Raw genomic sequence first — 144,179 nt, forward strand, 5'->3', positions numbered from 1 at the left:
AAATATACTACAAAGCTATAGTAACCAAAACAGCATGGTACTGGCACAAAAACAGACACACAGATCAATGGAATAGAATCGAAAGCCCAGAAATAAACCCACACATCTATGGACAGCTAATCTTTGATAAAGGAGCCAAGAACATACAATGGGGAAAAGAAAGTCTCTTCAACAAATGGTGTTGGGAAAACTGGATAGCCATATGCAAAAAAATGAAAGTAGATCCTTACCTTACACCATACACAAAAATTAACTCCAAATGGATTAAAGACTTGAATGTAAGACCTGAAACTGTGAAAGTTCTAGAAGAAAACATAGGCAGTACGCTCTTCGACATCAGTCTTAGCAACATCTTTTCTAACACCACATCTGACCGGGCAAGAGAAACAATAGAAAAAATAAACAAATGGGACTACATCAAACTAAAAAGCTTCTGCACAGCAAAGGAAACCATCAACAAAACGAAAAGACAACCTAACAATTGGGAGAAGATATTTGCAAACCATACATCTGATAAGGGCTTAATCTCCAAAATATATAAAGAACTCATGCATCTCAACAACAAAAACTACCAACCCAATTAAAAAATGGGCAAAAGACCTGAACAGACATTTCTCCAAAGAAGATATACAGATGGCCAACAGACACATGAAAAGATGTTCAAAATCACTAACTATCAGGGAAATGCAAATCAAAACTACAATGAGATATCACCTCACGCCCGTCAGAATGGCTATAATTAACAAGACAGGAAACAACATGTGTTGGAGAGGATGTGGAGAGAAGGGAACTCTCATACACTGCTGGTGGGAGTGCAAACTGGTGCAGCCACTATGGAAAACAGTATGGAGATTCCTCAAAAAATCAAGGATAGAACTACCATATGATCCAGCTATTCCACTGTTGGGTATTTATCCAAAGAACTTGAAAACACCAATTTGCAAAGGTACGTGCACCCCTGTGTTCACTGCAGCGTTATTCACAATAGCCAAGACTTGGCAGCAACCTAAGTGCCCATCAAGGGACGAATGGATAAAGAAGCTGTGGTATATATACACAATGGAATACTACTCAGCCATAAGAAACGACGAAATCCAGCCATTTGTGACAACATGGATGGACATTGAGGGTATAATGCAAAGTGAAATAAGTCAGAGGGAGAAGGTCAAATACCGTATGATTTCCTTCATTAAGTAGTAGATAATAACAACAATAAACAAACACATAGGGACAGAGATTGGATTGGTGGTTACCAGAGGGGAAGCGGGGAGGGTGGAGGGTGAAAGGGATAATTCGGTACATGTGTGTGGTGATGGGTTGTAATTAGTATTTTGGTGGTGAACATGATGTAGTCCATGGAGAAATAGAAGTACAATGATGTACACCTGAAATTTTTGCAATGTTATAAACCAATGTTACTGCAATAAAAAAAAAAAAAAAAAAAAAAAGAAGGATGTGAACCTATGACATACAACTATCTACTGGGGCTTTGGGGGTAAAAAACTGAATAAATAAAATCTTTAAATAAATAAATAAATAAATAAAGGAACTCTTGGAGGTATTTCATGGCATTGAAAGCTCAAAGGAAAAGTTTTGGAAGCAGACCCAAACTTGAGAAAGGGAGGGCGATTTTCCAAGGCGCAGAGAAGACGCGCGCTTATTATCTTGAGTTATACAACGGGACGAAGGCCAGCTCCATTCAAACTACTGCTGATAAGTTTTTACAAAAAAATAAAACACTTTAATTCTCATTGTTTCTAATGTTTGAACTATGGTGTATTAAATAAATACTAGTTTCACTATGTTTTAATATTCCTATGCGTTTATAACCAACAGTAAGAGAGTTTTTAATGTTTTGACAAGAAAATTTAAAGCTCAAGGAACCATCATAGTTTTTTCCATTGATTAAGATTGGTTTGCACAATATTTGCCTCTAGGATCATGTTTATGGTCCCACAATACAAAGTAAGGACTACCTGTGTGTGTGTGTAAATATGAAAATAAAACCAAATATGCATACACACAACATTTTGCTTTATGGTAAAAATGAGGTCCTCTTTGGAATGTTTTAGAACCATAGAGTGGACCTCCACCAGGGGTCACTTTGGGAATTTATGGGGCATTTGTTGGTTGTCCTAGTGACTGGAAGGTGCTGCTGACATTTAGTGAGTGAGGTCAGCAGTGCTAACTGTCCTGCTACGCACAGGACAAGGCCTGTAAATAAAGAATTGTCCTGAGCACCACAAGACACTTGAATGCCCTGTCAGACACTCATGTAAGTGAAAAGCATACTTAAAATTATTTGGTCCTACAACCTAATTCTGCTTCAAGTAATATTTTTGAAATGTTTTAATGTACATTGAATTTGTGGGAATGCAACTACTGTGTAAATTAAGGTATAATTGTACTTTGAACCAGAAAGTTTTCACCATTTTGGAAAATTACATCACCGATGAAAATGCTGCTTAGGGACTCTGCATCACCAACACCACCCGTCTTTATCAGTCTGAATTTGTGGTGTCAAAGTCACAGAGTCTGTATTTGTGTGCATCTGACTCCTTCATAACATCTTCTCTTAGGGTTATGCCTGAATATGCACCTATTGAAAATTATATTTTTTTTATAGATTATTTTTTCCTGTAGATTGCAAATAAGAGTACATATTGAATTTTTACAATCATCTGTGTAGGTGAGCTATATTACCTATGAATTTCGTTTCAAGGTAGTAAAGGGAGTGTTGAAATGTTTATTATAAAAAACAGGATATGGGATCTGACAGAGTTGAGAACAATTGGTTTAGAAGGAGACCACAAGACAAAGGGATTGCTAACGTGCTCTATGTTCAGCAGGAGTTGAGAGGAGAGGAGAAAAAGGAGTATGGAAGGATTATTCTATAATGGGAATGTGGATAAGGAATCTTTAAGAACAAGAATGTGTAATGCTTAATTTAAAAATGTTTCCTACTTGTATGGAAGGTTTAAATAAGTAGTATTTTGGAGAATTAAAAAAAGAGGGAGGCATATTCCATGGCTAGATCAGTACAGGAGGGAGAGAAGAAAGAAGGAAGAGAGAGAGAGAGAGAATTACTTTGGGGAGTGTATTAGTCAGTATAGGCTAGGCTATGTCTTGGTAACAAACAATTCTCAAATCTCAGTGGCTTAAGACAACAAAATTTTGCTTCCTTCTTGGGCATACTTACTACCTGTCAATTGCAGGTGGGCAGAGGGCTCTGCTCTCTGTTGCCCTCACTCAGGGACCCAGGCTGAGAGACACATGGTAGGAAGAAGGGAAAACTTTGGTGGAGTACATTGTTTACGTGTTTCTACCTAGAAATGACACATGTCATTTCCATTCATGGTTCCTTGACCAGAACAAGGCACATGGACATGCTTAATTTCAAGGGGGCGGGAAATTGCAATCTTTCCCTAAGCCTGGAAGTAGAAGGAATTGGATTTTGGCATAGAATACTGTCTACCAAGAGGAAAGCTGGAACTGAGGTTGGGAGATGAGCAGGAAGAAAAGTAGATGTTACCATAAGACAGCCCCAGAATTGCAGAAATTTGGGGAGGCCCTTGAACTTCCCACCCTGCACAGTCTAGCACATTCAAATAACATTTACATAAATAGCAAAGGTGACCAGCTGACAAGGGGTTACCATGAACCACGAATTTATACTTTCTATTACCCCTCTCATTTGGCACCCAGACAGCAGTAGTGACTTTGCCAGGAGCCCTTCACCATTTCATGTAGAAAATAAATCTTTGGGGTCAACTGATCAACCGAGTGCTCTCTTCTAGGAAACCCTGGGGGTGTTTTCAGCAGGAAGTTGCTGTGTGGAATCAGGAACAAGGGGGAAAAAATCTGGGAGAGTCTGAAAGGATGATTTTAGAGCTGCTACTTATTGGGGGAAAGATTCTAGTTTTATTCAAAGTTTCTGCTTTTATTGTGATTCATAAGTCTACGCAAAGCAGCTTTTGGATGGTATTGATACGCAACTCCAATAGTTAAGAACTTCATGGGAAGTGCTTTTCAAAATGTGTCCCCACTAGATGGCGTAAAGTGCTCACCTATTTTAAGCTGATATGAAGGACCTTGTGCAAAATAGAGACTAAGAATTTGAGAGTGAAAAATGAACTACGCAGTTGGTGGTTATGAACTCCTGGGTCATACTAGAATAGTAATATAACGAGCTTTATTGTAGCAGCATGAAATAAGCAGACACCTAACAACACTGGAGCCAATTATATATTGTTCCTTTCCAACAACATACTTAAATAGTCACATATTAAAACTATTATTGACTGATTCTGACCTACGGTACATATACACAACGAATTTGCAAGAGTTATGAATATGAGTGTTATTCAGAAGCTGGACTTATAGAACAGAAGATGTGGACAATTATTCACAGTAAAGGAATCAGCAGTCAAGCAATCAATATTCACTAAATACTTTCTATATGCAAGGCATTTGTTAGACTTTCCACGGCACACGCGGCAGTATAGGAGAGTGGTTAAGAGCAGACTCTTAGGGGCCAGACAGTCTGAGTTTATCCCCTTAGTTTCTACCATTTATTAGCTACAACCTTGGGAAAGGTACTTAACCTCTCTGTGCCTCGGTTTCCTTATCTGTAACATGGGAATAGTAAATAATACCCATCTCACAGGGTAACTGTGAAGAGTCAGTCTTTGTAAAGCACTTGAAATATTGCCTGAAACAATACAACTTCCAGTTTTCATGATCGTCATTATAACCCGATTCTTCACTTTACAAAGGAACTCACCGTGAGGTTCAATTGATCAGAAGTGTATCGAGTACCTAGTGAGTGTAAGACCCAGTGCTGGACACTGCAGGCGAATCACAGGCTATGAGAACGTGGAAGGCCTGGTTTCTGCCTTCTGGAATCTAGGCATGTCATAGGAGAGATGGATCACACAAATAACTCAACCATGAAGAAACAGAGAGAGTGATACTGGTGACTGAGACAATCGGGAAAGGGGAAGTAGCATTTGAGTAGAGCTTCCCCAAATGGGAAGGGGTGCAGTGGATGGGAGTGTGGGGGAGGCGTTCTCAGTGGAAGGATCAGCGAGAACAAAGACTGGCAAACAGGGCTACTGGGACAAGTCTGTGGGATCTAGAGAAGAATCTAGAGAAGGCTGGAGTGAATAAAGCATGGAGGCCACAGTAGAACATGCCCAGAGAGAGACTGGGCTCCTAGACCTTCATGCTGGCTGGTGGATGCCCTGATAGTTTATTCCATAGGCAACGGGGAGTGAGGCAGACTCAGTGGGTTCCTTATTCAGCAGCCATTTCTCCTTCTTCCTGACCAAGAAGGCCCCGATTTCATTCAAGGAGGCAACAGACCCAGTCCCAGGAGATGAATCATGACAGGCCAATACCCATCCGGGTAATTTGATGCCGCTCTGCCATCTATTGGACTTCTCTCCCCGCTGGCAGCCAGCAGTGGCCTTGTGATCCAGTTCTAGCTAAGACATAAGGGGAAGTCGGCTGGGGGCATCTGAGAAGGTGTTTGCTTTCTTGGTGAAAAGGACGGGCTCAGCTGGAGAGCCTCTCTTCTCCCTTTCCTGTCCTAAGTATGTTATAACATTTGCAGCTACAGCAATTTCCTTGAGACCTTGAGGTGACAAGGAAGAGGATGAAAGGCCAAGGCAAAGCAGGCAGACAAAAAGAATGTGGGTCCTGGATGGGAGCGTTGAATCGACGGCGGCAACACTCTTATGTTTGGAATTCTCCTTAAGTGAAGAATAAACACCATTATGAAGTTGGCCGCAGTTTGTTGGGTATTCTGTAACATGCAGCCGAACACATCCTGTCTGGTGGAATTGAGGTTTTCTTTTAAAAAAATTCTTATTCTGGAAAATTTCAAGACAAAATAAAAGAAAAACAAGACTAGCACGAGGGCCCGTGCTGAATACTTTTCTCAGAAAACACATTTCCATTATTTACTTATTTTCTCTCTGTCTCTTCACCCCAGCATTCTTGTACCTGTTGCAAATTTATCATTCCAAGTTATCCTGAGTGTCAGTTCACCATATTAGTGCTATCGGAGTATGGGGAAGTTGGTTTTGTATTTGTATTTTTGAAAATAATTTTTCTTAATTGAGGTGAAATTCACATAACAAAATTAACCATTTTACAGTGAATGATTTGGTGGCATTTAGTACATTCACAATGTGGTGCAAGCACCACTTCTATTGAGAATGGGGAAGTTCAACAGAGAATTCAGAAGTAAGCATTGGGAGCTCCCACGGTCCCCAGGTTACACGCTTGGTCTTGCGTTAGGCTGGGAAGCCCTCCGTTAGGTGGGTGGGTCTCTTTTCTCTTTCCCCACCTTGCTCTCATCCTTGTTCCCTCACCAGGCATGTCATCTAGGGAACACAGGGAGAGAGAGGAGAGGTGAGGGCCAGGAAAGACGCAGGGTAACCCAGCACAGGTGCTGTGATGGTTAATTTTATGCGTCAACTTGGTTGGGCCGTGGTGCCCAGATATTTGATCAAGCATTATTCTGGATGCTTCTGTGAGGATATTTTGGATGAGATTAACATTTAAATCAGTGAACTTTGAGTAAAGCAGCTGGCCCTCGCTGATGTGGGTGGGCCTTGTCCAATCAGCAGAAGGCCTGAATAGAACAAAGACTGACCTCCCCTGAGCAAGAGGGAATTCTTCAGCAGACCGGCTTTAGACTCCAACTACAACTCTCCCCTGAGTCTCACTCTGCAGATTTTGGAGTCACCAAGCCTCCACAACCGTGTGTGCCAATTCCTTACAATAAATCTCTCTCTTATATATACACATCCAGTTAGTTCTGTTTTTCTGGAGAACCCTGACTAACACAGGTATCCTGGGAGTGGGCTCCCACTCCCAGGCTCCCAGCTCCCAAAGTAAGTGGGGCTGACTTTGTTTCTCTCATGAACAGGCTGTCAGGACACTTTCTCCAGTGGGGGAATCTCCGACTGCAAATCCCTTGGCTGCTGCCATGTCTGTCCTGCGGCTGCGTGGAGTGCCTCCCTCAGCCGCTGGCTTCCTGCTCTCTACCCCCTTCTCTTAGGGTCATGTTGAGTGTCTCCGTGCGGTCCTCTTGTGTGGAAACCAAGTGACCCCATGCCAGCTGCCTCCAGAGGATGCTCATCTACTCCCAGAATGTACACACATGGATCACTCCTCAGATTGCCTTCTCCCCTCGTGAATGGCTTCAGTCAGCCTCCTGGGGAGGGGAGACACCAGGGTGCACCAAATAGCTTTCTCCCAGGGGATCCCTGGCTTCAGTCTTTCCAGCATCAACCCTTGAGGAGGGTGATGGCTGAAGGGACACAAAACTGGTTTAGGGACTCATCTTTCCAGGCCCCGCATGAGGAGGGAGTATAGCCCTCATTTTGCAACGTGGTACAATGCATCATTTTGTCCTTGCTCTTCGAAAGAGTCCCGGTAGAAGATATTTCTCTTTCCTCTCTCCTCAGAAGCGCAAAGTGCAGGCTTTCAGGCAGGATACCGCGTAGATATTCAGAGGGTGTGGTAGGCTGAATAACAGCCCCCCAAACATCGCCACGTCCTAATCCCTGGACCCGTGAATATGTTAACTTACCTGGCGAAAGGGATTTTGCAGATGTGATTAAGTTAAGGATCTTGAGATGAAGAAATTGTCCTGGATTACCTGGGTGAGCCCAATGTAATCGTGAGGGTCCCTGTAACAGGAAGAGAAGGGCAGGGGGGTCAGAGTCAGAGAGAAGATGCAAAAAAGGAAGCAGAGGTTGGAGTGATGTGGGCCCGTGAGCCAATGTAGGCAGCCTCTATAAACTGGAAAAGGCAAGAAAATTATTCTCCGCTAGAGCCTCCAGAAGGAACACAGCCCTGCTGACCCATTTTTAGATTCCAGACCTTCAGAGTTGTAAGAGAATACATTTGTGTTGTTATAGGTCACTAAGTTTGTGGTCATTTGTTACAACAGCCATAGGAGACTAATACAGATGCTCTCTTGGGGCATCTGCCACTGATAAATATATCATTTATACATAATACAAATATACCATAGAAAATGGTATTTCCCTGCTGTGATTACAAAATTATCTTAGGGGACATAGATTGGTATTCCTACTTAAAAGGTGGTAAACCCATGGCCGTGTAAAAACCAAAAAGACATTCCCTTACAAGGTTAAATGACATAATCAGACATTTCAATGATATATTTAGCGACTTTAAAAAATTAGAATAGAGAATAACAAAGACCAAATATTCAATAAAAACACAGCAGCCTTATGAGGAAATATAAGCTATGCAGCTGTCCTGAGGTTCAGATAGTCTGGATTTATTAAATCCCAGCTCCAACATTTTCAATTCTGTCAACTGGAGAATTACTTCACTGTTCTGAAGTCATATTTTTATCTGTGTGTTGGAGATTGTCCTGAGAAGAAAATAAAATCTGGCACGTACAACACTTGGATAATGTGGGTGTATGGTTGTATTATGAGAAGCAAGTTGGCTTTCCCTCTTGTGTTTATAAAGTTATCTTAGCAAGACTCTTGATAGAAGGAGGCCCTACTGGTATTTCCATTTAAATGGTGGTAAAATCACAGCAATATATTTTTTTGAAGATACTCCATAATAAAGTTAAATTATATCATAAGTGGCAGAGCTGAGACATGACCCTGTAGAGTAGGATTTCATTGGCCAACAGTCTCCTCTATTAGATATGTCATGCCTAGTTGCTGGAAAATATTAAAAATAGCAAGAAAAGACTCGTCTCCCCTCTCCCTGCCCCCTCCTCCACCTACTGTCCCATTTTCCAGAAGGACATAAGGTTTAATAAACTCTATTTTTTAACCTTTATTTTATTTTGAGATGATTATAGTTTCACAGAAAGTTGCCAAATGTACATCAGGTCCCATGTGCCCTTCACCCGGTTCCCCCTCAGTAACGTCTTACATATTTTAGTATAATACCAAAATCAGGGAAATTGTCATGGGTACAATCCACTGACTTACTCAGATTTCACCACTTTTACATGCATTTGTGTGTGTGTGTTTAGCTCTGTGCAATTTTATCAAACATGTAGATTCATATCACCAGCACAACAGCCAAATAAAGAACTGTTCCATCACCATGAAGATGCCCCTTGAGCTGCTAGCCCTTTATAGTCACCCTCAATCTCTCCCTGCTTCAGCCCTAAACCCCAGCGAACACCAATCTCTTCTCCATTTTTACTCTTTTGTTATTTTAAGAATGCTATACATGGAATTATACAGTATGTAACCTTTCAGGACTGGCTTTTTTCACTCAGCGTAATGCCTTTGAGAGCCCTCTGAGTTGTTGGGTGTATCAATGCTTTGATGTTTTTCATCTCCGAGTAGTATTCCACAGCTGAACGTACCATAGTTTGTTTCACCATTTATCCATTGAAGAACATTTGAGTTGTTTCCAGTTTTTGGTTTCTACAAATAAAGTTGCTATGAATATTCATTGCACAGGTTTTCGTGTGGACATAAGTTTTTATTTCTCTGGGATAAATATGATCCAGGAGTGGGATTCCTGGATCATAGGGTAAGTGTATATTCAGGTTTTTTTTTCTTTTTCAAGAAACTACCAAACTATTTTCCAAAGTGGCTGTATAGTTTTACATTTCCACCCTCAATTCTGAAAGATCCATTTTTTTTGCATCTTAGCCAGAGTTTGGTATTGTCAGCTTTATTAATTTTAGTGGTTCCATAGGTGTTTGGTGACATTTCATTGCAGTTTTAATTTGCATTTCCCTAATAGCTCTTGATGTTGAACATCTTTTCACGTCTTTATTTGCCAACTGTATATCCTCTTTGGTGAAATGTCTGTTCATATCTTTTGCTCATTTTTTAATCAGATTGCTTATTTACAGTTGGGTTTGGAGGACTCTTTGTATATCAAGGCCCCGTCTCCAAATACCATCACATTGGGAGTCAGGGATTCAACATATTCATTTTGGGGGGACACAAACATTCAGCCCATAACACAGGTGATGGCCAAGGACAAGTGGCCCTCTCTCATACCTCCCATCCATTCTCTAGTGACTTGATGGAACTTAGAACAAATGCAACGGACACATGGGAAGAACCCTAAGTTAACTAATAAAACAATAATTTGATTTTTAAAAAACCACATGGATGGTTTACCACGAATTGGCAATTTCAGTTCATTTTACATGGAGAATGGTAACTCTGTATGGAATAACATTGAGATGTAGGGAAAAAAAGGATTACACATATTTGTTCAGCAAGTCTGCATCTGTGAGATCCAAACCTGCTCCATGTGTTACACACACAAGAGGCTCTCTCCCTGGCCAGCCAGGCAACAAGCCCATGAGCGCCACAAGAGAAGCTGATGACAGCTTCATTGTTAGGTCTTCATTTCATGGAGTGTGATATATGTCTCAGCATCAACCACAAAAAAACCAACACTGTTTTTGCTTTAGTCAAAGCTCTTCCAAAGACACACCTGTGGCTTTCAGTGAAAGCTCTCTGGATCTCTCCCAACATCTGTCTGGAAAGAATCTGGCAAGTCTTCAGGGAGAAAACACACCCTGTGGATCAACTTCAGGCTTTGCTGGCTTCTCTGTCTCCATGCCTTAGAGTCAGAGAAAGTAGCAGGGTGGGGCATTCATATCGGGCACTGAGGCAGGATGAACTGAACCTCCATCCTTATCGTAGCATCAGCAAATCCTCTGTGCTACTCCCAGTCTTCTGTGGTCCCAGTTTAAAGTCCAGAAAACTAGGACACCACTTGTTGCTCTAGGCATCCTTCCAAAAGAAAATAAAAATGATTCTTAACTTTGCACTGAGATTGTTCAGTGTCTAAGGAGCATTTCTATAGGGACAAACTATTGCTCAGAAATATTTCTGAGCAAATATTTCTTCAGAAATATTTGCCTGGCTTTGCATTAAGCATTATTGCAGATGCAGAAGAGTAAAGACAGCCATCTACAGCTAATGCCAAAGAGTGAAGAACCCGCTTTGACTTTTTTTCATGCACCTTTGGGAAACAAGGCAAAATTAATGCTAATTGTGCCTTCTGATGACCTCAGGAATATTAAAAATATATTACTACATATAAACCTTAAAACTTTTCAAGCAAGGGGGATGCTTTCAGTGTGCGTATTTGGAGAAAGATAGTAGCAATTTCTGAGAGCAGATTTTTGGAGGAAAGATCTGTGAAGGTGCAAGAGTCTCTAGGGACAGAAAAATAGAGGTAGGAGAGAGGAAATTGATGGGTTAGAACTTGCTTCTTTCACCATGTAGAACTCAAGTCTATCAGGAATCTAATATTCCAAAGAATACTAAGCATCAGATAGAGTGTTATATTGAGGGTCTAAACTTCAGTCATTTTCCCCCAGTTTTTGTAATTATAAGTCTCACAAAGACGAATAAATAATAAAAAGGGATAATTGTGGGCTAAAATGTTTTCAGCAATTGAGGAGTCAATATTATGTTTTCCTTGGAAAATATTCACCTCCAGAGAGGTAAACACTTTGTCTAAGGTCTCGCATCCAGTCAGTGGCTGCACAGACTGGGATTATAGAAATTTCCAGTGACATGCACATGAAAAGCATACCATTCTGAGTCTTTCTTACTTGTTCAATAACTATTTCTCAAGCTCTGATGACACGCTGGATGCTGACAAAGCATACAGAGGTGAATAGAACACGCAGCCTGCCCTCTATTGGGTATTGGTTTAGCGAGAAAGATAGACATGTAAACAGAGATGAGGGCTCTCTCCGGGGCATTAATAGCGCTTACCAACCTGTTGGGGAAGCTGGAGAAAGAGACATTTGCAGGACTGGGTGGGGAGTCACTGAGAGGCATTCTGGAAAAGAGAAGAATCCATGCAAAGCAAGGAGGCAAAAAAGAATAAGAGAGTGTTTAGGAAGCCAGAATAGTTGAGTGTGACTAGGGTGTGTGTGTGTGTGCCCACGCGTGTGTGCTGGGGGCCTCCCAGAAAGTGAAGCCGGCAGTGGGGCGTACAGCTCCCTGCGATTGTACGCTATTGAGTTTAGTGTTTATACAACAAGCTCATGTGAGATCGTCTGGTGTGAGAGAAACCTCAGGAGTCAGCTTTTCTGTTATTATTATTGTCGTTGTTGCTGTTATAGCTACAATTTTAAATTAATTGATTAATCCAGAATAGGTAGTACATTCAGAGTGTTCAAAAATCAAAAATCAAATGTTGACTGTAAAACCCCAATCCTTCTCTTCTTCTGCTGGATTCCACCCTGTTCCCATTCTCTGACCATTCTGCCTTCCCCAAACACTTTTCTTCACTGCCCATATTTTCCTAGAGTTTCTTTGTGCAAATACAAGCAGTTATGAAGATGCTTTCTTTTCTTCTGCCTTTCTTATGCTAAGGACAGTACATACTACACTTGCTTTTTTTTCTCAATTAGGTAACGTATTGGATATCTTTCTATATCAGTACATAGCAAGCTTCCTCATTCTTTCTTCCAGCTCATAAGATAATATAATATTTAACTGGACTCCTATTAATGCACTTTTGGATTGTTTCCAATCTGTGGGAATTACAAGCAACGCTGTAATGAATAACCTTGTACCTACATTATTTTGTGTGTGAGCGGGATTATTTGTATGATAAATTCCCCAAAGTGGGTTTGATGGGTCAAAGAGTAAATGGATGTGCAGATTTGATAGAAATTGCTGCCAGAAGCTTACATGTTTTTGGCTTTTAATTATTAGGCATATCACATAAGTCTATAGATATTTCTACATTCTAACTATAGACTGGTCTCATGGTCACCTAGCCCAGATGAATCCTTTTTTTCTTTCCACAGAGGAGGACTCATGGCTGTTTACTAGTGTCTGAAGAAGAGGTGGCCTCAGCCTTCAAGGATAAGACAAAGAGGGGAGAAGCTGCTCTCCCCAGGTTCAATACTAATAGACTTTCTCGTATTTCCGAGTCTCCTGGATCCCCATGGCCTTTGTCACCTCCTCCTCCAGTGTCTTTAGGTGGGGCACACAGGTTCTTTCTAGAGCATCTTCCACTGAGGTGTTTTGGGACCATCAATGCATGTTCCAGGAACGATGCTATTAGATCTGGGAAATCCAGGTTTGGGGATAATTCTTCCTGATCTTGTAGAGACTTGTACCTGCTCTCCATCTCCACTCTACCTCAATGGGTTTCCAGTCCACAGGATCCACAAATTTAACCTGGTGGGGGAGCAAGTGGTTCCTCAGTAATCCTTGGTCTTGCCAACATAGCGGTAATGTGTACTCAGCCCCTCCAGGCCCACCGAGTTCATCTTGAGCACCCTAGATGCTAAATCTTAGAGTCCATAGCATGGATGTCATTAAGAAGTACTTGTGTTCAACTACTCACTTCATGGTATTCATAAGGGGAGCAAGTGTGGGTAACTGAAATAATAATAATTTTTATAAGTTCTAGGTATATGGTACGACGTTTGTGGGGTGTGTGGGCAGGATTTCTGAATCACCTGGGAGGTTTTTCAAGTCGCATGTTTCCCCCCCAACACCTTCCGAGAGTTCTGGTTCACCATTCTCCTCCACCCCCCGCCCCCTAACATACACACCTCCCATGGGGACATACTCTTCACTCTCCCACCCAAGGGCCCACAGTGAGACGCTGTCATTGATGGGAGTGATAAAACCCTTAAAGTAAAAGACAGTTCCTTAAAGTTAAAAAAAAAATAGCTTTATGGAAAAAAATACACCATAATGCCTCCATTTTTCTCCTTTTGCAAAGAGCTGGAGAAAACGTTGTCATGAGCTTCATTGGTCAGCAGATTTGCAATCGGGGATCACTGCGTTCTCCTCTCTCACCTTTCAGCTCAAGAAAATTCTACAGGTAACTCCCCAAACGGGAACATTTTCCCCAGGATTTTGTGTCATTTTCCCAATGTCAAAGCCCTCTCCGTCCTTGTACCTTCTCTTTCCTCTGTCTCCTTAATGCCCTCTCTTCTCCATCTGACTTTCACAATTTGAATAATGGAATAATTTCCACTTCCTCCATGAAGACCTTCTCTCGTTATTCTGGTCCACCATCACAATCTCGCCCTTCTCTCCACTTAGCGTAACACAATTGAGCTCAGATTGTGTTCAGTTTGTTGGTTCCACCTTCATATCTAAATGTTAAATTCTTCCAGGTCACGGGCCATATTTAAAACTTCTGTTATATCACACACAGGTAGCACAGGGCAGCATAATGGCAGCTATACACTCTCTCAGTCGTCCATCAAACACACTGCATGTCTACTAGATTCCAAGCCATGCGCCTGGGGATATAAAAATGAGCATGAGACAATCCTTGCCTAGGAGGAAATCAGAGTCTAATTTGAGTCTCAAATCTGGAAATAGATAATTAAAATAAAATATACGATGTGTTACACTTTGTGAATAGCTGACGAATTCAGCAAATGATCAATCAGAAGAAGTTAGAAAACTGCATTCTCTATTTCCTCTTTCACAAATCTCTCTGGATAAAACTCAATGGTTGGTAAAATAGACGAAAAGTGGCTATAACTAGACTCCCAAGATATCGTGGGCTCCTGAGAAATCGTGGAGCCAAGGCCAAAGGGAATCCATTTCCTCCCAAGTCCCTTTGATTAAGAAAAAAAAGGAGCCAAGATTGTAAGAGACTGTAGCCATTATGCAAAGTTGTCAGGGGTCCAAGAAAAACACAAGGCCATATAAGTAGATAAAAACAGTGAGACCCAGGAGGGGAGAAAAGCTGGCCCTGAGTAGGACAATGGCCTCCCAGACACTCAGAAAGGAGCGTGGGGTGAGGGAGGGACCAAAGTGGGACACCAGAGGACCTGGGGAGAGCTGGAATCTCAGAGCAGATGGGCAGAGGAACCAGGAGGCAGCAGGGTATAAATTCAAGGAAGAGGAAAAGAAAACAGACGGACAATCCGCCTTTCCCTCTTCAACCTCAGCCTTGGCTAGCTCAGCCATGGCCTCAGGTCATCTGCTGGCAGTCTCAAGTGGGAGATCAGGGTAAAGCCCCTAACTCTAAGAGTCTGATTCTGAAATTTGGGGACCCTTGGCCCATCCTTCCATCCTTGGGGGTGCCATTTCCTAGCAAGAGCTGGCACAGAGGGCCTCTCTGGCCTGGATGGAGCAGCCGCTGCTTGTTCTTGCACCCTGAAGCCCTTGATGCTGAGCCTTGGACTCAGATTCTATCTATGAACACCTGGGTCCTTGCCCACGATTCATCACTAACTGTCATGTGGTCCTGGGCAAGCCCCTTGGGGTGTCTTGTTGGAAAAACCAGGATCGGGCTAGATGTCCTCTAGGGTCTTTTCCAGCTCTGAGATGCTAGGAGTTCAGTAGTCTCAAACTGGAAAATCAGCTGCTCGTGGAGGTGAAATCAGAAACACAGTGTCAAAGAACAAACGTGTGTGGGGACACCTCAGCCCCTTTTTGGGGGGACAGTTAATTTTCTCATCCTTATTTATAAGGCCAATATAAATCACTGCCTATGCTTGTCAACAGTTTCAGAAAACTTTCACTGGGTCTTATTTTTATTACACCTACCTAGTTTTCAAAGACCATCCCTGTTGGGTCATCCAGATGCTCAGATGTCACGTGGAAGCCTAGGCTATTACAGTTTGCAAATACTGGGAAGTTCAGAAACTCTCCCAGGACATGTAGCTCAAGAATGGTCAAGTTCAGACTATAGCCAGCTCCTCCCAGCCCCACCATGGCCAGCTCAGGCTCCTCACCCCCAGGTCTCCCCTCTCCTAATCCCATTCAACAAATGTTCACGAAGTGCAAACCGTCATATATTTTGCACCGTGCCAGAGGTTGTGGAAGATGCTTGTCCTCAAGGAACTTCTGTTCCAATTGGAGAAACTCGCCTTAAAACAAATGTTAACAAGGTACTAGCACTAACAATGGGCCAGGGTAGAACTGAAGAGTCCTACAAGATGAAGAAAAGAAAACTCACTTTTCTTATCATTGGACCTCTGCCAAGACCACTTAGTACACATGTGGAAAAAGAGCAGATGTGAGGCCAAAACCAGAGTTGAAGAGGAGAGGTGGGTGGGTGGAAGGGGAAGGCAAATGTGGTCCCATGATGTGGTCCCAGTTCTCTTGGAGCATTGAAATAAGAGTAGTTATAATTGTCCTCTTTCAAGTAACCTGGCTTTGTCCAAATTCAACTTGCAGTTCACAAGTAGGTGTTTCTTTTGGGGGAGGGGGATAGGCAAACCTTGATGCCAGAAGATTTGGGACTATCCTCCTTAGTTAAAAATGAGGAGAAGGTGTGTGCGTGATTGTATACTGCAAACTTGCTCAGTTGGCCTCAGGCACGGGACACATTTGTAAACTCATGATTATATTACGTTACAGAACAAAAAATAAAAATCCTTTGACTTACTTCAAAGCTCCCCTTGACCAGTCACTTTGTTTAGAAACTTTGCTGGACCGGCCATTGTCCCTTCTTGTTGGTTGCATGTTTTTTGAATTAGTCAGTGGTCAGGCTATTCAATGATTAACTGGGATTTTCTTTTCATTTATTTCACAGTAGCAATGCTTCTTTTTTCCCCCTGCTAATATCTTTGTTGAACAAACAGCATTTCAACAAGAGTAAACAAAATATTTTAAGACAAGATATCACCACAAATGAATACACCCACTGTTTTCATTTTTCATGTTTTTTCCTAGATCTTATGTCCCTTGCATACAAATTTTTACCTAATTACAGTCATACTGTTGATACAGTTACATAATCTGATTTTTTTCCTTTAGATTATACTGTGAACATTTTTCATGTATCCATAGACCTCATGATTATTATTTAATGGCTGCATAATATCCCACAGGATGGATGCTCCATTATTGGAGTGAGCCATTTCCCTCTTCTTGGCCATTGAGATTGTCGCCAACCTCTCACTGTTATTCTGCTCATCCATTAAGATGCAGTTGTTACACGTAAGACCTGAAACTGTGAAAGTTCTAGAAGAAAACATAGGCAGTACGCTCTTCGACATCGGTCTTAGCAGCATCTTTTCAAACACCACATCTGACCGGGCAAGAGAAACAATAGAAAAAATAAACAAATGGGACTACATCAAACTAAAAAGCTTCTGCACAGCAAAGGAAACCATCAACAAAACGAAAAGACAACCTAACAATTGGGAGAAGATATTTGCAAACCATACATCTGATAAGGGCTTAATCTCCAAAATATATAAAGAACTCATGCATCTCAACAACAAAAAAACTACCAACCCAATTAAAAAATGGGCAAAAGAGCTGAACAGACATTTCTCCAAAGAAGATATACAGATGGCCAATAGACACATGAAAAGATGTTCAAAATCACTAACTATCAGGGAAATGCAAATCAAAACTACAATGAGATATCACCTCACGCCCATCAGAATGGCTATAATTAACAAGACAGGAAACAACATGTGTTGGAGAGGATGTGGAGAGAAGGGAACTCTCATACACTGCTGGTGGGAGTGCAGACTGGTGCAGCCACTATGGAAAACAGTATGGAGATTCCTCAAAAAATCAACGATAGAACTACCATATGATCCAGCTATTCCACTGTTGGGTATTTATCCAAAGAACTTGAAAACACCAATTTGCAAGGGTACATGCACCCCTGTGTTCATTGCAGCGTTATTCACAATAGCCAAGACTTGGAAGCAACCTAAGTGCCCATCAAGGGACGAATGGATAAAGAAGCTGTGGTATATATACACAATGGAATACTACTCAGCCATAAGAAACGACGAAATCCAGCCATTTGTGACAACATGGATGGACATTGAGGGTATAATGCAAAGTGAAATAAGTCAGAGGGAGAAGGTCAAATACCGTATGATTTCCTTCATTAAGTAGTAGATAATAACAACAATAAACAAACACATAGGGACTGAGATTGGATTGGTGGTTACCAGAGGGGAAGGGGGGAGGGAGGAGGGTGAAAGGGATAATTCGGTACATGTGTGTGGTGATGGGTTGTAATTAGTATTTTGGTGGTGAACATGATGTAGTCCACGCAGAAATAGAAGTACAATGATGTACACCTGAAATTTTTACAATGTTATAAACCAATGTTACTGCAATAAACAAAAAATTAAAAAAAAAAAAAAGATGCAGTTGTTACAGAGACATAAAAAATGTCGTTAAGGTGATTGTCTTCTGGAAGAGGAAATAGGCAGCTCCAGCAACACTGTGTACCCACCAGATGAAAAGATGGCACCCAGACTATCAAAGGCCCTGTGTGGATGGTTGGCAGAGAGTAATTTTCCCTATGGCAGGACAGAACTATCACAAATAGTTTGTAACTGAGATACACAATGACATTCATTGTCATGATTAATTACCAAGAAATTAGAAGTAGTACCACATACATGGTGCCAATCCCACTTCCTCTTTTTTGTCTTCTCACGCCCGAAGCGCATAAGAGGGGACAACATTGCTAACATTTTCTGCATTAGACTACTAATTTGCATCCCTTAACTTGGCTTCTGAGGATCAGTGCCGGATGCCAGGAGAATGTTCTCTGGGCAAAACGAAGAAGGCCTCTTGTTGGCTTTAGGCTAGCAGGTGTGGGGGGTATATAGCAGGGAGGAGGGTGGGCTGCGTGTTGAGGGTCACTGGCTAGTCCCGTCCTCCTGAGACAGGAAGGAAGCGAGTCCAGGAAGAAGCATTTCACATCTTGCAGGAGAGGAAGAAAGATTTGGGGATGGTGTTGGCAGGGGTCACACGCGCTGGATGGAGAAGGCAGCGGCGAAGAAGGCGACCGAGGGAATGAGGGGAGGAGGGCCGGGCTGCAGGGCGGGAGGTGACCGCGGGGAGAGCTATGCGCAGGGCAGTGGGGACCCGGGGCGCCGCGGGGCGGGCTGGGGGCGGGGCCCAGGGGGGCGGGGTCCCGGGGGCGGGGCCGTGCGCGTCCGGCAGAGCCGGGCGCGGTGTCCCCAGCGCGCACCACGAGCCCCGAGCGGTGTCCCCGCGCGCGTCCCACCGCGTCCAGTGCCGGCCGCCGCGCTCCCGCCGCGCCATGCTCCTGCTGCTCGGGCTGTGCTTGGGGCTGCCGCTCTGCGCGGGGTCGCTGGAAGAGGGGCGGAGCTGGGGTGACACTTCGGAGCCAGTAAGTGGAGATCTCGGAGGGAGCCAAGGAGGCCCCGGGCGCGCGCTGTCGTCCCTTCCCACTGCCTCGCGTGGCGGCTGCACAGACCCCCTTTGACTGGTGCTGGACGCGAGGGAGGGAGGGATCACACCCCATCTCCTGTCACCTCGTCCCCCCTTCTGCTCGGGAACTTCCCCATCTGTTGGTCACTCGTGGCGAGAGTCTGGCTGGTGAAGTTTCCTGCAGAATTGTGCCTGGGACTTAAAGTCCTGCAGAACCAAATCTTCTTCTTGCCTCCTGTTATCTGCACAGATTTCTGCTAGTTTCTTGTTGCTTTTGTTCGTTTCTGAGCCAGATCCCCCGGTTAATTACAAGGTTCTTCTTCAAGGCGCATGTGTGGGGCAGTTTTGTGTTAGTGTTGTTGCTAGTTGTTCCAGAGAGAAAGTACTATCTAAGAAAAGCTCCAAACTCCTGGAAGCCTCCGCTTTTTCCATTTGAAAACCGAGCGAACACGACTCCCCATCAGGTTCTTATCCATGGTCCTCGGATGGTGGGCGGAGGACCAAGGACCAAGGGCTCCCTTCCCCTGGTTAATGCTCTGTGCATGTGCCAGAGTTCGTGCTTTAAATGGCTTAACCTCACAGGTGGATAAAACCTGCAAGTATGAAATCTCAATACCGTGTCTGATGGATGGAAAAGCTTTTTGAAAAATATAAAACAAATTCACATAAATATCAATGTAAAGACCTTATAGAGAGAAATGGCTGAGTCCCAACTAATTAGTGTGTATCTACATTGCCTCGTGCTGTTTACACACATATCATTTAAATTATATTTAAATTGTTTAGCTTAAGGCGTGTTTTCTCACGGTGGGAGGAAGAAATAAGGAGGCATACGCTTCCTCCCCCTTTCCAGCATCTCGTTGTGAAGAGCAGATCTGGAAGACAGAATCTAGGTAAACGTCAGATGGTTACTCCTGTTGCTCTGTTTCGTGAATGTGCTTATCAGAAAAAGGGAAGAAATGGTCATTCTCCTGTAGGGTTGTCAGGAGGAATACCCATAAAAATTCGAGGAGGCTGTGCAGTGGCTGGGGCAGTGCAGGCTTTGGATCCAGAGAGACTGGTCTTTACTGTGCCATTTGGAGTTGTGTGGTCTGGACAAGCTGCTTATCTCCCTGAGCCTTCCTTTCTGGTTAGTCACAGCAGGAAATACACCTCCTTTTGGGTGTCCTTGTAAGGATTCAGCTGCCAGTTTGTGTCAAGGACCTGGTATACAGTGGGCACTCAATAAATGGTAGATGTTTTAGTAAGTGGTTAAGGGCGTGGGCTTGGTGCCAGGCTGCCTGGGTTAGATTCCGTCACTTAGCAGCTCTGTGACCCTGGGCAAGTTACTGGGTGCCTCAGTGTCCAATTCTGTAAAAGATGGGAAATAGTAGGGTGATGAGTGAATAGCTAATACACCTGAAGTGCTTGGAATGACTTCAGCCCAGAATGTCAGCGCGTGCTCTTTGGCTTGGGCAGCAGAAGTGCCGAGGGAAGGAATTTAGGGGAAAGACCTTAAAACTTTTCTGAGGGTTGGAGGGAGGAGAGTGTGGGAAGACTGAAACAAAGATGCTGTTTATGAACTAGGAGGGGGCACGAAAGCTCCAACATCTGCAAGTGCAAGTAGGATTAACGCTCTCAACTTGCCTGCATGGAAAAACATGGGTTTGGCCCATTTTAGTGATTTCATGCCGTCTTCAACCCCCGGCACTATTGATTCATCTTGAAAATGACTAAACCAGACAAGAACTCCAACATGTAAAGTTCTGTGAAAATTTGCAATTTTACCTTTTTATCCCCACTCTATTGAAAAAATGTGTGTGCGCATGCGTGACGTAGGATTTAAGGCCACAGGCTCCAGAACCAGACTTCCTGGGTTCGAATCCTGGCTCTGCACTTAACTGGAGAGCTACTTATCATCTATGAGTCTCTATTTACCCATCTCTAGAATGGGGATGATGAGATGACTTAAAAGGATTTTGAAGATTAAACAAATTAATATTCTTAAAAGTTAGAACAGTACCTAGCAATGTAGTTAGTGTTCTATTCTCAATAACTACGGTCTTCAAAATCATGTGTAAACTTAATTTTTCTTATGTAACTGAATATGCCTATTAATTTGTACTGAGATTTAAGAGATGCTATCTTATTTGTCATTTACCTTTAATTGGAAATATTATAATAAAACTTTAGATCCTGGTTCCTTCCTGTCCCCCCTTCTTCCACCTCAGCTGTAAACAATATCACCCATAGTGAGGAAGAATTATAAGCAGTAGTTTTCAGACTTGCGTGTGCAAAAGGGCAGTCAGGGAGCTCATTAAACATCCAGATTCCTGTCCCCCACTCCCATCAATTCAGATCCATTAGGTTTGGGGTGGAGCCCAGATAATTCCGATGCAGATGATCCATGGACCACATTTAGAATAATATTGCTTTCAAAGAATCTTTCAGGAAATTAGTAGTAAAAAGGAAGTCTCTTGTATGAAATCAGCCTGCTACAGATTTATCTGTTTTTTTGAAACTTATTTTATAAGTTTCAAATTGATATGGTTTCTTTAAATAAGGATAGGGTTGTATTTCTGTTATTACAAAATGAACTTTTAATTTACAAAATAATAATAGCCGCCAATTATTGAGTGTCCAGAATGTCCAAGAGAGTTTGCTAGGAGCTCTAGGTCAAAATAATGAGAAGCAATAAAGTGTATGGTTAAGACACTTCAAGCGGAGCCAGCCTGCGCAGGTTCCAATCTGGGCCACGCCTCTACCTGGCTGTGTGTACTTGGGCAAGTAACTTACCCTCTCTGGGTCTCAGTTTCCTCATCTGCAAGATAGTGTTGTTAATGGTTCCTACCTCATAGACAGGTGTGGGTCTAGGTTTTGTGAAGGGAGTAAAGTCAATAAAATTTGCAGGGCCTTCTTGAAGAAAAAGAATATCCAGTGATGACTACACAACTAGGTGCTAAGGTGAACATTTATTCAGCATGATAAATAAGTCACAGCAAATGACACATTTTGATACCCTGACAAACACCACAAATATCACTCCTTGTTAAGAGACTGTACAAGGTAAGGGATCCTGAAGCTTACATTTTATTAGCTTCTACATAATAATAAAGTATTAAAAACAAAATAATAAACCCACTTCTGCTCTTATGGTTGTTGTGAGGATAAAATGAGTTAATTCAGGCAAAGCCCTTGCATGTGGTAAGCACTAAGGTAATATTAGCTATTTTTATTATTTACGTGCAGCCTGGTTAGATCTCTGACTGCCACTGCAAGGACAGGGTCAGTGTGCTTACTTTCCAGGAGAGCCATGGACTTCCCCCCAGGGAAGTGACGTACCTAACGTCCTGTGTGCAGAGCCTGGATTCAAACCCAGGTGTGCTGAGTGCCAAAGCCGGGCTTTCAGTGGTTCCTCCAAAGACCAAGCCACTTTCCTCTTTACAATATAATGTCATTTGTTTAAATGCGATTTTTATTTGTAGCTCCTGGCACATAGTAGAGTTCATTATATGCTTGTGGTACCATGCTGATCTTGGTGACACATTTCTAATTCCCTGAATTGAGAATTTTTCTGGAGTTTTTATTTTTTAAATCTCACTCAGAACCCAATCTTTGCATTTGAGAAAACACATAGAATCAAGACAACTGTTTTTTGTGGTTGTTGTTGTTTTAACTCTTTAAAAAGTGAAGTCAGGAAAAGATTTAGGGAGCTCCAGGCCACTCAATACTGTCTCCTTTATGTGTGTGGGCGTGATTGTTGAGATGGAGGAGGAGGATCTTGTGGGAGAGATTCTAGAGATTTGCTCACTCTCAAACCAGCCATATCTTATTTCTTTGGGGGTGTGGGGAAAGAGTAAGGGTGGGGGAGTCCTGAGAATCAGCGATAAGTAGCATGTGACTTCACATTCCTAACTAACATCTTCCCAAAGCTTTGGATGAATGCTCCAATGTAAAGCCAACTTGCCTACCGTGCTGTGGGAGTTCCTGTGGGAGATACAGCAGGCTTTCCGTATCTGAGGAATGGCAGGGTCTAGTTAGGAAGAAGGGGCCATGGGATGGAGACCTGAGCTTTTTTGGGGGGGTGTAGGGGATCCTGAACTTCCTCATTATTTTTCCACAAATCTGGTCCATTTCCTTTGCTTTTCACAGGTGAAAAGGGACAGGGTGACTTGCCTAAGGCCAGTTGCTTTTTTTTTTTTAATAAGCTGCATGGAAATTGTTTGGAATTTTAGCCCCAAAATGAAATTTCTTCTTCCATTATGGAGGTTATGGGCGCCCCAAATTGCAAATGGTTAACGGCTGAACAATCTCCTAAAGTAGCAGCATTACTCCAAAGGAAGGAAACTTTCGCGCGGGTGATACAGAATTACGCAAATGGGAATCTTCCCAGACTAACTGTTTTGAGCCTGGGTGATAGATGGCACCCCCAGTGGCTTTCCAACCTCTAGCCCTTGGTTTTGTGTCGGGCCCTATAACAGATCTTGGAGGCAACTGACTCCTGAGTTCCTGGGTCTTGGTTTCAGGATTTCAGAAGACCCTCAGCAGATGGGGCCAACTGGTGGATAAATTCGTAGCACAGAGCCCTCAGGAACTCACGCCTTCGGTCACTTGATGATGTGTGGCTGAGGCTGGCCCAGTGCAGCATCTCTTGGCTCTGTTGTAGGATCTAGAGTCACAGACCCAGTGATTGGGCTGAAAAGGAAGAGCAGAGGGCACGACCCCTGCCTTTATGTCTCTCTCAGTCGCCTTGGGTCATTAAAGCATCCATACCAGGAGGGAAAATACGTATATGTTCTGCATATTCAGAATATCTTCCACTGTGGCTAGAAGTAAGTTTCGCTGCTCTACTCTCTTCCCAGACTCTTTCCCATTTATGGACTTTTTAGAATGCTCTAAGGATATTTCTCTTCTCTTCCAATCATAGCCAACACTGTGATTGATCCTGGGGAAAAAAATGCATCCCCTATTATTCAAGTTACGAACACGTGGGCAGTGCCTGCTGTTTTTTAATCTATAGATGGACTAACTGATGATGGGTGAGATGGGGGAGATTCTAAACCCCTACAGCCCTGATAGTGTTATTGCTACATTCTTTGTGCAAAGGAAATCTTCAACCACTCTTCTACCTCCTGGTAGTGAATGCTGCTTGGTCCGTGCGAGTTAAGGAGGCAGTGGCAGATCTATGAAGCTGACTATTTCTCAGCGTAGTTCCTGTATTGACCCTGATTCTCTTTAAATTTCTCCTGCCCTTTCATCCTTCTCCAATAAGCATCCTACACAACTAGTTCTAGCCATGCCTCCATCATGAAGCCCCTCATGGTCACTCAAAAAACATAGTGAACTCTGCCTTTTTCCATTTCCTTTGAAACTTATAAAAATTACCTGGTCTATTAAGTTTTCATGAGTATATTTCTTTCAAGTTAGATAGTATTGTCCTTGATGGCAAGGATCATGGCTTATATTTCTTTGTTTTTTTTCTGAGGAAGATTCGCCCTGAGCTAACATCTGTGCCAATCTTCCTTTATTTTGCATGTGGGTTGCTGCCACAGCATAGCCGCCAACCAGTGGTGTAGGTCCGTGCCGGGAACTGAACGCAAGCTGCTGAAGTGGAGGGCGCTGAACTTAACCACTAGGCCACGGGGCCAGCCCCTCATGGCTTACATTTCTCAATAAATACTATGGTCTGGACATCTTCTGTTCCTATGCTGGAGAAATAAACTCTGCTCCATAGGAGCAAAGAATCCTATCTGAGCCGTCTCTTAAGTCTATGATTTGGAGCCCCAAGCTCTAAGGTTACTATTTTTTTTTTTTTAAAGATTTTATTTATTCAGTTTTTTCCCCCCAAAGCCCCAGTAGATAGTTGTATGTCATAGGTTCACATCCTTCTAGTTGCTGTACGTGGGACTCGGCCTCGCGTTGGACGGAGAAGTGGTGCCTCGGGGCGCTCCCGGGATCTGAACCCGGGTCGCCAGCATCAGAGCGTGCGCACTTAACCGCTAAGCCACAGAGCCGGCCCTAAGGTTACTATTCATGGCAGTCCTTGATATTAAGCTGGAGTCAGTTACTTATCGGTCCTTAAACCCCTCTCCCGATTCTTATAAGGCAATGGGAAAACACTCAAACCATAAAAGGGATCAGGAATGCCTAACTAAAAACAATGACGATGACATTGGTGTCATTTCCACTTCCAATCCTAGTGGCACCAGGAATCCGTGTGTACCAGGAAGTTTTGACTCTGGTTCAGTCTAAGTTTAAACTTGGACTGACGTGGAGCCATCATGATCCCCTGAGACGTCAGATAGTCATCTCAAAAACGAAAAACCAACTTCTCTTGTTCTCCTCAAGGCTTGTTTATGTTCTTGGAAAACCTATTTTATGAAGGAGGAAACTTCAAAGAAAATACTTTAGATCAACCAGAGAACATAATACCTGAGAGGGGCTGGGCTTTCCTTCTGACCATAGTTATTTTAAGTGGTCCCCAGCCTATTCCACAATTTTAGGAAGGGAAAGGCCTGAAATGAACCTGCAGCACTGGTGAAGAACTTCCCAGGGTGCTTATTATGGCTTTCCTTGGACAGTCTGTGTCCTCCTAGTAATTGGTTCTCATTTGGAGTTGGGGTGGTGGATGTCAACCTAAATCCTGTACTATTTCTTTCTAGTCCATGGTCTATAGAATAGGAGGCTCTATAATGGCTTATAATGGCCATTTACAATCTCTATATTTTTTGGGAGGGATCAGGGATTAAAACAGTTTCTGTTATACTTTTCGTTTACAAAATGGAAATATCTTTATTGTTTTCTATTATGGAAGTGGTACGTGCTAATTTGTCAAAAAGTGAGGTAATACAGAAAAGGTTAAAGAAAACTAATCCAACCATCCAAAGGTAATAGCCATTAGCATTTTGGTGTACATTCGTCACATACAAACACTTATACTTACAAAAATGAGGTTTAAGGAAACAGTGTTTTCTTACCTGATTTAATCACCTGAAAATGAGTCATGAATATATCAGTCAGGATAGTCTACCCTACGGTGTGGTAACAACCCCCAAATCTCAATGTCTTAATATACCAAGCGTTTTTTTTCTTGCTTACACAACTTGTCCATCTTGGGTTGGCAGTGGAGCAAGTATGCATGTTGTGGTCACTCGGGAACTTGGGCTAGATGGAGCAGCTACCATCTCAAATGTTGCTAATCACTGTGCCAGAGAAAAGGCAGTTCTGGAGGATTGCACATCTGTAACTAAATACTTGGTCCAGAAGTGACAAATGCTGCTTACACTCATACATTATTGGCCTGAACTAGTCTCATGGCCCTGCCTTCCACAAGGGGGCCAGGAAATGCAATACTTCTGGCAGAGAGCTAGAGAAATATTTGGTGAACAGCGTTGAAGTCCAATAAAATGAACATTTTTGGTGCCAATAAATATAGATCCTAAATATAGATCATTATTTTCAATAGTTGTGTTCTAATTAATCTGTGTATCATAATATATTTAACCAAACCACTTTTAAAGGATATTTTAGGCTATTCCCAATTATTATCAATTATTTTAAAAGTTGCAAAGAATTTTCTTGTACATTCATTTTTTTCTATTAATTTTTTTCCCCTTATAATACTTTTCTGTCAGTAGAATTTCTAAAAGACATGCATACTGGTGGGAATGTAAAATGTTATAGCCACCTTGGAAAACAGTTTGGCAATTTCTTAAAAGTTAACTTTACCATACAACCCAGGAATTCCACTCCTAGGTATCTACCTGTGGGAAATAAAAACATATGTCCAACAAAAGACTTGCAGGTGGATGTTTACGCAAATTTGACATTATAAATAATAGCCAAACAGTGGAAGTAACCTAAACATCCATCAACTGATGAATGGATAAACTAAATGTATTCTATCCATACAATGGAATATTATTCAGACATAAAAAGGATTCAAGTACTGATACATGCTACAACATGGATGAATCTTGAAAAGATTATGCTAAGTGACAAAAGCCAGTCATAAAAGACCACATATTGTATAATGCCCGTTATATGAAATGTCTCGAATGAGCAAATCCATAGAAACCAAGTAGATTAGTGGTTGCCTAGTGCCCGGAGAAAGGCCGGGGTTGGGAGGTGACAGCTAAGGGGTACAGGGTTTCTTCTGGGATAATAAAAATGTTCCAAATTGATTGTGGCAATGGTTGCACAACTCTGTGAATATGATAAAAAACACTGAATTGTGCACTTTAAATGAATGAATTTTATTGTTTGTAAATTATACCTCGTAAAGCTGTTTTAAAAAGATATGCACAAAATCTAGGCATATTTTTCAGGGTTTTGATCTACATTGTCAAATTGCTCTCCAGAAAGGACAATTCATTCCTCACAGCAATAGTAGTTAACACTCCTATTATTTAAACAGTGACTTGCCATGAGTAATGTTCAATAACCAGCTAGAACTTTTAGTCCAGACTGGCTGGTTAATTAATATGATTTTTTAAAATGAGCATTTTATTCCCTTCCCATACCCCTCGTCTGCACATGGGAAAGTATAGCATATCATCCAGAAAAAATACAATAAGAAAATTCAAGGTAAGTTCAGTTTTGCTTCTAGAGTTTTCTGGAGTTTTGAGTTGAATAATTGAGCCCATTAGAGTAAGGCTGAACATGTTTACTCATTGTAATAGGCACAATAACAAAGAGCTCATTTTCAAGCCCAAAGTAAAATGAAACAGAATACAAATATTCTAATGAACTCTTTGTTCTTGTCATTTCATCCATGTTCCTCTAACAGATTTAAGAACACTCGGATGGGCTGGCCCCGTGGCTTAGCGGTTAAGTGCGCGCGCTCCGCTACTGGCGGCCCGGGTTCGGATCCTGGGCGCACACTGACGCACCGCTTCTCCGGCCATGCTGAGGCCGCGTCCCACATACAGCAACTAGAAGGATGTGCAACTGTGACATACAACCATCTACTGGGGCTTTGGGGGGAAAAAAAAAAGAGGAGGATTGGCAATGGATGTTAGCTCAGGGCTGATCTTCCTCACAAAAAAAAGAACACTTGGATGACGAGTGACATCATGGGTTAAGCAGTCAGCCAGGTCTGAGAGGGGTGAATTCTAATTCTGGCCCACAAGTTCCCTGATTAAAGATCAAAACTGCTTTTCAGGATGGATAGTCCTTTTTGTGAATTTGAATTGTCTTTAACCCCCCCGTATAACTCCGTTGAGAGTGTCCTCACAATCATATTTCATGATTCTTCTCTTTTTATAGGTTGGACTCAGGGTCCCAAGGCAGCTCAGGCTGTTGCAAAGACTGGTATGTATACTCATGGCACATCTTAAAAGTCTGTTCCCTCTGTCAACTTAAAAAGCAAATTTGCCTGTTATTGTATCCTCAACATGAGTTTATTCGGGAATAGCCGAAATTAGCAAAGATTGCAAATAATTGCAATTCGGGATGTGTATGCTATGGTGAACCATAGGCAAATCCAGCAAACAAAAGAGGGGAGCTGCTTTTATAGAGAAGAAGGGGAATAGGGAGGCACAGTTGTAAAGGAAAGTCCATTGGGGCAAAGTAACACTTCAGGGCAGCAATGGCTTCTCATTGGCTGAGCTGTGGCATTTCTCATTGGCTGGTCTGTTGCTGGGTAGGGAGAGAAATCTTCCTTCAGTAGTAAAATAATTTTACTTCCTATTCAAGATGCAAGGGCTTGTCTCTTCTTGTTTTGTGTAATTGAGGATGTGTGATAGGCCGTGAGAGCTCCCGGTACAGGCTTTCCCCACTCCAATTTAGTTAAGGTTTCTTTTATTAATTTCCACACTTCACTATTCTATGTATTTTGAACTAGGCGCTAGCTTTGCTTGCAGCTCCTCTAAAGCTTACAAAGTTGCTTGCAGAATTCTAATATGAAAATATGAAAAACATAGCTTTTATAAGTCTTCTTTAAGTGGATTTTTCTTTCTCGAAAGACCTGATTATTTCAGTAGGACAAAGTATGGAGTTTCAAAGATCTTCTTAAAAAAAAACACCTAAAGTAACTTTTACTTTTTTATGACATTCTTACACAAGAAATAAAGACTTTCTCATGAAGTAAACAACTAAACCAAGCCAAGAATTCACATTTGTAGATTAAAACTTCATGTGAGGCAAGCTGGGCAAGGCTCTCCGTGCATGTTGGAGGCTAACAGATGGAACTTGGGCAAATGTTCCAGAGCTCTGAGAGCTTATTTGAAATGACCTCAGTTCTTCCTTACTACTGTGTGTGCAGTGACATATCAAAATGTGGGGACATGCCTTCAGGCTCTGGGGTGTGGCTTCTCCAGCAGTTTCTCAAAGGTAAGGCGTTTATCCAAGGCCTCCCTATACCTGGTGGGTGTTTGAGTCAATTCTGGGTTTATCATGACCAACGTCATGATCATTACCATCTTTGTTTGGAATGGGATCTTGTATTCTTGTCAATTTCGGCTCGGCTAGAATTGATAAGAGGTGGTGGAACCAGGATTTGAATCCCAACAGCCTGACTTCTGAGTCTGTGCTCTTAACGAATACACGAAACTGCCTTCTTGATTATATATATATTTCTTATTATTTTCATTCAACAATACCTCACCTGGCCTCACTCTGTCCATTCTTTTAGATGGTGAAAAATATTCCGTGTTGTTGGCACACTGTAATTTATTAAGCATTCTACTATTGATGAGATTTCAATTTGTTTCCATTTTTTGGGCACCTATAAATAATGCTGCAAAAAACTTTTTGTTTATTCTATTATGTGGTTGCTTTTGATTCTGTGGCCTAGATTTTCAGTAGGGGGATTACTGGATCAAAGGACATAGACACTTGATAGATGTTGTCAGACTACTTTGGAATACTCTTACTCCTAATACTATCTTTGTTAGTTCCATTTCTATCAGCAGTGATGAACATGCACATTTATGCAAAGATACAACTACTCTTTTTGATTTGTCCATCTTTTAGATATAAAGTGATATTTCATTGTTCCTTTAACTTGCATTTACTTGACTACTTATGAGTTTGGACTTTTTCTACACATTTATTGGCCATTCAGAGTAGATCTTCTGTGAATTGGTTTTTTTTCAGGTCCTGTGCCCATTTTTCTATTGTGTTTTTTTATCTCCTAATTGTCAGTGTGTCGGAGATCTTTGTATGTTACAGATAGTTCTGTCTTCTGAATTGGAAGAGTTCTCCCCTAAATGTCATTTGTCTACTTACTTTGTTTATGGTACATTTGCCATATAAAAGTTTTAAGTTCCTGAGTAATAAATACATAAATAAATGTATCTTTTCTTTACAGCCTCTGAATTTTCATTCTTGGTTACAAAGATTTTCTTGACCATTTGGCTTAGACTGTTTATGTAATTGCTTAGATTTTCTTAGAAATCTCTTTGAATTTTAAAAGTCTCACTTTCACATGTATTAGGCTTTTTTAACATGAATTTTGTTTAGCCATCTAACCAGTACCAGAATGATCTTTCCAGCAGTAAGCATGCTGCATTGCTTTCTTTTGCTAATGTCTTCGACGACTTGGTATCATCTGTAGCATTAGCTCCGAGGACATATAAGGCCCTGTGTGATCTGACTCCTGCCTGCCTCTGAAGCCTCAGTTTACCCTGTGAGTCTCCTTATATTTTGTGCTCTAGCCATACCACACTCATCTGAAGGTCTCTGAATGTTCTCTAATTAACGAATAGAATGAGGGTGGCAACAGTGGGTACTTTGCTATCACTGCCTCATGGACCACAGGAATTTACTCGATTTTATTCTGAATTAATTAGATACTCTTTTTATGACGCTCTCTGGCATCACATATACAAAAATGTTCATATTTTGAAAAGCAGGGCTATCTTTGTGTCTGAGTCTCCATGGTGCTTAACAGATACTGGTTTGGTTTTCCTAAAACAATTCACTCTCATCGTTTAACTCCCGATGGCAGGGGGCTGTGTCTTGGCATCTCCTCATAGCAGGTCTTCTAAAATTTGTAATCAGGATTTGTTTTAAACAGATGTGATAAGACACATAGACATGGAAATGATCGTCATGAAGGAAGTTTATACTCACAGATCCCTAGGAACAGGAGGCATGGCACACCACTCAGGGCCACATGGGGAAGCACCAGGGTCAGTCGTAAGGCACAAGGGGCAATGGGGAGAGCATGGCCCAGAGCCTTTATTAGAGTTTTCTCAGAAGGAGTTGGTGAGTCAGGTTAGGTATGGCAAGTAAGCTTAGGATTGGATAGTTTGAATAATTTTGGCAGGCTCTGGGCTATAATAGTGTTTCTTAGTTGTTCGACACCTGGCCCTGGGGTGATTCAGGGCAGGGGGAATATTGACCTGGGGTGTGAGAGTTGGGGAGTGTGGGCTCTGGACTGGTTGGCTGTATATCAAAGGTGTGCTTGCAGGGGAGTCCTTTGCTATCTCTAGGAATTAGCTAGCCCTGGTAGAGACAGGACTCTCCAGAATCAAGGCCCCAAATGCCAGAGCATCTAGAAAATAGAAAAAAAGAAAATATAGTCAATACAGCAGGCAGCATTATATATGCACCTGTCTCCCTACTCCCAACTCTAACCATGGTGGTTTGTCCTTTTGGGAAGGTGTATAGAGGGGAGTTTTTCCTACATAAAGGTGTTAATTGCATTTTATGTTTCCTTTCTTCTAAATGTAGCGAAATATTGCTAAGTAGAATGTATTACCGCAAATAGGCAATTCAGAGTTGATGCCACCTTCCGTCTATAGAGGGATAAAATTATTTCCCCAAGGAGATTAATACAGTACTCAGGAGGTGCCTTATCTGGAGGTCTTCTTTTTGTGTAATAACAACGTGGGCTATGTTGTTTTTCTCAGAAAGGAGAGGCATTAAGGTTTAGTAAAGATCTCTGGACCTGGAGTCAGCCAACTGCCAGGCATCAGCTTTCTCCTTTATAAAGTGAAGGGGAGCAGAGTTACATGATTTCTAAGGTTCCCTACCACCTCCAAAATTAATTCTCCTAATGGTCACCACATTGTTCTTCTAATAGACCAGAATAAAACAATAAAAGGTTAATCTTCTGAGAAGAGGCCTGGGTTCTGGCAAATGCCGTTGCAAACGTTTCTCAGTTACATTTCGTTGCAAACACTCCTCATGACATTTCCAGATGGCATCTTGGGTAATTCAGGACATCCTCTGGGTGGCTTGATTTTTAAGTGACTCACATGAGTCACACAGAAACCTTTGGTCCCTTGAGCAGCTAATTAAGACACTCCCTGCCTCAAACTACTTTTCCGTCTGTTGAGCCCTTGTAGGAAAAATAATGAAGAAATTATTGCCACAGGAAGACTTGATTTTTGCCCCCTGTTTTCCAGTTGACATCCCCAAATGAAATAATGAGTTAAATATAAATATGGAAAGCACGTTGGATTTTTAAGAACGGTGCCTTGGGAAAAATTGAGCCAACTGTTGTATATCCTTCCTTTTATGACACATTTTCATGAACCTCTGCCGTTGCAAGTTCTGTGCTTGGCTTTTGGGGTTGTTCATTTCCTGACAGTTTTGTGTACCTGCCCAATATTCTTTTCACAATGTACCCATCTTTCTAATTAAACTGCTCGCTCTGTTTCTTGTTCCAGGTATGTGATATGGTTCATTCCTACTTCCGTGTCTTTTGTGTTTTTAGAATGTTCCTTTTGTTCTCTTTCACTACATACAAACTCTGCATCTATTTAAGAACCTTTTCTTACTTTTACAGACCTCACTCACTTCTCTTTCTTCTGAAAACTGAAAGGTCTTATAGTCAATCAGTAAAAAAGAAAAAAGAAATATATATATATGTTGTTAGTGCTGTGGAGTGGGTTCTGACTCCTAGCACCCCTGTGGACGGCAGAGCGGATCACTGCCTGGTCTTTTTGTGCCATTCTCTCACCTTCTGGCACTCTGTTAGACAACGCTCCGCTGCTATTCATAGGATTTTCATGGCTGGTTTTTTCGGAAGTGGGTGGCCAGGTCCTTCTTCCTAGTCTCGAAGCTCCACAGAAACCTGTCCCGCGTGGGTGACCCTGCTGGTATTGGAAATACTGGTGGCAGAGCTTTCAGCATCCCAGCAACTCACAGTATGACAACTGACAGATGGGTGCTGTGGGTCCCTGACTGGGAAACAAACCCAGGCTGTGGCGGTGAGAGTGCCGAATCTGAACCACTAGACCACCAGGGCTGACAATACACACACACACACACACACACATCCCCATATCTTCCTATGTTGCTTTATATTTTTTGCACTTTCTTCCCAATGTGATCATAAGTGTCTTGAGACAAGGAACCATGAGTAACATTTCTTCCCAATTCTTCATAGAATTTAGTCTATTGTAGTGCTTAATAAATACTAATTTATTACCATTTCCTTTTTTGGGCATATATATATTTTTCTTTAATTGTTCAAGATTCAGAAAATTCAATTCAATTCCACAAATGTTTTTGAGTTTTACTCTATGCTGAGAGCTGTGGGTAAAAAAAAAACCAGGAATAAGCCATGGTCGCTGTTCTCCACGTGTCTGCAGTCTAGTGGGGGAGGGGTAAGGGATGGGTAGCTTGGGGGGTGGGGGATGGATTTGCGCATGACTGATGTCGGTGGATTGTGGACCAAGAGCGCTGTAACAGAAAGGCAAGTGCCCTGATGTGTAAGTGACAGCAGGGTATCCTATGGGAAACAGTAACTGGGCAGAAGCAGGCAAACTAAAATAGTTTCTTAAAACTTTTATAAGCCTGTCTCTTGGGCCCATAAACCGTTTTTCCTCTTCTTGGTGTAATAGTGTGGAAAATTCTACTACATCCATAATCTTAATTTAAGGCAAAAGAAGATACCATAGTTGTTAAACTTAGTATTTTGTCAGATGTCTTCTCATTTTCACATTTAAGTTCAATGAAGTTATAATTGATAATTAGCTCATAAATAAGAACAAATCAACAAGGCATCCAAAATAGTCCTAAGGGTACCAAGCGAAGAAGACTTTTAATGATTTTTAAAATAGTGCTGGGCAGGGACCCGCCACTGAAGGAGTAAATTTTATTTGGAATGCTACGTAGTGAGAGCTGTACGCTTCGTTTATCTAAGATGTGAACTTACCAAGTTTTCTCCCTCTTAGCACTCTGTTCTTATGTAAAAGAGTGATAAGTGAGTGATAAGTGATAAGTTATTGGGAGGAATTTTCGGAAATGTCAGAATATGACCGCAGTGCAGAATGGATTCAGCTTAATGTCCTATGTCTCGAATGTTCACAATTTAATGGATGATAACTGAGGTTCACAGGTGACTTTTGAATCGGCAGCAACAACTGAATTATATTTAGTATTCTTTGGGAGGTCTGTGTTTTATTGGCTATGTCACAATCATCGCTGTGGAAAGCCTTGAACAGCCAGGCTGTCTCTGGAATCCTTTTACGCAAGAGGCAGGATTGGCAGTCAGGGACTCCAGATTCCACGCTGGATTGATTCCCTCCTACCTGTGTGACCTGGGGAAGAAAACTACTTTGGCCGACACTGGTAAAGCAAGGGAATTGGATGTAAGAGTCTCTTATTTATTTTTTGGTGAGGAAGATTGGCTGTGAGCTACCATCTGTTGCCAAACTTCCTCTTTTTGCTTGAGGAAGATTGTCCCTGAGCTAACATCTGTGCCAATCTTCCTCTATTTTGTATTTGGGACACCACCACACATGGCTTGATGAGCGATGTGTAGGTCCACATCCAGGATCTGAACCCATGAACCCCGGGCCACCGAAGTGGAGCACACGAACTTAACCGCTAGGCCACCGGGCCAGCCCCTAGAGTCTGTTATTCCTTATATCTTGTGTTTATAATTTATACTGTAACTTCTTCCAATAGAATTTCAAGGGTATTTCTAATATGCAGAAGTCTAGTTCACGAAACAAAATGCGTAGAGATCAGAAATAGCGTAGAGTTCGAAATAACTAACAAAATGACTCAATCCAACTCAAGTGCAAGATATACTAAAGCAGGGTTGCAAACTCAGGTGTTTAAAGAGACTAGGCAGATGTTCCAGTTTCTCTTGCTGTATACAATGCTTCCCCCCAACTCAGTGGCTTAAAGCAACAACTATTTTATTATTATGCCATTTGTGGGACCAGGATCTGGGCAGGGCTCAGCGGAATGATTCTTCTGCCCATGATGTTGATGGAAGTCTCTCAGTGGTGTTCAGCTGGCAGACAGGCTGATCTGGAGGGTTCACTATGACTTCACTCACGTGTTGGGTCCTTGGCAGGAATGGCTGTAGCTGGGCTCAGTGGCCACAGCTGATTGCAGTGCCTCCACATGGCCCCTCCAAATTGTGACTCAGGGCCTCCAGAGAGAGTGTTCCGAGAGACCTGGATGAAAGTGGTGTGGCTTCTTGTGACCTCAGAGTTCTGGAACATCATTTCCAGTGGGTTCTATAGGTGAAGCAAGTCACTAAGCTCAGATTGAAAAGGAAATGATTTAAACTCTGCCTCTCAATGGCAGGAGAAGTGAAGAATTTGTGGCCATTTAAAAAAAATTATTATTATTTTCTTTCAATTTCTTTTGTTATTGTAGTAAAATACACGTAAAATTTACCTTCTTAACATTTCAAAATGTACAGTTCAGTGCTTTTAAGTACATTCACACTGTCATCAACCATCACCACCATCCATCTCCAGAACTCTTTTCATCTTGCAAAATTGAAACTCTAATCCCATTAAACAACAACTCTCCATTCCCTCCTCCCCCAGCCCCTGGAAACCACCGTTTTACTTTCTGTCTCTATGAATTTGATTATTCTAGGTACTTCATATAAGTGGAATCATACCTTTTGTCGTCCATTTATTTCGCTTAGCATAATGTCCTCATAGTTCATCCATGTGGCAGCATGTGTCAGAATATCTTTCCTTTTTAAGGTTGAATAATATTCCATTGTATGTGTAGACCACATTTTTTTATACATTCATCTGTCGACAGACACCTGAGTTGCTTCTATGTTTTAGCTATTGTGAAAAATGCTGCTATGAATATAGGTGTACAAATTGTGGCCTCTTTTAATCTAGTAGAACAGAGAATATCAATGAGTGAAATAGGCTGGAAATAGGAAAAATTCCAGTGAAAATGGCTACTTACTTTCAGTCTTAATGAGACAACTGGGATTGGTAGGGCCTGGGGAGCTGGAGGCATGGGACATGGGTCTGATCTAAAGTAGCAGCCACCATTAGTGCCAGCAGCATATGGTCATGTGGGAATGTGTAGCCAGAATTGCCCCACTTTGTTTTTCAAGAGAATGGGCATTATGGATTTTTATGGAACTTCCCCAATTTTTAAATATTGTCACCTAAACTTGAAAAATTTTAAAAGACTGTGCAAGTCAAATAAAAATGTCTGTGGGAGCCAGCCCCGTGGCTTAGTGGTTAAGTGCACACGCTCTGCTACTGGCGGCCCGGGTTCGGATCCCGGGCGCGCACCGATGCACCGCTTCTCCGGCCCTGCTGAGGCGGCGTCCCACATACAGCAACTAGAAGGATGTGCAACTTAGACATACAACTATCTACTGGGGCTTTGGGGAAAAAAAAAGGAGGAGGATTGGCAATAGATGTTAGCTCAGAGCCGGTCTTCCTCAGCAAAAAGAGGAGGATTAGCGTGGATGTTAGCTCAGGGCTGATCTCCCTCACACACACACAAAAAATGTCTGTGGGCTATGTAATTTGGGATCTCTTCCTAAAACATACCAATCAGTAAAGATATGTGAATGACTGATATCAGGGCCTTATCTGTTTAAATAGTGCAGACCAGGGATCAGCAAACTTTTTCTTAAAGGAGTAGACAGTAAATATTTTAAGCTTTGCTCGTTATACAGTCTCTGTCACAATTAGATAACTACTCAACTACTCTGCATTGTAGCAGAAAAGTAGCCACAGACAATATGTAAACTAATGGATATAAACAAATTTATGTTCCAGTAGAACTTTATTTACAAAACCCTGTGGCCTGCTTGCGGTAGTTTGCCCACCCCTGGTGTAGATGAATCAGAGAACAGGGGGCGTCCAAAGGGAGTTTCAAACAATAATGAAAAATAGCTATAAAGGGTTGATAGACAATAGGGAACTGGTTAATTAAAATATAATGCATCTGTAAAAAGAAATACTATGCAGCCGTTAAAAAAAGAATGAGATAGATCTGTTGGTACAATGGCGGATTGCGTTTTCCAAAGATGGTGGCACATTGATACCCCACTCCTCCCATCGAGATAGAGTCTGTATGCTCTGCTGTTGACAATGAGTGTGCTTTTGTGACTGTTTGGACCAGTAGAGTATGGTAGAAGTGATGCTATGTGACTTTGAAGGTTAGGGCATGAAATGAGATATAGCTTCCCACCTCGCTGTTGGGAAATACGCACTTGTGAAGCCCCTAGCTACCATGTAATCCGTCCGACTGACGACTGTGTGAGGTAGCCCATGCTGTGAGTTAGCCTGAGCTGGCCCGTGTGGAAGGACCATGTAGAGGGGCCCTGGGACAACATGGGATGGGGAGATGCCCGCTGGCCCTGAGCTGCTCCAGCCGCCCACTCTTCCAGTTTCAGCCACCGTGTGACTGCAAATGAGCCAGGCCCCCCAGCCAAGCTGTTCTAGAATCTCTAACCACAGAAACCATGAGAGAAAATACCATGAATGCTGTTGTTTTTAACCTTAAGTTTTAGGGTGATTTGTTTTACACCCTTAGATAACCGGAACATATACAGATAAAGAAAGGTGAACACTCTATATCATTAGGAGAAATTAAAGCAAATCGATACGCTATGTATTTATAGAAGGATATACCAAAAACTGTTAAGTATTCCCCTCTGGGGAATGGAACTGAGGCTTGGCAGTGGGAGGGAGACTCTTACTTCTTATTTTACATTCTGTGTCATTTGAAGTTTTTATCATGTGCATATGATAGTTTTTTAAAAACTGGTTTAAATTTTAAATAGAGCAGAGAATGATAGCTAGCATTTCCTGAGTTCACGGGAAGCATCGATTCCTCTTTGCTTCCCAATGCATCTATAGACATTAGAGTTGTGTGCAATGGTATTTTAGACCTTCACAAATTCGCATAAGCACAGCTATGAGCCATGTGATGTACGTCGGCTCAGATTTAGAGACATAAGAATAGGTTTAAACAAGGATAATTTAGGAAGAAAACCTAAGTCCAGAAATAGCATAAGTCAAAGTAAAACACTTCATCTCAATTCATGGTTTTATGCATCTTAGAGTTCCTTTTTTGAAAGATGATGAGATACAAATTTTAATTAAAAAAAAAGCCCAACACTGTTGTGCTGTTAAGATCATTATCATTACCATCCCCAGCCTAATCCTCATTGTCCTTACTGAAACCTGTTAATTGTTCTTAATGAGATCATTTAACAGAAGCATTTGGTTAAACCACATCTGGAATCTCTTTTTAATCCATATCCCTCCTGGGGAGAGAGACAGATTTTGTCCTAAAAAGACTAGATTTTCATAAAGAATATTCTATGATCAATTATTTGTGAATTCAGGGATAATTTCGTAAAACCCAAGGTTTTGCTCCTTACATTTGGCTTTGCCTTAGATCCTTGGATCTCAGAAGTGAATGTAATTTTAGTGATTTATTCAAGCCCTTTCCTTCTATAGATGAAGAAATATACGAAGAGGCCCACCTCGTTATATTCCTTTAAAATAGTGGTTCTCAAACTTGAGTATACATCAGAATCACTTGAAGGGCCTGTTAAAACGTAGATTGCTGGCCCCATCCCGAGTTTCTGATTCTCTAAGTCTGGGATGGAGTCTGAGATTCGGCATTTCTAACAAGTTTCCTGATGACGCTGATGCTGCTGGCCCAGGGACCACACTTTGAGAACCACTGCTTTGAAACAATTCCTTCCCAGACCAAATTGGGGAACTTCTTTTCCTCTTATAGGTGAAAATCTTTCAAATATGTTTAGATTTTTTTTTCTCTTTGATCATCACTTCACTACACTCTATAGGCTTATCTCTTTCTGACATTCTAGGAAAGACATACATTCCCTTAACATTTTTCCAAGGCCTGTTCCCATTTTTTTTAATCCTTTTGAGTCACCAAGTCTGGAAGTTCAGCCACACTGATAAATGGTCCCCAGACCTCTGCACCCAGCACTCGCCTGTTCTCTGGCCTCACTCTTGTGTTTGGCTCTGCTCCTCACAGCCCATGCTCTTGTGGGTGGTGGGTGTGTTCTCAGATATGCTTTGTATTGAAGAAGTCTCAGTCCTGCCTCTCTATTACATCATATAAAAGATCTCTTCAGCTTCTTGTGGTTTGCTGTGAAGAGCATGGTTTGACTGAAATGTTTAAATGTTTGTTTAAATAGAACAACCCTCTGTGGTAACTCTCTTGGAACAGGGTTTGCCATCACCATTGCTCATATCACAGGAGCAATATACCTTGATATCAACAGGTCAGCACCTTATAGCTATTTTGAAAACTAGCTTAGGACTCTAAAACAAGTTTCAAAAGCAGATGAAGGTTGAATAAAACATCAACGGTAGGACAATCGCAACAGGAGAGGATAGAGTTCTATCAGGGTAACCTGGTTCCATTCAGCATTTGTTGAGAGCCTGCTGTGGGCTAAAGACTTGCTGGGGTTTGAGTGCACAAAGATGAGAAAGACACGCCCACAGAGAGCCACCAGGCAGCCTAGCATAATGGGTGGACTTTGGAGCAATGGGATTGAGTTCACATCCCATTCCATTAGTGCTGGCCTGGGTCAATACATAACCTCACTCACCTGACTTCCTTTCATCTCTGAAATGGGAATAAAAGCATCTACTTCATATTTCTATCCCAAGACACTAATGGGATAATACCTTGTCTTAGCTACAGCTGCCATAAGAAAACACAATAGACAGGGTGGGTTAAAAAAAGAAATTTATTTTCTCACTCTTCTGGAGGCTGCAACGTCCAAGATCAAGATCCAGCAGGGTTCATTTTCTGATGAGGACTCTCCTTCCTGGCTTGTAGATGGCCAAGTTCTCGATTACATGGCCTTTTCTCTGTGTACATGCATGGAGAGCAAGAGCAAGCTCTCTCGTGTCTCCTTTTATAAGGGCACTAATCCCATCATGAAGACCCCACCCTCATGAGCTCATGTAACCCTACTCACCTCCAAAGGCCCCATCTCCAAATACCACCCTATTGGGGGTTAGGGCTTCAACATGTAACTTTTGAGGGGACAGAAACATCCAGTCCATAACATGCCTGTAGCATATTAGTCCTTAGCCAGTTCCTGGAGCTGGAGAATCACTGTTAACAGGCTTTCCTGGTTAATGTTCCTTTACTTCTTCAGCTTCTGCTACCAGCTGTTATCAGATGTAGCACTGTTGTGAAGGCTAGGAAAAACACTGAATTTAAAAGCCAGCTTTTAAATTTGTGCCATCCAGCTACTGCCCTTAACAGAGGTTTGGGGATAAAAGTAGTTAGTATAGAATTTTCCTTTTTCTGGGTTCTAATTCCCCAAGTACTTTCTTGAGCTCAGTATTTATTCCCATTTTACAATAATGTGATTGTAATCCAAATGGGAAAGCCCCAAAGTATAGTTTCTCTAAGTGGATATTGAAATTAATTTGGAAATATGAGAATTTCTTTAGGTGTGCTCTGAGGTTTTGATCAATTCAGTGATCCTATCAATGTGATCTAAAAGTTTATAACAGAAAAGTATTATATACTTCACCTACTTTACTTCTAAAATTCCAATAGTTTATTCAATTATTTAAGCAACGTGTATTCTTTGTTAAATTGGAAATCTTAACTGTATTTGTTTGTTAAAGTTGGGTTAAGGATCTGCTTCTTTGTCATGAAATGATTGTTCAACCATGGTTGTTTTACAAGTGGAGGAAGAAAAACTGGGAAAATTGGGACAAAGACAAAGAAAGAAGAAAGGAATCACAAGCCAAGGGCTCCCAAATTGAAGGGCATTTCTCTTATGGAAAAAAAGACTCACACCTACCCTAGAATGGTTGAATCTTGCTTTCGTGCATCACTGAGAATATCATGTCTTTTAATTCCAACAGAAAACCAAACCCTTGATGACAGAATTCTCGGTGAAGTCCACTATTATTTCCCGTTATGCCTTCACTACGGTTTCCTGCAGAATGCTGAATAGAGCGTCTGAGGACCAGGAAATTGGGTTTCAGATGCAGATCCCAGCCTCAGCTTTCATCACCAACTTCACTATGTAGGTGACACCCTAGTCAGAGACGCTGGAGTGAAGATTTCCACGTGGGGTGGTCAGGGTGAGCCTGAGATGATGTGCGGTCCACAGCCCCTTGGCTGTGAGAATTTATATCCCAGTGGATGGTATATGGGTCAGAAGCTTGATTCCTTCCCTCCCTTCCTTCCTCCTTTCCATGATTTCTTCTTTCATTCCATTCCTCTCTTCTCTCCTTCCTTACTTCCATTCCTCCTTCTTTGCCTCCAACAAATGAGTGCCCACTCTGGGCCAGGTACTCTTCAAGGTGATTGGTCTACTTTTATGAAAAAGACAATGTTGCTCTGCTTCAGAAAGTCCAGTGAGCGAAACAATAAATAAGTAAACAAATCAGTAAAAGAGATAACTTCAGACAGTAGCGAATGCTGTAAAGATGGCAATTCAGATTGAGAGGGGCTCATTTAAGTAGGGAAATCAGGGAGGTGTCTCAGAGGAGGCAGTGTTTACGTTGAGATCTGAGGGATGAAACGGCATGAAACTTTTGATATACTAATAGAGTATATTTCTTCTGAACTAAGAGGTAAAGTTACACAAAATAGGTGTTTGGGTTTAATTTTAGGTCTGGGCAAGATTCAAGTTGGTGAATCTTCATGGAAGTTTCTTTGAGCAGATCTTCTGATTTGTTCCTGGAGAATCACAGAGGCATCATGGGTTGGGTCTTACCATTTGGAAAATTGCCCTAGAATGAAACAAATGATTCAAGGGTAGTGCCTCAGTCTGGAATGCATTCTTTCTGCATATCCGAAAGGCAAATAAAAATATTTTCTAGGGTTGTCGTGGTTATGAGATCCGTGTTTGAATTTGTCTTGGAACTGCGAGCTGGTAATGCAGCTGTCACTTGTATTTCAGGCTTATTGGAGACCAGGTGTATCAGGGAGAAATTACAGAGAAAGCAAAGAGAAATGGTGAGAAGGTGAAAGAGAAAAGGAATAAAACCACAGAAGATTATGGGTGAGTGCCACTTAATGAAGGAATTAAATATCCACTTCAGCAAAGTGTCACATTTTCTATCTCTTTGCCTAGCCCTCTTGTTTTCTTCCCTTCCTTCAAGTAATCTTTTTATTTTTATCATAATGGTAAATAATTAAATATACCTGATTAACAATATAGTAGATAAGGATTTATAATCAAAAGGAACATTTACCACTCCCATTCCCCAGTTCTCACTTCCTAAAAACATCCACTTCTAATGTTTCTGTATTTTTTTTGTAGTTACATCCCTCACTCTAAATATTATGATAGTCTTGCTTTTTAAAAATTTCTTGATAAAAATCAGGCATTATCTGTTGATTCTCTGCTGTGAAGAAAGAGGAGTTAGCATGTTTACAATATTCCCACTTTCCTTTTGCATTCCAAATTTTTACATTATTATTCCTTCTCCTTCCATCAATTTAAGCAGTTATACCTTCTTAGATTAGCCCTACTATCTTTTTTTTTTTTTTGGTGAGGAAAATCGGCCCTGAGCTACTATCCTTTGCCAATCTTCCTCTTTTTGCTGAGGAAGATTAGCTCTGAGCTAACATCTGTGCCCATATTCCTCTATTTTGTATGTGGGATGCTGCCACAGCATGGCTTGATGAGTGGTGTGTAGGTCCACGCCCGGGATCCAAACCTGCAAATCCTGGGCTGCCGAAACAGAGCACGCGAACTGAACGACTATGCCATGGGGCCGGCCCCAGCCCTGCTATCTTAAATGATAATATTTCCTCTTCTTCACTTCACCCCACGTCTCCTTTTCTATCCCCAGTACCCATCTTTTCTTACCTAATCATTTACTTTTGCGTTATCAGAGTTATCAACATTTAAATTCTGATCTGTCGCAATATTTGTATTCTTTGTTTTGTCTACAAACTGAATCTAAACACTGAAAACCAATAAATAGCATTTCCTTTTTAGTGACTACATAAATAACATTAACTGCAGAGCCACCTAGTATACTACGATTCTATTTCCCTCTCTACCAGCCTATTTGAAGAAAAGTGATCTGTTCCCTTCGAAGAAAAATGGTCTTAGTGTCTAGATAAAATGGTGTAGGCTTTATGAGGATTATTTTTTCTTACACTTCATAAATTGTTCAGAATCTTGCTACAGTCTAGTTTAGTTGGATCACAAAACACATTTCTGTTTTTCCTGGAGTTTCTAATTGTCTTTTTTTTTTTAATGAGATACAACTAAATTTCATCACTATTAACATCTAGCAAGACATATCACTCATTTGAAATAGTGACTAAATGAACAGCTATGGCCAAGGTTCTGCAAGCAGTGACATCCATGTCATTGCCAACAGCCATTGGGAGGCATCACTGATTGGGAGACACAAAGAATGGATGTCTCCGGATCAATGGAATACTGTCCTTGCTTTGCAGCCTTGTCACTTAATGTTTACCCTGGGATTTCTTTTCATTGTCTTCTGGGTTGGTTTCATTACATCTTGTATTCTATACCTTCCTCTTTCTTGGTTTTCACCTTCGCTTTGCTGGAGTATATTCTGAAGTAATTTCCTCAGAATGGGTGTGTGAGAGGCAAACTTTCTGACACCTTGATTCATACTTTGACTGTGTAGGGAATTTAAGATTCAGAGTAATTTACCATCCAAACTTTGAAGACACTGCTCCAGTGTCCGATAACACCCGGTATCATGACGATGCATCTAATGTGATCTAAGACCATTCCTTTTACGGGTTTTCTGTACCTGATGTTCTGAAATTTTACAATAGTGGGTTCAGGTGTCAGTCTTTTTTTCCTTCCTTCTGCCTAGCTCTCAGTGAAAATTTTCCATCTTAATACATGTGTCTCTTTCCAGCTCTGGGAAAGAGGAGTGTAGGAAGCCTACCATCTTAGTCATTCCTTCATATATGGACTTGGAAGTCTTCTCTCTGCATTTGTTCCTCCTTCTCACTCCCATTTTGTGGTGTCCTGCTCAACCAGAGCATGCAGTCTTTCTGAGAGTCTGCATTCTCCTTTGCTCCAGTCCCTCCTTACATAGTCTGAGCTGCAGAGTTCTTGCTCTACTGAATTCCCCAAGTCTTCCAGAAACGTGTTGAAATGTCCTACCCACTGATGGTTGCCCCTACCAGTCTTATTCCTTTTGTTTGATCTTTTATTATTCCTTTGATGGTGGGTCCACCATCTTGAATCAGCAAACCTTCATTCCAAGTGCTGAAAGCATTTGGTGGAATGGTTTGTATTTTTATATACTTGACAATCCTTTATTCCTTACCCTTCCCTCTAAACACATCCACCAGACTTTACCAAGTTGTAAAAACCTAATATAGTAGCTATTTTACAGTTAGGTAAAATGTCGGGTTCGTTTGCCATCCCTGCAAAGAGGAGAATGCAATTCACACCTTGACCCCCAAGCTCTCTTTTCCAGCAGTTCACCTATTTCAGGGTCCCCTTTCCCCTTTGCCCCCTTGGGCCTGACTCAGGGAGAGGTAGGAGGGTCAGTAGTCTGTGAGTCCTCTCCCCTTCGGTATTCTTTGAACCTCTGTAACCTTCCTCTAGTGCAGGCCTTTACTTTTCCTCCCAACACTAACTCTCATTTTTCCTTTCTAAGCACTCTCACTGAGAGAGTCTGGCTGGTGTCTCCACCAACCCTGAGCTCGCTTTCCTCTTCCTTCCAGGGAGAAGGGGACGGAAACCTTCAGAGCCTCGGTGGTGATTCCCAGCAAGGACAAAGCCGCCTTCCTCCTCAGTTACGAAGAGCTGCTGCAGAGGCGGCTTGGGAAGTATGAGCACGTGATCAGCGTGCGACCCCAGCAGCTGGTGGGGCGGCTGACGGTGGAAGTGAGTATTCTGGAGAAGTCGGGCATCGCATCACTGGAGGTGCTGCCACTACACAACAGCAGGCAGAAGGGCAGCAGGCGCGGGGAAGGTGAGTGGTGTGGGCTGGACGTGCTCAGATCTTCGGTGGTGGCTTTAGAGGAATCTATGAAGCAGATGGTGCCCCTTCAACAAAGGCCCTGAGAGTTTGCGGGAATCTGAAAGACGGCAACACAACAAAGGCAGTGCCCTGTACAATTTTGGTTTTTTAAAGCCAGGCTCCATCAGGAGATTTAAAAATGTTTAAATCATTTGACACAGGAATCTCACTTCTGGGAATCTAACCTAGTGAAATAGCTAGAATATTGGGAATGTTTATGTATGAACCTGCTTGATGATATTTGTAGTAGGAAAAACATTCCATCATCCTAAATATTCAACCTTACAGACATGATTAGTAAAATATAGTTATAAAAACAATTGAGCGGGGCCGGCCCCATGGCGTAGTGGTTAAGTTTGGCGCTCTGCTTCAGTGGTTTGTGGGTCTGGATCCCAAGTGCGGACCTACACCACTCATCAGCCATGCTGTGGCGGTGACTCACGTACAAAATAGAGGAAGATTGGCACAGATATTAGCTCAGGGCTAATCTTCCTCAAGCAACCATAAAAAAATTCAGCTTGTGGCAGGGGAAAAAAGGACACAATTGTACGTACACTATAATGTTAAATATGTTAACTTTGTTAAATATGAAGCTGACAAAATACTAGAAAGTTATATAAAATAATCATTTTATACTATGGGTGATGAGGTTACAGGGTCGTTTTCAAAAAATCTGTTTCTAAAACATTAAACATTTAACATTAACATAAACATTTAAACAGTGTGTTAGCTTCTTTCTAAAATTAAATAATGAAAACTGTGTACTGTAAATTTGATTTAAGACTTAGACATTTTGGTTCATCAGCAGGACCACTTAGTTTAGGTTTTTCTCAAATTTTAATTTTTAAAATAGCACTCTATTTGTTGAAATGATAAGAAAAATTTCAATATAATCTAATTTTAATTACTATATTAATTTCAACTAATAGTTTATATTAAATATTCACTTGTATTGGGCCTTATTCTAAATACACCAGTAAGGTTTAATATCAAGTTGGATAACAAGACAGACATGTCAAAAAATTGCACTAGTGGGCCAGTGGTGTAGAGTGAAGTTCACATGCTCCGTTTCTGCGGCCCAGGGTTCGCAGTTTCGGATCTGAGCACGTCGCGCCACTTGTCGAGCCATGCTGTGGCGGCGTCCCATATAAAGTAGAGGAAGATGGGCATGGATGTTAGCCCAGGGCCAATGTCCTCTAGCAAAAAGAGGAGGATTGGCATTGGATGTTAGCTCAGGGCTAATCTTCCTCACCAAAGGAAAAAAAAAAAAAGAAAGAAAGAAAAAAAAAAACTGCACCAGGATCAGAATGACAAGATTGCAGAAAATTGCGAAGCTGAGGTCAGGGAAACGCCAAGTGATAAGTGAATATGCGAAGTCTTAATTCAACCCCTGTGACGGCAAGGAGAGTGGGCCATGAATGCTTCTTATACACGGATATTTAGGAAAGAGATTGGAAGGAGAGCAGAGAAATGAGTGGACAAGTGGAATAAGAGAATGTCGTTATTTAACATAATGCAAAGTATATGGAAGAGTAAATAGTATGGAAAATATGCTTTCCTCGCACCAGCACAGTTTAGTGAATGATTCTCCACGTGAGAAGTGGTTTACCCTCAAAGACTGAGTGTGTCCTGGTTCTGTGGTGGACGCAGGTCTTTAGTTGTGTGTTGACTGCCAACACTGAGTTTGAGAGTCTCCATCCAGATCTAATTGGAAAATTAAAAATATCGTCATGGTATCTGACCTTCAGAAATGGCATGAGATACTGTATACCATTCTTATGTCATATAGGCGGCAGTGTGTATCGTTAACGGATTTTAGTTCAGTTATTAACTATAACCTTGGAAAAACTTACCTAGGCCCTATAAGACTCAGCTTGCACATCTGCAAAACAGGAATAACAATGACCTCATAAGATTGTTGGGAAGTGTTAGTGTATGTGACGTGCCTGGCCCAGAGTAAGAGCTAATAATTAAGTATTGTTATTATCGTTATCATCTTATATTTACTTTCTTTCTATGCGAATCTTATCTCCCCTATTAAATCTTAAGTGATTTTGAAGGCAGTTCTGTGTCTGATTAACCTTTGTCTTCTCAAACTATTTAACGTAATGCCTTTTAAACAGTAGGTAGCTAATTAAGTGTCTGCACATTTGAGAAGAAAAGCAAAAATAAAAAATACATACCCAAACTAATAATGAAGAATGTTTTTAAATTTCATTTCTCTCTAATCATAATTTATAGGGAAATTCTCCCGTGTACAACTGTGTGAAGGAAGTATGTTTTCAGGAGGAAGGTTCTTTGGGGGTTGGTAGGATCACAGAGAGGGCAGAGCAGCTGTGTGGTGTGTCCGGGCTGGACCCACCGGGCTCAGTAAATATATGGAGGCCCTCAGTGGGAGATTCCGACAGTTTTCCTGCTGCAGTAATGAAATGTTTGTGTGTTTTGCCTAATTTTCAGAACCACAGTGACTCTGCAGAGATGTGTACCAGTTGAGCTGTGTGTATGTTTGAACGGGGTATGAATTACGATTGTCAGCTATAAAGTTGCTCACTGTTTATCGTCAGGGCCTGTGAGAATCTTGGAGGAATTTTTCCAGACCATTGATCTCTTGGGATCTGTTTGTTTTTAAGAAAATTGTTTTCCTAGCTCTTGTACTAGAGCAGATATTCTGCTTTCCAGAGCATGGAGACTTCACAAACATTTCCCCGAGCCAGCATCCCCTTTTTCCTCCTTATTCTCATCTTTCAGAGCTCAGCTGTCATTCTTCCTGAAAAATGGCAGCCTCAGCAGCGAGAGGCCCAGGATGTGTCTGGACGCTATTGTGTGTTTCCAGAAGCAATCCAGGGTAGAGACCAAACTAGAATTGGGCTTGCATCAGAACGTGAGCTGTAGTTCTGTGGATGTGGACCCAAGCCAGGACATTCCTCTGAGAGATCTGGCTGTGGTTAGAAATCAGACTTCTGGAATTTCTCTAAGCAAATCTCTGACCACTGGACCCATTTTCATTTTTGGGGAAGCAATTCTAGATAAGGATGACTCTGTGTTAGACACTAGACTCAGCACTTGCATGTATTATTATCTCATTCAATTTTTATAACCATCTTAGGGAGCTTTTGTAAAATACTGAGAGGGTGAGTTCAAATTCCAACTCTCTCCCTAGTTGTATAAAAACTTTAAAAAAGGCTAAATGCAATATAACCTACCTTTGCCTAGTTTACCTGTCTGGTGTATCAGGATTGGGCCCACAGCTACTGAATCATAAATTAATGGGATCCTTCACAATGTAAAAGCTAATTCTGTGAGATGCAATTTGGAAGCCAAAGCATTATACTCTCTGGATTATTACAATAGTTAATTCATATATTCAAAACTCATGTAACTCATGGTTCAAAATCTATAAGATTACAAATTGGTATACAGTGAAAGACAAGACTCCCACTCTCTTCTGCCCCCCATCCCCTGTTCCTCTACTCTAAAATATTTTGATGATTTGTGGACCCAGTGGAAAAGAGTATTTGAAATTCAGATTTTCTTCGAATATCCTTGGGATGTGTGATCTTCTGAAGGCTTACACCGAGGTAGATATTCCATCCCTGTGATTGGTTCAAGGCTGATTATTTCACTCTCTCTGTTAAAGTCTCCAACTTCCTGTTGTTCCATGGCACCTAAATTACCATCCTTTCCACGATTCCAGGTTTGTTTTTTTTTTGGCAGAAAATTTTCATTTGTGATGAGATTCCTCATGACTAGAAGTAAAATAAAATAAGATAGCTTGCTGTTTTATTCCTCTGCTTTACATCAGTGGCTCTCAAACTAGCTATACCCGATACTAACCTAGAGAGGGTAAAAAAAGAAATACGGACGGCTGAGTCTTCCCTCAGACTTGAATTAGAATTTATCGGGGTGAGGCCTAGGTAGCTGTTTTTCAGGGAATGATGTTCTAAGAATTTATATGAGAAACTAAAAAATTTATGAGTGCCTTTAACTTGTCTATTTGTAAAGCTAAATAATAATGCTGAATATTTTTTCTACCACTAAACAGGTATGGTACTATGACTTTCATCATTCATCCTTTATATTCTTTGCTTTTTTAAAAAACAACTTTATTGAGGTTTAGTTTATGTAGCATAAAATTTACTCATTTTAAGTGTACAATTCAATGATTTTTAGTATATTTGCAGAGTTGTGCAACCATCATCGCAATCCAATTTTAGAACATCTCTATGACCCCAAAAAGATCCTTGCACCTATTTGCAGTCACTCCCTGTTCCCATCTCAGCCCCAAGCAACCACTAATCCACTTTCTGTCTATAGATTTCAGACAGCTGAATTTTTAAAAGCACCCCTGGTGATTCTGTTGCTCGGTAAATGTTGGGAACTCTTTGGACTTCCCAGGAGAATTTAGGGACCTTAACTATGTCAGGATCTGGACCTACAGAAGCAGCTTTTAAATTAAACAAGATTACTCCTTTAATCTCATGGGGCCCTCAGAATACTCTGACTCTTGACCCTTATTGAAATGTATGTCGTTCCTCTTTTCTACCAACACGTTTTTACTGTTGGATACAGACCAACATAGAATGACTCACACAGTTGGTGGAAAATAACCTCTTCCCATATCCAGCTTCTGCTCATCAACATGGAAACTTGAGTTGGAAAAGTACCAACAGCCATTCCCATGGGGCTGGTGCAGTCTTCCTAATATAGTCTCAAGCTTATTAGACCAGGCAACCCATCTTCTCTTGGAAAAGACAGACATGATCATTCAGTGCATTTCTGGCGCCAAAAGCACTTCTCTACTTTCCTTGATTCCCACCGGGGCTTCCTGCACCTGTGGGAATTGCTCCCTCCTGCTCTTCCCACTGTTCCCCACACCACTCTGAGAGAAGAGGCTCCACCTCTCCAAGCCTGGCTTAGCGTCCACTTTCATCCTGACTGTTTCACACAGCTCCATTGCCTGGCTCAGTGGGTGTTGAGTGTTGGTGCTCCTTAGAATCACCAGGAAAGCTTTTATTAATCTATTGTCCAAGTCTCACTCACGCCAGTTAAATCAGAATCGCCGGAGATGGAAACCAGGTGTTGGTATTTTTGAGAATCCCTAGGCGATTCCATTTTGCAGCAGAGTCTGGATTCTAGATCTTGACTTCTTGTTTTCAAGTATTATTTGGCTTTAGTTCCCACCCATTTGTTCCCTAAGACTCTTTTTCTGGGCTGCTGAGTCCGTCTCCAAGCCTCCCAACTGGAGTTCCTGGATAATCCCAACTCCTCATCTCTGTCATAATTGATGGATTCATAGGCAGTCACCCTAATCTGACATTGAGAGGATATTTTAGTTTCAGGAACCAGGAGACCTTTATAACTGTCTTCATATTCTCTTGGTGTCTTGTTCGTCATTGAGGGCTGCTCAACACTCAAGAACACAGAAGCAAAATGAAGACTATCAGCTTGTGCTCTTAAAAAAAATATGTTCTAAAAAGACAACCTACAGAATGGGAGAAAATATTTGTAAATCATATATCTGGTAAGAGTCTAGTGTCCATAATATATAAAGAAGTCTTACAACTCAACCACAAAAAGATAAACAACCCAAAATTAAGATATGGGCGAAGGACTTAAATAGGCATTTCTCCAAAACAGGTATACAAATGGCCAATAAGCACATGAAAAGATATTCAAGACCGTTAGTCATTAGGGAAATGCAAATCAAAACCACAATGAAATGCCACTTCATATTATAGCCACCAGGGTGGCTATAATAATAACAACAAAAAGGAAAAAAATGGAAAATAAGTTTTGGCAAAGATGTGGAGAAATTGGGACACTTGTACATTGCTGGTGGGCATGTAAAAGGGTGCAGCCATTATGGAAAACAGTTTGGTGGTTCCTCAAAAAGTTAAGCATAGAATTACCATATAATAGAGAAATTACCAGCAATTTCTCTAAGTATCTATGCAAAAGAATGAAAAACAGGTACTCAGATACTTGTATAAGAATGTTCATAGCAGTATTCACAATAGCCAAAAGGTGCCAACAGTCTAAATGTCCATTAATAGATGAATGGATAAACAAACTGTGGTTCTATCCACACAATGGAATATTATTCAGCCACACAAAGGAATGAAGTATTGTTACATGCTGCAACATGGATGGACCTTGAAAACGTTAGGCTAAGTGAAAGAAGCCAGACTCAAAAGGCCACATACTGGATGATTCCACTCTTGTGAAATGTCCGGAATAGATAAGTCTGTAGAGACAGAAAGCAGATTGGTGATTTTGAGGGCTCCCGGAGAGGAAGGAGTGGGGAGTGGCTGCTTAATGGTTACAGAGTTTTTTGTGGGGGTTAATGAAAACGTTTTGGAACTGGAGAGAGGTGGTGGTTGCATAACATTATGAATATACTCAATGCCACTGAATTATACACTTTAAAATGGTCAATTTTATGTTATGTCAATTTTATCTCAAAAACATAAAATGAAAAAAATTACCTTTTAGGTTGTTAGAATCCCACTGCCTCCAAGTGCACTGGAAGTGATGCTTGCTGTGTTCTCCGGCAGTTAGCTGTGCATCCTTCACACACCCGGGAAGGCAGATAATAGGACTAGGTGGAACTCCACTCACGGCTTGCTTTTTAATCCTGTCACTCCTATGTGAGCTTCCTATAAAATCCTGGCCTTCAAATAGTCCTAAGAACCGAGGAAGCTTAATCAGAAAGAAGAGAACCACTCGAGATACAGTTTCACTATCTTTTGTGTTGGAAGATGAGGTTGTTGACACTGCAGAGGTCTTGGAGAACAGGTTAGTGACCCGCCGCACGTCCTGCAAGATCAAGTCACCTCTGACCTGAGACTAGCGTGGTGTCTTGTATTTCAGGAGTTGCCCAGTGAGCGGTGGACTGAATCTGTTTAAAAATCTTACTTATGTTTTTCTTTGTTTGTCTGTTCACCTCATGACTCTGCCTTTTGTTGGGAAGGTTTTCTTAGGATTGTATTCTAGGCACCTAGCATGGGACCCGGCAGGGAATGAGTGCCTACAATGTGTTTGTTAAATGAATTTAGGAATAAATAACTGTTGACAATGAAAATGCTGTTAGGTTTTCAACACATTCCTGGTTTAAGTGGGTTAATTTTCCAGATCTTGAATGTAGCTTCTATTTTGCTGTGGAGGAGGAATTGGGAGACAGAATTTGGTCCAACAAGACTTTGATTACAGAAATCTAGACCGCTTCCGTTGCCAGGATTGTCAGATGAAATACAGGGTGCTCAGTTAAATTTGAATTTCGGATAAACAATATGGCCTATGAAATATCTGGGACATACTTACACCAAAAAATTATTTGTTGTTTATCTGAAATTCAGATTTCATGGAGCATCCTGTCTTTTTATTTGCTAAATCTGGCGGCTCTGCCCTATTAAAGGGCTGCACTGTGACTGATGGTTGACCCCTATTTCCAGTTCCTGGCTGCTGCGTGTTCTTCCCCGGATCCAGTCTCCACTCTGCAGCTGGAAGGGCACGGCCCTGTTTGGCCTCTGTACATTTGCCAGGAAACAATCTGGTTGTTACGGGAGGGTGTCCAGCATTGTTCAGTGCAGAAATTAGTCAGGTATGAATCATTTGGCTCCCTGGTTGGTTTTGTTTTTAATGCCGATATGAGAACCCACAGTATCTTGTTTGTTCTGACATCGGCTGTAGTTTGGTCAGGACCAGCTGTGAGCAGGATGGCTCAGAGAGAGCCAGGAGGGAGGTCTTCTCACTTTGACTTGACCTTGGTGAGCAAGCTACTCTTCTCTGTGAGATTTCACTCTTCGTTTCTTCATTTTTCCTGCTGTCTTAGTGTGTAAGGTGGGATGCCGTCCTGGCAAATGGCATGGTCCACCATAGCTGTGGCCAAAACCAGATGTGGGACCAGCGCATGTGACATGGGTTACCAAGAGCATCTGCCACACCCACCAGAATACTTTCAGGCTGAGACACTTTAGTTCTGTTGAAGGCTCCTCTATCCATCTGTCCAGCCACGTGCCAATGTGTTTAGTCATCTCCGTGTTACATGTTCATCATGCTTGAGCCCCCGCCCTGTTCCTGGCGCTGTGCTGGGTGCCTGAAATCTAAAGATGTCTAAGGTGTTCTCACCGCCTTTGAAGAACTTAGAGTTGGCAATTTTAAAACGTAAAAAAATTTTTGGTTATGGTAAAAAGCACATAACACAAAGTTTACCATCTTAACCATTTCTAAGTGTACAGTTCAGTAGTGTTGAGTTTATTCACATCATTGTGAAGTAGATCTCTAGAACTTTTACATCTTCCCAAACTGAAGCTCTAAATATATCCATTCAACAACAACTCCCCATTCCCCCTCCCCCTAGCCCCTGGCAACCACCATTACATTTTCTGTCTTTATGAATTTGACTACTTTAGATAACTCATATAAGTGGAATCATGCAGTATTTGTCTTTTTGTGACTGGCTTATTTTACTTAGCATAATGTCCTCCAGGTTCATTCATGTTGTGGCATATGACAGGGTTTCCTTCCTTTTTATGACTGAATAATATTCCATTGAGGTGGTCTAGTGGCTAAGATTTGGCGCTCTCACCACTGAGGCCCGGGTTCATTTCCTGGTCAGGAAACCCTACCACCCACCCATCAGTTGTCATATTGTGGCCAATGGTTATTGCTGGGATGCTGAAAGCTGTGCCACTGGGATTTCAAATACCAGCAGGGTCACCCATGGCGGACAGGTTTCAGTGGAGCTTCCAGACTAAGACAGACTAGGAAGAAGGACCTGGCCACTCACTTCCAAAAAAGTTGGCCATGAGAACCCTATGAATAGCAGCAGAGCATTGTCTGATCCAGTGCCTGAAGGTGAGAGGATGGCACAAAAACACTGGGCAGGGTTCTGCTCTGCTGTCCACAGGGTCGTTGGGAGTCGGAATCCACAGCACTGACAACAACAAATATTCCATTGTATGTACAGACCACATTTTGTTTATCCTTTCATCCGTTGATGGACACTTGGGTTGCTTCCACCTCTTGGCTATTGTGAATAGTGCTGCTGTGCACATGGGTGTGCAAATATCTCAAGATCTTGCTTTCAATTCTTTTGGGTATTTACCCAAAAGTGGAATTGCTGGATCATATGGTAGCTCTATTTTAACAGAAATCTCTTAATCTTATCTTCTTTTGCTGCTCTATCACTGTTTTTGGTGGGCTTCCATTCAGTTCATTTTCAAATACTTAGAGCAGCTAGTATTTGAGGTCTTCAATGGACACAAAATGATACCAGGAAGGGGTAATGCGTGTTTTTAGGGGTAACTGCTTTTAGAGTGTGAGGTAGTTCGTGAGGCAATTGTTTTCAATGAAAACGTGATTAGGTTTTCAACACGTTCCTGGTTTAAGTGGGTTAATTTTGCCAGCTCCTATTTTGTTGTGGAGGAGGAATTGGGAGGCAGAATTTGGTCCCACAAGACTTTGGTCACAAAAATCTAGACCACTTCCTTTGCCAGCATTGTCCAATAAAATATACGATGCTCAGTTAAGTTTGAATTTCAGATAAACAATATGGCCCATGCAATATCTGGGACATACTTATACTAAAAAATTATTTGTTTATCTGAAATTCAGATTTCACAGAGTGTCCTGTCTTTTTATTTGCTAAATCTGGCAGTTCTGCCCTATTAAAGGGCTGCATTGTGACTGATGGTTGACCCCCAGCTCCAGTTCCCTGCTGCTCCCTGTTCATAGTTCTAGTTGCGCTTGTTTTCAAGCATAGCATCTCTGGGGAAATCAATCAAATAGGGCAAATTGAGACTCAGTAATATTATTTTAGGAAGAAAGAATATTGAGTGAATAGTGAAGAAAACTAATTCGCTAAGAAATCTGGGCAAATACCACTTAACTATAAAATGATAGAATTGAAGTTGAACTCCTTCAGCTGTAAATTTGCATTATTATTCTATGCTGTATGTTGCTGTCATATCTATTTGATGCTGTTTTCCATAGTACCAAATATCAATATAGGCGAGAAAACCCCCTTCCAATAAGAAAACTATATATAATAGGGGACTTATGAAGGTATTTAACCAAATTCCTTCTCATCTTCATTGCCTCAACTTTACCACTTTTTTTTTTCCTGAGACCTAGTCAGTGTACTTTTTTTATTGAGGTCATAATAGTTTATAACATTGTGAAATATCAGTTGTGAATTATTATTTGTCAGTCACCATATAAATGTGCCCCTTCACCCCTTGTGCCCACCCCTCAACCCCCTGCCCCTCTGTTAACCACTAAATTCTTCTCTTGGTCTGTGTGTTAGTTTATCTTCCACATATGAGTGAAATCATATGGTGTTTGTCTTTCTCTGCCTGGCTTATTTCGCTTAACATAATACCCTCCAGGTCCATCCATGTTGTTGTGAATGGGGTGATTTTGTCTTTTTTTGTGGCTGAGTAGTATTCCATTGTATATATATACCACATCTTCTTTATCCAATCATCAGTCGAGGGACACTTGGGTTGCTTCCACTTCTTGGCTATAGTGAATAATGCTTCAATGAACATAGGGGTGCATAAGCCTCTTTGAATTGTTGATTTCAAGTTCTTTGGATAAATACCCAGTAGTGGGATAGCTGGATCATAGGGTATTTCTATTTTTAATTTTTTGAGGAATCTCCATACTGTTTTGCATAGTGGCTGCACCAGTTTGCATTCCCACCAGCAGTGTATGAGGGTTCCCTTTTCTCCACATCCTCTCCGGCATTTGTTTTTTTGTCTTGGTGATTACAGCCATTCTAACAGGTGTAAGGTGACATCTTAGTGTAGTATTGATTTGCATTTCCCTGATGATTAGTGATGGCCAATGTATTTTTTTTAAATTGAGGTATAATTGACCTACAACATTATATTAGTTTCAGATGTACAACATAATGATTTGATATTTGTATATATTGCAAAATGATCACCACAATAAGTCTAGTTAACATCTATCACCATACAGAGTTACAGAATTTTTTTTCTTGTGATAAGAACTTTTAAGATCTACTTTCTTAGCAACTTTCAAATGTGCAGTACAGCATTACTAACTATAGCTGCCATGCTGTACATTACATCCCCATCACTTTTTCTTTGAATACTCTGCTGATTTGCTTGAATTTTTTCTTTGTTGCTACCATCAAAGGTGATGGCTGCCCTATATTTAAGAAATCTCCCCACTGGAGCCCAGATGAGCAGGTTACATCAACAAACAAAGACAACTTAGCCTCTTTTCCAAGGGGAAATGAGCACGCAGTGTTTGTTTGGAAATCCTTTTGTAAAACCACCAGGTGTTGGCTGCTTTTCTCTGACAGCAGGCAAACCCAAGGCTCACAGGAAACAGAGGCCAGGAATTCCCTCTGTCAATTGACCCAAAGGGGCGTGGCTTCCACCTGACGTCCTTGACTGGTTCTTTGCTCCCAAATCTGTTCACCTTTCGACCTCGTACATAGCAATGGACTTCCTTTTTTTGCCATGTGGTTGTCTAGGAGGGGAATGTTTATTTGTGAATAACATCCGTGTTCCTAGACAAAACCAAGGACATACATTTTGTTCTCTTCACCTCTCACACAAAATATGTGAAGTGCTTTGTCAGTGCAAGATAGAATTGAAGGGGGGAATATTTGATAGCACTTGTATGCGTGGGTCTTCACCTAAAGTAGACTCCTTGGAGAAGTTGGTGAAAGCTATGGACCCTCTCTCCAGAAAAATAATATACATATGCGCTTTCATGCAAAATTCTGTATATAAGTTCAGGGGGCTTTGGGAGGCTACTAACTCCATTATACTTTATAAAGATTGTTCTTTATATAAACCTTCTTGAATTCCCTGTTATGAATGTTCATTATGGCGTGCCTTTTTTTCTCAAAATAATGATTATTTGTTTTTACTAAGCTCTCAGTGGTGTAGAGAAACCTGTTATGGCAAAAACGTAAACTGTGTGTTATCACAGAGTATTTTTTTCTCATGACTTGCCTTTCATCCTAGACAAAGAGTATAAGAAGCTAATGGTGAAGTGGAAGAGGCTGGGCACTAATGTGTATTGAGTGCCTACTGTGTTCCAGGCACCATGCTAGGTTCCTTATATATGTGATGTCGCTTGATTCTGACAATGATTCTACGACTTGGATTTACTCCAATTTAAGATGTAGCTCTGAGCTTCAGAGATATTGTCAGTCATTACAAGTCTGTCTAACTCTAAAGCCTACTTTCTTTGGCGTTATGTGGCTTCTGAAGATCTTCTTGCTCAAAAAAACCAAGGTTTAGACAGGGAGAGAGCACCCTGGGGACGCTGGTGACCTGAGAAGCAGGGAAGAGGCAGTGAGTGGAGGAACAGCAGTCAGTGGCTCTCACCGAGGCCACAGTGGAGGCAGTTGTGTGCCGCTGACGGGCATCTTGCACGAGACCACTGACGTTTGAGTTCAAACAGGAAGATGACATTAGAAGCCTCTACTGCCTCCAATTCAGAGCACTCACCACAGTTCACTCCTACCGCTAACCAAGTGAGCACAAAGGAGAGAAAACCAAGATAAGGAAAAGATGTGGGTTCTCATTAGAAACGGAGGTCAGGTTCTCACTCTTTTGATCTGCCCCCAAACTCTGTCTTGTACTCTTCATTATCTTTAGAACACATCCTGTGACGGCTGAGGGCCCTGCTAATAAAGCTTGTTGTGCTTATGAGTTGTTTGGTGGAGGTCAGCAGTATGAGCCTCAGTTCACAGTAAGGAACAGCTAAATAGTATTATTCTGCTTTGTGATTTTCGTCAGTAACTGTGGGGCAGCCTATAATAACCCCATTGATTAAAAGATCTTTTCCCTCCTCTAATAAAAAGAGGATGTTATTTTCTAGAGATATTACTCTGGAATTTTTCCCAGCAAACTTTTTTTTTGATAGGTAGTGGAAAATTCATTGGGTCACATTGACTGGTACTTAATGGGCGGAAGTCAGCCTCAGGAGCTAGGCTTCTTGGTGAGTAACCATACTGGGAATCAACCCATTCTTTGGGCATATAAAATAAGCCCATTTAGAGAAATCTCATGAATTTTCATCATGAACTAGCAACATCAGAGGTCAGTAGGAAACCAAAATAATAGTAGACTATCCTTTCTCATGGCTTAAATCAAAGAGCCTAGTCAAATGAATTATGAAGAGACAAATTATACTTTTTAATTCTCAGGGCTTTCATTCAACCATGAATGGTATTAATTCAGGGTAGTTGTAAAGAGCATTTCAACGAGAGAGATTTAAAACAAGAAAAAGTAGGTACATGCTGACTCTGAAGAGAGTCAGATCTAATATAGAATTTTAAAGTTATAGATAATCTAGTGCCACCTAATTACATACAGCAAAGGCGCATGACCATTGTCTCTGGGTAGAAAACAGAGTCACCTGGAAGCCTTTTTAAAATACAAATTTCCGGGTCCCACCTTCAGGGTTTCTGATTCAGAGTTTCTGGGGTGAGCCCAAGACTTTGTATTTCTAGCAAGTTCCCAGGTGATGCTGAGGCTGCTGGTCCGAGACCACATCATGAGAACTGCTCTGCAGCATCCCTGCAGGTAAGTGATTCATCCAGGGTTCGCTCATTAAATACCAGATGAGTTGTGGAAGCTGCCTCCGCCAACAGGACATCTTTCTTAGAGCTTACTGATGCTGCATGAAAAGTGCCTCCAGTAACTCTCTCCCTCATCCTAATTCCGCCAGCTGGAATCACTCTGAATACACCTAACCCCCATAGAAATACCTAGATGATCAGACTTATCCTAAGGAAAATAACAGATAGGGGTCCGTTCTGCAAATTATATTATGTCCCTTGCCAGGGAACGCTTCTTCGATCTATTCTGCTAGGCAACTCCCTGTGAGTTTAAATTTTTAAAAAATTGGAATATACACAGAATAAAGTATATAAATCTTATGTGTACAGCTTGATGAATTTTCACATACGTATCCACCTATACAACTACTTCCGGGTCACACCACCTCAAAAGATTCCTTTATACTCTTCCCCAGTCAGTACTCACCCCCGAAGGTAACCACTGTTCTGTCTCCATTGCCAGGGGTGAGTTGTGCTTGCTCTTGAGCTCTATGTAAACGGAAGCATGAGAATACACTCTTTTGTATCTTATGTTTTCACTCCGAATGACTATGAGAGTCAACCATGTTGTAAATAGCGGTTCTTTCCTTTTCGTTGCATGCAGTCTTACAAGCATTTCATTGCATGTAGTATTTCTTTGCAAGTTTGACGTGTTGTATTGTCTTATATTTCATTCCCTGGCACTTTGTCTATTTTGTATGCATTTAAGGTTCATAGTAATATTGGCTAGCATGACTGCTTACTATGAATCAGAACAGCGCTAAGTACATTACATCACTTAATCTTTTCAATAGTGTCACTTTGGTAGACCAGTAATCCATTTTACAGATGAGATAACCAAGGCTCAGTAATTTGCCCAGAGTCTCATAGATAATAAGAGGTAGAGCCCATGTTGAATGCAGGTCCTTCTGACTCATTCATGATCCTGAGTTCTTAGCGGGTGTATTATTATCGTGTCTCTCACTCTTGGTGCTTTACCAATAATCACCAATGAGAGATTGACTCTGGAGAACATGCAGTTTCCTTCTATTTCAAGGACCTTTCCATTTTCAGCCTCTTTTCCTTCCTCCTGTCTAATGGTTCTAACCCATCATCAACCACACTGGTGAACTGGAGGCTGGCACTTGTCAATGTGCCATCGAGATTTTCCCAGCTCCTTCTTCAGATGAGAAGATCTGTGGGAAACATGTTACCTTTCGTACAACTGTCTTTCTACGAGAATGAACTTTCCTATTTGCTAGCTCTCTGGTCACTCCCGAAATTCTTGCCCTTGATAAGTGCAAATAATAGAAGAATCAGGTCTGCCCTGTGGTTCCTGTTAAGGTTACACCTAAAATGTCTCTGAAAAATAATTGTCTGTTCTGTTGAAGGGAATGTTTGAACTTCCTTTGACTTTAGTGTCTAATAAACCCTTAGCAGAAGGAAGTTTATTTTTAAATACAAATTACCATGGGCAAATTATGCCTTGTTTCCTTTTTTATTTTGCTCATTAGGGATGGAAAATTGCTGGTCAGGTTACTCCGCAGTGTCAACTTGAATAGATTTAGAAAGATAATCAGATGCTTTGCAGCAGGTTTAAGCCTGGCTTTGATTCAGTATTTGGATAAAAATTCTCCACATATGCTGATGCTTCCAAATTCTCCATTTTATTTCCATATTCTTCATGGTGCATGCAGATCTCAAAAATTGTATTTCTGTTGCTAAGTGTATAGAATGGTGTTGTTTGGATTTATAAAGGTGGGTAGTCTGCGAAATAATTCTCTTTCTAAGAGGAAATGAAGGTCAGGAGTAAAAAATGGGATGCTCTTTGCTTAATCTGTCATCTCACTAATGATGAGTTGAGATTTTTCTTAAATCACATAAAATCCATTTATCTGTTTATCTTTCTGTAATTCTAATTTATATCCTCAGATTCATGCTGGGGAAAGCTTTTGGAAATGTTTTTTCAAAAAGATCCATGAACATTCTGGACAAACAGTACATTAGGGTAGCAGAATGATTCATGAGGGAAAGGTGTTCTTTATGGAAGAATTCCATATGGAAGGAATGATAGAAGCCACCCTTTTGTGACTCTAATGAAATAGTGGATCTAGACAAGCCTTATCAGTGATTGATAAAACTATTAAGTGAAAGATCGATGAGGAACTTTGTAATGGGTGATCAGATTGACAATACCGGAACCCACCATCAATCTTACTAAAACTAAAAGTAGATGACTAGATATTATGTACTTTGTGATGTGATAAAGTAGTTAGTACTCAGCATCACCTATGAAGTGTTCTTGTCAACAGCATTGAACCTGACACTAACCCAGCCTCTAGCTCTGCCTACCAGAACACAATGCAATACAGGGGACTGAGTTGTGGTTCTCAACCTTGACTGCACCTTAGACTCACATGGAGAATTTTAAACGTCCTGATGCCCAGGCTGTGTCCCAGACCAATTAAATGAGCTCTTGGCCTGGGCATTAGTGTTTTTTATAGCTCCCCCAGATGTTACAGTGCAAGCCAAGGTTGGAAACCAGGGGAATAGAAGAGCAAGTTAAAACACAGGATGAGAAAATCATCACAAAATGCAGAATGTGAGAAACTCTGTAGGACAAATAACTAGTGTTTACAACACATATATGCTACACATGTGACACTTGTAGATTAAAAGAGACGTAAGAAACATAAACCAAATGTAATGTGGAGACTTTGTTTTGATCCTGATTCGAACAAATCAACCATTCCAAGACATTTTCTAAAGAATCAAGAAAATGTAAATACAGATCGAGTATTTGACGATAATAAGGCATTGAGCATTAATTTTGTTACTTTTTGTAGCAAAAAGTTCTTAGAGATACAGACTAAAGTACTTATGGATGAAATATGATGTCTGGGATTTGTTTGAAAATACTCTAGCAAAAAATGGCGAGGGCATGTATAAAGACAGATACAAAAGATTGGTAAAATTTGATAATTGTTAAATTTGGGTGATGGGTACATGGGGTTCATTTTACTATTCTCTCCACTTTTGTGTGTTTTAAAAATTCTCATAAAAGTTTAAAAAGGAGGCATAAAGGAGAAATATATGATAGCGATTCTCATGCATTGTGATATATTATCAGTTTGAAGTCTAGGAAGTTCATGTGGAATACGCAAACCTGCAGTAAAATAAAGTCTAACCCTCCGTGTCTATGCAAAACAGTCCTTATTTCTTTTCAGAAAAATTTTTATATATTCAGTTACTAATTATGTTTATATCTTGTTTGCAGATGATTCTGGGCCGCCTCCTTCTACTGTTGTCAACCAAAATGAAACATTTGCCCAAGTCATTTTTAAGCCCAGTGTGGTACAACAAGCTAAGATTGCCCAGAATGGCATTTTGGGAGATTTCATCATTAGATATGATGTCAATAGGGAACAGAGCATTGGGGACATCCAGGTAATGGGTTTGTTGTTGCTGTTTCATGTTAGTTGCTTGATACTTTTAGTTAGACTCAGAACTAGGGATTCTAATACTTACCTAATGGAGGCAAAACTTTCTGAGTCTTAGGAAATTTGTTTTAACCCACAATATGTCTCCAAGGAGACTAGTGGTGTTCCCTTGCTGGAGGTTGAGGGATCTAGTTCCTGCTTCAGTAATCTGGAGAGCAAATGAAATCTATAATATAATTTTCCCAGTGGTGTTTCAGACGAAGTTAGAATTTTAGTACATCTTCAATTTTAATTAAGAGAGACTGGTCCATGCCTCATTTCCCTCTGGGTTTTCTGACCCCAGAGACAGGGTGGGAACATTGGAATGTATTAATGTGCATCCAGAATGTAGACAGCCTTGATGTCTCAACTTGTGAGATGCTTGGTAAAAACCAGATAATGGAGGAAGCAGGATTCTCAAGTGGCAAAGGTCACAAGGGGTAGATTAGTCAACATAGTCAAATTTTTAAGGGATAACTTTATCCTTATACAGATTAAGTTGTAATTCGTTCTTTTGGAGGGATCAGGACTGTGGGTACTTTTGCTCTGGGTATGGAATCTGACCCTAGACTCTGTTTCATGCTGTCTTTGACTTTTAGTAGTTCCGTAAATATCCATTTTAGCTAGTTTTCCTCTATATTCTGTGTACTACTGTTTTTACTTTCTTTTCCCTCCACCAGGTTCTAAATGGCTATTTTGTGCACTACTTTGCCCCCAAAGACCTTCCTCCTTTACCCAAGAACGTGGTATTTGTGCTCGACAGTAGTGCTTCCATGGTAGGAACCAAGCTCCGGCAGGTGAGTGAGTGTTGAAGGCCCATTTTTTCCTCTCTGACTTGTTCCTAGGACAACGATGCTCTCTGTGTATTAAATTCAGTTGATGCCAAAGGTCTGCTTTACCATCCAGCTGTTCCTGCCTACAGAGAACATTCCTGAACTCGTTCAGTTAAGCCATTGACATAAACTATCATTTCAACATGGTAGTTTTAAGACAGCAGAGGGACATGCTATAGAAACACATTGAAATAAAGGGGACTGTTAGAGAGGATAATGTGAGTGAGACAGGAATACACCAAGGGGGCCACTCAACAGCACCATTGTTGACATAATAATTCTGTTCAGTGATGAAGTCCTTCAAAAACAATGGAATAGAATCATTGGCAGCCCCCTTGGCCTACCTTAGAACAAAGGACTTGTATCTCAATAATTCAGGACTGATATTCTCACAGTATTTAGGATGAATCTTAAAAATCTAGCACTGGGAGGGACATTAAGGGGGCATGTAGTCTAAGCTGAAAAATTAAATTATCCTGAAAATATGACTATTTACATTTTTTTGCAAACTCCTGGAAAAGGCTATTCCTTATCTTACTCTTGGTATCATAAATATCAGAATTTGGCATTTATAATGTATTTCCAACTTATATAACAGAAAGAAAGACCAGCTAGCCACCAGACCAACTAATACCTCTACTTTCATCAAAAACTTAGGTCTCTTAGCTTTTCTCTTAATTCGTTATCATTTTTATCAATTAATAATAAATATTTGGTTTAATGAGTAAAATAGTACCTCAGACCTTGTAAGAACCCTCTGTCCCACCTGTTTCTACCCTTAGGTCCCACTCCACATGAAGTTGAGCCTGATCCTTGCTGATAAACTATTATAAATATTTTCTCTCAGTTATTCCTTTGTAGATAATTTCTTTGGCCATTTATATTTTAAAAATCATGTACGGTAATATGTTGATGTTTTCTTCATGGTGTCTAATTTTACTCCACCCCATCATAGTAAACAAATATATTCCAAAATGTGATGTGCGGTTTGAGTTTAACTATTTTGTTTCAGAGGATAGCCAAATATAATTTCTAACTAGTATAGGGTGAAGATAACCTCGCCCTATAAGTCAGCTCCTTGTAGTTCTTCAGCATCACATTCTAACACAGAGTTTAGCCTTCTGACTCCTCCATTTTTAATGCTGTTCCTTCCTTTCGCATGTCTGACCTTCCATCCAGGATTATTTTTTTTTTTTGCCCGAAGAAGACTCATTGGTATCTTTTTATGGGTCTGCTGATAAAGAATTCATGATTTATTTCCCTCTCATTCTTTAAGGATATTTTTACTGGATATGGAATTCTAGGTTGGCAGCAATTTTCTTTCAGTCCATTGACGAGAGATCCCATTGTCTCCTGGATTCCATTGTTGCAGTTAATAAGTCAGTAGTATTTTAGACTGTTGTTCTTCTAAAGGTAATCTTCTATTGTCCACTGCATTTAAGATTTTCCTCTTTGTCTTTTGTTTTCTGTAGTTTTAATATGATGGTTGTAAGTATGGATTTCTTCTTATTTTTTTTTACCTGAGCTTTGTAGGACTTCATGAATTTGTGGGTTCATGGGGAAATCCTCATCCATTATCCATGAAATTGCTTCAACTCACTTTTCCTTCTGGGATTCCAATGTTAGATTTTCTTTCCATAACCTCTACATTTCTCATGCTCTCTTCTATATATTCAACTTTAAATTTTCCATGCTTTATTCCATATCTATCTTCCAGTTCACAAATTCTCTTCAGGTCTGATCTGCTGTTAAACACATCCATTTAGTTATTTTAGTTGTATTTTTTAGTTCTAGAGCTTCCATTTGGCTCTTTTTCAAATCTCTTCTGTCACTTTTTAGAATGTTCAGTTATTGTACAAAGTTTTTCAAAATATTATTTTCTCAAACACAGTAAACATAGCTGTTTCAAAGTCTATATCTGATCATTCCAAACTCTGGAGCCCCTTAGGAGATGTTTTTATTGTTTCTCATTGTCTCTCCTTGTGTGACTGGTTCTCCTTGATTGCATGATGGACATTATATTCAAAAATTTGTTGGTGGAAATAATTTGAGGACTGGCATGATAATCTATGCTTCTCGAGAAAGTTTTGGTTTGTTTCTGTCAGGTACCTGGGGGAATTATAATCTGGGATCATTTTAGTCCATTTTCAGGGCTTGAGATTTTTCTGGGAAGCCTGGATGGCTCAAAGCTGGATTGCAGTTCTTTCAAGAGCTGGTTTATTTCTATTTTGCAGAAAATGTAGAGGGTTTACCAGAGCACCTATTTTTGATGGGCTCTGGACCTCAACTTTTGGACCCCTAAGCTACTAAAGTGATGCTCAGCCTCTCAGAAATCTCTTTGACCTTGACAAACATCCCTTAGACAAAAGTGATCCCCAATGCTGAGCCCACCTCTTTTCCTTTCATCTTCTCCCAGATCTTTTTTCTCACTATTTTATTACCTCTCTAAATTTAAAAAAATGTACATTTTGTTTAGCTTTTTCAGCTGTTGTCAATGGGCAGGTTGAGTACAAATTACCTGTAGGTTTTCCTTGTGGGCACCATTTCCCCAAGTTTTTATTTACACAGAAGTGAAGCATTTTTTTGTAGTGGTTGATTATTTATTGGTGTTTGAGAAGCCTTATAGTCTTTCCACATTTAAATGCTCTGTAAAGTTCTTTGCTTTATATACTCCAAGTTCTTAAATGCCATTTGTTGGCTAAGTCATTTTTGTGACTTTGGTGGCTAGATAATCTATGTTGACAGAAAGATAATCTTGGCTCCTTTGAGACCACTGTTGGCCACAGAATACAGTGTTAACTAGATCTTGCATCTGACAGTATGATAATTCCCATTTGGAATTCAAATCAATTAACAGTTTCTGAGTAGGTGCCATGTGCTAGGTTTCCCTGTGTATGTCATTAAATTCCTGTGCACCTGTGAATCTTCAGATTTTCTCTCTCTTTTTTTTTTAAACACAATGAGCTTCATGAGGGTAGGGTTTGGGTTTCTTCTGAAAAAATATGACTTGATGAAGATATTGATGATTAAAGTTACTGCAACCAATCTGAATTCATGTTACCACAAAATATTTTATATTTTGATATTTTTACTTACCATGTTATGAATATATCTAATATTTTTAAATATTCTTTAAAAACCTGATTTTAGTGGTCACAGAGCAGCACTATTCAATAGAAACTTCCATGAGAATGGGAATGTTCTATACCTGTGCTTCTAATATGGTAGCCACTAGTCCCATGTGGCTATTGAGCAATTGAGATGTGGCTAATGCCACTGAAGAGTTGAATTTTTAATTTTATTTAATTTTCATAAATTTAAATTTAAATACCATATGTGCTAGTGGTTACCATATGGACAGTGGACAGTGCAGCTGAATAACATTTACTCCCTCCACCACCCGTGAGAGATTTTTAAGTTATTTCCATTTTTTGCTGTTATAAACAGCATTGGGATGACTATCTTCATGTAGAAATCCTTGACCACGTGCGCAATCATTTTCTTTAGTTACATTCTTAGAAGGGGTGCAAGAAATGCCAACTCATTTGTGGTTTTGGGTACACATTACAAAAACATTTTCCAGAAAGACTGTATGAATTTATAGCATTTAAAACTGTTACCAGAGTAAGAATTCCAAATGGATTAAGCAGTTAAAAGTAATCAGTGTGGGCCGGCCCCGTGGCGCAGCGGGTAAGTGCATATGCTCCAGTTCGACAGCCTAGAGTTCGAGGGTTCAGATCCCGGGGGTGGACTGTCGCACTGCTTGTCAAGCCATGCTGTGGCGGTGTCCCATATAAAGTAGAGGAACATGAGCACAGATGTTAGCCCAGGGCCAATCTTCCTCAGCAAAAAGGAGGAGGATTGGCATCAGATGTCAGTGCAGGGCTAATCTTCCTCACACACACACACACACACACACACACACGCACAGTAATCAATGAATACGTAAGAAAATATAGGTGCATATTTAACTAGTTTTCAAGTAGGGAAAGACTTTCTAAGCCTAAAAGCAGTGAAAGTAATTACAAAGGAAAATAAGTCAATAACTTGAGCTATATAAAAACTTTAAACTTTTGTTTTAAATGAAAACAGAATAAAAGTAAACAGAAGGCTGGGAAAAATTTATGCAGCAAAAAGAGGTTTATCTTTAATATATAAAGTGCTATCTAAAGAGCAACAGAAGTTTATCTTTATAAAGAGCTATTCCACATCAATAAAATTAATCCTGTATAAGAAAATGGTCAAAGAATCTAAAACAATTTACAAAGAAATAAGAAGATTCAATAAGATTATGAAAAAGAGTCAAATGTACTAGTAATTAAAGAAATGCAAATGAAAAATACTATTTTTATCTTCATATTCTCAAACTTTAAATAATGTAAATTACTTATAATGATGATTTCTATAGTATGCATTTATAGAACTCAACAAAATTATAATCTTTAAATTATTTCCCAATAAATATTAAGAAATACCAAAATGGTAAAATGCATAGTCATTTCTACTGCATCTTCACACAAAGGCCATTAGTCACCCAAAGGCTACAGCAGCTTGAAGGACTCACATCTTCAGGTGCCTGGGTCACTTCAGGGTTTAACCTCAAACCCAGTCCGTTCCAGTGCACATAGGTCTTCTTCCACTTCTGATAGGAGAGGTATCAAGAATCTTCCTACCAAACAACCCTCAGAAAGAGAAATCCTGCCCCAAACTGTACAGAGAAAACCAGTGAACTAAGTGAGGGTCTTGCAGACTTACCCTTAATGATAAAATAATTTGGGCACTTCTTAAAAATATAGCATGGAGCATTTTCAACATGCTAGGCATTATGCTAAGGGCATTGCATGAATTATTTAGTAAAAGGATATTTAATCTTTATAACAATTTGGTTGTCACCCCCATTTTGTTGATGGAAAAACTGAGGCTTTGCAAAGGTAGATAACAAGCTAGTAAATGGCAGGGCCAGCCTTCAAAGCCAGGTCTGACTCTGCAGCCTGTCAATCAAACCATGATGCTCTATGGGTCTCTGTGCCAGTAATGGTGTGATGAGGCAGTGCTCTTGTGTGCAACAATAGAAGTGCAAATGGATACAAGCTCAGTGTGGTTTGACATTTCAAACCCCAATTGAGAAGGCTCCGTTTCAGAAGGGGGTATTTCCTTGCATTGTGCGAGAGTACTGTAACGCTAGAAGACACTCCATGTGTTATTCCCCCCCTTCCTTCATTTCTGGGTATTAAAATCCCATTCCTTGCTAGGCACTGAAACTCTGGCATGCACTCTGCTGGCTTCTAAGCTGCAGCGTGGCCTCTTTCCAGGAGAACCACCCCAGACCAGTCAAACACGTCAGAGCCTCTAGGCAATTTCTAAAGCTCATCGCTGCCTTGAGTGGTTTTGAAACTGTGGACTATTTTAGCAGCTCTCAGCTTCTCTAAGGCCACAGCACTGAGTGAAAACCTTAGCTGGCCCTTTGTGGAGTCTTGTACAGGATATCATGTCCACTGGTAAAGAGGAAAATGACCCCCAAGCACAGGGCTTTCGTGATGTGCCAACGGGCTTGGCAACATCAGGCATTCGTCACAGCTTCCCTCAAATTCTATGAAGAATCATTCACTGTTATGCTGGGTGTTCTTGGCTCCCTTCATCTTTGATGGGCCTGAGATACTTCACTGTATTTATCACAATGTAGGGTGCATAGTTGGTATTTAAAATTACTTGGACTATTGATTTATAAAGAATTGTAAAGATCATTTAATCTTAAAATATATACTCAGTCAAATGCGTGTCAGTACCTGGGAGCTCCTGAAGATGTGTGCATCTGGCGTTTTCTGGCTCTGGTCCTAATCCCAATGGGAATGTGAGAGTGGAAGCCAGGACTTAATCAGCTTGGGAACAGTTTACAGAACTTCCCGCAGGTTGCTGGCACACGGCTTGGCTCTGTTTTCTCTCCCACCTGCTTTTGTTAACGAATGTGTTAAGCAATGGCTCTGGTGCTAGGTCAGGCAGGATTTCTGCCTCCCAGTTTGAGCTTGTAAAACTTCTCAGTGAGGGGGAGCTGAGAAGAGCAACAAAACTCGGGATCGGGGTAGACCTTTTTTACCCTTGAGAGTTGCATGCGTAAAGCATGGGCACCGGCAAACGTACTTGTCCTGGGAACATTGAGGATAGTATATGTCTATTAAACGCATTTTTCCGTGACCAAGGTCTACACGCTCTTCTTGTTCTTTCCCCTAATCCCTATAATTAGATCTTCTACTCTCGTCTGCATATTTAGGAGTTTGGCCAAAGGGACCCTTTTTGGCAACCGAGCAGTGACTCATGCATCATTAACCAGATGTCTTTCATGCTACAACCTTCACAAATTCATTCCCCTCACCTGTGTCATTCTGTGCCCATCCTAGATTCTTATGTAGCTTTTGGAAAGTCATCTTCCTTTCTCCATTTAATTCAGTCAATAGTTTTAGAGGGAAAAGAACAAGCATGATGTTTCTTTTTTGTAATTGCCAAATTAAAATGAGGGGAAATGTGAACTAATGGATTGGAGAACAGGCATCTGAATATCGCCTGGGCTTCATTCACTGGCTCACTTCATGCTCCAGGACATCGGTTTCTTCCTCACTGGCCAAAACTGGGCTTCCAAGAGCTATTGGGACATTTTATGTGCAACCATACAGGCAAATAGTCTGTAAGCTCCATGTATTTGGGGACCATGTTGTTTTTGATCATTATAGTACAAGTTTCCAGCTCCTAGCACAGTGCTTGACACATAGTAGGCAATGATTTTTGCTTAAAAATGTACCAACACATGAACATTAAATGCAGCATGCATTTTTTTTTTTCAGTGAGGAAGATTGGCCCTGAGCTAACATCCATTGCCAATCCTCCTCTTTTTGCTTGAGGAAGATTCACCCTGAGCTAACATCTATACCAGTCTTCCTCTATTTTGTATGTGGGTCGCCGCCACAGCATGGCTTGATGAGTGGCATAGGTCCGTGCCCAGGATCCAAACCCGTGAACCTGGGCCACCAAAGCAGAGCATGCTGAACTTAACCACCACACCACTGGGCTGGCCCCTGTAGCATGCATTTTTAAGGCACAGTAGCTACCATTGAGTGACCAGTACATCCCAAGCACTCTGAGTGTTTTACATACATTTTTTCATTTACTCTTTCAGCAGTCCAATGAAAAAGACATGGTTATGCCCATTCTATAAATGAGAAGGTGATGGGCGAGGAGGTGATGTAACTATCCTGAAATACACTAAGTTATAAATAGAGAAATTTGGAGTCAGGCCCAGTCCACCCCACTCTAGAGCTCTTCACCCTAACATTCTTCACTGTGCCATTGGACATGGACCATAATGTAACTGTAGACCACCTCTTAAGCTTTCAGGCTCTACCTGTTCTTATGCCAAGTGATGTGATGTGGAGTGCTGCCCATCTCGGGTGAGTGCACGCAGAGTCAGCTGCCCTGAGAGGCTTCAGCCAGCAGCGTGGTGTTGTGACACACTAATGCTGCTGTTCTGCCCTGATGCATAGAATTAACTACTAGCATTTTATTATTTAACTTTAACCATGCCTTGGGCGTGTACAGGGATGCAGACTTCTTTCTCTTCTGTGATTTGGAGTGGACAGGCTGAGTGCAAGCTTGGAGACAGCACAGGCGCACAGTCAGGAAAAGGCGGATGACTGTGAGGTCCGATGATGTCTATTGGTCCAGTCATTCTAGCCGCCCTCTTCAAGAACATGTGGATCTGCCACATTTTGAAAGGGAAGATGCTGGGAAGACAGTAGGATATGGAGAAAGTAGCTTTAAGTGATGGGGATCAAAGTGGGGGCAGTCTGCGATTCCCTGAGCAGCCCGGAAGAATGCTCGACAGGGCCAGCAGAATCCAGAAGGGCCTTGAGGGAGTTGTGACCTGGTGGGAGGAGAAAGCGCTCAGATCATGGCTTTCATGGCAGGAGGAGATCATGGCTCAGAAATTTGGAGGGTCTCCGAAGGTAGGCGCTATATGACCATCATACAAATAAAAATGGACAATATAAGGTTTGGGTACTCCTGTATTGCCTTTTCAGGCCATAGGCCTTATTGTAAGCATCTGAAAGCATGGCTCCAGTTAATAACAGAAGTGTCTAGCTTCTCCCTTTCTGGTTTTCTAGAGTAGGGGTCAGCAAAGTTTTTTCAGTAAAAGGACAGATAGTAAATATCTTAAGCTTTGCAGACTGGATGGTCTCTGTTGAAACTACTCAACTCTGCTGTTGTAGCACAAACTACATAGGCAACATGCAAAGAAATGGGCGTGTCGTGTTCCAATAAAACTGTATTGATTATAAACAAGCAGCAGTCCGGAGTTGGCCCCCAGGCCGTAGTTTGCTGATCCTGGTCTATAGCGATGACTGCATATGGCTCGAGGTCATTTCAGTTGATGGTATTTATTCTCATCTACTGAGCTGCTCTTGTCCAGTCATTGCCACCAGCAGATGCGTGTTGCAGAAATACATTGCAAAACAGAGATCTGGGACTTGGGGCAGTGAACAGAAGGCAGTGGGGAAAACTGGTGTTTTTTGACTCTGGCTCAGAATATGAGGAAATAAATGATGGACAGAGGGCAAAATATGTTTTCCCCTAGGCCACCAATGAAAACTTGAATTTTTTGTTTCAAAAAAATTTGCTCTTCAACAATGATAATATAGATAATTTTAAATACATTGGAAGCACCTGTTTAAAAAAATTTTGTTGAGGCAATTAAGATTTGCCCAAATGAGGTCATGTTTAAAAAGATTGGAGGATCTCTGAACGAAGGTGCTATGTGAGTATCATACAAAGAATAAATTGACAACATAGAGCTTTGCGTACTCTTGCATCATCTGTTCAGGTTGCAGGCCTTGTTGTCAGCATCTGAAAGCATGGTCCTAGTATACCCCAAAAGCCTAGCTTCCCCTTTGTGGGGTCCTAATTTTTTTTCTCCTCCCCAAAGCTCCAGTACATAGCTGTGTTTTGTAGTTGTAAGTCCTTCCAGTTCTTCTATGCGAGCCACCACCACAGCATGGCTACTGAGAGACAAGTGGTGTGGTTCTGAGACCCAGACACAAACCTGGGCCATCGGGGTAAAAGCTTGGAACTTGAACCACTAGACCATCAGAGTTGGCTCTTTGGTGTCCTAATTTTGCACTCAAGTCTCTCCAGTCCAGATTGATAGACTTTCTTCGTAAAGGGCTGGGTAAGGACCATAAGGAAACTTTTGCTGCAAGTAACAATGAGATAAACTCTATAAGTCAAAGAGGATTAAATGAGATAACCAATGAGGAAGTGCTTATCAGCGTGTCAGAAAGCTCAGCTATTCCTGGGGTTGCATACCCCTGGCTGGCTGATTAAAACAGCAACTGTGTAAAATTCCTAAGAGCTGCCATGCTAACATCACAGCCACCCCCTTCTCTTGTTCAGGACACTTGACTCTCCCTCCAGATCCCATCTTGGTTTAATCCAGACTTCAGATTCTGAATGGAACAAATATTGAGTATATGCCATGGGAGAGGTACTAGGCATCGAGGATACAAAGATAAATAAGACAGAGCCTTTTCTCTCAGGAGGTCCAGAGGAGAAGATAAGTCATGTGAAAATTGTATGCAAAGTGCCCCCTATAATAGAGATATATGTAAGGTCCAGTCATGGCACAATGGGGATGCTGATCAGTTCTTTTTAGAGGTGTAGTAGGGGACAATGAACGCTTCTCTGAGGAGGGGATAGTTGAATGAGTCTTAAAGGTCTTTTAGAAGTTAGTTGAGTGGATGGGATGAGAAGGGAGAGAAGATCTAAGCAGAGAGAGAGAGGGATAACATGTGAAAAACATGGAGGCAAGAGAAAAAGTATATGCAAGAGAAGCATCATACTTAAGTCACTTTAATTAAGGACCTTAGAATTTTGCTGGGAAAAGAAATGTGGAACAATCACATATTAATTAAATCCATCATGTCACGTAGATGGTGGAAAGAGTTTTAGGAAAGGGAAAGAGCTTAAAGTAGTCAAGAAAAAATTAATGACAGAGGTGACATAGGAGCTAGTCCTTGAGGATGGGATGCAATTTTCTTGCAAGGAAAGGAGGGAGTGGATTCTTGATTGGGGAAAAACGTGGAGAAAGGCATGAAACAAGAGTGAATATGTTATAGCCAGAAGATTCTGGCAATATTTTGGCTTAGATACGTTGAAAACCATCCTGATAAGAACATTTAAAGAGGCAGGTAAATTGTAACAAGTACTTTCGGTGCACAGCTGAGCTGGTAAGCAAGCAAAGAACACCCCAGATTCTAAGATTGACAAGAGAACTGAGATGCAAAGTGGTGAGCACCTGAGTTAAGTGATGGTTTCTCCAGATAGGTTGCCAGGATCCGTGTCCTAGGGCCTGAGGTTTTAATGCCCATGAGGAATGGGGATGAGAGCCTGTGCCCTCAGAGGTGGAGGTGAGCCTGAGATCCTTGCATAAAGCTGGTTCCTTGGAAGGACAGCACACTCAGTGAAGTAGTTGGCAGAAGAAAACTCCTGCCTTCTCTACTGGACCCTCTAGCTCTCCAGAATCAATCCCCTAATGCAAATAAAATGACAAGAAAAAGTAACCAAGGATCCTCCCCAACGCCCGACAGTTAAGTTCACCTTGTTTTATAATCTCTTCCCTCCTACAACAAAAATGTCACTTTCGGTCTCATGGCGTCTTCAAGAGTATGGGAAGATGGAAAGAGACAGGGATATCATCACTCCCTGCCTGGTTGAGGGTGACTCCACTTCCTCTAAGTATTTTCTTGTATATACAATCTATGTGTGCTGGTATGCTGTGTTCGCTTGGTACATAACTATTCTACTATCTCATATTTAGCATGACCTTTTCACAGCCTCTCCCTATCTTTTTGTTATGTTCTTGGTGTTTGTCAAGGCACATCCCCGGGAGTGTAGCATGAGTGGCATAGGGTGGACCTAACCCAAGGAAACAGAAATCATGAGAACTCATACACAAGGGAAAGTTGAATGGGGCAAAGGGCAGTCAGAGAGTCAGACACCAAAAACTCTGTAGAATGAAACAGGCAGGGCTCCAGAATCCAAACATGAAGTTGGGCAATATAAACTTCAGAATTTGGACCAGGCACTGGGGACTGAGAACTCACTCATGTTAGTCAGTAGTTGTGTCAGAACAATGGATGGAGGACGTCAATTACAAAGGAGGTCCGTAAACTTAGGTGAACTTCGCTGTGTCAGCATCCTCTTATTTACTTCCGGTTAGAGCAGGAAGCCATACCTGCGGATGACCACCTGGAGCCTACAGATAGAAGTGGTAAGGCTATATGCTTGGCCAGAGGCAGAAGTATGGGAAGGACAATGAGGGTAAAGCCTGGTCAGTCTTAACCTTCCACATGAAGAGAGGTGAAAAAATAATCAGTTTTGAGTCCTGAACTATTTACACATCAAGCATGAAAAATGGGTGTGTCTATGACATCATAAATATCCAAAGAAATATTATTGGCAAAAAGCTTTATAGAAAAAATGTACAATGACATTATTAAGTAAATGTTTGATAAATTTGTCAAAGCAAAGTCAAAACACTAGGTAATGAATCTTAACATTAGCCAGAGCATTAACATGGGAGAGAGTTTGCTCCTCAAATCAGACTAATGTTATCCAAACACAAAGATTAGTAAAATTTGGTTGTGTTTACATTGCAAAAGATGTTCTACTTTTCAGACTTTTTTAAAATTAAGACTGAATTGAGACAGAATGTAGTCTTTACCGATCGTTCTCTGTTAAAACCAGTCCTGAAGTAATACTTGTATTTAGATCTGAACCTTTATAAAAAGGTGCTTTTCTCTTGCTCTGAAGAAACAATCATTTTATATTTTTATGTAGGTTGGCTAAACATATCTATAAATAGGTAATCAGAGCCAGAGTTGCAATGTAATCTAGCATAGGACTACATTGAAAGAACACTTGAAATTAGAGTTCAAACAGTAAATGAAATTATAATAGCTTAAAAAATATATTTTTTTATATACAGGAGGCCTATGATTTTTCTTAATTCAGGAAATATGCTATTCATAATAGTGGGAACATTAAAATGTGGAGACCACAGAAATAATGTTTTCTACATTACTTCTAGGTGAAATTTCAAGTTAATATTTAGCATTTACTAAACTGTTTTAAAATATTGGAAGATTTGATGACTTCTATCTCCAATTTTCCATTTATATGAAGAAATCTTATTTGTTTCTCCTCTTTCTCCAAAAAGAACATTTTGGCCAGTAGAAAAATAGTTTCAGTTTCTTTCGACAAGATTCCTCAAATTTGACTGAGACACCTTTTTTGGATACTTTATGTTTCGTAATTCTAGTTTAAAGTGTTTATTTTTAATGTCAATTATATAATGTGGTTCATTTCAGGAGATATTTATGGCAGAGTGGCAACAAGAGGGAACCAGGCGTTGTGTTATCATTGGTTTCCTTTACGAGTTTACATAACCTCTTGAAATATATTTACATTGTAGTCAGTGGAGTAACATCCTTTTTTAATGTTTTGGTTTCTTCTCTGAAACCAATCCATTGCTAGATTCTTTTTTTAAAGCATAACAATGGTGTAGACATGAATATGTTATGGAGAAATGGTCTTTCTCACTCAATTTATCACATTGCTCCTAAAGTTGGGATTTAAAAAATCCTGATTGTTTGGTGTGTCAATCATGATAAGAATTCAGAAAGCTTTCCTTCAAACCGTTGTAAAACTAGTAGCGTGTAAATGTAAGGTTCTGTTACGTTTCACAGAATAAGTTTCTGTGATCTTGAAATACTCCCACTGAATCATAATTGATACCCATGGACTGGCAACATCTGCTGGCAAGTCGTGGCTGCTCTGGTCTTAGCCGTGACCATGACTCCTGGGTGACTTGGGACAGCGCCATGTATGATGCCTGTGGAGTGTGCAGCGAGATGCTGGGTTGGTGGACGTATCCATTCTCCTCACTGCAGGCTTAGACGGTAGTTTAAGGTTGCAGTGAGGATCTGATGTTGCAAACTTTGATGGAGTCACAGACTGTTTTTAGTTTTTGTCTGTCCCTTCAAATAGAATGACTACAGTGCCATACGACCACCTAGGAGCAGGACATCCTGGGCGCTGAGGGCTTCCCCCTGCTGGCTTCAGCAAGGACTAGAGGGTACAGGAGGACAATATAGACGTGCTTTGCCCTTCTCCCCACCAGTGTCCGTTGTCTCTACCCACCTAGGAAAGGGAGAATGCTGATCCACAGCCAAACTTTGTATTGGGCGTATTCCATTTCCCGGTATCATCTCTCAGGCACTCAGAGCCATCTTCATCGTACGTATCTGTGGGTCTTGATTCTCTTTCATGGCTCAAATCAGACTTTCATTGTTGGGTTGTTTTATGCTATTCATCATAGATGATTTTTCTCTTAGGTTCGTTTAAAAGGACTGTGTGAACCAATGAAAGAGAAAATGTCAGCTCTTGGTAAACATTTTAGAATGAGGCGAGCGATAGGACATCTTGGGAGAACAGCAGACGATTCTGCTGGAAACATGGGATGGCGAATATCTAATACCCTTGAACTTGGGTTTCCTCTATGATGTCATGGGCTCCCCTTGTGTTATGTCTGACAACCACTAGCTTGTGGTACAAAAGCCTTTTGTGTCAGTAAGTTCCCGTCGAGTGTGGTTTGGCACAGATGCAGAAATATTTGAGAAAAGCTGCATCAATGGGTCGCCTGATGGAAGTGGTAACAAGGAGTGGGCAGGCAGCTGGGTTTTTCCTGGGCTCCACTGGTGTTTCACTCTGGGGGTCTTATATAATAATGCATCTCTACTTGGAAAATGTCTAACAGTCATTCACGACATGGTAGTTAGTGCAGTGGAATGCTCACCCCCTTGAGAGCTGTGCCAAGAGCTTGCAGCTGCTTGGGCTCAGGAGAGGAAGGTTCTATCCCTTGGCCCTAGTCAAGGGGCCCAAAGTGCAGAGGACAGAGCTGCCACCCGGACACCCCTTTCCTGGAAGTAGCACAGACAACGGGCAGTGTGAGTGAAGAATGGAAAGTAGGCTACATCTTTGGGGGCCCAGCTCTGCTCCTTCCTCTAGACAATGTCAGAGAACACTATGTAATTTTCTTTCCTGAAGATCCACTAGAACAAAGAGGGCCATTGCCAACCATTCTGGATGAATGGAAAATCTGAAACAGAGAGTTTATTTTTATTTATTTGCATCCCGTCTTGTTCCTGAAAGAATTCCAATGGACAGAGATTAAAAGAGTGACTTAATAATAAACTTAAGGCGGAGCTGGAATTAGCTTCTAAGACATTGTTTTCAAAGGAAATACTTTTTCCTCCTTTTAACCCAAGGAAAGTACATATAAGAAGAATTTATCACCGTAAAACATTTCAAGCAGAGAATAATCCTTATTCTCTGTGATTCTACATAGCTAGGATTAAAAGGAATCTTGTCTAATGCAAGCTTCAAGGCTAAGGAACTTCTTCACTACCTGAACAGTAAGAAATACGTCCTTTTCATCTATTAGTTGTATTTGTGTACATTTTTATCTTCCTTCAGTCCAGACACAGTCTGGAATGTTGTAACGGCCCCTTCTGATTCCGTCTACGGACTGGTGTTTGTAGATTGCCCTCTTGGATCAGCAAGGAGTGTGTGGATGCTTCTGGATTGGTGCTTTCGGGACCTGGCACAGACCCACAGAGGAGACCCACTGGGCCCTTGCTGGCTGATCTCTTTAAGAATTCTGATTCCTCCTCTGCGAGGTCCTTATGTGCTCCTTATTTTTCTTTCTCTAGTCACGGATATGGTTCTCCTGCCTCTTCTCAATTGCCCTCTCTGCCCAAGGTTTATTAACGCCTCCCCAACAGGTTCACCACCTGGTCATTGGCTGCAGTGACCCAAACCTCTCTCTACACATAAGCCCAGTCCTTGTCCCTGAGCATATAGACGAATGAGGATGGTGACTTGCTGGGAGCTATTCTTGTGGCCCCAAAGAGTGAATATAACTTTACAATGTCAGGCATTTAGCCTTCCTCACTAATCAGACCTGTACCCCCAATTATATTAATCCCATGGGAAGTCTAAGCAATACATATGATCATCAACTTTATATGCCTATTTTCAAAGATCTCCAGGGAAGACGTTCCCACAGACTCCTGTGGTCACCTATAAGCAAGTTAATTTCAGGGCGTCATCACTCTGAGTGGTGTGTTTTGGGGTTACTTGTCTAGAGCAGCTGGCTTCTTCCCAATGTGCGAGGCCACTAGGGGGAGCTTTGGGGATGGGGAGAAGTCCAAGGAACATGGCGTGCTGGGGTGTCCAATATCTCTTCCTTTCAGTCAAGTTGATTGGAGAGGGCATTGGGGGTTAGGTGGTGACCAGTCTAGTCCATCCGCCTGCACTGGAAGAGTCTACATCTCTTCTTAGTTACCGTGATACAATCCCAGGTTGGGAGGGACCTTAAGGGGCTGTAGCCCAAGCCCTCATGTCTTCAGGGAAGTTCAGGCCTGCAAACAAGCTTGGACTGCACGTTCCCTGCCTTTCTGGGCTGCGTCTGATGTTTCTGGAATGTGCTTACCCTGTTCTCTGGACTGTACCCTTGGAAAAAGTCTGACGAGGTTTCTGTTAATCTTCAGCACATAAACACGTTGTGCCGAAATATCAGCTTAAGCCCACTCACATTTACTCTTTTATCTGGACACTCCCAGTCTGTCTGCCTGTTAAGCCTTCTACAGAATGCGGACCTCCCAGGCTGCCAGTCCATCTGAGGGAGGGTCAGAACCCCTAAAGGGTTAATGGATGGCAGTGACTGCAGGCAGCAGTGGCAGCGTCTGCCCCCAGGCCCCTTGGGATGAGGGATGGGAGGCCATCCAAAAGGTCCTAATGCAACTGGAAATGGAGAAACTGGGAGCCGGCCGGCCTGCTCTCCCTCGGTGCATGTGAGGATAAGTCGCAGCTGTGGCCTTACAAGGTCATGACAAACCTGTAGCTGCTGAACTAGGGAGAGGAGGGCGGAGAGGCTCCAGCAGCTATTCCTAAAGCAGACCATCCATCACTGTGGGAAAAAATACCAGCAAAGGAGCCAGGCCGGCCCCCTGGAGGTCTTGACACACTATTTAGGGATCCGGGAGGATGCCAGCAGCTAAATAAACAAGTTCTGACGAGTTTCCCCTCGTCCAGGCCTGCACCCTGTAGGGCCTGGCCAGCTCTGAGCTCCCACAGAGAGCAGTGGGACTATTCCCAGGTGTCTGCCTTAGAGCTGGGCTCCCAAGCGTGTGGTCTCCGGGGCGGCCACTGCTTGCTGTTGTTCTGTTGCCTCCAGCTGTGGATCTTCAGACTTTGCAGAGGTCTAGACATTCGGCTGGGAGTGACGCTGAGCCTGTCTGATGCTCACGCTGGGGTTGTGTTGGAAGGAAGCAAGGATGAGGAGTCAGAGTTGCCAGCTTCCTGGCTAATGCCATCAGTGTCAACACACAGGGCGCTCCACCCACATGTGTTTATTGTAATTATCTGATTTATTTAATTTTACTTTAACACTATCCATCAGTCGGCTCCATGTTACCGACACATCAACCTTCTCGATATTCTCTGTCTTAGGTTCTCAAGGATGGGAGCTGTGTCTCTCTTACTTCCTTGTATTCACTCCGTAGAATTCCACCCCACTCTCTCTCATTTATTCGTGCAACCAATATTTACTAAAACCCTACAATGTACAAAATATCATGTTGGGAGGGTGGGGAAGGGCAAGGGGACAGCTGTTTTGAGGAGCTCCCTATGTGGTGTGACAAATAGGCAATTTATTCACCATTCACTTATTCAGGAAACATGTATCAAGAGTCTGTCGTGGGGCCAGGCACAGCTGGGTATTAAATATAGAGTAATAAGACAGAAAACGTTCTTGTACTCAGAGGCGTAGATCCAAGGGCATGTGTGTACGGTGATGGATGACAATTAGACTGGGTGGTGAACACAATGTCATCTACACATAAATAGAAATATATTGATGTACACCTGAAATTTGTGTAATGTTATAAACCGATGTGACCTCAATAAAAATTAATTACATAAAAATATTTAAAAAAAGAAGAGTAGAATTGCGTTGGACAGATTCGTAAATGCACCAATATGCAATTACATTCTCTCTATAAATGTTGTGAAAGAAGAGAACAGGGTGCCATGCTTGAGAGAAGAGGGAAGCGACATGCAAGCCCAGAACTAAAGGCTGAGGAGGGACTAGGGGTAGTGCAGACTGTAAAGAAGAGCATGCCAGGCAAAGGGCACAGCAGGTGTGGAGGTCCCCAGGCGGGAAAGAGCTTGAAGAAGTAATGATAACGCCACATGGCAAGTGCAGAAATAGATGTGCGTGTCGAGTGATGGACATCTCAGAGGAGCCCATTCTTGTCTTCACGGTTGAGTTAGGAATGGCTTCACTAAGAAGGGGACGGGTGCATAGAAACGAGGAGAAGGAGGGGGAGCTCTTTGTGCAGAGGCCCGAAGTCATGAAAAAGGTTGGTGAGTTACAGAAGTTGAGTGGGTGACAAACTAGACCTTAGAGTTTATAGCGGGGTGGGAATAGCAAGAAACAAAACTGGAGAGGTAGATTGGGACCGTTTATTTTATGGAGGATCTTATATCCAAAAGGAGTTTAAACTTTATGCTGAGCTAGTGAGGAACCACAGAAGAGGGCTGAAAACCTTCACGGAAGAGGGTTGAAAATCTAACTCTGGCAGCAACCAACGTGGGGACAGGCCGAAGCCTTTAGGAAGTGCAGGCCCTGTGTCACACCAATTCTGTGCATGGGCATTTACCCTAAGGAAATAGCAGTGAGCACACAGATGTGTGAGTCATGAGCTTCGTAGCAGTGCTGCTCAAATGTTCAAAAATATTAAATTATGGTATATGCATACAACAGAATATAGTGCCACCATTACAATGAGGTGGCCGATATTTACTATGGCCATGCAAACTGTATATGAGATAGTTACTAAAAACTTTATAGCGTGATGTATTATATGATCATATTTTATTTAAAATTACATACACAGGAAAGTTTCTGAAGGTGCATGTGGTACACCAGCATTTTAATAGTGACTGCCGTTAGTGAGTGGGATTTTGTGAGTTTCATATGTTTTTCTTCTGATTTCTTTTTAAATGAATTTTTTTTTTTTGCATTAAGAAAAAATATAAAAGAAGAAAAAAATCTATTGGCAATCTAGGGCAGAGGTGGTCCAAGTCCCTATTATGGTCACAAGGATATTTAGGAAGAGAAGAGTTGCAAAAGGAGGTGGAATTGCCAGGACTGGGTGACTGAAGGACATGAGGGTTAGGGAAAGAGGCAGGAAGAAGATTTATCGTGATATCCGTGTTTCTGACCTGGACCACTGGGTGGCTGGAGGTGCCATTCTCCAGGACAGAGAGCAGCAGAGGAGAAACAGTTCTGGGTAGAAAGGCTAAGCTTCCAACTTCGACATGTTGAGTCTGAGATACTTGTGGGATGCACGGGGAGAAATTGGATCTAATGAGAGAGGAGAGCTCTGGAGATTGGTCTGGAAGTTAGCAACACAGTAATTGGGAATGGATAAACTCACCTGGCGGAAGTGTGTCTTGTGAGAGGGGGACTGAGGATGTAGGCATTCCAGGGTGGGCTGAGAAGGAAGTGCCACCAAAGGCAAGAAGAAGACTGGTCAGAGAGAAGGGAATCCAAGGTGGTGCCAGAGAAGCCAGAGGCAAGCAATTTTAAGAGGGAGGGGACGACCATCTTGGTAAATAGCCCATGGATACTTTAAAATGGCTTCCAGATAATGCTGACAAGTTTCCGGTGTGGATTCTGCTTATTTTTGCAAGACCCTTGGACACATTTCCTGGGGGTGAGAGTCAAGGTTGGGAGAGAACAGAAAATTCTGCTGCCAGTGAGTCTGTCCTCTGAACAACCGGGTATGAGGGGATGGAGGGAGGACAGGGCAAGTGCCCGAAGGCGAGAACAGAGACTAGAGAAGGGTTCCTAGACCCCAAGTGAAAATGGGCATTGCCGGTGCCTTTCCTTTCTCATGGAAGAACCGGGGGGAGTTGGGGGGATGGGACGGCCCTCTGTAGGATGAGAAGATGGATTTAATGAAATACTTTCATTGTTCTCATCCCCGGGTGGATGCAGAATTCAGGCGGTGCTTTCTGCAAGGATGTTATAGGAGACGAATCCATTAATTGCTGCCAGAAATGAAGCGAAAGAAACAAAGAAATAAACAGAGTCTGTCAACATAGAGGGACCTGGAAGGAATCCCAAAATGAGCTGCATATGATAAGGGTTATAACTCAGAATCGTCTCAGCGCCAGCAGTTTTGGGGCTGAGATTTCACTGCTGCTGGTGTCAGTGTTGGCCCTGGAGTCCCACTTCCTGGGTTTTAATCCAGGCTCCCATGGGGGGCGCTATGCTGAACCCCTCCATGCCTCAGTCTCCTGGCCTGTGGAATGGGAATATTCACAGTCACTTTACTTCGGGTGAGTTGTGAGGATTAAATGGGTCAATCACCTCAATGTCTGAAAAGCACTCGCACTTGCCCTGATACCTGGGGAGTAGAAGCCCCCAGAAAATGCTCGCTGCCAATGTCATCATTGTGCTTCCAATGATATCATGAATCTCCACTGCTTTCACAACCCAGGAATGAAGAGGTGGGGGAAGTTAAGGCACAACTGTCATTAATTCAGTCAGGGTCCACAGGGAGAATGTTAGGTGAACATTCGTCCGCTCAGGCTAGAAACTCTTAGTTTTCTAAACTATCTAGGAAAAAATGTAATGTACGGATTTAAAAGCAGATACTTCCAGAATGGTTTTCCAAAATGGATGTTGAGGCTTCTACGAAATTCAAAGGTGGACGATGGAATGTTCGAGTGAGCAGTTTGAAGAGTGAGCAGGGATTGAAGAGTAAGACTAAGGAGTGAGGAAGAGGGACAATTCAGAAGGGAAAAGGTAAAACAGGAGTGGTTCTCTTGCAAAGACAGAGAGGTGGAAATTATAGAGTGAGAGGGTAATACATCTGAATCTGGGTTGTAAGCAAAGGCAGATAGTCACAGAATCTGGGAAGAGATTTACAAAATATTTTCAGAGGAATCACGTAGTTCCTTAGCAGACCTCATCTGAAATCACTGCTCCAAACTTGACTGTGTCTCTCTGACTCTGCTGCCTCCCATCCACTGGCAGATGCTAGCAAACATGTATGGAACTTCCTGTCTGCCTGGCCCTGCTCTTAGTACTTGTCATATAGTAACTGATGTAATCTTTGTGACCGCCTGATGAGGTAGGTACTGTTATTGTCCTAATTTTACAGACGGGGTAACTTAGGCCCAGTGAGATATGGCAGATAATAAGTGATGGAACTTACTACCCAGGGCCCCAGGACCACACAGATAGTGATGACGGATCCAGGGCAAACCCAGACCACCTGCTCTGATGTCTGGGCTCTTCACCACTGGAAAAGTGCCAGATGCCATTGTGATGGCAGTCATGTAATGAGTGCCCGTTACCTGCCAAATCTCTTTAAATGTGTAGCAACAATGCTGTTTAGAGAAGACAGCACTTTCTTAAAATATCTGGTCAATTGTTTTAAAAACTCTTGTCCAGGCTCCTAGAGTTTTTCTGTTTTTAGTTTCATATGGTTTCTTTCCTCTTTCCACAAGTCATGTCTGACTTAAATGTACACTTCTATCCACTCAGCATCTCCAGAACTCACCTGTGGTATCTCTGTGCTTTGCTCGAACTGTCTCGTTTATCATCTTTGCTTCTTTTCAGAATGCCCTCCCTAGTCTCTCAAGTTATCCAGTTCCTTTAAGGCTCACATTCGTATTCCTCCTTCCCTGTGAAGCCATCCCCCGTCACTCCATTGTTTTCATTCTCTTTAAATTCCTATGGTATTTACTGTTTGTACTTTTCATCTTGTAATTTGTGAAATGTCCGTGCATTCATTCATTCACTGGACTTCTCCCCAGCGCCTCCTGTGTGTCAGGCGTTCTCCTACATGCTGGGCAATGTGAAGATGAAGGGACCCTGCCCGCAAAGAGCTTACAATCTAGTAAGAGAAAGAGATATACAGCAAACGAGCATTACTTGGTGATGTGCGCTTTATAAGATGAGTGTTGTGAGGACAGTGCTGGCCTAAAGGAGAGGATCGGCTTGTTTTGGAGAGTTAGAAAAGGTTTCAAACAGAGAATATAGCACATTAACTGGGTTTTGAAGAATGACTAGGGGCTTGTCAGGTGAAAAATGGGCATAAGGCAGTGGGGAAGAACATACTAGGTCAAGAGAATAGCAATTGTGAACATGTGGAGGCGAATACACCATGGCCTGCAGAAGAATATGACATTTCATATATTAAACACCTGCTCATGTCTTGTATAAAATTGTAATATATTTGTGCCAATTTTTTTCATCTATGTGATAAAGTTCCTTCACATTTTTCCAAGTCCCTTTACATAGTAGGCAGTTCATTTTAACCCTGGGATTGTGGCTGGTGTGCAGTTTCCAAGCCAGGGGACATGTGGGCTAATGTGATTGGACGTGACTGGTTTTGGTTTTGTGTTTGCCCAGACCAAGGATGCTCTCTTCACGATTCTCCACGACCTCCGACCCCAGGATCATTTCAATGTCATTGGATTTTCCAACCGGATCAAAGTGTGGAAGGACCATTTGGTATCAGTTACTCCGGAGAACATCAGAGACGGCAAAGTCTACATTCACCACATGTCGCCCACCGGAGGTAAATATGAGTCCTTCTTCTCACGTTAGCTTTGACGTGATAAGAAGTGAGTGGCTACTTTTCTGCCAAGAGACGAGGATTTAAAAGCTGAAGCTGATCACAGGAAAGGAGATAACAGGTGAGAGCTTTCCCAGACGCTTATGTTTCTCTGAACACCATATCTGTCAATTCTCCTCTTCCAGGACCCAAACTCAGATGGTTAAGTAAGTTACGGGGGAAAATACCTGGTAGGTTTTGGAGCCTTTCCTGGTTTATCTCATGGATCCTGAACAATGAGGCTGTTTTTGTAAATTGTTGTTGAGTGTGGAGTTAAAGCCAAATAGATGATCCACTGTTTTGTGTGCTTGAATAATAGTGCCTTAGAAAGCAGCGGATGGAGCTGCCCTGCTGATCCATTAGTCCTCTTGGCGGGGTTGTAACAGAGTGAGCAGAGCGTGAATCCCAGGTGGCCTGGGAGACGCGGATGGAAAGTGTGCTGGGCTCTGAGTCTTGGCCCACTTGGCTTAGGTATGGTGCCCAGGGAAGCGTGTAGAGGAGGGAAGAGGTCATAAAGAATTCTAAGAAGATTAGAGAATCAGAACAGGTTACCCAAGTGTGCTTGACGTAAGTGCTTTCAACTCAGGACCTTGCTGTTATCTCCATCGGTAGTTCAGTGGACACGTGACAGGTGCTCAATATGGGAGTGTTTATCAGAGCTGATCCTAACCCCCTGCCCCTTCCTTAGAGGCCCTTTACAGAGACACCGTCTCCTGGAGCTGTCGTCTCGGGTAATTCTGCTTTGGTTATCCGGAAACATACAAAACACCCAGTTCAGTCGTCTTCCATCTGAGATTTTTTCATCTTTTGTATATTCATTATTTCCTAGTCAAGACAAAGCTCTGATTTCCCAAATGGATCTTGATCTTGCTTGGGTGGGACTTGGATTTATAATGGGATTTCCTACCAGTCTCCACAACAACATGGTTTAGGAACTGCTTGACTGGTTGATGGGAGAAATAAAGGATTAGATTTGATATTATAGTGATGATCTATGGCAGAAAGTTGACAAAACTGTAAAGTTCTTGAGGGAAGAAATTCTTCTTCATCTTTGTAGCCCCCAGTTCCTAGCATAGCTCCTGACGTGTAGTGCATGGTCAATGAATATTTATTAAATTGAATTTATTTCACTGGTACTGCTTGCTATTAGAATGATGTATTTGGAGGGAGGGATAAAGCTTTAGAAAATGGTTGATATGTATTATGTCCTTTTGGAATCTAAACCTTAAAAACCTTATTGGTTTCCGTTATATTTTCTCGGCTCTCCATTGCCCCAGCCTCTGCAGGAGAACACCTGTCCTCTTAGAGAAGTGTAACATCAGGGTTGGAAGCATAGATTCTGAAGGCCTGACTGCCTGGATTTAAATCCAGCTCCACCATCCATGAGTCCTTTAACCTCTCTATACCTCAGTTTCCTCATCTGTAAAATGGGGATAATGGAGTCGTTATTAGGATGAAACGAGATAAAATATTTAAAGTACTTAGAACAGTGGCTGGCACATAGGAAGTCCTCTGTAAGTGTCAGATATGGCCATTTGTACCCAAGTAGACCCTCCTGCTGGTGCCCTTGGGTCCCTGGATGACCCCAGGTGAGCTCTTTGTGGAATGGTTGGGACAGCTGTGTGGGACTCTCCCTGTGGAGGGAGCCTCCCTGTTAAGTGTGTGGGAGATGCCCCAGCTTAATATAGGTTTGATTCCAAGCCCTGCTGTGCCTTTGGTGTCTGGTATTAGGAGAGCTAAGTCCATCCCTTTGCCTGGGCTCTCCTTGGCTTTAAAGTGGAGTGAGAGATTTGCACCGTTGCTAAGTTCTAGATTAAAGAGAACATAAACACCTCCCTTTTAGTCCATGCCCACACATCCAGAGGCAGCATGAAACTAGGCTGGGCATTCAGAAAGTTAATGAACTCAAAGAAATGTTAAATACTGTTTCAGCTGTAACTTTCCCTTACGTTCAGACTGTGTGTACATCGTAGAAAGAATTATCAGTTTGTTTGCACAGACATAGACGTATATGTTTTTTCAGCCAGAAATTCTGGGGATGAGAAGCGATGGGGGAAATTATCTGGTTCCCTCAAATATGGTACATTTTGCAGGTAGATAAAAATCACTCCAGTCAGGGCGATGGATTGTGGTGATGGGTACACAACTTCATAAATTTACTAAAAATAATTAATTATATACCTAAAATGGGTGAAGTTTTTGGTAGGTAAATTTCATTTTAATAAAGCCATTAAAAAAAGAAACCACTGGAGTTGGAAAAAGGAATAGGTGATCACAGTCACAGTAAGAACTCTCAGTTTTACTTGGTGTTGGCAGAACAGCATCAGCATAGTGGAATGAAATTCTGAGCTAATCCAGAAAGCTCGTGTTAGCTGGCAGTTTCAATCTCAATCAACCAACCATCCATTTCTCCATCCCCCAAGACCTGCCACAGACACCTGCCACTGTCCCCTGACTTTAATCAGAGCTGCTCATGACAAGCTCCTCAAAAGCAGAAATGGTGGGTGCAGGTGTAACATTTAAAGCCTCCTCCTCCGTGTGTGAGAAGGTTCTGACAAGCAGAGGAGATCCCCAGGGGCGAGAAGCGAGGAAAGAAAGGCAATGAAGGAAGTAAAGAGCTAGTCGGTTCTCTAATCAGCACCCTCCAGCCCCCAGCCACATTGAGGTCATCTGAGATTGTTTCCAGTCGCCCCCACCTCCTCATTCTGTGCCCTTTCTTTCCCTCTGTGACTCTTTCTCCTTCCAGATTCCTGCACCCAACCCCCTCCTGCCCTTTCCAAAGCTGTTCTCAGAAAAGGGTGTAGAAACCATGCATGCTAAGGTAGTGAAGATTTCTAAGCCAAGGTACCAGCAGATACCTTCAGGGGAAGGTTACAGACAGCGGGATAATCCTGTGCCATTGCTATTTGCTTAGCAAATACTTGTCAAGTTTCTAGACAGGCCCTGTAATCTGGAATCACCCCAAATGTGCAAATGACCTCTCCTCCCACCCCCGCCCCTACATCACTACTGCTAATGCTTGAATGCTTGCGAGTGAACTGCAGCCATGAGTGTGCTTCCAGGTTAAGGAGACGAGCACAAAGGCTTGAGCTGTCCTGTTTGGTGTCCCGCAGGCACAGACATCAACGGGGCCCTGCAGGGGGCCATCAGGCTGCTCAACAACTATGTGTCCAACAATGACATTCAGGACCGCAGCGTGTCCCTCATCATCTTCCTGACAGACGGGAAACCCACCGCCGGGGAGACCAACACCCTCAAGATTCTCAACAACACCAAGGAGGCCACCCGAGGCCAGATCTGCATCTTCACCATCGGCATTGGGAGTGACGTGGACTTCAGGCTGCTGGAGAAGCTGTCGCTGGAGAACTGTGGCCTCACACGGCGCGTCCACGACGAGGACGACGCGGGCTCGCAGCTCATCGGGTCCGTGGTCCGCCCTCTTGGGACAAGGAGAGGCTCTCGGAAGGGGGGTGAGGGTTGGACTCCGTGAGAGACTCTGAGGGGAGGGTGTCGGGCTGCGCCTTAACCTCAAGTCTGCTGGACACGATCGTAACTCACGACACCGTGAGACCTTATGATGGGTTTTGAAACCAGGCAGGTCTGGGTTCAAGTTCTGGGCCTGCTTGGTGACTTCAGGCAAGATTTAAGACGGTCTGGGCCTCAGTTTCCTCATCTATAAAATGAGGATTATGGTCTGTTGACAGAATTTAATGAGAAAATTTACGTAAAGTATTGGCGGGATGGTGCTCACATGTTAGGTGCTCATTAGCTCTTGTGGTTGTAATTGTCTTCTTGACATTTCAAAGCACTTTCTAGTATATTTACTCTAATTCCACCCTGTGAGGAAGGTCGGAGAAGTAGTGTTACCTTCATTTTGCATACCAGTTAAAATGATCATATTTTTATTTTGAAGCAAAACGACCAATTAAAAATGGTTACTGATTATATCATTTTTTGAGGTGGAGAAGAAACTAGAATTCAGTTTAGTGCCTTGCCTCGGATATCGTGTTGCCAAATACAGGGTATGACTGTTATGATTCGAGGAAGTGTTAACTCCCAGTTCAGCATTATGCCCTTTAATTTGCTTTACGGCATATACAGTATATACTTAAAGGAAAAGTGAGGTTTGGGTAGATTTACAGGTGTTTAAAAGCCATAATCAAAGAATATTCATTAATGAGAAATCTAATTGGAGGTCTCAAGGTGGGCAATAAAGATAGGTCCTTGGTATGGGGCTAGCCACCATTTTTCGCTGGCATTTTTGCCAAAGATTTAAATAAAAACACAGATTTGCTTCCCACATTTTCAAAATTATTGAAAACTACACTCAAAGAGGAAGAATCGAACGCATTGTATAACAGAATTGAGATTCAATGACGTGTTCATAAGCAAAAGCGATTACACTGAAACAGATCAACTGCACTGTCACACTAGTAAAAATACCAGCAATACCTAACATTTATCGAGAACGTACAATATGCCAGGCATTTATACGTGTACTATCTCATGTGATCCTCACAGAAATCCTTGGGGTAGGTGTCTCGGGCTAAAGGCGAGCTACCGTGCAGAGGACTCTCCCCTGTAGTAGTCTGGACCGGCTGGACTCAGCTGCATGAAGTCATTCAGAGACTCAGGTTCCATGCATTGTATTGCTCTGCACCCCTGAGGTGTCGTCCTTAACTGCAAAGTTGAAATTAGGTCACTGTCACTTCTGTATTCCAGCCCCAAAAATGGGGAAAGAAAAAGAAGCCAAGGAAAGAAAGCTGTTCTATTTTAAGCAGGCATTGCCGAAATTGTGCCTGTCACTTCTCTTCACACTCCGTGGGTGAGAACATGGCCATGTTTGGCCACCACGGAAGCTCAGAGATGTAGTTTGTAGCTGGATGGGCTTGCGCCTGGTTAAAACTCAATTATTATGAAAGAAGGGCAGAATGGGTTTGAGGGGACAGCTGGTAGTCTACCGAAGTGGTTACTGTTAACATTTCAGATTTATAGAGGAAGAAACTGAAGTTCAGAGAGGTTAAGTCACATGTCTTGAGCAAGGATGTGGCTGGGGTAGAAGTCTAACTCCACAGCCCGTGCCCTCTAGATCTCTGGAAAGGGGATTTTAATTGTCTCCTTACTCAGCAAAAAGCAACCGTGTAACATAACTAAGAGAAAAGCTAAAGCAAGCAAATGCTGCACTACACAAAAGCAGAATGTCAAAGTCAAGGTCAGATTTAGATTTCTCAAGTGTAGTGGGCTGGTTCAGGTGCATTTGGAATATGCGTTTGGTTCCAAGAAAAATGTTTAAGAGGCCCTTTGAGAAACCTAGGTGTGTACGAAGGAAAGTTACCAGTAGTGGTTACAGAGTATTGAAATTTTATCATATGAAGAAGAGTTATGAAACTGGGGATGGATGAGGCTGCATAAAAAGAAGACTTCAAGGAGCACACAGCAGTGTTTGTCAAACATCTCAATGTCAGTGTTTTTTGAGCGTCTAAATGTTGAAGAAGGGTTGGACTAATTCACGCTGTGTTACTCCAGAAGCAAAACTGAGACCAATGGGTGGAAATTGCAGCGAGGAAGATTGTGATCTACCACAAGAGGTTCCTCCTCTTCGTCAGAGCAGTTGAACAGAGGCGAGGAGGCCGTGTGAGGTAGTGAGTTCTCTGTCACCAGTGGTGTTCAGCTACCACTGCATCGTCTCCTGTCAGAAATGTTCTGCTGGGTAGAATGCTGGACTCGATTGCTTCTAAGATGAGAGCCACTCCTCCAACAGTCTATAATTTCCTTAGGACCTGTCCTGCCAGCAGTCAGTGCACGGCCCTGACTCTCTCTCTGTCCTTCCACTCCAGGTTCTATGATGAGATCAGGACCCCTCTCCTCTCTGACATCCGCATCGATTATCCACCCAGCTTAGTGGAGCAGGCCACCAGGACCCTGTTCCCCAACTACTTCAACGGCTCCGAGATCATCATTGCTGGGAAGCTTGTGGACAGGAAGATGGATCAATTGCACGTGGAAGTCACGGCCAGCAACAGTAAGAAATTTGTCATACTGAAGACGGACGTGCCCGTGGGTCCCCAGAAGGTGGGGAGTGACGCCACAGGAAGCTCCAGGCCCAAGGGTGATGGCAAGGAGGACCCCAACCATCTTGAGCGTCTCTGGAGCTACCTGACCACAAAGGAGCTGCTGAGTGCCTGGCTGCAGAGTGATGATGAGCAGGAGAAGGAGCGACTGAGGCAGAAGGCACAGGATCTGGCTGTCAACTATCACTTCCTCACCCCCTTCACCTCCATGAAGCTGAAGAAATCACTACAGATGGAGAACCTTGAGGACACCCTGGGCATGTCTGCTGCCACAGGGCCGGAAACCGTCATGCAGAGCCTGCGAGGCACTGACCTGCAGCCAGGTAACGAAACCCCAGTGATGGCAGAATGGGAGGAACCTGACATGTCTTTCCCAGCTCCTTTTCAGGCCAAGGTCACCTCAGCAGTAGTCTGTCTTATTTTATTATAATTTTTTTTTTCCTGAGGAAGATTCACCCTGAGCTAAGATCTGTTGCCAGTCTTCCTCTTTTTTTTTGCTTGAGGAAGATTGGCCCTGAGCTAACGTCTGTGCCAGTCTTCCTCTATTTTGTATGTGGGTTGCTGCCACAGCATGGCTGACGAGTGGTGTAGGTCCACGCCTGGGATCCAAACCCACAAACCCGGGCCACCGAAGCAGAGCACGTTGAACCCAACCACTATGCCATGGGGCTGGCCCCCTATTATATTATAATTTTTATAAACAGTAGCCATACATGCAGCTTCTCTCTTCAGAGAGCGTGTTTGATTGTTGTGTTTATGTTGTTATAAACTGTGGATCTCTGTAGAGAAATTAGAAAAGGTGGCATTTGTCTTAGAAATGCTGCCCAGTGAAGTCAGTCTGTCAATAAATCATCAATATTGAGTACCTGCCACATGCCAGGCATTACTGGAGGCACTGAGATGAGCAAAGATAAACAAATATTCGTTTTAAGTGCCTTTCTATATTTTTAAGTACTTCAGCATTATGTCATTTTATACGTCTGCTTTATTTTGTCTTCCTGAGAACATATGGAAGGAACTAAGTTCTGGATTCTTGAGACAATTGACCCTTTACACACTTATCGCTCAGCATCTGAACATAAACTGTCATTATCCGTCTCGGCGCCATTTTGTTGGAGGGACTTAGGAGCAACAAGAACAGGAAAAGTAGTTCAACCAAAGGAGAGGATTGTAGTCTCAGTAATACCCATTTGTGGAAAACACTGTGTTTTTCATGTGTAAGGTTTTTATTAAATTCCTGTTGAGTTGGAGAGGGAAGTGACATTAAGCAGGAGAAGGAGAGGGAACCAACGTTAAGCAGGGCCTACGAATGCTGTCTCCTTTATTCCTCCCACTCTCAACTCTGAGAAGCACGGGGCCATGGCAGAGAGAGCACGAACTTAGGATCCAGACGGGGCTGAGCTTCAGCTCGCCAGCCCTCTTAACCAGCTGTGTGGCTCAGGACAGTTTTCTGAACCTCTCTGAGCTTTTATTCCCTTGCCTGTAAAATGTAAATAATAATAACTTCCCTGAAGGACTGTCACAAGGAGTAAATGTGTAAAGTCTTTGGTACATAATGAGTGTCCTACAGATGTTAGATACCCTCTCCCATGAGGAGTGTAGAACTAGAAATTTATTGAAAAGTTCAGACCCCAATGTAGAGGTTAAAAATTATATGGTGCCTTTTTTTTTTTTTTTTTTGCTGAGGAAGGTTGGCCCTGAACTAACATCTGTTGCCAGTCTTTCCTCTATTTTGTATGTGGGTCACCACCACAGCATGGTCACTGATGAGTGGTGTAGGTCTGCACCCAGGAACCGAACCTGGGCCGCCAGAGCGGAGTGCACTGAACTTAACCAGTAGGCCACTGGGGCTGGCCCTTAATTTTAGTTTTTTTGAGTGTCTGTGACAGCAGCCACCCACCAAGGCTCCTCAAAGCAGCCATCCAAACTGAAAAGTCCTTCCTCCTTTGTGGTCTGCCTAATTCTGCCTGTGCCTTGCTGGCCAAGGACCAGTGTGGAGAAGGGGGCGCTTGAAAACCATCGATCCTTTAATCTTCAAGTTTCTGTGAGTGGGAGGAGCATAATCTTGTTAATACAAACAATTTGAAATAAGATATTAATTTTATTTTATTTACAGAAATTAATTTACTTTTAGGTTATTCTTTGATTTAATATTTACTTTTACCTGCTGCTTTATGAGTTGTACTTACAGCTGTACACACTAGATTATAACTGTATTTTTTTTTCACATTTTTTGTATTTTTTTAAATTGTGGGAAAAAAGAACAGATAACAAAATGTACCATCTTAACCATTTTTAAGTGTACAGGTCGGTAGTGTTAAGTATATTTACATTGGTGTGAAACAGATCTCCAGAACTTTTTCATCTTGCAAATCTGAAACTCATGTACCCATTAAGCAACTCTGCTTCCTTCCTCCCCCCTCCATAACTATATGATAGACTGTTTTCCCCTATTATGTACACAATCACAGACAAGAAGAATACTATCTAATTTATAAGAGAATAAAATAATTAAGGCTCCACATGTTACACTTTAACTTGTGTGTTGTGAGGCCAAGCTGCTTCCTTAAAACAGATGGTGTCCTTACCTTGCCACAAATGTACCTGAAAGCTATGTTTTACTCATCTCAACCCTCTTCTCTCTGTTCCTCTCACCTCATTCTCTTTAATGAATAACAGTGGTTCTTCTCTTCCTTCTCCTTTCTAGGACTTGGTCTTAAGAAACCATACAACCCAAGAATTAAAGTCTCCAAAACATCAGGTAAACAAAAGAATGTGGCTGTGTGTGATTTGAGAGTTTAGATGTCTAGAGAGTGGACAATCGGGAGTTCCCAGAAGCCAGTTAAAATACCAGCTCATAGAGCAAGACATGAGGACTCATATTTATTTAGCACAAGCCAGCAGCGTGAGGCAATTCTAAGACCCAGGAGCATCATTAAACCATTACGTAAGCACCACGGATCACACAGTCCCAAGGAGCCCTGATAGAAGGCAAGATGGAGAGCAGAGGCACAGTTTCATCATTATTGAGCTTAAAAGATATTTGTTTTTAGAGATCCGAAGTCTACATGCCTCCAGGTTCTGGTGTTACAAATATTTGCAACATGCAGATTCTTTGTTAATTTTTTATTTTATTACTTTTTTAGTCCTTGACTTTGGAAGGGAAGAACAGATAAGAATACCATAAAATTTCCTTTGGCCAACTTCCTGGGATTATAATAAAAATCCAGATGGAATAACAACACAAGGGCTGGGTTTTATTCTTAAAATGTACACAACTCCTTTGTAAGTCTTTATTACCGCCTTGCTGCGGGTGTGCTGGATGTGCAAGTTCATAAAGCCAGGGACATCCTAGAGATTAGCTGTGGGGATAGGAAAGGCACAGTCTCCAATGGATAGCGTGTAATTCCTCTGAACACACACACGCGTTATGGAATGCAAGAGAACCATCCTCTTGGACGCTGCATGGAGTAATGACTTTCAGACCTTGCCTCTCTTTTTTGAAGCAAGCAACATCTTTCCTTGTAAACGGATTTGGAAGATTTGAGTAGGAATGACGTGGTGCGAGCACAAGAAACTCTCAGAGAACTGTCACATAGTTATATTCATACTTAAAAAGTGCCAAAAATATGGCCCAGGGCTTTTATCTCCTATGGGTGTCATTTTTTTCATCTACAAAAGACCAGTACCTTGTATATCTTATATGTTACCATTCACAGAATGATTGAGGCACTTCATGGTGAGATCAGCCAGATTCTTTCAAGGGCCTTTCTGAGTCATGCTGGGGGCAGAAGGGGTTTTTCAGCAGTGACACCAAGGATATTAATTTGCTTGCAGCTTGAAAAGACTGAAAATCCTCCTGGTCCACACCCCCCACCATATACAAATGTATATGCATACGTGTGCACATAAAGTAGAGAGGTGTTCAGAAATGCGTTGTGTTTGGTATATAAATTAGAAAGAAACTAAATCTCCAATCTTTTGAGAGAAGAGAATTGATGTAGCCTCTCAGGAAATATTTTGTCTGTACGATAAGCAGTGCTGTTCATCTTTAATGGAAGTGAAAATGAGGAGAATGGGCAAGGAATGGGGCCAGCCAAACTTTGTGGTCTCATCTGTGGACAAAAATTTGAGAGCTGTAAACTCAGTATGACCCAGAGAGGGCTTTCCACTGTCATCGCTGACTGTACTGCTAACCTCCTGTTGACTCTGCATGCTTCACTTGTCACCAGCCCTAAACTGGTGTTGGTCATGACTACTGTCATTGCAAGGGCTGCCTACATATGGCGCCATGAATGTCTCAAGTGTCGTGGCCCTCTGGTCCTAGGAGAGGAAGTGTTCTCATCCACATCTCTCCACCTGGGTAGTCACAGGAGAAAGGAAACGACTCGGGGAGGCCCCACAGGAAACTGAAGATGTGGGCTCAGCAATAGTGGGGGGGTATGGGGATACCTCTCTTTCCTTCCTGTGAGCTGCTTACCTCTCAAAGTTTAGTTGTCCATGTTTGAAGTGTGGTGAAGGGAGCATTATATTTGAATTTAGGGGACCTGAGTTCAAATATTCACTTTCCCATGTACTAACTGCGTAACTTTGATGAGTCACTTTGCCTCCCAGTCATCCTCCTCATTAGACATTGAGGATCATTGACAGGATTAAGTAAATAATTCCTGAGAAACTAGAACTGAGTACTCACACATGGAAGACACCCAGTGAGCATCTTCTCTTTCTGTTTCTCTCCGTTGTTTCCCACTCTGGCAGTGGACGGAGACCCTCATTTTGTTGTGGATTTCCCCTTGAGCCAGCTCACCGTCTGCTTCAACATTGATGGGGAGCCCGGGGACATCCTACGGCTAGTCTCTGATCATGTGGACTCCGGTAAGTTCTGCCCTCCATCGTGGCCTCTGGGCAAGGGCAAGGTCAGTATCGTGTCCCCCTCTGTTCGTAAGATGGATGTCCCGGTATAGAAGGAGGCACATGGAGATGCTCAATGAGTGTGGTTGATGATTAATTAGAGGAGGTAGACTGCTGGGCTTGGAGTCAGGAAGACACGCATTGAAATCCCTGCTCTCTGACTTAGCTCATTTTTGGCCTTGGGCACTCGATTCTGGAGCTTCTGTTGTCTCCCTTGTAAAATGGAGATAGTTATACTTGCTCTGCTGGCCTCACTAGGCTATTATAAAGACCAAATTAAATGATGGATATGAAGTTGTTTTGTGAACGCATGAGTGCTATATAAATTCACGATATATTGTTGTTATTGTGTCTTTCCATTCAAAAGCTGTAATGGTGGGCAGGTTAGAGTCCTGAACTCATCTCTCTCAGTTCTCAATGATTCAGATGTGTGGCCCAGATGTTAATGACACAGCTCTGTGTGCAGTGAACACGGATGTAACACGGCTCCGGGCCCCTTGGTTCTGTAGAGGACTGGGTAAAAGAGATTCGTATATAAAAAGCTTCTTGAGTTACATGCAGGTAACAATGCCTCAGGGATGGCCGTGTGGATGGCCACACAGCCTGACTTTATGAGGACAAGCTCTACAGTGGACATTCTGGCATTTCTCAGTCCTGGGAGAATGAGTTTCTTCAAGGCTAAGTTACAGAGTGCCCCCCGGCCGTGTGACACGTGTGATGTAATTATGTAACGTTTGATCCTGGGGCTCCTTTTCCATTTTGTTCTCTTGCAGGGCTTCCTAGCCTTCGAGCTAAATCTTGACTTATTTCTAATTCAAAGGGCTCAGGAGTGAGATGGGGCCTAACTGTACTCTTCCCTGGAGATGCCCACTCCCCTATGAACTATTTCCACTGTTTCTGTGTTCAGCATGGTGTCTATGATGGGAAACTCAGTGGAAGATGCTTGGAGCCTTGGAGCTGAAGTACCTGGGCTCTGCTCATGCTGGGATTTCTCCTTTTTCCTGACTTTTGCCCCAGGGAAGGCAATTTTCTCCTGGAATGTCCAAGAAGTTGCTAGTCAAGATTTAGGTGAAGATTATCCCCAAAGCAGAGAAAACAAGAGTTAATTATAGCAATCTTTTATTATTGCAAATTGCCTCTTTACCTGTGAGCAAAACACATTTACCCACATTACCTGATTCAGTCCCAAACATCTCATGTGGAATTTCCACCTGTGCGCTATTCAACTGGCCAGAGAGCATGGAGCCCTAGGGCCTGGCTCACAGGCCTTGCTTCAGTCTAGAAAAGCTGCAGTTGTGTTAACGAGGATGAAAGAGAAAAGAAAGGAGTTCTATTTGGTGGCAGTTGACAGCTGACACATATGCCGCCTCCTGTGATCCTCACAAGAATTCTGTTAGGTTTTATACCCCCATTCTCCAGATGAGTAAACTGGGGCTTAATTTTTCAGAGTGACTTATCCAGGGATGCACACCTGGAAAGTGGCAGAACTTGAGTTTGGGGACTAAAAATAATTCTGACCTTTGCATTATACCATTCTGCTCAGTGGCATCACGGGATCTCCAAATCTGGATTGGTGGAAAGTGGTAGGTGAGAAACATGTGTTAAGGTCATACGAGACTCTCTGTCACTACAACCAGATACTGGGATGAAAGCAAACAGGTAAACCCCCTTCTGTGATAGCTTGACCCAAACCTATGTCATCCTTTCCCTACCCCAAGATACTGGTCAAACATGGGGAAAAAATTCACTCCTACCTTCATGCTTGCATTCATTCATTCACTCATTCAGGAAGCACTGAATGGCCTCGACATGCCAGTCAATGTTCATGGTGCTAGAGATACAAGATAAGGCCAGAGGAGGAAGGAAATTCTGATTAGATGCCTTTAGTGTGAAAGTGGGATGGTTTTTCTAACCATTGTCCTGTTGCCCTCCGTCTTTGAGGTGTGACAGTGAACGGAGAGTTAATTGGGGCCCCCGCCCCTCCACACGGCCACAAGAAACAGCGCACTTACTTCCGAACCATCACCATCCTCGTCAACAAGCCCGAGAGGTCTTATCTGGAGATCACACCGAGCAGAGTCATCCTGGACGGTGGGGACAGGCTGGTCCTCCCCTGCAACCAGAGTGTGGTGGTGGGGAGCCGAGGGCTGGAGGTGTCGGTGTCCGCCAACACCAGCGTCACCGTCACCATCCAGGGCACCATTGCCTTCGTCATCCTCGTTCACCTCTACAAAAAGCCAGCACCCTACCAGCGAAACCACCTGGGCTTCTACATCTCCAACAGCAAAGGCCTCTCCAGCAACTGCCATGGACTCTTAGGTAGGCAGCTGATAACCTTCACGCAGGGTTCAGGGGATAGAATTCAGCTTCCCAAGTGAAGCGATATTGCCAATATCTTTAGCTTGATTGAGAAGTTCAATAGGAATGTGATGTGTGTGTGTCTATATATATGTCTTATCTCATGAAAATTATATTTCTTGCCTTCTGACTACTCTCTGGAATAGGAATGGGCTTTATAAACTAATTCTTGCTGGCTTTCTGAGAAAGCAACAAAGAAGTTGGGAGTAATCTTCTGAGGTCTGGTTCCTTACTCTCAGCAAGAAGATACAAATAAAGGGCTGTCCCCAGCCCAGCACTGGGCATGAGAAGTGTGTCCCTTCTGTAGGCGTCACCCACATTGCTGAGAGCAGCAGCGGTCCCCTCTGGCTGGCTGTCTTCAACGTGTGATTTCCCATGGGCCCCTTGCCCACAAGTAAAGAGTGAGCTGCTGCCAGGGCTCGGTTTAGAAAGCAGGATTTCCTGGCACTTGAGCTGGAGCGCCCGGCTGCCAAGCCTGAGCTCCCTCGCGCAGACGCAGACCTTATTCCTTTGGCCTTAGACATGCCCTCAGTTGACCTGGAGAATTCTGATGATGCGGATCAGGAAGTAACTGAACTGACCGCTCCTGACACCCTCAGTACCTACCCACTAATGCACAGCGTGGAGGAAGACCATGACCGGGGAGGAGAGAGGGGGAGACCTGACCTCCCTCCCTGTTTATCTGCCCCCGTCTTGGCCTCCTCTCGGTAGACCTTGCTCTCTGTTGGTTAGGCAGCTTCCCAGTGTTAGCACCTGGGCAGCTTCCAGAAGTGGAGGCCACCACGAAGAAAACCTCAGGTCTGTCCTCTCCATACCCTCCGGAACACGTGCTCTATCACTGACACTGGAAATGGTGTGAGCATCTTCCGGCAGAGTCCAGCATAGGATTGCAGTCGATCAAAAACCTTCCCGCCTCTGTCATCTGTAATTCCCCCTTTCTGGGTAACACATGTGTATTTGCTGCTCACTGGTGGCCTAAACTGAAGTTAGATTTTTCAACAGTGTCGCCTGCACTTGACCTAGACCTGATGCTGTTTTGTCCTCTCAGGTCAGTTCCTGAACCAGGATGCGAGACTCACAGAGGAGCCTGCCGGACTCAGCAAGAACCTTACTAATCGTCCATTTCCTAAGGCAGACGAGAGGTCTGAGACGGTCCTGGAGGTGAAAGGGCACCAAGTCCCGGTGGTCTGGAAACAGAGGAGAATCTACAACGGGGAGGAGCAGATAGACTGCTGGTTCGCCAGCAACAACGCCGCCAAACTGATTGATGGGGAGTACAAGGACTATCTGGCAAGCCATCCTTTTGACTCAGAGACTATGTTTGGCCTGGGGACATCCAGAGGACTTTGACACTAGCAGCCTTAATGTAAGAGTGCATGACAGGGAAATGGTCTTCGGGGACACCGTGGTGCAGTCCCTTGCCACTTGTGCGTGACTCGTCTCTTGGCGGTTAGCTGCAGCCCGTGACCTTCCCCGGTGGCGTGTAGGTCCGACCTCTGCTTGAGCAAAGAGTAGGGTCAGGAAGTGGAAGTGAAAATGTTATTTCCTTCTACTTCCTCCTCCTGCTTCCCCTTCCCTACCTACGATAAAGATGGTGGCGCCAAGGGGGAAGAGTCATAATTAAAACAAGAAGTCTATATCTTGTAGCAACTGGCTTGTCCATCTCGTAGCTACCACGCGGTAACTCTGATGAAGGGAGGTCGCCGCAAAGTTTATTTTCTCTGTGGAAATGACCAAGTTTGGGCACTCTGTATTTGCCTTATACTAATGCTTAGGAATCTCTCCTCTTAGTACTGCTGCCTTCTCCAGATGTGTGGCCAACCTCTGCCTCAGGGGAACCTCTCATTGGGCCCAGGCCACGGGTCAGGAAATAGTGTGTAGATTTGATCATTGTAAACAATTTAGTCTTTTCTTCGAAGAGGATTTTCTTCTGCTGTGATATCTTGCCCTTGAAAATGAGTTTTCATTTTTCAAAAATTGATTGAAAATAGAAAATCTATATCCCAGATACCCACATCTTTCTAATGGGCTTTGTAAACCACTGGACTTTGCTGTTGGATATTCTCCTATTTATTCCAGGAAGCTAAGTGCTTTTAATAAACAGGACAACCTCATGTGGATGTTTTTTACTGGCCTGTCTTGGTACTGGTGAGCCGGCCCATTGAATGATGAATCTTTTACTTGGCACTCTTCAGCCTGTGTCATAATTCCGGGTCTCGTTTGCTTGCAGTCCTCCAGGAGGTGATAAATTAGGCTCTCTCAGGACTGGAATGGGAGGTGGAGGCAGCACAGAGCACGTCCTTCAGCCCACTTACAGGAATCAACGTGCACGTCCTCAGCAGGAAGGGCGGATGTGCTTACGAAGTCAAAGAAGCCCTTCCCACATCTCAAATAGGCAAAGCCAGGGAATCCATACGTGTGAGGGGCTTTGGTTCCAGAACTTGGACAAATCTGATCCTATAAGGGGAGGGCTAAAATCAGGGCAGGCTTCAAAAGTCGATGAATGTCACCCTTCTCGTTGTGGACACATTGCTTCCTCTGGGAAGCTCGTTCGTATCATCCGTGGGAGGCGAGGCTGCAGTTGGTGTCGGTGCCTCCTTTCTCATCGTCCTCACCAGTGCATGTGTTTTGCTTGGTCTTCTCAGGACCACTGAGGTTCAGGAAGCCTGGTCCTCATGGAGTGAGGAGCGTTGTCAGGAGGCAGACGGATGCAGGGGGCACTTGAGCCGAACGACGGAGAAAGAAAGATTTGGGTCAGAGAGATAGAACATTTTGATGTGGGGTTGAATTAAATAAAGGCTTTTGTGCTGGCTCGACAGGAGGTTTCTTCCAGGCGGGAGTGACTGCACATGATGCATCCTTAGCACTTGGAGAGAAATCAGAGTTAAGAAAATTGTTTATCATATTTACTCTCCCGTGGGAAACGTTTGAGCAGCAAAACGACATCCACATGTTCCTGTTGGACCAGGCAGCTTCAGGAGATTAAGTCGGTGCTGGGGGATTTGTCAGTTCTGTCTCAGAGTCTCCATCTCTCTCCACTTGGTGAACCCACCAGACCACGGCCTGCCAGCTGTGTTATTTTGGACTCCCATCTTCCCAAATTCAGCTGCCTGTTTTCATGCCAGTGATGTGGAGACACCAGCCCAGACTGCTGGCAGATGCTTGCATATTTTAGAGCTCAGAGGAGGAGGAGAAGCCTGAGCCCAGGCTAGCCTGTTCAGATTCCAGGGGGACCTTCTGATTATATAAATCTCATCCCAGCTGGGCAGGCATCCTGTGAGCCAAGAGGCCAGCCCGTTGTATCAGCAGCTGGAGCAATCATCTATGTTCCGGGTGTAGGCCTCAAGGCTGCAGAGGGCAGGATGTTACTAGCTGTTACCAGTTACTACTGCTTCTGCGGCTACCTTATCTAAGAGCAGAGAAAATATTCCGGTGGGCTACCCATCACTTAGTCTCCTACTCAGAAAACAATTTTTTTTTTTTAGTATCAAGGTTGACCTTTTATTTTAATGTTTTTACTTTAGACAAACACCACATTTCTTTCTCTTCCTCTTGAGTTGTCCATCCTTTTTTATCGCTAAAGGTATTTACCATTAAATTTTCTGTTTTAGCCAGAAACTGTGCTATCTGTGAGCCCAAAACTCCACATCAATGTTATACTTAGGATCTTTTAATTTGACCGAAAAATGTAGTGTTTTCTGTGGGCCATATGTGTTGTGAATAGCAGGCTCTTTTCAAGTCAATGCAGAGGAAAGGAGGAATTCTCTTCTCAGATGGGGAAACTGAGGCAGGATGCAGTTGGGTGATATTTCCCACGTTATATAAGACTTAGAGCAGGGCCAGGCTGCACCTCCAAAACTCATTCTGCTAGCTTTGACACAATTTCACCATCTGGGCAATCATTTATTTTCCTCGAGCATTAAAATAAGCAGAGGGGGGCCCTAAATGAGCAGTTGAATGAGATTGAGAATTACGTTGCAATGAGGGGAGTTGGATCTCAGGTTATCATCAGAGCTAATATTGATGAATCTTAACAATTGACCAGCTGGGAACTTCAAAGTCTCCATCTCTGGGTTCCTGTATCCTCCTGCGTCTGAAAAAGAGGCATCTGAATGGGTCATCTTTTAGGGTCTCCTAGTTTAAAGTTGCACATTCCCAAAATAAAATGGACTCAACATTCTCGACCCATCATGCTGGATGCTTTATCTTCTTCCATTTGACTTTTTGATGATTTACTATTTCAGGCTAGAGGGAGTGGGCGTTTAAGAGGATAAACCGTTGGGACACTCCATCACAGCTGGGCAGCTGTGACGCAGGGCACCTCTTGGTTCCTATCAGGTGTGACATTAAATCTTTACTTGAATCATGTCTCCTCATAGGTGGGTTAGGGACAGGATTCATATCTTTACTTTTACCTCTTGGCTAAACTGAATGCTATGGACTGAAGGTGTGGGTCCCACCAAAATTCACATGTTGAAATCTAAATCCCAATGTGATGGTATTAGGAGGTGGGGCCTTTGGGAAGTAATTAAGTCACGGGGGCGGAGCCCCCATGATAGGATTAGTGCCGTTATAAGAAGAGACGGGAGAGAGAGGATCTCTCTCCTCTCTACCACGTGAACACCGGGAGGAGACGGCCATCTATGAACCAGGAAGTGGACCCTCATCAGACACCAAATCTACCGGCACCTTGGTCTTGGACTTCCAGCTTCCAGAACTGTGTGAAATAAATATTTGTTGTTTAAGCCACCAGTCTATGGTATTCTGTTATAGCAGCCGAAGCAGATTAAGACACTGAAGCATTCAAAATATGAATTCTTTTTCCTTACTTCAAGCTACCCAGAATGTGTACAAACAATGCTGTTACTAAAATTTGAAGGACTCTTGGAACCGAAAAACAAGATCCAGCTAAAACAAACAGCAAATAAAATAACACAGCTAAGCAAATACTTAGAAATATGTCTTTAAATATTTAGTTTCGTCAGTTTAAAATAATAAATACAGCACAAGACAGTTCACATTCAAGAGACATTTTCCTTAAACAAAAATTTGTAAGAGAATGACGTTTAAAAACAAACAACGTATTGGTATGTTTATGTTTTGAGGGAAAATGGAATTAGGGCTATAGAGAATAAAACTCGATGGTTCTTGCTACACTGCTCGTTTGTAGGAATTTCTGAATTACATAAAATTGTATGTGAGTGGAGTAGTGAGAGACGGCGAAAGAATAACGTTAAAACAACGCAAATTACCATAGAGAAGAGCAAATGTACAGCAGCCATTCCTGACCTTTTATAAAACCATCAAATACGTAGAGAAGTGTCTGAAGCCTCTCAGTCCATCATTTTCTGGGGACTCTGGCATCCCAAAACTTTTACACACACTGACTGTCTTCTTGTTTGGTACTTCTTCCATTCAGCTCAGCGGCATTTTCCCTCATCAAGCAGCCTTTCTAGCTTGTGGTTCTGGCATTGCCACCTCCAGTTCTGAGTGGTCCTCCCGGATCTCCCTTAGATTCCCACTGAGCAGTGTTAACCTCTGAATGGAGTAGCATCTGCGTAGAACCAAACCAGACACAGAACACGAGTGACACCTCGCTGGGAGGCTGTATTAAAGAGAAAACCAGCAAAGTCCTGATCCCCAGGGTGTGAAGTCAACCTCTCTGGGCTTTGGCTTCTTTATCTGTAAAATGAAGGGACTGGACTAGATAACTTCTAAGATCCTGTGATCTTTGTCTTCCGCCTACAGATGAAGATACTTCCTGAACTTTGAAGTAATAAATGCAAAATGATTCCGTTAGTGACTCCAGTGTATTTCAAGATCCAGTGTTCCAAACCTAGGGATTCAGAGGAAAACAAAGTTCATGCCTCCACGGAGTTCACGGTTTAAAGCAGGTGATAGAATGAATGACAAGATTGAAACAGTGTGAGAAATACTGTAGGAACTCTGCAGAGAGTTGTTATCTGAGCACAGAGGAGGCACAACTAGGAAGGTCGGAAGGCAGTCGGAAACCATTCCAAAGATGGAGAGTGTGGAGCTGCAAGGAAGAAGAGCACAGACAGAGGCACCCACATAAAATATTTTTTCTATAATGTTAGGCAGCTGGGAACATCTTCCAAACTGAAGCAATCTTCTCACCCCATTCAGTTTCAAATGCACTGTCGATTCTATCGTTAAGGAGAACCCACAGTGCGTAACACTCAGCGGAACCCCAGGTTCCTCGCTGCCTTGACCCTGTCCCGGATCTGTCACCAGCCCTGCATCCACATCATCTATTTCCACCCCTCCCCTCCTGGGATACGGAGAATGCCTGGGGAAAGGCACAGAGCTCTACCAGGGGTCCACTCAATCAACAGGGCTCCTGCTGGCATTCAGCAAAACTTAAGTCATCTGTTTTCCCTGAAGTGCACTGGCCTCAGTGGCTACTGCATTCCGCTTTGACTTTCTAGACTACATCCCCCCACAGCTTTCCACAGTAATTTGCCTCCTACTTTGCTGAGAAACTGCAGAAGGAGCTCCCTCATTTACTCTGTCTCATATCAAAGTGGCTCTAATGTCACATGGCTCTATCGTCTTCATATCCCCGTCCTTCCAAGTATAGCGGTCTACCTTCATCCCAGATCCCCTTTCTTTTCACTTCCTCTGGGCGTTTGCCTCAATTATTCCCTTTCTTTCTAGAATCTCCAGACTCTTATTCCCCACCAGGTTCTTTCCTCTTGATTTCAAGTTTCATTCCAGAGGTCTCCTCTGGTCTTAAACTGTTGTCCCCGATCGGGCTCCCTTGGGCTTCTATGTTCCCTTTTATTTTGGTTTCAGGCTTGTGCTCGTGGTACGTTTTCAACCCTCATTTTTTTTCACCTCCTACTCAGTTGCTTAACTCACCAGATTCAGCTTCTGTCTTCACCACATTAATGGAACTGTGTCTCAGACGTCATGTTACCATTCCTGACGTCCAATTCCAGCTATAGCATCTTCAACCTCCACTGAACGACTCTGGTGGCCTCTTCCTCTTTTGTGAAATTCTGGATCCCTTTGCTTCTTTTATACAATTAAAATTTTTTTTTTCCTAGTCTCCTTTGCTGATTGTCTTTCTTCCTACAACCTGTGGACTTACCTTAAGATTTGTCCTTGGTCCTCTGAGCTTTCTACTCTACACTCTCCTCCTTGGAGATCTCCCCCATGTCACGGCTTCAACATCTGGCTCTGCATAGATGGCTCCTGAATACAAATCTGCAGTGTTGACTTCTGAGGATGCCTCCCTTTAGTTAGTCCAGCATCACTGCAAATTCAGGAATAAAAGCAAACTTTCCATCTTCAAAGCGTCTATAATTATATTATATGGATTTGGGATTTGGGATCTGGGAGGAAAGGAGAAAGTTCCAGCATGACCCTTTTCTATTTTGATTGTTGCAATTAAAGGTGAAAATGTGGGCACGAGCACGTGTGTGTGTGTGTGTGCGCGCGCGCGCACGCGCTGGTACATATTTCATAGGCAAACTCAAAATGAGTTTTTAACTCGGAGTTCTTCCTGAAAATTCTCTGTTAATCACATTATTTTCTCAAAACAACAGCTGTGTTTGTGGAAGAGAAGGCCCAATGTCCTGATGGCTCATTGGGAATTTCTGGTTATATAAGACGAAAATCACATGTCCTAAGTTTATTGATATGTCAATTAAATCACTTCATTGTACTACAAGTACAAAATTCATTGTAAATACATTTTAGTGTGCTTTTCTGAAATAAATTTTATTTGAAGCATATAAGGGCAATGTAGAAAATACTTCAGATATTTGAATGTGAGTAAATGTCTGAGTGGTATACATATACTCTTTTATCCTATAAAATTTCCTACTGGAAGTCTGCCTCACATCACTAGGCTGTTTCAGCCATGAAGATCCATAAACTCTATAGATGTTCTAGAACACTGAAGTCCATCTATTCTGAAAGTTCACTTGAAATATTACAGAGGAAACAAACCTTTCCAAGAGAGCAGAAACCATTCAAAGTCTGAAGGCTCGGTTCAAAAGTGAAGTGGATTTGCTTTTGAAGAAGGCTGGAGCCCAGGAATATTCTAGAAACTAAAAGTTCTCCTAGACAACTTGTAGGCAACAACTTACCCTTTGAATATCTTCATCTGCCTGCCTGAAAAACTAAAATAGAACACTTTGAGAACTTGTGATGAAAATATAGTATAAAACTTTGTATATGATTAAAGGATAGTAGCATTTTAAATTGTTCACACAATTTTCCCAGAATACTTCAAAACAAACACATTCACTTACTCATTCAACTAATATTTCGTGGGCACTAACTAAGTGGAGGGGATAGAGTGTCCTCCCATCCTGCCCTGGAGATAATATTTTATGTAATTACTTGTCATAAATGACAAAGGTGCTCATACAAAGGCTCAGATAGAATATGCGGGGGTTTAAAAAGGAAGAGACTGTTCTCAGCCTGGGAGGGAAGTGGTGCTGGCATTTGATCCAGGTCTTACCGAACCAGTAAGGTGGGAGGGGAAAATGCCTGGGAGCATTTTGTATAAGAACTTCTTTGTTCTTAATAAAAACACTATAAAGGAAAAGAAAATAAATTGCATAGAAGAACTAAAATTTCAGGGAGATGGAAAGACTTGTGCTCATCACAGAGCTGATTTCTGAGCTTAGGCAGTTGGTTGAGGTATCTCTGTGCTCTCACGACACTGGGATGCTTTGGAGAAAACAGGAGCGGCTTGTACTGCGACTGCCAAGGATTGCTGGACCCTGAATCCAGGATCCCACCTGTATCACGGGGGTAAAGGAGATAAGAAGGATGGCGGAAGGGCATTCTCTTACATGTCCCTGAATTCAGTGATTTCAGTATTGCTTTTTGCCTCTAAAAGTGAGTGTCCACTCTACGGAATATCAGGCTGCTTTCTGCCACTGGTCTGGGCGCGAAGTGGGCAGGGAATTCTGCCCTGGCGGAGACCACAGGATTGCTCCAAGCGCATCTTACTCCCTTTTCCTTAGAAACGACATCCTAGGAAACATCTCCCGGTCGGGAGCTGTGTGAAGCAAATCATGGTCTGCTTGGAGGACATGGAAACACCTCTGGGGAGCTCAGGGCCTGGAGAGTCAGCTGGGGAAGGGGGGTCCCAACCCCCAACCCCGTTCAATACATGGAAATGGAGAAAGGCAGAACTCACGTGCATATTCAGTGGCTTTTAAATGTCACCTGTCTTCCTTGGGAGAGGCCCAGACAATGCAGCTATTGATGTGATTAATGAGACACTGGGCCACACCTGGCAGAGAGAGACTCAGGCTAAAGAGGCAGAAGCACAGGGAGCTTCTCTTTTTCTCTGTCCGACACTTAAAGCCATGCTAGGGTGACGTGCCCTAGTTTCTAGCAAGTCCGGAGGAGAGCATATGCATCTGGCAGAGAGTAAGAAAGGAAAGAGCCCGGCATAGACTGAGCTCTCCGGCCACGGGCCAGTGAGAGCTAGTTCCCAGTGGATGGAGAACAGAAGGATGGGAGGTGCTGTGAAGAACCCTGTGGCCCCAAGGTAAAAACACTTGAAAAACTGTCGCCTGTGTCACTGCCCAACCTCATTTGCACACCCTTCATCATCACAGTTCAGACGAATGAAGCAAAATTGAATTGCGAACTGCCCATATGTAGACCAGGCAACAATTTCTGAGGATCTACTGAGATTCTGCTCGCCTGCCCCTTGCTTCTATTTCCCACGCAGGGCAGGTGCCCTTTCTGAACCCTCTCCTCCTTTCTTTCATACGCTTTGCCTGGGGTACCCTCACCCCACGGCCTGGGAGCCACAGGGGAGGTCAGGTCCTATCCCCTGTGTCTGATCTGCTTCCTCATGTCCACCACTCCCAGATCTTTTCACCCCAGGCACCTCGGTCCCAGAGTTTGGAGGACAAGCAAAGGGGGAAGAGAATGGGAGAAGTAAGGAGGCAACTTCCCAATCCTTAGGGAGCCAAAAGGCGTCTTGACAGATCACAACATCTGTTTTTTTCTTTTGCTTTACTTTTATGAATTTATTTCATAAACTCACATAAAGTTGCAAAGTTACATGTACAGGATTTTCCTTGCCGCTTGCTAATAATGATAAAAACAAACACATAGAGGGGCCAGCCGGTGACACAGCGGTTAAGTGCGCACTCTCTGCTGTGGGGGCCCGGGGATCGCAGGTTCAGATCCCGGGCCCGCACCGACGCAGCGCTTGTCAAGCCATGCTGTGGCGGCATCCCATATAAAGTGGAGGAAGATGGGCACGGATGTTAGCTCAGGGCTGATCTTCCTCACCAAAAAAAAAAACCCCAAAAAAACAAAAAACAAACACATGGACATGAAGCAATAGCCTAAATGGCCATCAGAAGGTGGCAGTGTCCATTTGTTATGGGCACATTCATACAAAGGTTAATGGCTATTACAATGAGGTAGATCTATGTGTATTAATATCAAAAGCTAACATATATGAAATTTCAAAACAAGTTGCAGAATAGTATGTATAGAAGAACCCTATTAGATTACAACACCTTGATGCTTAACACCTTTTGAGTCACGGATATTTTTGAGCACCTGAAAAATATAAAATCTACAATATGAAATCTCTTTAAAAAAAGAAGAAGCTAAACCCGTTTAATCCCTTATTCAGGCAATCCAAAGAGCAAGATCTTTTGCTGCCCTTTTCAGGTGGCAGCCATACTACAGTCAGACCCGAGTGCTGTGTGCTGAGATTTAAGCCTAATTCATCTCGGATGGGTCCTTACGTGACCCTCCCGCCCGGCTTTACTCCCAACTGCCCATCCCTTTTAGGGAGCAGAGCCGGATTCCAGGCACAATAGCTAGAATTATTGTTGTTTTCCCCTTAACTCTTCGATTCCTTTTCTCTGTAGGACTTGAACATGTGGACTGAGGCAGTTCCCAGGACCTCCCTGCGGGGTCAGGCTGGGGCAAGCCTCTTCTTTCTTGCTCCTAGGGTCACAGCGGAAGCTGAGACCCCGGGGACCAGCTGATGACCACAGAGTCCCCCCGGGCCGGGCCTGAGTTATCAGCTCCCAGCTCGTTGGCTCCCGGCGCTGGCGCCCCTCTGCCTGGGGCTGCTAGGATTACAGCTCAGTGCACTGGCAGGAAAGGGGCGACAATCCGGCAGGTTCAGCAAAGCCCGTCGTGTCCCCACGCGGGAGGTCCCGGCTGCTGGCGCAGCGAGCTCGCTGGCCAGAATGGAGCTTATTATGCGGGGGCAGGGGCGGGGGCCCCGAGGTGTTAAGCAGAGAAAGCGGCTGAAATTCAAGTCGCCGCGGTGCTGGCAGCCCGGCGCCTGCTGTTAGACAGTCCGATGAACTCTGATAAACCCGAAGGCACTCTCCCCGCACCCCCTGAGTCCTGCCAGGCCGGGAAACTCTAGCACCCCTGGAGAGGGGAGGGCGCTGGGGAGGGTGCGGGGAGATGGAGGCCCGGGGAGGGGGCTTTTTGCGTTTCCAGAAGGGCAGGCCATTCAGCTACTGGTCTGGTGACACGGTGGGGTCTGCAGAGGGAGGAGCACAGGCGGCGGGGGTCCTGCTGCTGCGCCCCGGGCAGGGGTGAGAGGAGGAGGGAGGAGGCGGAGCAGCAGGAGGGCCCGGGTCCATCATCGCTGGGGATCAAACCCCTGCGTTATGACCAGAGGCTGGGGATGGAGGCGCCTCCTGGGAAAGGGTCGCTTGCCAAACCCTCCTACACAAGCTGGTGAGTAGCCTTTCCCTTGGGAAGAGTGCAGCCAGCCTACAAACACTTCACAGGCGTGGAGACTGGAGACCAGCTTTCTGGGTGGAATCCAGATTTGTGTGCTTAATCTCAAAATCCTCAGCGCCCGTGCACAACAATGAGAATGCACCTAATGCCACGGAATTATACATCTGAAAAATGGTCAAAAATAGAACTACCATGTGATCCAGCAATCCCACTTTTGGGTATATATCCAAAGGAAAGGAAATGATTATCTCAAAGAGCTGTCTGCACCCACATGTTCATAATATTCACATTAGCCAAGATATGGAAAGAACCTAAGTGTCCATCCACTGATAAATGGATAAAGAAAATGTAATATATATATATATAACAGAATATTATTCAGCCTTGAATAAGAAGGAAATCTTGTTATTTGCAATAACATGGATTTCATTATGTTAAATGAAATAAGCCAGACAGAGAAAGACAAATAAATACTACATGGCATCACCTATATGTAGAACCTAAAAAAAAAAAAAAAAGTCAAACTCAGAAACAACAGAGAGTAGAAAAGTGGTTGCCAGGGGCTGGGGGTGGGGAAAAGGGGGTGAGGCTAGTAAAAGGGTACAAGCTTTCAGTTATAAGATAAATAAAATCTGAGGGTCTAATGTAAAACATGGTGACTATAGTTGATAACACCATATTGTGTAATTGAAATTTGCTGAGAGAGTAAAACTTAAGCTTTAAAAAAAATGGTCAAAACAGGCTCTTGAAGAGATATTTGCACACTAATGTTGGTAGCAGCATTGTTACAATAACCAAGAGGTGGAAGAAATGCGTGTGTCCATCCATGAATGAATGGATGAGCAAAATGTGGTCTCTCCACATAATGGAATAAAATTCAGCCTTAAAAACAAAGGAAATTCTGCCACACAGTACAACATGGATGAACCTTGAGGGCATTATGCTAAGTGGAATGAGCCAGTCACAAAAAGACAAGTATTGTATGATTCCGCTTCTGTGAAGTATGGAAAAGAGTCAAACTCATGAAAGAGAAAGTAGAATGGTGATTTCCAGGGGCTGGGAGAAGAGGGGAAAGGGGAGTTGTTGTTTAATGGGTACAGAGTTTCAGATTTGCGAGATGAGAAAGTTCTGGAGATCTACTTCACAACAATGTGAATGTACTTAATGCCTCAGAATTGTACTCTTAAAAATGGTTAAGATGGCATATTTTGTATTATGTGTTTTTTTAAATAGACATTTTAAAGTAGTTTTAGGTTCACAGCAAAATTGAGCAGAAGGTACAGAGAGTTCTCATACACCCCCGGCCCCCGCACCCCACCACAGCCTTCCCCATTAGCAACATCCCCACCAGATGGTACATTTGTTACAATCCATGAACATACGCTGACACATTATCACCTGAAGTTTATGTTTTTTACTGCAATTGAAAAAAAAAGGTGTATTGGGGCTGGCCCAGTGGCGTAGTGGCTAAGTTCCTACACTCCACTTTGGCGACCTGGGGTTCACAGGTTCAGATCCCAGGCGCGGACATACACGTGGCTTATCAAGCCGTGCTGTGGTGGCATCCCATATAAAGCAGAGGAAGACGGGCACGGATGTTAGCCCAGGGCCAATCTTCTCAGCAAAAAGAGGAAGATTGTCAACAGATGTTAGCTCAGGGCTAATCTTCCTCAATTAAAAAAAAAAAAAGTGAGCACAATATTGATAGAAAAACCTGACAAATTGAATAATGGGAGAAAGTTATAGACAAAACTTGTTTATGAACATGGATGCAAAAATTTTAAATTAAACATTGGCTAAGAGAATCTAACTACATTGATAGAATAACAGACAAAATATTGTTAAAATGGTAAACTTTATGTTCTATATATTTCACCACAACTAAAAAAAAGTTCTCTGAGCCCTTTATTATCCAACCTGAGGAGCAAAACCCTCAAGGGCTCCAAAGTGAAGAGGGAAGAGGAGCTGGGCAGCGAGGGCCAGGCCCATGACTGAGAGCTGTTTCCACATTCTGGAAAATCCCAGGCAGGTGTGCCAGAACATTCTGGATCCTCTGTTCCGTGGCACAGCTGGGATGAGGGTCAGGGGTGGGGCCCAGAGGTTCACACGCTTCTAGGATGTTTGTGACTCACGGTTTAACTTGGTGGATAGGTAGTGAATATGTGCGAGTGAAAGGGGACCCCAGGTCCCTCAGAATGGGGCCTTGATGCTTAAGAAGACGGTTGTGTAAAGACAAGTTTCCTGAGAGGCAGGAGGCAAAGAGGAAAAGCACAAATGGATTGCAGAACCAGAAATAGTTTCTAAATTCTAAAAAGAAATATCTAGCTTCTCCGTAGAATGGCATAGGATAATTACTCTCTCTTTTCCTTCCTCTTCCTCCTCCTCCTCCCCTCCTTCTCTTCTTCTTCATCTTCTACCTCCGTATGAAATCCTTACATCTGCTCTCATGTTTCTTAATAAGTCACCCAAGCGCTTGCATATAAGCCATTAAGCATAATTTTTAAAATTTTCCTCCTCTCTGATCCTATCTGAAGACACGCTTGGATTGACACACTCGGGTGACGGCAAAGTTTCCCACGTGGCTATGTTGACCTCAGCAAGACCCTGTGTCCCTGGCACCTCCCTTTCCCGTCTCTACACCCAGAGCACTGGGACTGGCCTCTCTCATGTCAAGAAGCTAAACCTTGAAGAAAGAAACCCTTTTTAATAACTAGTATTTGTCATAATTCAAAATAATCAAAAGGGACCATTGCTGAAATCATTGTTTCAACAATTTTATACCCTTTTTTAAAAGAAAGAGGAAGGTCCTAAGTTGACATGGGTCTGTGAGATGAGTAGTAGATGCTCCTACTTCCAGAATTTCTTCTAAAATGATGGCAAATATATTCAGCTCTCTAGTCTAGTATTGAATATATCAACTGTTGAAAAGGACTTAGCTTCACTTGTGAGTAGCTGACAAGAAACAATGTGTGTGAGAGTGCTTTGTTCCTTGATTGGAAGACATCACACTAGCTTCCCTCATTAGGAGAGCCACAGAAAGAATATTCCATGAAGCAAGCACCCCAAGGGGAGGGGGGTGCTTGCAAAATGCCACTCTGCTCCCACTGGCAGTTGGACAGATTGACCTCCATTTTTAATCACAAACAAAGCGCAATTGTTATCTGATTGCAGAATAATACGTATTCATTGTTAAAAAATAATAGAACCTTGGAAAATACAGAAGACCACAAAGAATCAGTTTCTTTTTAATTTGATTTTTTATCTTCTTTGGGTACTTTTTTGGGGAAAAAATGTTTTCAAAAGAGACCTATTTCCAGGAGATTATCTATAAGGAATAAAACACCTCTTCTGATGACTTGAGTAAGCCAAGCCTGTAAACAGTAAGAAATGTATTCTCAGAAGTGAGATTCAAGATATTTAGCCAAAATTCAGAAAAAGATTGAGTCTTAATGGTCCTATATTATTGGATTTTCTGCTTGTGACAAAGGGAGTGGGATCCTGTCCCTGGCCAGTAAATGTCTATCTAACCCTCGAGAAAGGCAATGTGGCGAATTTCGAAGAGTGTTCAATGCGCAGGAAAGGATCCTGGTCCTCCCTGGGCTATATCACGTGACCTTGGGAAAGTCCTCTAATGCCTCTAAAGCATCAGTTCCCTCACCTGTAAGATGGAGATCTTAATGACTGCCTCTCCGTGGTTGAGAGGAGTCAACAAGCTAATGCATGGAGAGAGTCTGGTGCCATATCCGGCATCTGCTAAGTATTCAAAAAAGGTAGCTACATATCCAATAAATGGTCAAGTAACTGAATTTCTCTACTAAGAAATACCCCTTGAATCATCACTAATGCCTCTAAGTAATTAGGACACTGGTTCCTAACCAGCCCTTCTGAATAAGACAACAAAGACTTGGGTATATCCCAGGAGTGTTCAGCTCACTCCCAGATGGTCCTTTTTTTGACTTGGCTTCTGATGCCATGAGCCTGCCTGGTGCTATCCGACGCTCGGGAAATGGGAGAAGGTGTGAGTCATGGGTGTGGAGGAAACCTCATCATGTTTCTATCTTTCTGCCCTGCTGGAAGTGAAAAGTGTGATTCCCTGGTTTGCATGCCAGAGAGAGAGTTACAACGTGCCTCTCCAAGGATAGGGATGAAGTCTGCCCTCCTGGAGGGAGTTCTTTGGAAGATACTTTATCCCTTCACATTGTTCCAAATGCTGCCACCAGTGGGAGAACACAAGATTCAGTGATAGGACTGAGCCGACCCTTTGTCTACTGATCAGCAGGGATGAAACCAGTCCCGTCTGACACTTATAGTAACGGAGGAGAGTGGAATGGATATGAACAGTGTGCTGAGCCCCTGCCACCTGTGCCTGACTTGCCCCCCTCCCGCCTCTCCCTTTCCATTGTGTAAATGAAGACACTGAGCTCTTGTCTCAGTTTTGTCCTTCTAGTTGGAGTTTTAATGCTTCCATGAAACCCCTGCTTATTTCTCGTATGGAATGCTGAGACGTCCTGATTTTGTTGTACCGTGTCTTAGTCTGCTCGGGCTGCCATAGCAAGGTACCACAGAATGGGGGGCTTAAACAACAGATATTTATTTGTCACAGTTCTGGAGGCTGAAAGTCCCAGATCAAGGTGCCAGCCACCTTAGTTCCTGGTGAGGACCCACTTCCTGGCTTGCTGACCACCATCTTCTTGCTGTGTCCTCACATGGGGGAGAGAGAGAGAGAGAGCCCTCTAGTGTCTCTTCTTATAGGAACACTAGTCCTATTAGATCGGGGCTCTACCATTATGACCTCATTTAACTTGAATTCCTTCTTTTCGCCACATAAAGTCACATTGGGGGTTAGGGCTTCAACATATGAATTCCAGGGGGATACAATTCAGTCTATAGCATATGGTTATAACTCAATCACTGCATTCCTAAATCCATGTAATTCATGGAACTGTCAAGCTGACATCATTTTAGGCAGCTAATCACAGGAGGAAAGCATTCAGTGAGGAATGGGGAGGCTGGGACTCCTAGCTTGTCCACCAAAGCTAGAAAATCTTTAGTCAGGTCCCAAGCACAAGGTCCACTTGGTTTCCTGAATTCTGGAAGGAGACTAGTGTGGCAATAAATGTTTTCAGAGCCTGACGATTTGGTTATCACTATTAAGATCTGACCCCATTAGTTAAGAGAGGGGGAAGCCTTTACTCATGCCTTGGCCACGAACAGAGCTTCCTTCTCATGGGGAATGAGCATCACAGTGACCTGGCTTCTCACACACAGCCGCGAATGCAACTCGGGCAGCTCCCCAGCGCGTGGGGAGGAGGGAGCCTAATTGGAAGCGGGAAGCCTAATTCAGGGATTTTTGCTATCTGTGGTGATTGTCTCATTCACCACTTCACTTTTTAGGAGAGAAAATTGAAGCCCAGAGAGATAAAGTGAATCAACCTTTTGGGGGCAGGACCTGAACTCAGGCCTCCCAGCTCCTAGTCCAGGCTTCATTTAATTTTGGAGAACCATCTTCTTCTTTTATGGGCCATCATTTCTTCCTCAGCACTGTTGAGCCTTCTCCCACCCACCCTGGACTCCATATGGAAGCCCTGCTCTGGCTCCATTAGACAGAAATATACCCAGCAAATGGGCACTCATGCACACTGACAGTGGGAGGGAAAATTTGTGCCACCTGTCCGAAGGGCAACTTGGCAGTAAGTATCATCTTAAACACGTGTGTACTCCTCAACTTAGTGTCCTGCTGCAAGGGATGTCAATATCATCAAGTCTGCAGATATCATCAAGACGTGGGCAAGAGATTCATGAACAATGATGTAGCCAAACTAGAAATGATCCAGCGTCTAACAAGAGAGGTTTGGTGACATTAATCCTGGTGTATTCATATGAGGGACTCTTATTATGCAAGAATGCCTAATGACACGGAAAAATGTTTATATATATTAATGCAAAAGAAAGCCACACACAAATCATAGAAAAGAAGACGGGAAGAAATGTGCCAAAACAATTACATGATTATTATTTCATTTTTTATACTTAATAGTATCCAAAGTTTCTACAATAAAGATAAGTTTCATAAGTGAATATATGTGTGTGTGTGTATATATATATCTTTTGTAATAAATGTAACAAATATAATTGCACCCTTTCTGTACCCAGATGCCTGACAACACATATTGACTCAAGTAAGGTATGGTATTGAAAGTCACATGGACTAATCTGTACCTGATACTCTTCTTGCTTTGTGACTGGGAGACTGCCCACCTCCCACCTATGTTGAAGATTGTCACTACTATTTGTCTTCTTTTTGTATTTCCTCATGAGCAAGTTGTCCGCCACCCAGAAAATGGGGCCTCAAAAAGGAAATAAGACACGTACATGATTATTATTTGAGATAGAAAATGATTTTGACTAAACCCCTGAAACTAGATTGTGAAAGATGATAAAGCATGTGTCTACCATACGATGTTGGTAAGGAGAGGGGGAACACGAGGACAGAGCGGATTTCGGGTTCTTTGCTCAGTGTGTCTCTAGTTCTCTCTCCGATACCCCGGCTCACCTCCAGCCCTCCCGAGTGCTTGTTTTTGCTCATCTGATGATGTGCCTCTGGAGGAAGCAGACTCCAGCGGCTACGGAAAGGTAAGAAAAGAGTGTGGGAGCAATATTTATGATTAAAATTACCTGGGGAGAAGGAGGTGATGATGGGTATGGTGTAGACCCAAAGCAGTTTGAATAAGCCAAAAATACCTGAATGTTCTAAGTAACTAAGGGGTCATTCTATTTCTTATAACTGATGCATTTGGGGTTAAAATAAAAACAGATTATTTTCCATATCCTGTCCTTTGACTGAACCGAGGCAATGACAGCCACCCACCGTCTTAGTCTAAACTTCCCATTATGTCTCCTTTATTTGGAGGCTGAATCTCTAGGACAGGAAGCAACAGGACAGCATTCACGTCACCAGATTTCCAGGCTGTTCACATAAAACAAGGATAGACTGTGCCCCAAGGAGAATACTTTGAAGAATAAGGAAAGCAAAACTCCGGTAGGGAATATCTGAGGTGTGTACCTCAGGCAATATTCTCTGTCCTGTAGACGCGTTCCGTCATTCTTCTCTCTCAACTTAAAGGACGCAATGCTTTATTGCTTTACTAGCTCCTTGGGGGAGTCCAAATCTTTGAGACAACTTCCTTTGCCAAGGACTACGCACAGTCCTGTTGGCTGCCACCCCATCCTGAGCTCTGGGGATCCAGGCCGGTTTCTTATCCTGACCTGCGTGCCTGGCTGTGCCTCTCCATTTTGTTCTCAGAAACGCTTTTAGACACACTCGTGTCGACAATGAGAGACACAGTAAGCATTGCTAGGACCAGCTCCAGCTGAGGGTCTGGGATGTGGTCCATGAAACCTTCTGGAGCTACGGAGGAGAGTAACATCACCACACAACAATGCAGAAGCATCAATCTTAGCATCTTAGTCATCGACACTGTGGCAGCCCTCTCACTGGGGAGCAAAATCCCCTTGGACTTCTACCTGTTATCAGGAAACGTGAAGGAAAATGATTAATAAAGCTATAGTTCACAACTATATGTGGAAAAGGAAGGAGTGATACTTTGGGGACAGTGAATTGAAATCAAGTAGAGGCAACTCTCAATTATTCATGGCCATGGGGGCACAGAGGTAATTCTTGAAATCCGCAAAATTCTTCCAGCCTTAAGGGAACTCTACGGAGGTTTCATTTTCTGCCCTAATGTGTGTTTTGCCAACATGGCTACAAAGTGAGTAAAATAGACTGGTTTATGTTCCCCTGGAGGGCCAGAGAAATGGTTCAAATATGAGTGGTAGGTTGAATGTCTATAATCAGTGCTTGAATAGCCAAGAGTTGGCCAGATCTAATCCTCCTCCTGGCTCCAAACCTCACCACTCTCTTGAACATCAACTCACAGAACTGCCAGAAATGTCACCCAAATTCTTACCGTGGTCCAGGCTGGGATGAGCAGAACAAGGTTGGTGGCCACCTTCTCGAACACCATGGTCAGCAAGTTCAGGAGGCACTGCCCAGTCCAGGCCTTGGCTTGGGGAAAGTCACCTGGGGGGACAGGATGAGCCCAATGGGGACCACTGACTAGTACCCACACAGGGGCCGCCCATGGGAATGACATCAGGCCATTCAGTGAATCTGTCTGGTGAGTTCAAAGCTCAACTTCTAAGTGAGACATCACTACTTCTGGGCTTTGGAACTTGAATGATAGAGCCACATGGTGTTGAGTGCCAATATTCTCCTTTCATAGTCAGCAAAACATAGTGACGTCGGGAACAGTCCTTGCCCATTTGCCCAGAAGGTCGGGGGGCCCAAGCAGCCATGACAGTGTGCACTGTGTTCCCCCATGTGCCCATTTATTGTGGTTACTTTCCATTTCCTGCAGTGTTAGAATTCTCCACTAGAGTGACAGCCCAGTAACCACTTTGTCCCCTTTGCTGTTGCTTGTCCCCCCAAATCTGATTCAGGTGACTCCCTAGTGGACCCCACAGCTCTCCACACACCTCTGTTTTCTATCAAACCAGACAAGCCGCTGAGGACAGTGATTCTTTTTTTTCGTGGCTCCAACATGCCTCATGGTGTCTGATACGTGGGAGGAAATTAACACTCCCTGAGTGGATGAAAGGGCTAGAGGGAGGGGCCAAGACGCTGAGGTGGGACTGGTTTTCACTCTGATCCTTACGTTTCTTACCTAATGGGGAGAAGCAGTTCTTTGATCAACGGGGCTGCTTGCTCTAGTTTCCTTGTCTCCTTTTCTTCCACCTTCCTCCGACTCCTCTCTACATAATCTTCCAATGTGGCCCCCATGTAATTATGCATGGATTATGTCATTGTTTCCCAACTGGAGGGATGCACACCCCTATTCTTTTAGGTTTTATACAGACACAAAAAGCAATAATATGGCATCTCATAGTGAAAAAGTTATTCCCTGTCAAATTCTCTTTCAATTCTTCTGATTCTGACAAAGAAAAAGAGAAGGTCCCAGATCATGTTACTACTCCTTTAGCACCTCTCGAATATCCATTTTAACAAAGAAATCACAGGCAGCCATCGAGGGCAAGACCATCAGCAGGCAACAATATCCATCTATAACTGAAAAGTTTAATTATTCCCACCCACAAAAAAGAAATAATTAAGTGACATGATAGCACTGTTAACTAACACTACAATGGCCATTATATTGCAATCTATACATGTATCAAATCAACATGTTGTACACCTTAAACTTAGACAATATTATATGTCAAAAATACAACCGAAAAAATTTTATTTCCAAACCAGTAAGATGAATCTGTTTACAGTAGTGATTTAAGCTTTTTTTGCAAAGTAAATGTATAAAGTTTACCGAGTCAACTTAAAGGAAAATATTAGGCAAATGATTACAAAGGCAGTACAAGCTTATGGCAAGAAAAACAGGAAGGTGGTATATGATATATGAATGATTTAAATTTGGGAAACACTTGAATAACCAGAGATCTTTTCCTTCCTCTTGTCGTCTTTCTGCACGTCCACACCTGGCCTGTCTCTCCAGGATTTGCTTGACCATTTTAGAAAGTGTGAGGAAACCAGTGGAAGATCTAGCCAGAGGTGGGCATTGCTCAGATGGATGTTTCTCCCTTTAGTACATTGTTTTTGCACGATGTCCTTGCTCTGCTGAAGCCAGTGTGCGGACCACAGTGAAAAATTCAACGCCGAATTCTTTTTCCCTGGGGCTCCCCGGCTTTACAGAGACACTCGTGCGCCAGGCTCGGCTTTGTGGAGTCTCATTCATCAGAAATCACTTTAAGGCTAATAAGCAGGCCCCTGCCTGGGCCACGTGTGGGCAGATCAGATGTCTGGTGGCTGCTCAGGCGGACGAGCACTGAAATAGAAACGTGCTGGCTGAGGGTCTCAGGAAAGAACCAGGGTGTCCGTTATCCTCGGCTTTCTGGGTAATGCAATCTGAAAATCAATTCTCGTTAAATACAAGTGATACTAATACCTCTGACAGGTTACATCTTAAGTGATAATTAAAAGCATATTTCCTGACGCTTAGCTGCTATGAAATGCATCCCTGTTTACGCCACAGAGGGGGTCTCACACTAAGACCCAGTGGACGCTCATTAGCTCCCCCAGGAAACCTCAGGGTTCCTGGAGTGTCATTCATTATTTTAATCTGATTTTCTTTACTCCAGTGAGATAGAACCTGGCACTGGCACTTTCTCTCTCCGGTTCCAACAGTCCTTAAAAAACGATTAACATTGTCATAAACCAAGGAATGAAGACTTATTTTGCATTAACACAGTCTTCAGTGAGATCCATGGATGGAGTTTATTAATCAGCAGCAGCATCCCACTACGTTTTATAAACCTCTCCCAATTAATAAAAGGAGCCATGGCGGCTGAGATGTTAGACTCTTTGTTTGCGGTGTCACAGTGGAAAGAATCTCAGTGTCTGGGGCCCCGGGGTGAGAAGCGGGGCTGACAGGGGCTCAGACTTTCAGAAAAGTGTGAGAATTTTTACAATGGCCGATAATAGTTACTGATTTGGCCCTTTCAGTATCAAGACGTCAAATTTTATCTCAGAAACTATCTGTTTGAGAAAGATAGGAATGTTCAATATCTCTCGGTTCTGAACTAGATTTATAGATCATTAAAACATATCATTAGGCACAGGAATAAGTCACCGGGCCAAAAGGAGAAAAAAATACATCCACTATATGTTGTTTTAGTTTCCTAGGGCTGACATAACAAAGTACCACAAACTGGGTGGCTTAAAACAACGGAAATTTATTGTCTCACATTTCTGGAGGCCAGAAGTCTGAAATCAAAGTGTTGTCAGGACCATGCTCCTTCCGAAGCCTCTAGAGGGGGATCCTTCCTGGCCTCTTCCAGCTTCCGGCAGCCCCAGGCATTTCTTGGCTCGTGGCAGCATTACTCCAGTCTCTGCTTCTGTCTTCCCATGGCCTCTTCCCTCCGTGTCTCTGTCTATTCATCTTCCTATAAGGACACCAGACAGATTGGATAAGGGACCCACCCTACTCCAATGTGACTTCATCTTAACTAATTACATTGTCAATGACCTTATTTCCAAATAAGGTCACATTCTGAGGGACTGGGAGTTAGGACATCAACCTATCTTTTTGGGGGACACAATTCAACCCATAAGACATGAGTCAATAAATGGTGTTTGGATAACTAACTCTTCGGGAGAAAAATGAATTCCTTAATTCCTTACCCATTCCTTATGCTGAAATACCAAAGGGATCAAAGTTTTAAATGTGAAAAATCACTAAAGTATTAGAATTGTAACAGCCAACACATAAAACTTATGTGCAGGCAGGGTTTGAAGAGCTTTACACATATGGATAACTCTGCTCTTGTCTCCATTTAACAGCAGAGGAAACGGAGGCACAGAGAAGTTAAGTGATTTGACCAAGATCACACAGCTGGTAAGCGCTAGAGCTGTCATTCAAATCCCGGCATGTTGGTTCCAGAGTCTGTGCTTTTAATCAATTTTATGTGATTAATACAATCTTGGAAGAAGGCAATTCTAATGTCCACTTTTTACTTTATGCTCTTATGTAGTGTTTAAAAATTTTAGAAAGGTTATGTCTTACTTTAAAATTAATTAGAAAATTATTTGATCTCTCCTCCTTTCCTCTTTCTCCTGCCCACCACTGCCCTCCTCCAGCATGTACCCTCCCCTACCAAGGCCGAATCAGACTGTTAATCTGCCCAAGATTTGCAACGAAGGGAACCCAGTAGCTTCTACAATGGAATGTTTGCGTTAGAGCTACACCCTCATTTCTAGAACCTTCTGGAATTTTCCTGTCTTCCTTGGTGCTAACATCCAGTAACTGTTTCTACTTGGTCAAGTACACATTTCCTGTCACAGTTCTGAAGACTGCTCCTTGGGCTTTTCTCTAGACCAACCTTCTCAAGCATGACAGTGCTTACGAATCGCCTGGAGAATTTGTTAAACTGTAGCTTCTGATTCTGCTTGGGGAGGAGGATGAAGCTGAGACAGGCAGGGGAGGCCCAAGCGGATGTCCCTGGACCACATTTTGAGTTGTAAATGTCCGAACATCTTCCCTCTCCATCAGCTCTACTTCATGCTTCTACTTCCCTCTGAAAATCAAGGCTGTAGAACTTGACGCAAAAAGACCAAGGCTGAAACTCTCTGCTAAGAATCTGTCTTCCTCAACAAGCTCCTCTTGGGGTCAGGCCCTGGGGAACAAGATAAGCAAGGGGGAAGTGCAGGGCTTTCTGGTTCAACCTGTTGAAATTTGGCCCCAAGAAATAAAGCTCCTGGAGCTTCCACATGGGAGGCAGGACTCACAGTGGGGGAATTCCCCCCCAAACTGGACATGTGCCCACAGGAGCCAGGTGGCCAAAAAATGACACACCACTACACTGATGGTTGGGGAATTTCTTTGTTCATTTATCTAAGCATTTTACTGGTTATCTGTGAAGTGTGAGTCCCTGTACCAGACACGTTAATTTTGCTGAAAATAGTAGAGAAATGATCTGGAGTCTTGAGCACTCTTTTCTTCCGGGATCACAAAGGGCGTTAGAGTGTCTAATTCCTACACAAAAATGGCCATCATTTCCTCTTAACTGATGAAAGAAACTAGCACGTGATATCTTGATGGTCACCTAAGCAAGGTGGGCAGAGTCAGAGCCAGTTAACAGGGCTCCAGACTCTAATTGCTGCCAGTTCTTATTGCTAAGTTCTTCATAGCAGGGAAAGGAAAGGGACTAGCATTTACTGATCCCCTGACAGATTCCAGACACTTTGTCAGGCCCTTTATTAGGGGAACTAGTCCAAGCAAATAAGGGGCCAGAATCAAACGGCCAACCCAATCTATTAACATTAAAAGCAAATCAAAACCACAGTGAGATATCACCCTGCACCTGTTAGAATAGGTATTTTTTAAAAAAACAACAACAAATAACAAGTGCTGGCAAGGACGTGGAGAAATTGGAACACTTGCACACTGTTACTGGGAATGCAAAATGCGGCAGCCTCTATGGAAAACAGTATGGAGTTTCCTCAAAAAATTAAAATAGAACTATAATCTGATCCAGCTATCCCACTTCTGGGTATTTATCCAAAGGAATTAAATTCAGGATCTTGGAGATATATTGGCACTCTCATGTTCATTGCAGCATTATTCACAATAGTCAAGATACAGAAACAACATAAATGTCCAAAGATGGACAAATGGATAAAGAAAATGTGGCATACACATACAATGGGAATATTATTCAGCCTTAAAAAAATTAAAAAGCCTGCAATATGTAACAACATGGATAAACCTTGGGAAAATTATACTAAGTGAAGTAAGCCAGTCACAGAGGGACAAATACTGCCTGATCTCACTTATATGAGGAACCTGAAATAGTCAAGCTCAAAGAAGCAGAGAGTAGAATGGTGGTTGTCAGGGGCTCTGGGAAGGGGAAATGGGGAGTTGCTAATCAATGGATATAAAGTTTCAGTTACGCAAGATGAATAAGTTCTAGAGATCTGCTATAGAACTTTGTGCCATAGTTCGCAATACTGTATCGTACACTTAATCTGTTGAGGATACATCCCGTGTTATGTACTCTTACCAAAAACAAAAAAGAGACATTTCCAAGAATGCTAGTTGTATGTGTGAATCAAGACAGTGCTATTTCAGTGGAAGAATGTGTTCACCACACTGCAGTGCATGGAATAGCCTATGTAAAGTCACATGTAGAAAGATATTTCTAAAAAAGGAAAAAGAAAAGAGGTAAATATTGGTTACAGATTTACGAAATTATTGTCCCATATATTATATGAGAAGAATGGGGTCTTGTGGGGAAAAAAATCATCTGTATCATCACCAAAAAATTCTTAGTAGGTTACAAGATTCCAAAATGGCACCATTGCCTAGCGGTTGATACTGAAGACACTTAAGATATTTGACTTATTCTATTTAAACAGATATTTACCATGTACTTATTATGTAAACACAAAATATGTTAGATGGGGGATACAAATATGGGCAAAAATGATGTCTGTCCTCAAGGGACTTACTGCTTAACAGGGAAGATAAAAGGAAATATATAATTATTTCATACTTGACCAGCTGGGAAATTTGGAAAAATAAAAATCAGATATCCTCTCCATTTTGGTAACTGAGATGGATGATGGAGTAACCAGAACTGAGGGTAGAATGTGGGATGGGTCCCCTTGGGGAAGGGGTCATCCTGCACACTGAGGAGGAGCATGCACCTTACAGCTGCAGTGGAAGTTGCTATGGAGACACAGCAGCACCCTGACCCATCTTTATAGAAGCCTGTTGGTCAGCTGTAGGGTCACCAGTAGGAGGACCCCTCTTGGCTCAAGTCAAGGGTTTTTCTGGTTCCGAGTAAATGCAGTTAGTGAACTTTGTTCCCTGGATACTTGACACTCCAATAAAACTGCGGATTAAAATGAGATCTGAGCCCACATGTGGATTCCAAGTGACGCTTGCCACGCTCTGCTTATGACAGGAGGGAACTCTCTTTTCAATGACGTGTCCAAGCCCTAGATGGTGGGTAGTTTGCCACCGTCAAGAAATAAAAAGATCTCCTTAATCTCAAGTTCAAAATAAGTTCCCAAATTCTTTTTTGTTCTTTTGGAGAAAAGGCTAAAATCTTGAAACCACGAAAGTTAGTCCTTGGCATTAGCTCACTGCCTCCTCCTTGCCTTTGCTCGTCCTCATCCCTCTCTCTACAGCCGCCCGTATCCCACGGAGACAAGAATCCCTAAAACACTCTGCATACCCTGCAACTCACAAAACCCTAAGGGGAAGGAAAGAGGTAGAGAGTGTCCAAATCTTCTGAGCAACTCTGTGTCTTCCTCTGGAATCGTCCCTTTAGATCTTGAGCCTGTGTTCATGCATGTGCCTGGTTTTAGCCCGAGTTAAACTTTCACACACAAAAATCAGAATATCAATCCTAAAGGGTCCGTGATCACTTTCCAGCCAGTCTAGCATCATGCAGGGCAAACCATCCAAGTTGGCTTGCCCAGGACGTGGAAAGGCTGTGTTGTGGAAACACTGCATGGCGCCATGGCAACAGCACAGAGAGCATCCCCCACGCCTCCGCGGCTGGCAGGACATGTGTCTAAGACACAGCTGCAAAGGACCAGCCACATTCAGAATGTCAAACTTTCATTCTGTTCTTTGTACATATTATTGAGTTCTCACCTCCAGGCACCCACATGCCTGCTATTTACATGGTGTTGTATGACATGCCATGGGGTTTTCTCCCACGAGACCAACTGTCTCTGCCCTCAAGGAGTTTATCCTCAAGAGTGCAAAAAATAAAGAGAGTTTTCTTCTTGAACCTCAATCTTTGCTTTAACAATATGGAGGGGGTGAAATGGTACACCTAATAGGCTGGGATAAAAATGTTCTCACCTTTTAATCAATCACACAGCGGTTATTTGTTAGCTGTTATCTGTGAATGGATACCTGGTTTAAACTTGCATCACCCCTGGACCTAGCATACTTCCAGGGGACATCTCACTGCCACAAACTGGAGTGCAAAATAGAGAAACTGTAGTATTGAACAAATAGAACACAACTTGAAACGTAAAACTTGACATGAAAACAGTACGTTGTATCCTAAACCAAAAAGAACTGAATTTTGGATTATCCATTCTTGCATAAGTGATATGATCATTCCATTCCTCTACAACTCATTACAGCTATAATTCATCTCGGGTCCTCAGTCCTTTTTCTTCTGGCCTCCAGGGTGCCCACCGCTGCTGAACACATCTTGTGGTCTGTTTCTCACTGCTGATCAGGGCACATTCTTCAAGTCCGTTGGGTAGGAGGGAGAGTCTGCCTACCCCCTCTGCCAAGAACATTACTGAAGACAGCTGGGACAGGGTTATTAAGCAAAGAGATGGGAGGAGAACAGGCACAAATTCTCTCCCCATTGGGAAAGATACATAACCTTCAAGCAATAGAGAAAACAGAGCCTCAATAAATCAATGGAAATTGCCTGTGAAAAATCATAAGCATTACATTAGGTAGAGCTGGGGCATTTTGTTGGAAGATCTTTTAAACTCCTTCTAAACAGATAAATGAAAGGCTCACCATCATTTACTTCCCTAACTCTTAGCAGTATTAACTTGACCTGAACAGTGACTTTATTCCCACCCACTCCCAGGCTTCGGAGCAACTTGAAATAGTCATTTCTTCCACCCTCCCATCATCTGCTCTTCTCCCACACAAAGGGAGAAAGTGAGGAGTGCCCAACCAGATTCCATTAATTCTGACCCGTCCCAGCCTCTTTCTGTCTTACTACCCCCAGAGCTAAATGCCTCAGTGCCTTTTATGCTTAATTCTAAGCGATCATGAAATGATCCAATTCTTTCCGTCCCCAGAGGTACAAAGCCACGATTGCATGAAGATCAGAAAAACACGAAGACAAATCTGACATTTATTTTCTTGTCTTTGAAGGGCAACCCAGCACTCCAGTGAGATGTCCCATTTTTAAATAGGTCACGGGGCTGCAGTTTTCTTCCATGTTGATATGTAACCCATGGAGACTAACTCTACAGTGATGTCATGAATGTATAATCTAATCAAGACCCACTTATTGAATGCCCACTCTGTGTAAGGCAGGGTAAGAGATGCCAAGGGGTTATTATCTAGTTGAGAGGTAAACGTGCATACAAGAGAATTAACTCATAAAGGAAGGAAGTATATGCAAGGCTCTGTCAGTGACATAGAGAGTGAAAGTTCAGAGAAAGGAGAGAATATTGTGAACTAAGCAGCCAGGAAGGCACGGGAGGGTGGAGTGACTTAGCCTTGAAAGATGCTAGGATAGCATGAGTCAAGAGGAGAGAGACACACTCAATGCCCTCTGTGAGAAGACAGCCCTTCCTGGAACAGACAGAAGGTTGGCATTGGAGAGTGGTGAGAGATCCTATCGTGGTGACAAGGGTAATCTGTTCTTCAGAGTCCCAACTACCACCAAAAGAGGCTGCTGCCTCCATATGGCTCTCTGGGCACTCCCCCACAATGGACTCCGAAGCAGGTTGTGTTTCCCAAAAATGGGCACAGTGATATTTCTAACCCCACATGCTCTTCTAGAATGTTGCCTCTGCCTCCATCAAGAGGTGGAGTCTATTTCCCCTCCCCTTGAATTTGGGTGGGACTTCCTTAGAGGCTGCCCCAGTGAAGAGACTACAGTGGAGATGATGGGGTGTGACTTCTGAGGCTAGCTCATAAACAGTGGTATGGCTTCTGTCCATCTCTCTCTCAGGACACTCACCATTGGAACTCAGCCACCATGTTGTAAGGAAGCCACGTGTAAATGTTCTGGCAGATAAGCCTAGCTCAGCTATCAGCCAATAGCCAGCATGAATCACCAGACATGTGAATGAAGATTCCTTTAAGAAGATTCCACCCCCAGCTTTTGAACTGCCCCAGCTCACAGTGAGCAGAGCAGAGGTAAGCTATCCCTGCATGAATTGCAGATTCATGAGCAAGATCGATATTATTGTTGTTTTAAATCTCTAACTTTTGGAGTGGTTTGTCACACAGTAATCAATAAATGGACCAGATCTCATATCAACCCCTTACTTAGTCCTACCAGATCTTCAGCAGGAAATCAGAGTATCTGAAAACGCAGTAAGTTTATTGTGCCATTTTGGTTAAATACATATTGCCTTTCAATTTCAACGATGCCAGTAAACTTGTTTTTCCAGTTAAATTTCCCACTTAGGCTGCATTAGAATGAGTGGTCTACACCTCTTTATTTAAACTTTTCTTCCTATTCCTGTGGCTCAGAGAGATAAGTGGTAAAGTTAGAGCTTTATCTACATTGTTATTTTTTAATTTAATTTTTAAATTTAGTTTTGACCATAATTGTATATATTTAAGGTGTACAACATGATGTTTTGATATATGTATACGTTGTCAAATGATTACCACCATTAAACCAACATATCCATCTCCTCCAATAGTTGCCTTTTTGCATGTGTGATGAGAAAACTTGAGACCTACTCTCTCAGCAAATTTCAAGTATACCTTATTATTAACTACAGTCACCATGCTGTACCTTAGGTATCCACAGCTTATTCATCATATAACTGAAAGTGCCCACCCTTTGATCAATACCTCCTCTTTTCCCCACCTCTCAGCCTCTGCTCACCAACATTCTACTCTCTGTTACCACGGGTTTGACTTTTTTTTCAGATTTCACATAGAAGTGAGATCAGGTGATATTTGTGTTTCTGTGTCTGGCTTATGTCACTTAGCATAATGTCCTCCAGCTTCATCTTTGTCTATGTTGCTCTTGTGGCTTCTTGAGCAAGCCAGTTTATAAATCTTAGACATGGCTGAGGAGGAAGAGACACCTATATTTACTTAAGAACAAAAATGGGGCCGCCTCATGGCATAGTGGTTAAGTTTGGTGTGCTGTGCTTCAGTGGCCTGGGTTCGTGGGTTCGGATCCCAGGCGTAGACCTACACCACTCCTTGGCCATGCTCAGGTGGTGACCCAAATACAAAATAGAAGATTGGCACATACGTTAGCTCAGGTCTAATCGTCCTCAGGCAAAAAACAAAACAAAACAAAAACAAAGACAAAAAAGTCACTCTAGGTTCAAATCTCTGCATGTTTTTTCATTGTTCTGATTTGTTGTAGCCATGACCAGGTGCAAACATTCATTATCTTTTGTCATTTAAGTCAGGCAGTCATAAAAAATTAGCCAGGTCAAAAGTGAGGACTTTGGCAAGTGCAATGGAGGCCCCTTTAATCATAAGGTCTGTGTGGAAAGCTGGAAATTGGTTCACATTCAGTCCCACCTACAATAACAGGTGGTTGACAGAATCCTTTCCATCTAGAAAGACTCCTCAGCTTGCAAGTCACTGCTGGGTCTGCTGAGTTATTCCCAGTTATTCACTCCCTAGAGCACCATAAATTTTCTCTTCGTCATCCTCCACCACCTCCTCCTCCTTCTTTTTCTTCTTTTTTTGGTTATTCTACCCTCCTGACTTAACAACAACAAAAAGGGACAACAATGTCCAAAACACAGATAAAAGAAGCTTGAATTTATACTTTTCAAATAGGAAATAGGATGGCACAGTGGTTAAGAACTGTGGAGGTAGAGCCATGTGGCTCTGAGCCCTGGTGCCTTTGCTCTGGTCGAATCACTTAGCCTGGAAGAGCCTGCCTTCTTTCATCTGTAAGGTATAGACAGGAAAACGTACCTGCTTGGGTTGCTATGAGGCTTAAACGAGAAAATGCCACATGAAAAGTGCAGGCCTGGTACACAGTAGGCGCTCAGTGGATGTTAGCAAGTGTTGCTTTGAATTGGAGAGGATCCATTGGAATTTCTTCAAGTCTTTTGTAACTTTCTAGAAGTCCACTTTAATATCCAGTAAAACCAGTGTGACAAAGAGTAAGTGGGTATCCGTTTATTTCAAAATTGATAAATAAATAAAATAATAGTTTATTTATTATTACAAATTAGCCAAGTCCCAATCAGATGACAGAATTGGAAATACTCTCTGAAAGACCTCCCTGGGATACGTATTGTGGGAGTGCTCTCTTCGTAGGGAATAAAATAAAAAATAGACTCATCTTTCTTAGCACAAAGCTTATCACAAGGAAGAACAAAAATAAAACTACTTTGAGGCTCCTGCAGATTTCAATAGCTTTGACCCTTTGGTCTTCCACCTTGGGACAATGGGTTTTATCGTTGGTGTGCAGGTATACCATTAAACCTACGTACACTTTGTCCCACATAAGAATTGCTGAATCAGAATCTCCAGGGGTAAGGCCCAGTCATCTGAATTTTCTAAACCTCCAGAGGTGATTCACATACACAGTAGACTGGAAACCACTGGTCCAGGATCTCCAAGAGATTTCATTGAGGTATTGAGACAGGCAACAAGGTTTGTGACTATTATCAACGGGAAAGTCAAGGCTTCGATGGACGAGTGTTGCTTCCAGGGATGAAAAATCATTTAGAGGAAATGGTACTGGACTCAAGAGTCTGTGGTCCTCCTGTTCCATCTTGCCTGAAGATCTGTTGTTCATTCATTCATTCATTCCCTCTTTCATTCTTCCATACATTGAACAAGTGTTTGAGTGACTACTCTGTGCAGAGGACGTCTGCCCTATCACAAAGTCACTAAGATGGCCCATCTTACAGTGCCTGTGCGGAGTACAAAGAAGTACATGGCATGGTCCCTTCCTCTGAGGAGCTTACACCATTATATTGACATTATTATGATCTTAGTTCTTAGGGTGGTTCTACCCGGGATAACATGAGGCCTGTGTGAAGCATGTTAAAAGGTGGGGACGATCTGATAAACCTTAGAGGGATCTAATCATAAGAAAATACCAGCACAAACTAAACTAGGGCAGAGACAAGCAAAAGGGGGTGAGGGAAATAACCCTTACATTTAGCATGTACTTCTGCTAAGAAAACACTTCAAACCAGTGGGTTAAAATAGAATTTTTACGAAGTATGCTAGAGCAAAATTTATTGGATTTTTGTTGCAAAACTCATAAATATTAAGTTCTCTGGTTTGGCGATGAATAAAGAATGTCTAACAAACTGTCACAAGAAAGACTGTGCTAGAATTTTCAGCCACTCAAAGAACTCCTGTTGCCCCCTTGTGGGACTGTTTGAGAAACATTAAAACAGAAGGAGTATATTTGAGGATACCCTGAATATACATCTCAAAGATATTTCAATGAGAGTGAGTCAAAATTAACGTTCAGCATATTTCACAACTCACTTGAGGTGGCTCAGATAGGATGTCGTGAGCCAAGGCTGAGAATTACTTAAGGGTTAGTGTCTTATTGACGGTGTTGGAGTTATGGATTGTACCTAGAACAAAACCTACCGAAAGTAAGCTATGGAACGGAGGAAGTCAGTCTGGAGTTGAATGAGGAGAAAGGGCTTGCTGCCTCCAGGCTTAACCACTGTGCTACACAGAGCAAGTCACTCAGTATACTGGAACTTCTGTTTTCTTCATTTGAAAAAAAAAAAGACTGACCTTGGAGCCGGCCCGGTGGTGCAGTGGTTAAGTTCACGTGCTCCGCGTCGGCGGCCCGGGGTTCGCAGGTTCGGATCCTGGGCGCAGACCTATGTACCGATTCTCAAGCCATGTTGTGGCAGCGTCTCATATAAAGTAGAGGAAGATGGGCACAGATGTTAGCCCAGGGCCAATCTTCCTCAGTAAAAAGAGGAAGATTGGCAGCAGATGTTAGCTCAGGGCTAATCTTCCTCACCAAAAAAAAACAAAAAACAAACAAAAAAATTGACCTCAGGTTTGTCATGAAGACCAAAGAATACAACACATATGAAAATATTTCAAAATATAAAACACCATACAGATGTGAATGATTATTACGTTGTATATTTTAATTAGTGCGTGATTAGACCAAAGCGCTACTCAACTGTCAAGATAGAAGCTTCGAGAGTTGATGTGCTACATTCTGGTGGGTGGACCCAAGGCACTCTCTTGAAGAGAAGACATTTGGTTGAAACTTGGAGAGAAGCTGAAAACCTTGGAAGTTGGTCACTTTATACTAACTTGTGGAAATGGACATAAACGAGGAGAATTCTACATTATTTACAAGGAAAATGATTAGTTTTAGGAGACCCCTGTGAACACCCATGATCAGGACTAGGAGCAACTTTTCTATATGTTTTTCTTGGTTAGAATATGACTCTGCCTTTGCTTGAATAACCTAAACAGTTGTGCTTATAATGGAAATATTTTTTCCCCACATCTAGGACAGAACTTCAACTGAACTGTTCACCTTCCATTAAAGCCAAGAACAGCAACAGTGATACTTTCTCTTTAATCTCCAAGAAGATCCCATACATAAACTTAGGTGAGTTATTCTAATTTCACAAGGATGTCTCTGAAGACATCCAGCAGATTCTGCCCACTGGCTCGCACACTTCTATTCCAGCCTCTGTCTGCTGTGCCTTCCTATACTGCAGGGAGTGGGAGGGGAGACTCCTCTTGCAACTAGACAAGTGATGGTTAATTTTACCTGTCAACTTGGCTAGTCCATGATGGTACCCAGATATGTGGTCAAATGTTATTCTGGATGATTCTGTGAGGGTGTTTTTGGATGAGACTAACATTTAAGTCAGTGGACTTTAAGTAAAGCAGATTGTCCTCCATAAAGTGGGTGGGCTTCGTCCAATCAGTGGGAGGCCTGAATAGAACAAAGACTGACCCTCCTGGGAGCAAAAGGGAATTCTGCCAGCAGATGGCCTTCAGACTTCATCTGTGACACCGACTCTTCCTGGGTCTCCAGCCTGCCAACTCCCTCTGCAGATTTTGGCCTTGCAGAGCCTCCATAATCATGTGAGCCAATTTTTAAAAATAAATCCCCTACTATATGTATACCTATCCAATTGGTTCTGTCTCTTTCCAGAGCCATGACTACTACAAGGCACCTAATGAGATTTATGTTCCACCAAACAGAAGCAATTGCTTGGGACTTGAATTCCAAACTGATTTAGAGAGGAGAGGAGCATGCCCTGTGCTGGTGTGGACAGGGCAGACACTGTGGCCTCCTAGAGCTACAGCTGCAGTGGCTGATGGCTTTCTGATGATGACAGGATCGTAGCTCCTTGGTGGCCTACTTCTGCGATGTGACTTGGGGAAGTAGTTCCTGGAAACTCAGCCTGGAGTGTCTTCAATTACTTCAGTCTTACTAATGATCCTGGGAGTCATTTCATGCCCTGTAATAAATCCTTCTCTGCTTAAACTAACCAGGGCAGACTCTGCGCTCTGCAAGTGAACCCTGACCAATGTGGCACGTTGGTCATCTTAGCTGCTGAAACTCCCATTGTTAACTGAACACAAAAGTAGCAGTGATCCCACAAAGAACCTTCTATGAAGGCCCACAGTGTGAGGGAAATTAAGCTGAAGCTCTGAGTAAACAGAAACTCCACACCACTGTCTCCTTCTACGATGCAAAGACTGAATCCACCCAACCTGGATTTCATCTCTTACTTACTGTACTCTCCAGACACCAATAGGAATACGTCATCTCAATGTTCCACTCACAGGACACTAATTCACTCCAGACCATGTGAGTGGCATTCCCATGGTAGCATCCAAGATAAGATTTGTTGGGTAACTAAGCAAAGGGAAAAGGGAACAAGAGCTGCTAACCCAACACTCATAGGCTTTGTCCATCAAAAAAGACCTATAAATGTGTCTCCACCACAGGAAACGTGGCTTCCCTTTTACTGGCTTACAAAAACTCAAGGCTTTACATCGGCAGTTTGTTCTGTAATGGCAATCCCATTTTATTTAAGTGATCCTGTCTTTTCCCATAGTTCTTTGGCTAAAGAAGATGGAGGTCGTTTCCACATAGCGAAGGCATGGTCTCTGCCCTCACGGAGAGAATAGTCGACAAAGTAATAAGAACTTTAGGCGGCCAAAATATTATTTTCTTCTACCATTTTACTCACTCTGCCATGGTTTCATAACTTCTTACAACAGAAAGGTAATGAATAAAATCCATATTATTGATTTGTGTTCCACTGGAAGTAATTTCATTCCCAGAGCTATTGGTATATTCTGGAAGACGTATTATAGAGACCAGCCCAGCACGTCCATTAGGATTGACTAGGAAGTGCACACAACACAGTGCCCTTCTCTTAGGCATCAAGGCATGAGCATCCTTCTGCTCTCATGCATGTATCACGAATCCTTTGGAGTTATAACCTCCAGCAAGGCATGCTGCAGTGTGTTCTTTGCACTGCAGCCCAGAGATCTTTTCAAAATCCAAGTCTGAGCGTGTCACCACTCCATGCAGAATAATTCCTACACGGACCGCCATGGTTGGACTCCTGCTCTGCTTTCTTCTCTAGTCTTGCACCAAACTATGCCCTCCTCTCCCATCCTCTGGCCTCTGCTCCTGCCACAGACCTGCTTCTCAGCCCCTCCTCCACCTTCAGATCCCAGGGCCAGCTCTCCCTCCACCTGCCACTGTCACATGACTCAGAGCACCCATCACCCTTGTCCATCACAGCACTTGTCATTGGGACAATTTCACCTTTGGTCATGACGATTCTTTGATTAACACCTTTCTCCCCCCCTGAAGTGTGAGCTCCATGAACAGGAACCAGGGCTGGTTCTGCACCTCTTTCTTTCTCTGGTACCCAGCACAGTGCCTGGCACGTGGTAGGTACTAAGTAGAGATTTGTTGAAAGAACAAACGAATGAATGAATGAATCTAAAGAGGAAAGAGGGCTGAGTAATTGATTATACTTAGGAATAAACAGAAAGAATGGGGTCTCGAACACAACAGGGCAGGAGAATCAGATGTCTGTGTTTTTCACAAAGCCACAAGCAAAGGACAGAGACTAATTTCTTTAGGTCCCAGTCCCAGTATGGTGTCTGGTACGCAGTGGTAGGTACCAATCATTATCTGTTGAATCAAATGCCATTGTGCCAGCTTGTCTCATTTCTGACAACCACCATCTCCCCAGTAGCTTTCAAAGAAACTGACCAACCCATTTTTGCAGAGCAAAAGCCAAATGCAATGCAGCATATCCAGTGAAAATGAATTGAGCTGTTTTCCCAAAGACGTGTTCATTTAATGTTAAATGCTATTAGTCAAATAAATGAGGATTGAAGGAAAGGAAAAGCTTATCACCATGACATCAGGTTTTCCTGCTTAAAAAGAGCCATGGTCACAAAGAGAGACTGAATATCAATTACAGATTCACTCAGCAGTGCTACTTGCTAGCCAGAGCCAATTTTCAGCTACATAGCAATTAGTGACAGATTAAATATATTATACATATTTATTTATATACAAAATTCAATTAATTACAAGGACAATGATATGTTTCAGAGAGAGAGTCTGAGAGAGTCCGTATGTGCACCGAGAGCAGGGTCCTGTTCTGTAAGATCTGATAGGAAGATGTTAGCCAAGTGTATGAAAAGGGCTCCTCTTACTTGTTTTGAGGTATCATAAGCCGAGAAATAGTTTTCTTTAAATGCCCTGGTTTTATTACACCATTCTAGGCTACACTGTACTATTCTCTATCACACATTTGCAAATGCATTTGATTCCATGCCATTCTCAGAGGCAAACATTTAGAAATGAATGAATAAAATAAATATTACAGTTCTTTTTACATTATGATGTTTTTCCCAGTGACTTCAATGGAGGAATTAAATTACAATATTTATATTACATCTACTTGCACAATAGCTCTGATCATAAGTAGTGACGCCATTTTATTTTCCCCAAATGAGGAAATTATGGAGAGTTTAAGAAACCTCCTCATATGCCTGAAATTTACACGATGTTATAAGCCAATATGACTGCAATAAAATAATTAAATAAACAAAAAAGAAACATCCTCAGACAAATCAGCAGGTCAGTCGATTAACTAGAAATTTGGACAACATCCATATACCCAACCGATGGCATTTTTAACATAAGTTGCAGTTAAATAAAGTCATTAAGTTTTTCTGAAATAGTTTTGCGCTTTTTTTGTAAATGTTAGGTTTATCTCACTTGACTTTAATGTGTGGTATGACAGGAATAAGAATAACTTATTTTGTGTTAGCGGTTATTTTATAAACCAAGAAAAATTACCCCCCAAATGGGTCATGTTTGGAATATTCAGGAGCAAAAAGGAATATGATTACAAGTTATCGAAAAACCCTCTGGAAATTGGTAAAATATTTCCATCCTCTTCAGTTCCACCTTGAAAGTGGTCCAATTGGACCAGATTCTCCAAGGACGTCTTTCTTCCTTTGGTTCCTTAGAATGTTCCACTGGGAGAAAAGGAAAAAGAAAAATCAGAATTCCACAACAATGTTTTCAGATTCACCGAAGTAGGAAAAGTCATAGACAGGGATGCAAAAAAGAAAAAAGACAGACCTGCACCTCTACCCCCCCATAACTGTGTAGTGTTTTTTCTTATTGTTATTAGTCACAAGACCAAAACCTTTGAAGCCATCTCCACTTCCTCCCCAGGGGGCATTTGCATAACCTCCCCTGGTACCAAGGGTCTCCCTGGGGCCTGATCAGCTTCAGTAAAAATATCTGAAACATGTGGCATTGTAATCAAGTGAGCCCGTTGTATCTCAACCAATCCATAAAACAACAAATCTGTTGTTTGGGGGATCCTTTCTAAAAAGCAGAAGGGCTAGGTGGACCTGGTCTTAATTAATCATTTTTATTTTTAAAGTGGCTGATTCAGGGCAGGTATACAGACCTTAGGGACGCATAAATCACTGGAAGTGTCTAAGACCTCTAGAGAAATTGATGAGAGCGTTTTCTAATGTGACTTCAAGTTGAATATTTTAATTTCTGAACAAAAGGGCCCAAACCATCTGTTCTGCCCTCCCATCCAAGCAGCCTATCTTCCTCCAAAGTCGGATGCTCCAGTTTACAGAGAGATGTCCTACTGCCTCCACGTAGCTGCCCGCTTCCTCCATGGACGGAGCCAATGGCCATCCATAGCCTTCCACGTTTCCGCAGCACCCGGCTAAGATACTTCAAACCAGAGAGGGAATCTATAGCTCAGTTTACTAAAACTAGGCAAACAGCTCAACTTTCAGTAGGATTTCTCTATGAAATAAGCTAATAAATTGTATTTCTGCCTTTTCCTTGGATTGCCTTTATAGTTATGAAAAACAAACTGGAGTATAAAGTCTATCTATCCATCTTCCACCTACTTATCATCCATCTATCCATCATCTACCTATCTATCATCTATCTGGCCATCTATCAATCTATCTGTCAATCATCTCTCTCTCTCCCTCTCTCATCTCTTTGATTAAATACAAAGTCAATCAGTTGACTCTTGCAGTGATTCTCCTTAGGCTGGAAAACCCCACCCCATATTGCACAGGCTGTACACACTGCTCCCACTTCCCCACACCCTCCCCTCTTCTTCAACTTGAAAAATGAAATCAGTTTTAGAAAGCAACCTAAGTGATTGCGTTTAGAAAGCTTGGGCCAGGTCTGAGCAATGACGTAACAAGTATCATAGACACACCTCAAGTGGATGACAGCAGGGTGCCCTGAGGCGATCCCTCTGGCATAGGATGTTTGTGGAGGCCACACAAGAATGGGGTGGTGGACCGTTTGCCCAAATTCCCATCCTAAATGTGATGAGGCACCTTCCTGAGTTGCTAAGCGGCATGGCCACCCCAATGTTGATGTTAATGCAAGCGGACACGCCATGGGGTGGTCTGGGGGCGCTGTCACCCCGCATCTCATCAGCCTGATGATCTAGCGCGACGGAGGGCCCCTTCCTCAGCCTCCGTGACCCCCGCCCCTCACTTCCAGGTAGAGAGGTGGTGGTAGGCGGGAAGGGCCTGGTAAATCATAGCCCACCAAGGACAAGTGCAGTTCTCTGTGAATCTGAAATAACCGCCCTATGCAGCCCCACCAAAAAAAGAAAAAAAATTTTTTTTGAAAAGGAAAATTATAAAGGAAATAAAGTGGCAGAGGTCACAAAGCGGGTAAAAGAGCAAGATCCTGATAAGAGAGGAAGGAGACAAAGGGAGTGGGAAGAAAGGAATGGAGAGCGCGGGCAGCCCAGGGTCCAGGGTCGGGGAAGGAAGGACCGAAGGGCCGAGCTTCCCTTGTGGCCGAAGCTGCAAATCGACACGTGCACATGAGCGCTTCATGCCAGCTCCGGCCCTGAGAGCTCAAACCCAAGGAAAGGCCTTGAAACACGAGCACCGTTCACACACGGTGACATCAAATGTTTCCGAAGGAGGCTTTATGACTTCCAGGTGACGGTCCTTCCCAGGCTCAGGGCGCAGAGGCTTGCTCCACTCTGGCCCACGTGGGGATGGAGGAGGCACCCCACACGTCCGAATCCTCCTTCCACGGCGGGCAGTCAATGGGAAACAAAGCACACAGATCGAAGACACATTTCGCAGGCAACAGCAAACGTCTTGAAATTTATTGAGGGTTTTCCATGGAATCTTACATTCTCTCCTGGATGCCTTCTGTCCACCTCCAGGAAATCATTGTCCAGGCTCAGTTACAAAATCCCCTCACATCCATTGCTTCCTTGCTGCGCTGAGCCTTGCAGCGGGATGACTGGGAACTTCTTGGGCATTTTGTACTCAACGGGATCTTTATTTTACGTATTTTTTTAATGGATAAGTTATTTCTAAGGAAATCTTGCCCTCTAGCTTTCAAGTCTCAAACTTGAGTTCCATCCAATGGAAGACGCGCACGCAGGCGGATAAACGGATGGATAGCCCCATCTAGTGGATGCCGGTCATAAGGCAACCTGAATCCAAGGGAAAACAACGTTGACGAGAAAGGATAACGGATTCTCTCTCGCGGATGAAGATGACGCTCATGGATATATTTTTTTCGTTATCAATAGATTTGCCATTTCATTTATCTGTAGTAGAGCTACTTTCTAGCGCATCATTTATATGTACATCCTCTCAGAGCGCAGCCCGTTGTCAGTTATTAAGATGACATGATACATCTCGAATAGATTTTTTAAATTCATCCATTTGTTACAAAAATTATAAGGTAGCCAATTGTCACCTTCCCAGTAATTACCACTGGGGATATGAAAACACAGAAGGGAAACACTTCTAATATGGGCCAAAATTAGTGACTCCATGTAGCAACCCACTGGTTCCGCAGGAACCGAAAAGGACCTTTTGATCTGAGACGGCCAGGCTGCCCATAAAGGTGGTGTAAAGGCCAGCGAGTGAGTCGCGGAGAGACGTCTGACCCGCCTGCTACTGATATGATGTGATTCAGTTATTTACTAAATGTCATTAATTATTTTCTGTTGCTGAGTAAAAAGACAAGATTCATGCCCAAGCATGAAAGGGCACCATAAGAGTGGAAAAAATGCAACAATTTTATAACCTAGATGGGAATGGGCAGTGAGAATGAGTTGAACCTGTTGTTTCATGCAAAGTCTTTTAGGGAAAGGACGTTTCCAGATGTGGAAGGCCCTCAATTTTATCCTCATAAGGGACGATTCCCTCTTCTGATTTCCCTGGAAGTTTGGAATCAGAGGTACTCTAGTAACTCTGCTGCAAGTTCTAGTTATTTTTATCTTGTTTCAATCGTTTTATTTAAAAAATTTAATTGAGAGTTTTTATCATAAAGGGATGTTGGATCTTGTCAAATGCTTTCTCTGTGTCTATTGAGACGATCACGTGATTTTTATTCTTTATTTTGTTATTGTGGGATATCACATTGATGGGTTTGCGGATGTGGAACCATCCCTGCATCCCTGGAATAAATCCTACTTGATCTTGGTATATGACCTTGTTAATGTATTGTATTCGATGTGCTAGGATTTTGTTGAGGATTTTTGCATTTATGTTCATCAGTGGTATTGGCTTGTAATTTTCCTTTTTTGTGTTGTCCTTGTCTGGTTTTGGTATCAGGGTGATGTTGGCCTCATAAATGAGTTAAGAAGCATCTCGTCCTAAGAGTCTGAGGACAGGTACTAAATCTTCTTCTTTGAATGTTTGCTAGAATTCTCCAGGGAAGCCATCTGGTCCCAGACTTTTGTTTTTTGGGAGGCTTACTATATATTTGGGAGGCTTACTGATTACTATTTCAATTTCTTTACTTGTGATTGGTCTACTCAGGTTCTCAATTCCTTCTTGAATCAGTTTTGGGAGGTTGTATGATTCTAAGAATTTATCCATTTCTTCTAGTTTACCCAGTTTGTTGGCATATAGCTTTTCATAGTATTCTCTTATAATGCTTTGTATTTCTGTGGTGTCCATTGTAATTTCTCCTCTTTCATTTCGGATTTTATTTATTTGTGCCTTCTCTCTTTTTTTCTTAGTGAGTCTGGCTAAGAGTTTGCCGATTTTGTTTATCTTTTCAAGGAAAATCATGCCATTTGCAACAACGTGGATGGAGCTTGAGGGTATTACGCTAAGTGAAATAGGTCAGACAGAGAAAGACAAATACCATATGATTTCACTCATACATAGAAGATAAACAAACACATAGATAAGGAAAACAGATTAATGGCTACCAGAGTGGAAGGGGGTGGGGAGAGGGTGAAAAGAGTTCAGGGGCACATATGAATGGTAATGGATGGTGTACACGATGCAGTCTATACAGAAACTGAAATATAATAATGTACACCTGAAATTTACGCAATGTTATAAACCAATATAACCTCAATAAAATAAAATAATCTTTAAAAAAATTAAGAATCTACCACAATATAAATATAGCTCACATTATGAACTGTACACTTAAAAATGGTTAAAATGGTAAATTTTATGTTATGGGTTTTATGTTATGGGTTTTTTTTTTAAGCACAATTTTTAAAAAATGTATGTATTTACTAGATTCTGGAAATTTTAAAAATATTATGAAAACATATCTTGTGTTTAAACAACAGAAAAAGCCATTTCTAAGCAACAAAGTGAACTTGGCTTTTCTCCATCTCAACTACCTTTACACGCTCTTGGGGTTGAAAACATTTGGAACAACTAAATTGAATGGCCCTTGATGAATGTGTGACAGGAATCCCGGAACTAAGCAGTATGCCTCGTTGATCCAACTGTTTCCCTGATCCACCAGAGGGCAATCTGGGTGAGCTGAGCAGGGACTGTTTTCCAGAAGGAGCCTAAACACCTTTGTCGTGTTGTCCCCTCATATGTTCTGGAACGTTCTTTCCCTGATCTCGTGGCTGCCTCCTTCTCACTATCTGGGTCTTGGATCAAATGTTATCTTCTTGGAGAGACCTTCCATGACCGTCTTATCTAGCACGGCTCACTCTCACCCACCACTCTGCACAACTCTCCACCACAGCACGGTCATGCGTCACTTAACGACAGGGATATGTACCGAGAAATACATCGTTAGGTGATTTGGTCATTATGTGAACATCATCGAGTGGACTTACACAAACCTAGATGGTATAGCCAACTACATACCTAGGCTATATGGTACTAACATTATGGGACCACCATGGTATATGTGATCTGTCGTTGACTGAAATGTCATTATGCAGTGCACGTCTGTATTGTGTTTTATTGTCTTCACAGCATTTTATCACAATTTGCAATTATCTTTGTATTTGTACTTGAAGATCGTCGGGCTGACCACACTGGAATACACATTCCATAAGAGCTGAGCTCCTGTCCGTCTTGGTCCTGACTGCATTTCCAGTCCTTGGGACAATGCCTGGACCTCACACATTGCTGGTGGGCGTGCAGAACGGTAAACTTCTATTGAGGGGAATCTGATCTCCCAAAAATGTAAATGCATTTACCGTTTGATCCAGCAGTCCCACTTCTGGGCATTTATTCTATGGATTCAATTGCATACGTACACTAATATGTGCACAAAATTATTCACTGTGACATTGTTTCTATTATAATAACAAAAGATTAGAAACAACCCCTGCCCGGCAATAGAAAATAAGTTAAATAAACTATAGTATATTGGAAATGGAATACTATACAGCTATAAAAAATATTGAAGAGGGGTCGGCCCGGTGGCATAGTGGTTAAATTCATGTGCTCCACTTTGGCAGTCTAGGGTTCATGGGTTTGAAACTGGGGTGTGGACTGATATACTGCTCAACAAGTCATGCTATGGTGGCATCCTACATACAAAATAGAGAGAGATTGGCACAGATGTTAGCTCAAAGCCAATCTTCCTCAGCAAAAAAAAAAAAATATACACACACACACACACACACACACACACACACACATGAAGATATCTATGTGCAGATATGGAGAGATCCAGATACAAAACAGTATATGTAAGGAGCTTTCTAATACACAAAGTAAGATTTATATATTTGTATTTGCTTATAAACGAAAAACAAGGAACAAAGGCTGCCAGTGGGCGGAGCCGTCTCAGTTTATATCTTTTTATCTAATTTTGAACTTTGAGTTGTGCAAATGTATTATGTATCAAAAAAAGAATAGTCCCTGGCGCATGGCAGATACTCAGCTAATTATGCCGAGAGAAAGAAGGGATTAATGAATGAACATATGACTTTGAGGAGAAAGACAAATGACGAGACATGTTGAGGCTGCCGTGGTGGCCCAGTACTGGAAGAACTGACACCTCCCTCGGCCTGGGGGGATGAGGGTCACTCACTACTCAGTGTGCTGTAGACTGTCCCTAATGGAGGACTTATGGTTGTAGAAGCGGGTCCAAGTCTACATCTCTGGGTGAGGATGGTCCTCAAGATCAAGGGGAGGGTCTACTAGGCAGGCATTCATTCGTTATTCATTCATTCACTCAAGAAATCCTTGCTGGGTTACTTTGTGCAGAGTCCTGCACTGAGGGCTGTGGACATCAGGAGAACAGGGCAGATGTGGTCACCGTCCTCAGGGAGCTCACAGTCCAAGGCAGACAGGAGACGAGGGTGTATCCTGAGCCAGCACCCCTCAGTTTGGCTTCTAGCCTGTCCCACTCTCTTTTGCATAAATGTCCTGGGAACAGAGGGGCGGAATAAAGAGGAAATCAAATACCGAATTGCAGCACTATAGTGAAGTGTGAGTGCGGAGCAGAGGGAGTTTGTTACCCTGGAACAGGGCACACTAACTCTTGGGGGCCGGAATCTCCCAACTCTCGCTTTACTCCTTTGTGGGCGAAAGAAACTTCCAGGTCACTGGAACATACCAGAAGGAAGCACCTGGTGGCAATGTTGGGGTACTCTAAGCGGCAGTAGGGAAACAGACACATGGTTTTCCTGGGGGATCCTGAATATCCCAGGAGCCAGCAGGCCCCACAGCATTGTGGAGAACACCCACTGTTGTCGACATTTATAAAGCACCCAGTCCCCACACATACCCCACTCCCCGTGGTCTTCTGCTTTGGGCAAAGGAAGGGATTTTTGAGGTAACAGTCCAGTGGTCTCTCCAGATTTGGAAGCATGCAAATGTAGTTTGTTATGTTTATTGTAAGCTGACTGAGCTCACAAGATGATAACCTGGAAAATACCTGTGACAAATGACTTGACATTGTCGCTTCCCAAATAAGAGAAATCTGTGTGCTTGGTTGAAAGCCAACCTTCTATTAAAGATGTCTGCCTGAGATTCATTTCAAAATCATAACAGTAATCCCAGTCAGATAGAAAGCCTTCCTTGTGATCTTGCCTCTGAAGTTCATTTATAGAAACAGACTTAGAATGAGCTTGGAAGCAAAGCAAGAATATGGGTATAAAAAGATGGCAGAGAGAGAGATGGTTCTTTGCATAAAATTGCAGCTATCTTAATTATTCAGCTAGAGCAAATTTAATTTAATGACACCCCTTTCTATCATAAGTATTTTGGTGACCCACAACCCAAAGAAATGATGGAAATTAACGATGATATTTCCAATAGTAATTTACAGTCTTCAGTTTTCAGATACTTCGATCCATTTGTTTTCACAAAATCCTGCGAGGAGACATTCCTGTCTCCATTTTGTTTTTGCTGTTGTTATTGTTGTTTTGGTGAGGAAGATTGGCCCTGAGCTAACATCTGTTGCCAATCTTCTTCTTTTTGCTTGAGGAAGATTGTCCCTGAGCTAACATCTGTGCCCATCTTCCTCTATTTTGTATGTAGGACGCCGCCACAGCATGGCTTGATGAGTAGTGTGTAGGTCCGTGCCCGGGGTCCCAATCCGAAAACCTTGGGCTCCAGGCTCTCCTCTGAGCAACAGGAAGATAGAAGTGAAAAGTAACTAACCTTCTGCTGTTCTCATCTTTTGCATAAAGTCATGGCTATTGTGATCCTTCCATAGAGCACTCACTTATGAGGAAGATGAGCATCCCAAGGGCAGAGACTGTCTCTATCTCATTGGCCATTGTGCACACTGCCTAGAACATAGGTAGATGCTAAATAGATACATAAACCTGCAGGACTACCCAAATGATTTGGGAAGGATCCACGAGAAGGTTGGTGGCAGTTATACAGAGTATGGGGGAGAGGGAAGACCTAGAGAAATAGATTTTTGATAGCATCCTGACTCTATGCTGATTTATACTCTAACTCATTCAAAAGTAGACTGAAGGGAGCTATCTTACTTTTTCTTCCAGCCTAAAGTGACTTGGTAA

The 144,179-nt window shown here is 42.6% G+C and overlaps 1 protein-coding gene across 1 annotated transcript; it reads left to right on the plus strand.

Annotated features, from left to right (window-relative positions):
- The first annotated feature begins 19,026 nt into the window (after window positions 1-19,026).
- On the plus strand, window positions 19,027-99,867 carry ITIH5 (inter-alpha-trypsin inhibitor heavy chain 5). Its single transcript, XM_004425382.3, has 14 exons — window positions 19,027-19,116; window positions 28,404-28,448; window positions 41,204-41,367; window positions 42,250-42,351; window positions 45,024-45,274; window positions 62,191-62,360; window positions 63,073-63,189; window positions 84,824-84,992; window positions 88,142-88,451; window positions 90,866-91,422; window positions 93,807-93,860; window positions 95,858-95,974; window positions 97,952-98,329; window positions 99,417-99,867. The coding sequence occupies exons 1-14, from the start codon at window positions 19,027-19,029 to the stop codon at window positions 99,716-99,718; spliced, it is 2,826 nt and encodes a 941-aa protein (XP_004425439.1). The 3' UTR covers window positions 99,719-99,867.
- Window positions 99,868-144,179: the final 44,312 nt, after the last annotated feature.

The sequence above is a fragment of the Ceratotherium simum genome, chromosome 32 (assembly GCF_057802395.1).
Source record: "Ceratotherium simum simum isolate JZ-2026a chromosome 32, ASM5780239v1, whole genome shotgun sequence".
NCBI classification, from domain to species: Eukaryota; Metazoa; Chordata; class Mammalia; order Perissodactyla; family Rhinocerotidae; genus Ceratotherium; species Ceratotherium simum.

Bases quoted from the DNA above. Each gene is read 5' to 3' on its own strand.
- ITIH5 (XM_004425382.3), top strand. From the start codon at position 19,027: ATGCTCCTGCTGCTCGGGCTGTGCTTGGGGCTGCCGCTCTGCGCGGGG. The intron at 84,993-88,141 runs GTAAATATGAGT...GGTGTCCCGCAG, and splicing joins CCACATGTCGCCCACCGGAG to GCACAGACATCAACGGGGCC. The intron at 93,861-95,857 runs GTAAACAAAAGA...CCACTCTGGCAG, and splicing joins TAAAGTCTCCAAAACATCAG to TGGACGGAGACCCTCATTTT.